At 44.4% G+C, this 121,896-nt stretch overlaps 1 protein-coding gene across 2 annotated transcripts; it reads right to left on the bottom strand.

Moving 5' to 3' along the window:
• Nucleotides 1–220: 220 nt before the first annotated feature.
• Nucleotides 221–93,724, bottom strand: RNF217 (ring finger protein 217). Of its 2 annotated transcripts, XR_012232270.1 has the most exons (7): nucleotides 92,993–93,724; nucleotides 24,835–25,068; nucleotides 18,724–18,888; nucleotides 11,473–11,674; nucleotides 9,813–9,884; nucleotides 568–7,942; nucleotides 221–523 (listed from the first exon to the last, which is right to left on the bottom strand). XR_012232270.1 is itself a non-coding variant. In XM_073575748.1 (6 exons), the coding sequence occupies exons 1-6, from the start codon at nucleotides 93,473–93,475 to the stop codon at nucleotides 7,869–7,871; spliced, it is 1,230 nt and encodes a 409-aa protein (XP_073431849.1). In that variant the 5' UTR covers nucleotides 93,476–93,724; the 3' UTR covers nucleotides 221–7,868. The 2 variants fall into 2 exon arrangements, 1 of the variants encoding a protein (XP_073431849.1); XM_073575748.1 differs by having other exon boundaries at nucleotides 221–7,942.
• Between the last annotated feature and the right edge of the window lie 28,172 nt (nucleotides 93,725–121,896).

The raw sequence follows: 121,896 nt of genomic DNA, 5'->3' as shown, positions 1-121,896 counted from the left end.
AGCAATGCAAAAGCTCTTGTATGATGCCGCTCAAAAATACAGCCATGCCCTGGTTACAGCAGGACTCTGAGCCAATAGTAACATTAGCAATAAGCAGGCAAGGAATATGGGTTAATAAAATGTAACTGGGTGAATGTATGCATAAAAACTTCTGTACATACATTACAATGATTGAATTCTGGCATAATAAAAGCATTAAATCAGAATAAACCATACAGAATAGAGTATAAAAAAATCTTTATTTCCGAAACATTACCCAGCCCATCTGTTTATTCCAATGACAAGTCACTTATCTGTACATTTAGCATTTAAAACGATTAACAAGATGGCATGTTAATTGTTAATTTTCACCTACCGCAAATTTATATCATGTCTAATAGTGATGAGTGAACGTGTTAGGTTAAGGTGTTATCCGAGCATGCTCAGGTGCCGAGTGACTTCAGCATGCTTGAATTATATGTCCGAGTCCCTGCGGCTGCATGCATCATGGCAGTTTGACAGCTGCACACGTGCAGGGGATTGCCTGCACACGTGCAGGGGATTGCCTGCACACGTGCAGGGGATTGCCTGTTTGTTAGACAATCCCTGCATGTGGTGTTGCAGCTGTCGAACAGCCGCCAGACATGCAGCCGCAGGGACTCGAACACATTTTTCAAGCATGCCAAAGTCACTCGGTTAGCACCCGAGCATGCTCAGATAACACCTTATCTCAGCACATTCGCTCATCACTAATGTCTCTAATCAAACTGCTATATCAAACAGAAAAACTGGAACATTCTGGGCACTGCCATACATAACTAACAGGAAAACAATTGATTCAAGAAATAAGGCACTAAAGTATATTGAAACAAGTATGCAACCATTGTGTATATGCATATACTTGCAGTATATATACACACACATCCATACACAGCACCAAATGGAAGCCTATAGGACCAATGTTTGTCTCCACCTAGAAGCCATGTTTAAGTTATGTGCAATTAAAACTTATTTCTTAAAGTGCAGCTTGTACATTATCATTAAATAAGTTACATTAAAACGATGGTGCGTGTAATGCCAAACATAAATATCATTAAATTACAGTACAAAGTAACCCATTTACCCCATAATGCTAAAGTACAGAAACAGACATGAAAAACCTGGAGGAACAAAATTAATATACTATGCAAACATCTTGCTTTTCGGCTTCAGAGCCAACAATGATATGGAAACGTCTTACACAATAAAAAGGATAAATGGGCTGTGACTACCATCAGTATTTTACAAAAAAAACTACTGTCAATTAGAGTAAAATCACTAAGATTTTATTAAGCATAAAACATAAGACTAAACAAAAAAAGGTAAAAAATATAAAATAAAAGAACACTAATCACTTTTTGAGAAACCAAATGAGAGGCTTCAAAATAATTGAGGCATCTTTAGTTAAATGGATTATACGTGGAATAAATAAAAATGCAGCTTACTTTAGATGGGCGATAAAGGAAAATATTCAGTGGGACATAGTGGTTGTCACTTCCGAATAAACTTCAAGACTGTTGGTAAAGATGTCACTTTGTGATTGATACGACTTGCTGACAACGTGACAGCTGCCATCAGTTTCTCAGAAACACATTCAAAATGAACAACCAATATGGCTGTCCTTCCTGTACAAACAGTAGAAATCCAATATACATGCTGGTTAGGCCAAGCTTACTACTCCAATTTGCTATTACATGGCCAATTTTAAATTGTGGGTCACAATTCTCTTTGTAAACCGTGGACAGGCAAATTTGGCCTAATCTATATTACAACTGCATAAACCATCACTCAAAACCCACCACAAGTAAACTCAACTGAAATCATGTCACTGTAGGGAGTATGAATAGCTATCATTTGGGTGTTAAAGGGGTTGTCCACTTCTTGGAAAACATCTTAAATGAAACAAGGCCCCACTGAAAATAAAACCGACATTTACTCTTCCACTGCACAGGCGCCGTTCCAGCAAAGTCTACACTGCAGCCAATCGTGGCTGCTTCGCTCCTACCAAACTCAGACGTGTGGGTAAGATATGACCACTGCAGCCCACTAGCACTCGCTGTTTGTGTCATGGGTCTGGAGATGTGGCTCCACCATCATTGGAACGGTGGTGGTCCGGCACAAGAGTATAACCTATTTTTATATTCACTGGGTTCCTGCTTCATTTAGGAAGGGGCCGTCCAAACAGTGGCTAACCCGCCACCGGTTCCTGCATTGTGACTTTAGCGCTAGTGATATTGGCATGCGATTGAAGCCTTTGCGCCCAGATCTCTCTTCGTTGTCAAAACTGAGCAGCACATAAAGCTTCTTCAGGGCTTACTGATCGTCGCACAATACCTTTAGCCAACTCCCATACCAGATCTCACAACAGGCATGGAGAAAGACGAAGGACTATTTCGCACATCAGTATTTTGCATCAGTGTTTGTAGGTAAAAACCAGGAGTCAAGCTTACAGAGAAAAACTAGAACTGAAAGACTTATACCTGTTCTGTGTTTTGGAGACACGCCTGGTTTTGGCATATAAATACTGATGTGTGGATAAAGCCTAAGGGTGAATTCACACACTGCAGATTTTGTTGCAGAAATGCCTACAAATGAATATCTGTTCCATCCATCTGACTGGAATTGTTCCACATAAATGGCACAGTCGCACAACTTTCGGCCACAGAAATGCACACGAAATACGACATGCAATCATGCCCCGAGCAGATACAGTTGCTGAGGCATAGGTATGCCGCCCATATATCCTGTAACAGGCACTTTTCTAAGTAACAGAACCTGTCACAGATACTTGCAGTGCCTAAAGAGATTGCCCACTACCGTAATATTGATGACCTATTCTTAGGATAAGCCATCAATGTCAAATCAGTCAGGGTCTGCCACCCAGCACCCCTGCTGATCAGATGTTCTGTGGGGGTGGCTGTTGGCCGGAAATGCTCACTTGCGGAGCTGGCAGTCTACCGTTCATGGCAACGGCTGGGTACTACACATCTGCCTTCAATTTAAATCAATAGGAGCGGATGTGTAGTACCCAACCACGGCCACCATCAGAAGACACCCAACTCTGCAAGTGAGCACTTTCAGCCACCACCAACATAGAGGACAGCTGACTGGCGGGGCTGCCCGGTCCCTAACGGTCAGATATTGATGACCTATGCTAATGATAGGTCCTCAACGCTAAAGTAGTGGACAACCTCTAAGACTGTTGGCTTGGAGCTGTATCGCCCAGCATGAACTAATTTCTCTTCACAACCGATAACCCACTGGGCCGGACCATATGCCCGGACAACCACCAGTCATGAAAAACGCTGATCTAGAACAAATGGATGTGGTGGTTCATACTAATGGGCTCCCCACCCCACAGATGTGTTCTTTATACATGCGTCTATGAAATTCCAGATCACTTTAGGCTAGATCTTTACGTCGTTCATTTTTATACCAGCGGAATATGTGCTTTTAATTTAGCATTACCAGCAATTCCTGAATATGTTTAACCTGCACCATCTCAATCGACCGCTGCGATTAAATTCTATTCTCTGCCTTGGAGGTTACGAAAGTGTAGAGCGCTAGAGTTTGGTTCACAACATTATCCTGTTGGCAGTGTGCAGAAAAATGGCTTCCCACGACTGCCCGGTTCCCTGTTTCAATGTCTTCTGTCTGCTGCAGTGCAAATTCTACTAATGAAAATGAATGATGATAATGTAATTTCCTGATTGATTAGTCTGCATACTTCCGGACCAGAGGTATACACTTATGGTACGCATTGTGTCTGAACATGAACTTCATAAAAATGCATTCAAGTTAAATAGAAGGTTAACTATTTGGCGTGAATCTGATGCTGGAAACAATCATTTTACCAATGGGAAAAAAAACTTCCATTGACCTTGAGTGTAAAAACTCAGTGCAATACATGTCACTGTATTGAGGACATTACTTGCTCCAACTCATACAAGCTCACCCATGTGTGAACACGGACACACAATCTCAGCCAAACTGGATCAAGTGCAGGAAAAAAAGAACAAGGCAGTGACAAGTTGCCCTCCTAAACAATGTTAGACACCCATGTACATTGTGGCCCCTAGATGCAGATATTTCGGAAACGTTGCAACATTTATCCAAGGCTCTCATTTCAGTACAATTCATACGTGATAGCGTTTATGGCTTCTGACTAGGACTGAGACTCTGGACATGGCACTAAGCCAGCCTGAACATCTTAAAGGCATAAATCAGTAAAGCAAAAAAAAAATAAAAAAAAAATCATCTTTACCACATATATTTGGCAAACTGACCATCAAATGGCATTGTCAACATAGTAGTCTTCAACAAACATGAACAGACGTAATAGAGTAGTTCCATTACTAATCTGGAAGTTTGGCGTTGTGATACCGGTCCTCTTAGAGCAACAAATATGGTCTACGAGCTACAGTAACATTGTTAATAACATATTCACCCTTGTCTTTACGGGTGGATGGAAGCAGAACGATATTTAAGTTGATGATCCAAGAAAACCACCTAAACCTCCTGGTCCAGATTATGCTGTATGAAATCTGCCCTTAGGTTTTTGGAATTTTTAGTTCATAGAAAGAAACTATCCTTTCTTAGACATTGGATGAAAGTCTCCCAGAAATATCTCAAATAGTAAAACTTTTAAAGCCTTACAATATTTTTCGCAAAGAAAAAAAACCCTATAAAACCATAATATGCTTCATAATTGGCACTAAAGGACACGTGAACAAAGCTTTACTTTCTAACTGCTACATTTAGTGGTCACCATGATGGAACACCAGATCACCTGCTGATCAATGGAAATGGCTTTCACTGATACAGTAATGTGTCGTTTCCATGCGTTTCCGTAGTGGAAGCACACTAAGCAAATATCAGCTGAGCACTTCTGCCCCTTCTCGGAAAATGAAAGTTACACTTTAGTATAGAATACTTCCACTCATGGTCAAGATCTTGCCAAAAGGGCATGTAATATAATGGGAGACTTTAAAGAAGAACTGTCAGTTCTTTCCTGATAAAATGTGTAGCCACATGGAATTATTTGTAAAATAAAATGTGTAGCCATCATATCTACAGCGACAATTTTGATCCCATCATGTGAACAGTGACCAAAATGCATATGGAATTACTAATATCCATACAGATAAGAATTCATTAATTTTAAGATCTAAGGGAGCGGGAGAATAGTAGTTTATAATAGGTGTTCTTACTAATGGCCACTAAATGTACCTTAGCATTGCAGGGTGCCAAGTGGCGTCATTTCTGACTTGGCCTCCTTTACACTATACCAAAAACCTTTTGCCTGGCATAATTCGGAATACAAACCTGAAAAGCAATGGTCATTCATTCCCATTCTGTCCATCTAATCAGAACATAGTTACTTGGCTAAACTAACAGGAATTACAAAAAAGGTAAATGGTCATATTTCAGGGGTTTACATTTTTTGAAAAAACCTTCAGAACACGTAACTTGAGTCTTTATTTGGCAAAACAATTTTTTTTTGGCATTTTTGTTCTTGGCAAGCTAAGAGTGTTTTCTCGAATATATACATTGAATTTGTTGATCCCACCAGCAGAAATCAAGCTTCCTCCTAAACTTTGCTGTGGCACCGATGCTTCACTACTAATCATTAAACAACAAAATCCCTCCTTGGCCAGATTTGATTTATGCTAAGGCGCCTACACACAAGAGCAAAGCCATCCGCCACCATCGATTTTCGGTGGCAATAGGAACAGGGTGGCTAACATATGTGTATAGTGTCCTACCAAAAAAAAAAAAAAGGGGGGGGGGCAGAGGAATATTTTAATTTTCTGAAGGAAAAGCTGTTGGCAGAATGAGCAATCGGGTAACAGCTCCTTAAGGTGTGTAGGCACATCTACAAATAGTGCAGCGATCACAATGCTCATTTATTCCCTAGAACTGAACTGGCAGTTCCTAGTGTAGCACTACAGAGCTGTGTAAAGTGCTCTGACAACACAACCAAGTCCTACTCACTTACCACTGGCATTGTGAGACTGCAGTATCATTCCCACTGCAACGTTTTCCTTAAAGGGCTTGGGACTTTTTTTTTTTTCTTTTATTAATAGCTTATGCTTTGAGTAGGCCATCAATATTTTAGATATAGGGGAGCAAAGCCTAAATCAGTGGATACCAGCACCAGCCAGAAGTCCTCTGATGCTGCCAGAACTCAGCAGCTCCACCATTTATTCACATGAATCTGCAGCTCCCGGCCGCTATAGTTTTGTCAGAGCTGCTGTCCTCCAGCAAAGTCCAAGAACTTCTGGCTGCCGGACAGGCCATCAATAAACTATGGCCCCGATTCATCAGTTTGTGCCAGAATTCTGGAGTAAAAAAAAAAACTGCTTGAAGTGTTGCAAAAATGTTGTGACTTTTGGCATCTGCCAAGTTTTAGAAACTTGGGTACCGAGAAGCCAAACTGAGTGGCTAACAAAATCATCATTTATGCCACAAAAGTGGTGCAAGGTACTACATAAAGTACTCCAGTTTCTGGTTGGATCACATTTCTTAGGCTGTCTTAATTAATTTGTTGCATCTTGCTCCAGTGGATTGTTCATCAAGGCTGACCTACAAAACACCAGACCTAAGATGCATCAGGTCTTTTGTAGTTACTGTTACTAAAGACCGATTTATCTTTACCAAAGATATCTATTGGACAGGTAGCTGGACCTTCACTGCAATGGTTAACTGGTGTGCTGGAAGAACATTAAAAAGAACATTGTATCAACAAAATGAACCTTTCACCTGTAAGCTGCCAGGTAGAACATTGGTTCAGACTACATGATGGCTATATATTGCAAAAAGGACTGGTAATCTTTCAAGGCAACCGATTACAATTATGCACTCTAAAGGTAGCAATCACCATTTTGTCTTTTTACGCTCTAGGCATGGCTGAATAGGAGCCCTTATTTGTTGCTGAAGAGGACCTCTAGCTGATGTGGATTCTAATAGTGGTCTTATTTTCCACCTACTATCAGAAGAAGCTAGAATACGTGCCACTGTGTCAGAATACTGCTATATGGATGAACGCGCGCAGCTGACATTTCTTTATATTAGTGTTATAGCAAGAAGTTCCAGGGCTGTGAGTCATCACCATAAGAAAAGATGTGGAAATTTCCAATGACTCAGGGAATACAGCATCCCTCCGGAGGTGTCAAAGAAAAGGAAATATTGCCTTAACAGGAGCTAGACAGCTTAACTAATGTTCCATAGAAAATAGGGGGAAAAAAGGCAAGTTTCGAAGCCTGCAATAAAATAAATGGCAAATTTGTCTTCTTCACAAACATATAATGCCAAAGTTCAGAAATCTCCATCACCACCAACATAATTGAATGAGTTTTCGTTACTGCTGTCTTCATTACAGATTTCGGTCTGTACTGGACTTGGTTAAACTTTCCAATATCTGTGATTCAAGGTTTAAGTAAGCCAGGCCTGTGACAGAGGCTCAAGGAATAGACAGAGGCTGCGTAATCCTTCAAGTTCTGATCAAAAAACTACCTTGATTGTCTAACAAAAAATAGAAAAGAAAAATGTATATAATATATATTAGTCGACACTTCTATGACAAATAAAATGTTCTAAAATAAAAATACAAACATCACAAATTAAAAAAGCAGCAACTCTGGGCATATCCAGCTGGGAGTGCACCATTATCTGGTGGCATTATGGTCTGCCTTTGGGGGCTGTCTAGAAAGCGGAATATTGACGTAGTGGTGGTCTACGGTCTCTGTTCAAATATCAGGTGACAAAGGTGACGGTGACAATGTTCTCCTATACACTGCATGGTTTGGCCCCCACAAGACATCTTCAAGCTTAAAAGGAGTCCTCTCCTCCTACCACGGCATGCCGGTCCGTGTTCTTTTCCGTTGCTTTTTACAAAGGCAATATATAGGCAGTCCAAATAACCCTAGGGGGAAAAAAAAAACAGCAAAGTTACTACAAAATGTAATGCAAAAAATAAAAGCTTGTAGTCACATGTTTTGTACGTGATGTTCATCAGTGTTTGGCTAGTGATCATTTTTACCATGAATCATTTTCTCATATGGAAAAATAAATAGAAATACAACACTCCTCCTCTTCATTACAGTGTTAAAGGGCTATTCCCAGAGTCTGGTCGCTCTTTTGCAGTCAGGTATGCTTTATTGTGAAATGTTTGGATATCAGCTGTGTTCAGTTGAGACAAGAAAACTGATCTCCGTGCCACAGATAAACTGAAACCCAGCCCAAATAGGATTTCCCAGGAAATCATTACTAGTGGTTACATGTATGTGGGCACGTTTACCGAACAGGGCCTTTATCCCATGAGGCATCTCCTGGATTTTAAACATTAAATACATAAAAGGCATTAAAAAAGGCTTTATATGATAAACGTGGATTTGTGTCTATCCTCCATCTGTGTAAGCTTGTATGCCGTCTGCACCGGGACGCACAGCAGGTGGCCCAGATTATGTCCGAAGAGAGCAGACGGCTCCATGTGTTCAGCTGCCAGCGTGCAAAGTTGGAAAAGCACAGCATGCCAGTTGTAGAGAGAAAGCATTTTAGATATTCCAGCAATCCACCACCCATATATATAAAATCACATATACATACACATACACCAGCTGAAGAGCCCGGCGCTGCCCGGGCATAGTAACTAACTGTGGAAAGTTATAACAAATTATAATTATCCTCCGTCCCATAGTCCCATGCCCATATACCCATCATACATATCCCCCATCCCACAGTCGAGTGCCCATATACCCATCATACATATCCTCCATCCCATAGTCCCGTGCCCATATACCCATCATACATATTCTCCATCCCATAGTCGAGTGCCCATATACCCATCACACATCCTTCATCCCATAGTCCCATGCCCATATCCTCCATCCCATAGTCCTGTGCCCATATATCCATCATACATATCCGCCATCCCATAGTCCCGTGCCCATATACCCGTCATACATATCCTCCATCCCATAGTCCAGTGCCCATATACCCATCACACATCCTCCATCCCATAGTCCCGTGCCCACATACCCATTATGACATAACCATCACCATTGCAACCTATTAAGACATCGTCACCATGGCAACCATTGTGACAGCATCTTCGCCATTACAACCTATTATGACATTAGCGTCACCATGGCAAGCATTATGACATCATAATGAGGGGCGGGGCTTGCAACCTATGACGACATCAGCGTCGCCATGGCAACCATTATGACATCATAATGAGGGGCGGGGCTTGATACGCACACACTTTCCCCCCATTATGTAGATAGGGGCAAAATTGTTTGGTGAATTGGAACGCGCGGTGGGTTAAAATTTCGCCTCACAACCTAGCCTATGACGCTCTCGGGGTCCAGACGTGTGACTGTGCCAAATTTTGTGGCTGTAGCTGTGACGGTGCAGATGCCAATCCCGGACACACACACATACATACATACATACATACATACACACCCACATTGAGCTTTATATATTATATTTTCACCATTCCCAATTGTTGATGGTACCAGCACACCTCTATCCTTTACCTGTACAATTACTTTTGCCCAGATCAGAGCAAAAACCCATTAGTATACAAATCAACAGGGGCAGAGACTACCATAAACTGCGGCTTATATCCATGTGGCTGCTGAAAAGTATGGTCCCGGATTCAAATCAAGCAGTTTCCACTGGTGTTTTTTTTTAAATTCAGAATAAAACCTTAAAAAATACATTTAACATAAAGACCAGATTTAAATTGGTTATTTTCTGATTACTATTGTTTTAAGAATGATTCTTACCTATGACAACTGCAATGGCTCCCAATGCCAGGCCAATGACTAGGAGCAAGGGTGCAATAAGCAGCTTCCCAGCTGAAAAAGAAAAATAAGTCGTCATTTTATATTAATAGATAAGCCCGAACGACAGCCATGGAGATCTGCAATCCATTATGGGGACAGCTGACATTTTTTCTAACAAATCGGACCCGAAATGTAAGAAATGTCCTGCATGTAGCAGACAGAGGACGATTTCACATTCATGTGTGTGAATGTATAAAATCTTTCACATAAGAGTGTTGCAAACCTCATGCATTATGTCTAGAATAAAGTAACAAAGGATAGACGCTGCGGTATATAGCGTGGTCCGGAAATATATATACTGGTTGTAGCAAGCAATGACTACATCAGGCTTATGTGGTTTAGGATGAGGTTTCAGCGAGCAGTATTCACAGACAGATTTCATGTATGACTATTGGATGCTGCAGTGTTATCTAAGCCTTAAAAGGGAGTCTGTCATCCCCAAAATGCATTTTAAAGGGAATCTGTCACCCCATTTTTGCCCTATAAGCTAGGGCCATCGCCATCTGGGGCTTAACTACACATTCTGTAATGCTGTAGATAAGCCCCAGATGAAACCTGAAAAATAAGAAAAACACGTTAGATTATACTCACCGGGAGACGGGTGCGGTGGGTGTCACGGTCCGGCGCCTCCCATCGTCTTACGATGATGTCCTCTTCCTCGCTTCTCCCTCGGCTCCTGCGCACGCATACGCGTACTTTATCTGCCCTGTTGAGGGCAGAGTAAAGTACTGCAGTACACAGGCGCTGGGAAAGGTCAGAGAGGTCCGGCACCTGTGCAATGCAGTACTCTGCTCTGCCCTCAACAGGGCCGATAAAGTATGCGTGCGCAGGAGCCGAGGGAGAAGCAAGGAGGAGGACGTCATCGTATGAAGATGGGAGGCGCCGGACGGGACGGCGACACCCATCGGACCGGACAGAACACCAGGGTGAATATAATCTAACTTTTTTCTTATCTTTCAGGTTTCATCGGGGGCTTATCTTCAGCATTACAGAATTCTGTAGATAAGCCCGATGGCGGTGGCTGCAGCTGATAGGCCAAAAATGGGTTGACAGATGCCCATTTAAATGGGCTTCCTGGTGTGATCACACTAAATCCTGTTGAAGTGTGCGCGGCCACGTCCGTTCTCCAGCCAATCTCCGCTAGCTTCACAAATACACCCAGAAGTGTTGGCAGAAGAAAGTAGACCGGTAGATCTACCCACACACTGGCCAGGATTCAGAGCGAGCTGTCAATCAGAAAAGAGGAGGAGGGCTTCAAATCAGAAGGTATAAGTGCACTGAAGCCTCCTCATCTGCATATGAAATAAAAGTCATTTTCTCAGGCACCGTACCAGTAAAAGGTATAATGCTAGTATTGTTATTAAAGGGGGCAAGTCTCCTACAACACTGTATAGTCAATTAAAACTGCATTTTGAGGGGCACCGACTCCCTTTAAAAAGAGAACTTGAAAGTTCATTACTGCAGTCCACAAAGTTGGCACTGTGCTACACATGCCATCTTCTACAAGTCCTGATCTTTAAGATTTGACCTTCTGAGTATTTGTATATGGAGTCTGTTGTGTTGCCATGCAAATAAGATGCCTAACAATTCATGCACTCACCACAAACAGAGCCTCGCACTAATCTCCTTACATGCGGTCTCTCGGGGAGGTAGCGGTATTTGCATCCAAATATACTGAGGTTTGACGTGTGATCACCAAAGAATCGCAGCTGGCGGTATCTCTCCCCACAACGGTAGCAGAAATTAGTGTTACACTGAGAACAAGTCATGTGATCGCATCCTTCGGTTCTCTGAATGTGGACCTGGAAGGCGAAAGGAAGAAGTCTAGTAAATGGACAAATGGCCAGAACCAGAATAAAAAGTATGTAAGCAACTGTATCAGGAGTGGAGAGTTCATCAGTCCTTTACAATAAGGTGTCCCAAAACTTGTGATTTTCCATGATAGCCCTGTTCAGATACAGCTGTATGGGAGACAGACTGACTGTCCTACTACTGCGGCATTTCTCATCACCTCAATTACATGCAAGAAGGGGGGGACAAGGTACATTCCAATATATAGACCTGACCTCTGTCTGGCTTCTTATCCATTGGTAAACATTACTCCACACTGCAACACTTTCCTTGTAGATTATCTAAATGGATCAGTTTGTAATAAAGAAAAAAAAATTGCAAAAAATATATAAAGAAATGGCCAGCAGAGGGGGCTTACGTCCCGTATAACTGTATATTTGTACATTTCCATATACAAACAATTCAATATTAAGTGCATAAAATAACATTAGCTTTAATAAATTCATAGTGAAAAAATTAGGATGCCTTAGCTTGTAGGTCCTATATGCCCAATAAAAGAATCCTCTCAAGGCTGGGTTCAGATGAACTAATGTCATGGTCCATTATATGGACCGACATATCTGGACAGGCCGACTTGAACTTGCGGCCTTGTATGTGACTATGAGGCTGAACGTTTGGGTACGGAGACCGACAGGCCTTGCATAGTGGGCCATGGATTATGCCTACATGAACCCAGCCTATAACACTGCAGGGGATGATTGTTAGCTCAGTCTGGGACCTCCATCCTCATCCTCTCCGGGCCGTAGGAGCACAGCCAGGAAGAGTAGCGTAGACTGGCCGGCTGCACATGAGCCCTGCTATTCACACCTAGGACACAGACAAGAGTGGCCAAACACAGCCCAGAAATGGATGGAGCACGATGCGCTTACGTGCTCACGGCTTGGATCCATACCACTTAAAGCAGGAATAGTTCTAGGATACTTGGTAAGTCATGCTGAAAAATAAAACTGGATTTTCCTGCCATCAAATCATGGTAGAAATTTATGGGTCAATACACACAGATCAGGAAAAGCTCTGCCTTAGATATTTCCGCAAACCCCAGCAAAATTGTTAGAGAGTTACATACACATTTGCCGTGGATTTCGCCAGTGCTACTTTGAAAGGGGCTAAAACTGCTGCAAATATCTGTAACAGAAATTGATATGTGGTGGATTTAAAAACGCACTGCAATTTGTGTGTACACAAAGTCTGCAGCGTGATCAAACTACTGGCTCAAAAATTCGCTATGCAAGTCTAGGGGTCTGTGAAAAAGTGATTTTGTTTTTCCAGGGAGAGCGAGATCGTAAAAGCTGATGACACTGAATAACAAAGAAAAAAAAAAAAAAATTAGTACGAGAAAATCACTGATGTCTCACCATTTAGCCAGGGTCTGCGGATTCGTTACATAATTAGTGTTGTCAAAGAGTTGACATTATTAGGCCACACATAGTTTTCTGATTTGAAAGTGCTAGTCATTTTTTTGTAATTTACTCAAAGGGGAAGATACTGTCAATACACCCAAACTGGGGAAACCTAGGGGGGGATCACACCACAGTAGGCTCCTCTCACACTGCCCACATCTTTGATAAAGATATGCTCTCTCTGAAAAGCTGCAACACTTTGTTTTGGAGGAACCTGTCCATCACAAGGTCCATGCTGTGATGTGTGCAGATTCATAAACCGATCAAATACATTTCAGGATGATTCTTAGCAAAAAGACATAATGTCTGACACAATCATTATGCATGAAGAGAGTATTTCTTAGTCACCGTTTTATGTACAGACAATACATATATAAACACTGGATAACGCAATAATAGGAGTGTGCCACACACACCAGACTAATGTCCGCAGAACCTGTCCATATCAACAATCTAATGTCTGTGGGGCCGCCGGCTGACTGATGGTCGGGAGAGATGTTGATCGTTCTTTTCTGATTTCGGACTGCCGATCGCATGGTTCTACCAGAGATAAGCTGCCAGCCGATGTGTCAGTTGGTGCTTTCACATAGAAAACACAGAATCACTCGGCGAGCGCTCCCTATGTATGGGAGTGTCGGCTTACATGGCTATCAGCCAAATAACTGGTCAAAACATCATTTGTTTGCCATCTAATGTGTATGACCAGCTGATCTTACAAAACAGCTACAGCAGGAAAACTAGCGTGGCCATTCCCATGGTCAGTGATACCCAAGGGTTTGCCATTTTGCACATAAAGCAGAGATGGCCTAAAGAACTCTTTGGTAGAGAATACTTTTTTGTGGAAATCTGAAGTACTGTTTTTATGCTAATATGGAAACCATCAGGACAATGTTTTCCTATGACACTAGCTGAATCAAAAGATGGGCAAAGCATTTTTGAAGTGTTTGTTCTACTCAACCAACGACCCATTCCAAGGTGCTGTAAATTGTAGGAGACTCAAAAAACAAAACAAAAAAAATTTGTATATTTAATAAAACATAAATGGACAGTAATCCTGGATGATACATAACAAATACCATAAACTTGTGTCTAAATAACATGATCATATGTGCATTTGCACTTTATGTTTTGCGTTCTGACCATAGGCAGCGCTGGCTTCTCCCCTTTATTTGATATTGGTTTGTGGCTGACCACCACTGTCTGCTGTGCGCGCTGGGTTATGCACGCCATTCTGTCTTTATTGTGATTGATCTAGGCTGCTGTACACACATACAGCAGCCCCACACTCCACCAGGCTCTACTTGATTATGCACCTGTGTCTGGGCCCGTTTCACCCTTCATGTGTGGTTGCTGGTTTGGCAGTGAGGAGGTTAGATCTGAAATGTCCATGTCCGGACCTGGTCAATCTTTATCTGCGCTCGCCCTTTCTGGCGCCATGGGAGTGATTCAGAAAAGCTTCAGGTACATTTTGCATTTAATACATTTTAGGAGGTCGTAATGGCACAGCGAATATAAAAAACGTAGAGTAGGACTGCCCTATATGAGAATGCCTTGACGTGGCGGGTTGGCTCAAAGAATTGATCAATTGTTTGCTAAATGTCTCAAAGTACAGTTAGAAATCAATATGTGCATATGCACTTTACGTATTGCCTTCTGACCATAGGCAGCGCTGGCTTCTCCCCTTTTTTATTACATAAAATGTACAATGCCATACTTAAAAAAAGTAATAGTGCAGGAAAAATAAGTTTTTGATACACTGCCAATTAATGCTAATTAATTATGTAAAATCATACAGTATGATTTCTGATTTTTATTTTTAGATTGTCTCTCACAGGTGAAGTGTACCTACAATAAAAAGTACAGACCTCTCCATTCTTTGTAGGTGGGAAAACTTGCAAAATCGGCAGTGTATCAAATATTTATTTTCCCCACTGTATGTAGCCTGAAACAGAAGAGCTGGGCATACAGACAGAATGCTTAATCACCCATCACAAATATTTGATGTGATCGCAATCTCCAAATGTTCCACAATACAGGGTCCTCTATTATCCCACCGCTTATCCCACCCACTGCTGTAATCCTCCTACTAATCCGGATTACACTTGTGAAGGTGACAGGGAAAATTTACTGGCACAGTATCAAATGTTTCTATCACATTCAACATAACACCGGCCTCACCAGACCCAGAGTGCAAGGAGCCCGTCATCCTGTCTCAAAAACAGAAAAAATATAAAAACAGAGTTACCCTTTTCATCAGAACGGACATTCGCTCTGATATATATATATATATATATATATATATATATATATATATATATTCATTCGTCTTATGTCTGTCACCGAAATCGCGGGTCGCTAATTGGTCGTAGCCGCAGCTGTTTGTAACGGTTTGCTGGGTCATGATACTTGACCACATGAACAATTACCACCACGTATCCATTTTAATGAAGATGCAATAAAGTATTTGATTTTACGGAGCTGGAACCCCCTTCTTTCCTTGGATTTTTCCGGTTGTCTACACGGTGGTTCTGAGCACCACGTGGCGTTTCTGGTGAGCTGGCTATTACCTTTTTCTATTGGTAATAAAAAGTGATTATAATGACCCGTTGAAAAAATTTTGGAGGAAGGGGAAATGGGAAAAGCAATTTAATTTTCTTTGCCATCTACTGGGCATTCTTTTTTGAAGATAATTCTAGGGTCAAATGGTCACTGTACCCTTTGATAAAAAGGTTTTAAAGTTGTAGTTTCCAAAAACATGGTCATTGTGGTGCATTCTGAGCCATGCTGTGTGTCCAAAAAAACATTCAATCACATATAGAATATTGCAATACTTGGGAGAAATTGTGTAAAACTTTGTTGGGCATTTCTCATATTACCAATTCTAAAACTGAAAAATTTGAGGCTAAAATTACATTTTAATGGCATTTTTACTGAATTTATTCCACTATGTTTTAGATCATGTGAAGCACCTGTTTAACAGTAAATTTATGTCAATATTTTTTTAATTTATTTAAGTGTGTCAGGAGTAAAAAAAAAAAAAAAAAAAACCCCGAAACAATGTCTCAACCGCTGGGATATTTTCAAGTTATTGTTATGTAAAGTGACATCCAAGGCAGATGAATTTGAGCATAAAATCGGATTTTTGGTCTTTTCAGTTCACATGAATTTTTAAAAAAATATTTAATAAAATGTAGACATAGGCCCGAGTGGTATGTATGAGCTCTACACATCAAGATTTACTTTAAAAAGGTGGGACAAAGTGTCAAACAGGGGTCAGAGGCTATGGTCATCGCCACAGCCCTTGCACCCTTTCCTGAAACTAAACATCAATGACCCTATTTTTAGGGAGATGGGCTAGTCCTTGTGCGCGCTGCAAAATGACTGCACACGCACTATTACTGGCTCAGATCGGCAGTAACAAGACGGCAAGAGTGATGTCACAATACCCGGCGTGCAGAGACCGGTGATGTCACTTGAAGCGGGGGGGGGGGGGCGCTTCTTTTTTTATATAATTATATTCACTTATTATATATTCACTTTAAACCAGCAGGCGCTTCCATGCACTTTTGCATGTGAGGGCTGATTGGCTGTTTGACGCTACCAGGTGTCTACTTTCAGAAAATATGTAGGTATTGGGGGTTGAATATCTTCATTATCTGCAACTTAGATTATCACTGTACATGTTAAAAGTAAGAAATTTATAAAATTTAAAACGAATAAAAAAAAAAAAAAATCCCTGGCAACAAAAGAATAAAGTGAGCGCAAATGTGATAGAATCTGATATTAGAAAAAGCAAAAACTGATCAGGTAATACTGGTATTGCCAGGTGAACAAAGTCACGACTTGCTTATACCTTTGTCACTATTTGATTTATAACTATGCTAATGTCTCCTTTAGTTGATAGAAAACTTAACCCTAAGGATATCATCTCATAAACAAACAGAAAGTGGCTAAGGGGCAAGTGAAGGGCCTGACAAGTTCCTTTTGCACCGGTTAGAACACACCGTTTTCTGTTGATTCTACAAACAAAACCCTCCTTCCCAGCCCATGCCAAACAATCAGGACCTGATAACATGGTTTATGTCCTTTTTCAGGTTGCATTGGAAGGGTGAATGGGGGTTCTCATGACACACCAATCCCTGAGGCCACTGAGTGTTTTTGCCTCAGGGAATGTGAAACTGTAAACTTACTTGACTTTTGTCAACTCAGGTGTTGCAGAAACAAAAGCTTCAACCTCACACGGTCTGGGTATTGACAGTCAGGTTCTTCAAAATTGTGGAGATGACATATGGAGGGCACACAGAGTAAAAAAGCAGGACAATGGACTGGCACATCTCACTGTATCACGAAACAATACTTGGCTGGGTCATTCCCTGGAGGAAGATCTGGCTAGTCCCGTGTTTGAGACTCTTAAATGAGGCTCCACGGACTTTATTTACATCTCACTGTATGGCCCAGGTGGGCAATGCAGAGATAGCAGATAATTGTAATGTGAGAGGTGATCATTACTTTGGTCTTTGTGAAAGATTGTGCTAGTTAAAACTCTGGTTACAAAGCTTGTACACTGCTACACTGGTGTTTCAATTATTAATGACCTTTGAGTGACATTTGGGAGGATACAGCTTGGAGCCAATGTTGCTGATAAAAAGGAACAAGGAGAACAGGTCTACCACCACCACCTTGTGAGGTCAGTTAGGATGTGGCACTTCTGCATGACATCTCAGATGAAAGCAAACTTGGAAGATGCATCTGTCAACATTACAGTTTTACCTTGAAGAAATCACAATTCCATTTTTCCAAAGCTTACTTGGGGAGAACCAAATTAGGTCTGTCTGATCTAATAAAATTATGGGTAGTGCAAGACCTTTTGGAGCTCCTTGAAGGCTTAGACTTAGAAATAAATCTGGAGGACCATCAGTGTTCAATATTTTTTAATGGGTGGTCTCTTGTAGTCTGACTGGAGAAAACAATCACTTGTATACCCAAATAAAATAAGTGAACTTAAAGGGAACCTGTTACCTTGTTTTTCAGCTATAAGCTGCGGCCGCTGCCTTTCCGGGCTTATCTACAGCATTCTATAATGCTGTAGATAAGCCCCCGATTTAACCTGAAAGAAAAATAAAGTTTTATTATACTCACCCGGGGGTGGTCCGGTCGGATGGGCGTCGCAGGTCTGGGTCCAGCATCGCCCATCTTCATGCGATGTCGTCATCTTCCTTGCTTCATATCGTGGCTCCTGCGTAGGCGTACTGATCTGCCCTGTTGAGGGCAAAGCCAAGTACTGCAGTCCGCAGGCACTGGACCTATCTGACCTTTCCCGACGCCTGTGCATTGCAGTACTTTGCTCTGACCTCAACAGGGCAGATCAGTACGCCTGCGCAGGAGCCACAACACGAAGCAAGGAATACAACGACATTGCATGAAGATGGGAGGCACCGGACCTGCGATGTGATGATGTACCATGAAAATATATTGTTTCCGATTATTCAATAAAGACATCACTCTTAGAAGACATATCGTTTTTGGGTATAAAATTATTTGCACAGACCTTAATAAAAGGTGAATGAACATGACTCCCGTGCACCTTCCCAGATACTCACCTTACATCTTGGACACTTCTGGGCATTCCTTTGCCCATACTCAATCTCATTGGCCCAGTGACGCAAAAGTTTGTCTCCTTTCTTGTACTCCCTGCAGTTAACGCCTTCATGCCAGGGAGAATGGCACTTAAAACACCATACAAATTGGCAAGATGGACACTGAACCTAAAAGCAGAAATTAAAAAAAAATTACATTACTTAGGAGTTTATGTTTGAACATTTGTTAATGGTCTTAACTGTCACATAAAAGTGGATTGTGCTAGATCATCATGCACAGTTTAGGAATCAAGTATATTTTATGTGAACTATTTCAGGGGTGGACAAACTTGTAGACTTTAGTAGCCAGTCCAGGAGCCAACATGAACGTAGTGTCTTCATAGATTAGGAGAATATAATCTGATAGTAAATCTTACTACATCTAGTTATGGGCGAGAACCATAGATCGTAAGCGAGCAGGGCCAGGACTCCTCGTTAGCATTGTGTTACTCTAATAACCGATACTGTTTCTACATACCACCAGTGAATTGTAAGGAGCCGCCAAATATTTTGGCGCTAGACTAATAACTGTATTATCTTTAGAATCAGTAAATGCAGTCTCAGCCTCCATATGATGAGTTCATAAATCCACTAATGTATCACTAGCAATGAGTAGACATTAGTATGGTCACAAATAATAATCCACTTGTGTAGCAAATCGATGCAGCAGAGCATGATGTCAAATTAGTGGTACTTTAGCAATAGATAAAACAATGGAGTCTGGTGAGTGTCATTTTGCACAGGATTTTGATACAAATATGTCAGTTGCCTGTGAAAAGGTAGAAGGCAAAAAAGGCAAGACAGGAGGAGTACATAAAAATCTAGGCCCGTGCTTCAATAGCACCACAACTGAACATTGACCCAGCCGCACAGTTAAAAGTTGGCAGTTTTTGCTCTCATTGCTATTCCCATTGCTCCCATTATTCTTCTAGCTTTTGATAGTAAGAAAAAAATAAATCAGCCAAACGAATGATTTGATTTATTGCTAATGTTTAAGGTAATTTCGAGGGAGTGTGGCTCTCCCGATTCTTTGGGGGCATGCCTTTAGTCTGCTCTGTATAATTACCTTGTAAGCAAAGCACCTTTGGTAAAAGATCATAAAAGTTAGCAAAAAATTAACATAAAGAATACTCAGAAGTATAACAAGAAAAAATTAAGAACAAAAAATGGCCATTTTTGTCCAGTTCTGGGCACCACATTTTAAAAAAAAGACATTGAAAAACTGGAGCAAGTTCATAAAAGAGCTACCAGGATGGTGAGCGGACTGCAAAGTATGTCGTACAAGGAACAGTTAAAGGATCTGTGAATGTTTAACTTTCAAAATAGGCTAAAGGCCCTGTCACACACAGCGAGATCGCTGATTTTGTGACGCCACAGCGATCTCGCTAGCGAGATCGCTGTGTGTGGCACGCATCAGCGACCGCCCCCGCCGGGTATCGCTGATCATGCAGGATCGTCCTGGGCCGTTTTTTGATCGTTGGTCGCCCGCTGGCCACCACGCATCACTGCATGTGGCAGCGGGAAAGCAACGATCAACAATGCTGGGAGCTGGTATCCAACGTAAACAGCGGGTAACTAAGAGCCGCGTGGCTCTTAGATACCCGCTGATTATATTGGATACCAGCTTGCTCGCTGGTCCTGATCGCTGGTGGGTCTATGTGACAGCTCACCAGCGATCAGCTAACTATGTCCCAGCGATCCCATCCACGTCGGATCATTGGTGGGATCTCTGGGACATTGATGTGTGTAACGGGGCCTTTAGAAGAGACTTAATAGCTGTATACAAATCTCAAGGGATGTCACAGTGTAGAGGGATCATCATTCTCATTTGCATATGGAAACACGAGAAGCAATGGAATGAAATTGAAAGGAAGAAGATACAGATTCGACAATAGAAAAAACTTTTTGACAGCAAGGGTGATCAATGAGCATAACCGGCTGCCACAAGAGGTGGCAAGTTCTCCTTCAATGGAGGTCTTGAACAGAGGCTGGGACAGACATCTGTCTGAGATGGTTCAGATGATTCAGCATTGAGCAGGGGGTTGGACATGATGACCCTGGAGGTTCCTTCCACCTTTAAACATTCTATGACCTGGTGACAGGTCCTCAAAGATGTAGAGCAATTCCTCTATAAAGGACCAGACGGAGCTCTCACTCCCTCTGTAGGCATCCTCTGCACATCGTCATTTAGTGTTACTATTTTATGATGATTCCCGAGGCTGAAGAATCTGACGCTACATGCCATCTGTTGTGCACTTCATTTTCAGCAGATCAGTGAACCTCCACATTTTGACAAACTGCAATCAAATTAACCTCCTAATGAAACGCATCCTAATATATTATGGCAACAGTAATATCGCAGCTAGATAAAACAGGTCATAGTGCTCCAGCAGTCTGTTGCACTGTCGTTTGTGTGTTATGTAACTGCTTGGCATATTTAAAGAGTACAACAAGCCACAGTTTAGTCAATAGATTGGTATGCTAAAAATGAGAGTGATCTGTGGGTAATTCCAAAGGGAATGCGGTCACTTATGTGCAGTATAGGAACAGTGTCAAAATAAGCTTTTTTTACCAGAAAAATGACCACTGCTGGAATAAAATACAAGGCGATATCGTGACAATACTTACTAAACATAGGAATTCATATACCGAATCATTACATTAGTGCGCTGCTACCCAAGCACAGAAAAACAGTTGTAAAACCACAAATCACAGCAGTTTTACAATGATTTAAGGTGTAAACTATTTAATTACTGATCAGTATTTGTAATGTAACAAATCTTTGTAATAGACTCCATTGCCTTACTTTGCTTCCCTTTATCTTTAACGCCATGCTCAAAGTGCTGACTTGTCTGCCTAGTTCATGCTATCTTGATAGCTGATTTGAACTGCAAGTCTAACTAAAGGTTAGTATGCCGTGATCTTCTCTACTCCTCTCCTCCACGCTCAAAGAATAGGGCTAGCAGGGGTGAGAGGAGCAGAGGAACGCTTTCACAGTACAGACCTTAGCGAGACCTGCAGTTCAAATCAGCTACTAAGACAGAATGAACTAGGCAGGGAAAGCATGGGGTTTAAATAGGAAGCTAAGTTAATGGTGTGTATTACAAAGATTCATAACTTTACAACCACTGATCAATAATGAAATAAAAGTTCAGATACTCTAAAGGAAAAATCCAATAGAAAGAAAAAGGAAAATCTAAAAGGCTATTGCATTTATTATACACAGGTGGGTGCAAACAGCAATTATCCATGATACAAACTGTATTATTACATGCATTATATCATCCATTAGCATATCAGAGACATTGGAACTGATGCCATATTGCCAGTGGCCAAATAGCCACTATGGTCCTTTCTCAAAGCAGACATTTTTATAAACTTCTGTGGGTGACAGCCAAAATGGTGGCACACACTTCCTCCTTTTTGTGAAGACAATGAAGCAGGGTGTTTGCAATAAACTGATTGAGAAGTATCAGAGTATTACAATCTACAGTAATTGCTTATAGTCCTCACTCTCTACTCACTTAGGAGCCCCTAGCTTTTCGATTCAGATGTTAATGAAGCCCTCCAATCAAAGTTTTTATCCTGTTAATATATTCCAGCCATCATATTATATGGCACTGTGTACTTACAATTGCTCATTTTGCCTTTCTGCCCAGTTAATGCCTCTCTTTTCCATTGGGTCTATGACATCATGTGATTAACAATTGACTAGCTGAATCCTTCTAAGCTCTATGTAGAAACAGGAGCTCAATTTTCTCTGCACAAGTAATGTCACAAAAAAAAGTCTAGCAGGGGTGAAGTGGGGAACAACTTTTCAGGAGTTGAAGAGGTGGACGAGTTATGCAGAAACAAGAGACTTCCTGTTTCTACATAGAGCAGACAAAAGAGAATTAGCTGGGTAGAAAGGCAAAATGAGCAATTGTAAATACACAGTGCTATATAATGATTGCAATATACTAAAAGGATAAAAACTTTGATGAGAGTGCTTCCTCAAGGCTGCTCAAGAACCTTTGGTGACTCCAGTCATGTGAACGTAATGTCATCAGAGGTCTCAACTGCAGGAGTCTAAAGAAACTTAACAGGAGACAGACTGGTATGCAGGGTCAGCGTTAAGGGGTTAGGAGAGAAAACCGAGCAATTTCTCATGGCCCCCACTGTCTTAGGCGCCCCCAGCATTTCTATTCCAAGGTTAAGACTGCTTAAGAACCTTTGATGACATCACGGTCATGTGACCATGTGGTCACCAAATGTTTCTTGCAGGAGTCTACAGCTGAAGAGGAGGAGACAGGCTGTTGTGCATGTGTATGTACATTTCTGACAGAGGCACACGGAACTTGTAAGATTCCTAATTTATTAAGTGGCAGGCACCTTTTAATGAATTAGGTGAATCTTACTCCAGCAGCCTCACAGCCTCATTCATCAAGAATGACCTGCACAACACCGGTCTTAATGAATGGGAGCCATTGTTCTCGTTAGCGTGTTGCAAGGTATAAACAAGAGATGTGCTGCCGATAACATGATATGTGATTCTAACCCCATCTTTCTTAGATAGCATGTGAAAAGTAAAGATTGTTGTACATGGAAAAAGGAAATAAGATCTCAAGAAATTTATGATGGAATTCAGGGATTGGAGAATTATTTTGATGTTCCAGAAAGAGATGACATGACTATATTTGAATAAATGTTGACTTTTTTTGTTCAAGAATAAATGTGTATTGCTGTACCTGGAAACAAAACATCCCCTGAAAATAAGCCCTGTCCCATGTTTTTGAGCAAAAAAGTATTATAAGACCCTGCCTTATTTTCGGAGAAACACGGTAGCTAGTAGCAAGAGCAGACAGTGATCTAGACCAGGGGTCCCCAACCGCCGGTCCGCGGCCCAGCACCGGGCCGCGGACACAAGGGGAGCCAGGGGCGGTCAGTGGCGTAGCGGGGGCTGGGGCGGCGCGCAGCAGTTCTTAGCGGCGGCCAGGGAGCGATCCAAGCAGCTCCGCTGCCTGCAAGAGGGAATAGCAGGAGCGGAGCTGCAAGGACCCGTCCACTGCGTCCAGCTTCCTGCCCGCCGCCCGCGCTTCCTGTCTCTGACTGACACAGAGAGGAGCGCGGCCGCTGTGTCAGAGCGAGGAAGCGCGGGCGGCGGGCAGGTGAGAGGTGGTGTGTGTGTATGTATAATGTGTGTGTATGTATGTCTGTGTGTGTACGTGTGTGTGTACGTGTGTGTGTGTGTGTGTAGCCTGGCCCTGGAGGAGATGGGGACATGAGGAGAAGACCGTGAGGGGAGTGATGGAGAGATGGCAGTGATGGGGTGCAGGCAATGATGGGGAGAGGGGAGTGATGGGGTGAAGGGAGTGATGGGGAGAAGGCAATGATGGGGAGACGGCAGTGATGGGGTGAAGGGAGTGATGGGGAGAAGGCAATGATGGGGAGACAGCAGTGATGGGGTGAAGGGAGTGATGGGGTGAAGGCAATGATGGAGAGATGGCAGTGATGGGGTGAAGGCAATGATGGGGAGAAGGGAGTGATGGGGTGAAGGCAATGATGGGGAGAAGGGAGTGATGGGGTGAAGGCAATGATGGAGAGATGGCAGTGATGGGGTGAAGGCAATGATGGGGAGAAGGGAGTGATGGGGTGAAGGCAATGATGGGGTGAAGGGAGTGATGGGGTGAAGGCAATGATGGAGAGAAGGGAGTGATGGGGTGAAGGCAATGATGGGGAGAAGGGGGTGATGGAGCACTCATTCAAAACCTATGGTGAGTTGAGTCACATTATAAATGTTATTTAATTATAAGTATGCACTGCTACACTACAACTGCGTCCATAGCCCCGCCCCTTATGACAAAAGCCCCGCCCCTGCCACACCTCCATCCCCGCCCTGCCGGGCCATGGAAGAATGGTCTTGCTTGAAACCGGTCCCTGGTGCAAAAAAGGTTGGGGACCACTGATCTAGACTATGATCTACAACTGAACACCGTAAAAACCCAATTTGTGATCAAGTGTTTAACCATACAGGCAATTGTGAAAAAGGTGCGACTCATCGTTCAGAGCTCCTCATTGCACAGGTCAATGGCTTACTTTGAACTTGATCTCGGATTTGCTTGGGTTTGGAATGTGGAGCTTTCTCTTGAAGGTTGTAAAGTGCTTGCACTGTGGACAAGGCTTGGTGCTAGAGTCTATGCGACTAAGTTCCAGGAAGTATTTGTATTTGATGATGTCATCATGTGGCAGATTGAACAAAATGGTGGCTTCATCCAGGTGTTTATTGCACTCCGTTATTGGGCATTTTATCTCTACTTGTCCAAGCTGTACCTGTAGGTAAAGTAAAAAAAAAAAATAAGCAATGTTGTATTTAATCAGTGTTTCGGCCCTCTGTGCTTTAACATTTATAAATTGTAAATTTGCAAGTCCTGTATCCACTAGGAACGTTACATTCAATCTGAGTGGGGCCTCTCATGTGAGAAAACAATGCATTCAGTAAAGAGCTTTGATAACCCTCCAACAAGCCAACCAAAAACAATCATCCACCCATAGCAAAGTTAAAAGGTCTGATGGAAATTTTCATAGCAGAATCCTAATACAATAGGCTGTTATTTCCAAATGCCTGATTGAATGTAACAAAATACGCATTATAATAAATATTGTAACAAGCTTCAATTAGAGATAGTACCAGCCATCACAACGGTTTTACAATGCCTTTACTATTGCTTATTTTCTGCATTTGCAGTGAGAAATGATTGTTGCAATAACTGTAGTTCAGACATTTAATGGACGCATGTTAAATGTAGCGTTCAAGCCAGGTGTCCACCTATCTCCCTGTTATTCCCCAGCCTCTACTCTCTGCCAAGCCCTTCATTGGCTTCCTATTGTCCAGAGGCTCCAGTTCCAAACCCAACTATAACATACAAAGCCATCCACAATGAGTCTCCTCCATACATCTGTGACATGGTCTCCCAGTATTTACCTACATGCAGCCTCCGATCCTCACAAGATCTCCTATCTCTACTCCCCTCTTATCTCTTCTTCACACAATCGGATACTAGATTTCTCCAGCATATCACCCCCACTTTGGAAAGCTATACCACAATATATCAGACTAATCGCCTACAATCGAAACCTTCAAAAAGAACCTGAAGTCCCACTTCTTCCGAAAAGCCTACAACCTGCAGTGATCCTCAGTTTACTGAACCACCACAAGACCCACTCTACCCTCTCCTAGTGTATCCTCACCCATCCCCTGTAGACTGTGAGCCCTCGCGGGCAGGGTCCTCTCTCCCTCTGTACTTGTGTATGCCTTGTATTGCTCATGTTTATTGTACTTGTCTATGTATGCCCCTTTTTCACATGTAAAACGCAATGGAATAAATGGCGCTACAAAAAGGAATAATAATAATAATAATAAAAAACAAATAACTCATGTACTAATTATTCCCATTTGTAAGCAAAATAAATCAGCAGAGAAACAGTGTGAACAATGGCAAGTCAACAATAACCCCAAACCCATCAATTAATTAAGGCCCCACTCAAGAGGCCAGACCAGATCCCTGAAATCATACCCCAAGGTCAGACCCTGGGTCAAACATCAAAAGCGGGAGTCACACAAAGCGACTCCACCAGCGATCCAGACAACGATATCAACGTGTCAGGATCGCTGGTGAGCTGTCACACAGACAGCTTCACCAGCGATCAGCACCAGCGACGCCGAGCACGCGGCGTCGCTGTGCTCATTAGTTACCAGCGTGCTGATGCAGGGAGCTGGTAACTAAAGTACACATCGGGTATCTAAGGGACGCACGTCCCTTGGATACCCGATGTGTACGTTAGTTACCAGCAGATTGCTGGTCTCCCGCCTGTCACACGCGTCGAAAAACGAACTTAGCACAGAACTAGCAGTCTATGATATACTATAGCTAGGCCAATACTCTTGTTAAAGAGATCAAGTTAGCATGCATGGCAAAAATTCCCTTCTAATAAAAGAATCAAGTAATCTCCAATGAATACTTAGTAAAGTAAGCTTGGCTTGTGCACATTGCGTAATAAAACCAACACTGGGGAGGTATGGATGCATACATAGTCATGGGTATGGAAGCATTGTTAATCAGGAAACATGCAGTAATGATTAACAGGTCGGCCTTTGGAGTATCCCTCTGTTCCTATCCTATAGGGCCCGCAGGAACGTCTCTCCTGGTAAGCAGGGGTGATCTAGATCGGTAACTTGTGACCCACTGATCTGAGTTCAATCGGTTTAGCTGTTATGTTGACACAGTTAAATGCCGTCCTCTGCACAACCTGACACGGAGCAGCAGCTTTAAAAGCTAGTCACTCTTAATTACATCAGACGCAAATGTAGCGAAAGAGATCAACTCTAACAGGAGAGTCATACACACACACAAAAAAAATCTATAACGCAATGAATGTGCTTCTAATTATTCTGCCAAAAATAATGGACGGCCAAAGCTTACGCGAGAAATGAAGCAAATATATCTAAGGACTAAACAACTGCTACTGTACTGTAGGCCAAATTAATAATAGATCAATAGAAAAGTACAACATCTGTGACCACTTGAAGACTCAAAGCTGCACTACTAAGGCCCCCTTCACACTTCCATCTTTTTAAAAAAAAAAAAAAAACGGATTCGGCGACTGATGCCTCTGGATCCTTTTTTTCCTCAGACTTGTATTAGCGATGGATTGCGACGGATGATCTCACGTTTCGTCCGTCGCTTGCCGGATCGGTCAAAAAATTTTTGTACGGCGGTCGGACACGATGCACAAAGCAACGTTTTTTGTGTCCGTTGAGAAAACGGACAGCGACGGGTCCGTCGCTTGCTAGAATGAAGGCCTATGGGCGCAGGATCCGCTGTCATCTGTCAAATGACGGATGCGTGTTTTTTTTTGGTTTTTTTTTTTAACTGAGCATGCTCCTGACAGGTTAAAACACAAAAGAAAGAATAGATATATACACATAGAATACACACACACATTATATAGTTCATAGAGTTCTACATAGCATAATAGCTGCTAAATCAATTGCCAGCTTCAGTAAAATCAATCCTGAACCCGAGATGATATGACAAATGGTTTACATATAGTAAACCATGTCATATCTAAACGATTCATATATGTCAGTGTTAAATCAATTTAGCAGTTTGTGTTAGGAAAAATTGGGAATTCTAGGGGTTAAATATAAGGCTATAATTGCAGGAAAAAAATTTTGTTGGCTGAGCTCTCGCGGTAATTTCTCCACCAGAGAGGGTAAGCCAGTGAGTGAGGGCAAATATTAATAACCTAGAGATGGACCACTGTTTTTGACCCCCCTTCCCGGCTAAAAAAATCTGCTCCCAGCCACTCCAGAAAAGGCACATCGCCTCTATTTCCATGGCCTTCAGCAGTGGCTCATGGGTTAATAATAATGGGTTACTGTCACCTTGCTATTGAAAGGTGACATTAAGCCGGGTTAATAATGGAGAGGTGTCAATAAGACACCTATTCATTATTAACCCTACAATAGTAAAGGGTTAAAAAAAAAACGACGTTAATGAAAAATTCTTTTAATGAAATGAATACTCAAAGTTTTTGACCAAATTTATTATTCTGCCAATCCAAAAAAAGCCCTTGTTCTGTAAAAATAAATAAAATAAGAACCAACAATATACATACCTCTCCGCCGTTTAGTCAGGTCCACCGCAGCAATCCATCACAAGGGGTTAACTAGTTTACAACAGGGACCGGTGCTAATGCTACCATCCCCGCTGTAAACCAGTGGAGAATGAATGAATTCATCTCTGCGCAGGTGCCCCGGCTGACCGGAGACAAACTGATTAGGGTGGGAAAGGTTCTGAACTTTTTCCCACGCTCATGAGTTCACCTCAGATCAGCCAGGGACTCTGTGCAGCCTCACTGACTACCGCTGACGTCAGTGAGGCTGCACGGAGTCCCTGGCTGACCTGAAGTGAACTCGATAGCGTGGGAAAGTTTCTGATCTTTTTCCCATGCTATCAGATCAAATCAGGTCAGTCGGGAACTCCGTGAAGCCTCAGTGAGTGTGTGTAGGATACATATTGTAAGATGGCAGCTGATCAACGCCTTGTTGGAGTGGATGTGACAATGAGGTACCTTAAGCTGAGAGTTATTGCTTTAGTTGAGCAGTATGGGTTCAGGTATCAGGAATCACTGGTAAGTGATGGGCGGGACTGGTCATTCCCATCCTCCAATGGGAATGACCAGTCCTGCCCATCACTTACCAGGCAACTAAGCTGCTCATAACGCTCTGTGTGTAGCGGAACCTCTTATTTCTGGTCAGCCTGTGCGGTGAGAATCTGGACAATATTGCTAAGGGGTGAGCCCTGTTACAACTGTATAGACTATTTAGTTTTGTCATATGCTGAAAGGCTCTTCATCTGTTTTGCTGGAAAAGATTAATGAATTTTATTAAATCTGAATACCTGTGTGAACTCTGCCTACTGCGGAGAGTGAAACCATATATATATATATATATATATATATATATATATATATATATATACAGTGCCTACAAGTAGTATTCAACCCCCTGCAGATTTAGCAGGTTTGATAAGATGCAAATAAGTTAGAGCCTTCAAACTTCACACAAGAGCAGGATTTATTAACAGATGCATAAATCTTACAAACCAAAAAGTTATGTTGCTCGGTTAAATTTTAAGAAATTTTAAACATACAAGTGTGGGTCAATTATTATTCAACCCCTAGGTTTAATATTTTGTGGAATAACCCTTGTTTGCAATTACAGCTAATAATCGTCTTTTATAAGACCTGATCAGGCCGGCACAGGTCTCTGGAGTTATCTTGGCCCACTCCTCCATGCAGATCTTCTCCAAGTTATCTAGGTTCTTTGGGTGTCTCATGTGGACTTTAATCTTGAGCTCCTTCCACAAGTTTTCAATTGGGTTAAGGTCAGGAGACTGACTAGGCCACTCCAACACCTTGATTTTTTGCCTCTTGAACCAGGCCTTGGTTTTCTTGGCTGTGTGCTTTGGGTCGTTGTCTTGTTGGAAGATGAAATGACGACCCATATTAAGATCCTTGATGGAGGAGCGGAGGTTCTTGGCCAAAATCTCCAGGTAGGCCGTGCTATCCATCTTCCCATGGATGCGGATCAGATGGTCAGGCCCCTTGGCTGAGAAACAGCCCCACAGCATGATGCTGCCACCACCATGCTTGACTGTAGGGATGGTATTCTTGGGGTCGTATGCAGTGCCATCTAGTCTCCAAACGTCACGTGTGTGGTCGGCACCAAAGCTCTCGATCTTCGTCTCATCAGACCAGAGAACCTTGAACCAGTCTGTCTCAGAGTCCTCCAAGTGATCATGAGCAAACTGTAGACAAGCCTTGACATGACGCTTTGAAAGTAAAGGTACCTTACGGGCTCGTCTGGAACGGAAACCATTGCGGTGGAGTACGTTACTTATGGTATTGACTGAAACCAATGTCCCCACTGCCATGAGATCTTCCCGGAGCTCCTTCCTTGTTGTCCTTGGGTTAGCCTTGACTGTTCGGACAAGCCTGGCCTCGGCACGGGAGGAAACTTTCAAAGGCTGTCCAGGCCGTGGAAGGCTAACAGTAGTTCCATAAGCCTTCCACTTCCGGATGATGCTCCCAACAGTGGAGACAGGTAGGCCCAACTCCTTGGAAAGGGTTTTGTACCCCTTGCCAGCCTTGTGACCCTCCACGATCTTGTCTCTGATGGCCTTGGAATGCTCCTTTGTCTTTCCCATGTTGACCATGTATGAGTGCTGTTCACAAGTTTGGGGAGGGTCTTAAATAGTCAGAAAAGGCTGGAAAAAGAGATAATTAAGCCAAACATGTGAAGCTCATTGTTCTTTGTGCCTGAAATACTTCTTAATACTTTAGGGGAACCAAACAGAATTCTGGTGGTTTGAGGGGTTGAATAATAAATGACCCTCTGAATAAACTTTTCACAATTTAAAAAAAAATTAAACAAAGAAATAACATTCTTTTTTGCTGCAGTGCATTTCACACTTCCAGGCTGATCTACAGTCCAAATGTCACAATGCCAAGTTAATTCCGAATGTGTAAACCTGCTAAATCTGCAGGGGGTTGAATACTACTTGTAGGCACTGTATATATATATATATATACATATACACACACACACACACACACACACACACATATATACACCCACATACACGCATGGGATGCTACGACAATAAATTGTTGTGACAGATACAATGCACAGCTAAGTGAAATATGCTTTCAACACGAACGTGTTCCACGTCATTTAAGCTTACCCAACATGTCACTGGGACTTCAAAGAAGTTCAGTTCTCATGAAAAAATAATTGAGGGAGCTTTTGTTACTGGTTGGACATTTTAGATGTACTCTAGGAAATGAGCCCTGGCTAAAAACAAGCTATTACAAGCTTTTAATGTGTTTGAGCATAGTTTTAACAGCCAAACCCATGTTGACAGGTGGGTTTAATGATACCAATCATTAATTACTGGTATGAAATCTCCTAGTAAGAACATATGGGCACTGTACAATAGAAATAGGTAGAAATACACTAATAACAATGGCTTTTACAGGTAAAGGGATGCTCCAAATGGAAAAGAAAACATAGATCACAAACTGACATGTGAACATGGCCTGGGTATACATACATCAGTATTTCTGGTTCTGTTTTTTGCAGAACGAGTTGTACTTTTGATGACTTATGATTTTACCTTATACTGTACTGGAAAACAGTAAAAAACAAAAAAAAGTTCGTTAAAATTGCAAAAAAAAAAAAAAAGTATATATATATATTTTTTTTTTTTTTACCATATTCACTAAATGCTAAAACTCACCTAGTAGTATGATTCCCCAGGTCAGAATGCGTTCACAGGCACCAAACATGTATAGGTTTTTTTTTTTTTTTTTTTTTTTTTTTAAATTTAAAGGGAATCGGTCAACTATTTTTTCGACCTCAAGCTGCTGGCACCGCCATCAGGGGCTTATCTACAGCATTCTGTAATGCTGTAGATAAGCCCCCTGATGTAACCTGAAAGGGAAGAAAAACTAGTTATATTATACTGGGGCGGTCCGGTCTTGGTCCGATGGGTGTCGCGGTCCAGTCCGGCGCCTCCCATCTTCTAGCGGTGACGGTCCCTTTGCTTCCCGTCGCACTTTCTCTGCCCTGTTGAGAGCAGAGCAGAGTACTGCAGTGCGCAGGTGCCGGGAAAGCTCTGACAGGTCCGCGACAGGAAGCAAAGAAGAGGCCGCCACAGTTAGAAGATGGGAGGCGCTGGACCGCGACACCCATCGGACCAAGACCGGACCTGGACCGCCCCCCCCCCCCGGTGAGTATAATATAACTCGTTTTTCTTCTCTTTCAGGTTACATCGGGGGCTTATCTACAGCATTACAGATAAGCCCCTGATGGCGGTGCCGGCAGCTTGAGGTCGAAAAAAGAAGGTGATAGATTCCCTTTACGTGGTGAAAAAAAAATTCAAAGTTTGTAAAAGAAAAAAAAAAAAGCCATTTTCCGAGTCTAGTAGAGCCTCTATTTTTCGGGATCTGGTTGAAGGCTTATTTTTTGAACGTCAAGCTGACATTTTTATTGATAACATTTTGGGGAATATACGCCTGTTATTGCACTGTTGCAGCGACCAAAAAAAACCCAATTCTGGAGTCTTGATTTTTTTTCTCGTTCCGGCGTTTATCGATCAGATTAATTTAGTCTATTTTGACAGATATGTCGTTTCAGAAAGCAGCGATTCCAAATGTGTAACTTTTTTAATTTTATTTTGAATTGGGCAAATGAGGGGTGGATTTGAACATCTACATTTTCTAAAAAACTTTATTTCTACTTTTTACAGCCTTCAATAGTCCCCTTAAAAGAATTGACGGGCCGTTGTTCCCAGCAGATCATCAATAACAAACACTGAGGTCTACTGCAGACCGCCGGTTGTCATGCCAACCCATCAGCGCAACGAGATCTTGTGACAAGGGTGCCGATGGGCGGTGTTTGCGAAGCGCCTCCGGCGCAATCTTGTTAAATGCCGCTGTCAGATTGACAGAAGCATTTAACATGTTAACGGCCACAAGTGGATCTCTATTCCACCCGCGTCTGTTCGGGGCACATGACAGCTGATCAAATCAGCTGTCACATGCTGGAAAAGATGCAGGCTCATCTCCGGAGACCGCAACACACAGGTACATGACCTATGACGTAATGTATACGTCATAGGTCGTGAAGGGGTTAAATGTTGATGTAAAATGAACATTAAAAAAAGGAAAGAATCACTTCTAAGCTGGCAATTTGACTTCAAGGCTATGTATCCACGTATGCAGAAAATTCCTGACTGAAAACCGGACTCCTTCCCAGAAAATGCGCGTTTTTTTCCCACACAAAAACGCACATTTATGCATTCCCTTCCGGAGCATCCTCTAATGAACAGTTCGTTAGTAGAGATGGGCGAACCTGAACAGTAAAGTTTGGCGTTCGCACCAAACATTTACTGTTCGGGCATGGACACCGAACACGGACTTCACCAGGAGGTCCGTGTTTCTGTTTGGGTTCAGCTGCCCGAAAACCTTGTGCTTGTCACACTGTCATGTGCACGACAGCTCGGCAAACACCCCTTCTGATTGGTGGTGAAATCATCCCCGCCGGTCAGAGAGCCGCGGTTCCCACGCTGTCAAAAGACAGCGAGAGCACTCGGCTGTGATCAGAGGTATAAACTTTACCTCCGGTCACTGGTGTCAGTGATGGGACTACTGATCAAATCATGTAACACCTGCTGCCGCTAATAACAGCAAGAGCAGGAGCAGTGGATGGGAGTATTCATTAGCTGCTGCTGCGATGTAAATAAAAAAGAACAAAAAAACGTTGTGGGTTCCCCTTATTTTTGCTAACCAGCCAGACAAACCTCACGGCCGAGGGCTGCAACCCTCAGCTGTCAGCTTGAGCAAGGCTAGTTATCAAGAACAGAGGGGTCCCCACACTTTTTTTTTTAATTTAAATAAATAATTTAAAAAAAAAACCGGCATGGGGTCCCCCCTTTTTTGACCACTAGCCTTGCTAAAGCAGACAGCTGGGGGATGGTATTCTCAGGCTGGTAAGGGGCCATGGATATTGGCCCCCCTCCAGCCTAAAAATACCAACCCGCAGCTACCCAGAAAAGGCACATCTATTAGTTGCGCCAATTCTGGCACTTTGCCTGGCTCTTCCCACTTGCTCTGTAGCGGTGGCAAGTGAGGTTCATATTTGTGGGGTTGATGTCACCTTTGGTCAGGTGACATCAAGCCCACGGCTTAGTAATGGAGTTGTAAGGTAAATAAAGACACAGCCAGAATAAAGTCTTATTTGAAATAAGACTAAACACAGTTTTCCATTTTCATTTAAACCCATAATTCCAGCGAAGCCCTCGATCTGCTGTAACAAAAGTAAAATAAAAAAACAACAATATACCATACCTGTCCGTCGTTCTGTCCCACGTTGTAATCCATGTCTGGGGGATAAACCGTATTCAACCTGGATGGTGCCAAGGTGAGTCCATCCGGGCTGAAAACCACTCGTGAATGAACAGTTGCGAGCGCAACCTAAGAGACCGGTGGTGACGTCATCAAGGTTACGATCAGTCACTGAGGCTCCGTTCCCAGCCGGGCTGAACTGCAGTGACCTCGGTGACATCCCCACTAGCACCGTGAGAGTTTTTCTCACATATAACAGATGTGCCTTTTCTTGGCAGCAACAGGCTGCTATTTTTAGGCTGGGGGGGGGCAATATACATGGCCCCTTACCTGCCTCAGAATATCAGCCCCCAGCTGTCTGCTTTAGCAAGGTTGGTTGTCAAAAATGAGGGGGACCCCACACGTTTTTTTTAAATTAAAAAACAGCGTGAGGACCCTCTATTCTTGATAACTAGCCTTGCTGAAGCTGACAGCTGAGGGAGTTTTGCCCGGCTGATTAGCAAAGTTACAGGGGAACCCACACAGTTTTTTTTTTTCTTATTTACAGAACAGGAGCAGTTAATGAATACTCCCCATCAGCCACTCCTGCTCTCACTGTAATTAGCTGCAGCAGGTGTCCGATGATAAGATCAGTAGTCCCATCAGCTGACACCAGTTACCAGAGGTAAACTCTGTCTTTTGACAGTGTGGGAACTGCGGCTCTCAGGGATGATTTCACTGCCGATCAGAAGCGGTGTTTGCCGGCTGTCATGCACAGAACAGCACAGCAAACACTGGATGTTCTGGCCCCGCAATTAAGTGAATGGGGTCAGGGTACTGTTCTGGTACCCAAACTTTTTGTAACTCTTCGGCCAAACCCGAACATCCAGGTGTCCGCCCATCTCTATTCATTAGTCTTTGTAGAAGACCTAGATTTCTTAGTCCCCACAAAGTGAATGAGATTCCAGAAATCTCAAGCACACTTTGCTTATTTCTTACTTGCAGATTTGGAGCACATTTAAATCTGCAGCATGTCAATTCTTTCAGTATTTTTCTGCTATAGATTTCAACCATACTAATGAGTGGGGAAAAAATCTGCAAAAAAAAAGTAAAATACGTGATAAAAACAAAAACGAGTATTTTACACTGCGTTTTTTCCTGCCAAGAGATGCAGATATTGCGCAGAAATTTTTGCAAATACTTTGTGATCACATACCCTTATACAGATATGGGCAATTTTAACTAGTGCTGATTTTCATGGTCATCACTGAGGGTGTGTGGCTCGCAGCGTTTTCTTTGTCTTTAGACCAGGGTTCCCCAACTCCAGTCCTCATGGCCCACCAACAGATCACGTTTTCAGGATTTCCTTAGTATTGCTCAGGTGATGCAATTATCACCTTACTAATACTAAGGAAATCCTGAAAACATGATCTGTTGGTGGGCCTTGAGGACTGGAGTTGGGGAACCCTGCTTTAGACTACTCTACAAAATTACACCGTGAGCAAAGTCCCCACGAATTGGGAGAGAAAGTTCAGTCTTGGAGGAGAAAGAAGCAGATTTCTCTGATATGATACATGTCAAAGTTGCTTATTTTCATGTGTACTATTAATAAAATGTAAGAATGTTCCTCTTATGTTATGTTCACACATTGCTTTTTTGCAGCTTTTTCCTGCACCCAAAACCTAATCTCTTGGCAGTAAAAAAAAAAAAAAAAAAGCTGCAGAGAAAAAGAATGTTTTTCTGCATTTTTCATGGTCCTAAAGTTCAGCTTTGCTTCCACCATACAAGCATGAACAATGCAAGACAAGTGAAACCATAAAACATTTTTGGAACAAAGGGAAAATTTGACCAAATTATTTAGTTGATAATGTTTGTGTCTGAAAAAATAGTGACTATTGTGAACAAAAAAGTTCATGAAAAAACAATTGCAAATATAAAAACAGTGGGGGAAGATGAATTTGTCAGGCTTAGTTTACCTAAGACATTGGCAGAGCACTGAGTTGGTGGGGCTCTGTTTACTTTTATGTATTGGTAGGGCCATTGAGTTGGTCAGGTATTGTTCATACATTGAAAACCTCAAAAAGAGGAAAAAATCCTCCAAAAAATTCAGACACAAACCAGACAGTTAAGGAACTTTGACGCAGTTTGCCAGCTTCCGTATTAAGGCCTTAATATCAACCAATACCTTACTTATATTGATATGTTTTTTGTGCACTTTTTATATTTCTTTCAGGGTGCAGTTGGGCCCAAATGGTTCTGTAAACTTGTGGCCTCTGTTCACACGGGATGTATTCTAGTTGGCACTGGGCAGCCCCCCTATATGGTGTTACTAAGAGGTTGTGAACCAGAAGCCCTGCATTCCCTGTGTGAACACTGCCACATGCGGATTATTTCTTCTGCACTGGTGTACCACACGGCCAATCCCTGATTGTAGGCTGGCTGTTTCATTTGGTATTTATGCACCTGTGCAGTTGCCATTTTACTTGGGTCCGCTGCACCCTGTATTAGTGCAGATGCATTTGGGCCTGTCTGGTTTGTGTCTGAATTTTTTGGAGGATTTTTTCCTCTTTTGAGGTTTTCATGTTAGAGTAGGACTGCCAAGTGTAAGGAACATTGTTCATACATTGGTCATGCATAGTTTTGTTTAACACATAAAACTAATTTAATTAAACTGTACTAATACTAACTGCCATGCTCATAAGGATACCAAGACATTTTGGTTTAAACTTGGTAAAACACAAAAATAAATGGATTTCACATAGTGCTGTATCGGCTTTGGGCTATGTGCACACGCTGCAGAATTCCTGCGGAAATTTTCTCGTGATTTCCGCAACTCCCTGCCGCAGGAAATACGCTAGAATTCCGCATGTGTAATTCCCGCATATTTCCAGCGTTTTAACTAGCGTTTTGCAAGCGTAATTAGCTTGCAGAATGCTAGCTTTTTCCAAGCGATCAGTAGCATCGCTTGGAAAACTGATTGACAGGTTGGTCACACTTGTTAAACACAAGTGTTTGACGAGTGTGACCAACTTTTTACTATTGAGGCTGCCTATGCAGCATCAATAATAAAAAGAAATGTTAAAAAAAAAAATGTATTATCTTCTGGCGTCCCACGCAGCATTCCTAATCCTCGCGATGCTCCCGGCAAGTCCCGCTCCCAGTGATGCCTTGCGACAATGACCCCAGATGACGTAGCATCACTCGAGACCACTACGTCATCACAGGTCATTGTCGCAAGGCATCGCTGGGAACGGGAGTTGGCGGGAGCATTGCTGAGGCCTGGGAATGCTGCGAGGGACGCCAGAAGGTGAGAATAACACATTTTTTAATTTTAATTCTTTTTTTTACAGGGATATGGTACCCAGGGCCTGGAGGAGAGTCTCCTCTCCTCCAGAACCTGGGTACCTTCCGCAAATTTCCCACTTACTTTGCGCATGGTTGGCATATATTTCTATGGGAGAAAAAAAAAAACAAAGCAAAAACGCTGAATGTAGAGACATGCTGTAGTTTTCAAAGCCGCGGAGTACATGAGATTTCTTACATCTCAGAGCTTTTACAGAAACTCTAAAAAAGCAGCTTTTAGCTTACATAAAAAGCAGCAAAAAATAAACATGTAAACAAAGCCTTAAGGTATAATTCAAAGCAGTTTGTGAACATTCTAAAGGAAAAAAAAAAAATTGTCACAAAAATAAAATATCTAAAGAAATTATCTATCACACACAGGAATGGATATAAACAACAGTAACGAGTTATCATGCACCCACACTACGAAAAAGCAACTCAAAGAACTTGGACTACTTGAAAGGGAAACCCGCTGTGTACTTTGCAGGGTGAGAGTGGGTAACACTGACCACTATTTATTATGAATAGTGAATGCAGCTAATCTCATAAGCCTTCCAGTGATGTGACAAACCCACGTCCTGGAAACCGACAAGTTTTCCCATATTGGAGTCTGAGGATAACTGGATGTAACGTTAAAAACATGTCTGATGCTTAGCCAGGGGAAGCCGTGAAGAGCTTATTAATAAGCCAGCGGGTCACTTTCACTGACTGCCAATTAGAAATGTTCTCATGCAGCGCCGCTCTGGGGAGCTGCCAGCTACAATACTTTCTTATGCAGGAGGTCTTAACTACTCAGCTGACTGTAACTCCAAATAGTGATGTTCACATATTTAAAACTGAGCCATTAAATAATTCTCCCCCTCATGTACACAGGAAGCCGCAGAACGCAGAAAATTGCATTTATTCAGTGCAGTAACCTCAATGAAAGAGGCCAGTTATCCCTGGCCAGATCACAGGCAGCCACCAGACCCCGCTAACGGCAGCCCAAACATACACAGAATCTGACTGATACAACCAAAATACGTATCCGTCAGTGCAGGATGAAACGTTTAATGAGTTTGTCTAATTTATCTTCATGCGTTCAATGTTAGTGACAGTGCGCTCCCAAAGATTACAATTCGGAAATGCTGCAAATACACAGAAAATTAAACACAACGTGTGAACATAGCCTAGGAACTTGAGACGATCCTTTAACAGAGCAATATATAAATGGGTTAAAAACCATAATGAGCATTTCACTACAGAGATCGACATTCAAATAATTTAATAATGCATACCTATGAATAAAGGAGTTTAAATAAACCCCATTGCAGACCATGGTTACCAATCCCCTGGTGGGTGGTCACCACTTACATGTGGACAACACACAATGCAGTGTCTTTGGAAAGTATTCCCCACACCTAGCATTTTCTGTGTTTTGAAATCTCAAAACCTGGAATTTTGTTGTTTTTTTATTAGAGTTTGCATCAGTTCATGTAAAGAACATGCCTACAACTGTGAGCATTTTGGTTTTCTTTTCTTATGCAGCAAACTACAAATAGGACAAAATAACTGAAAACTTCAGTGTACATAACTATTCATCCCCCTAAGGGTACGTGCACACGGAGTTTTTTGGTGGTGTGGATTTTTTAGTAAATAATGGATGAGGTGTGAATCCGCAGCGTTTCTGCACAAAAGAATTGACATGCTGCGGATTGTAAACCGCGGAAAATTCCGCAGCATGTGCACAGCGTTTTCCAGTTTACCATTTAAAACAATGGTACTGTACAACGCACCTAAATCTGCTGCGGACCCGCAGCTGCAGAAACGCTGCGGATCCACAGCAGAATCCGCACTGTGTGCACATACCCTAAAGTCAGCACTTTTTAGAGCCTCCTTCTGCAGCAATTACAGCTGCAAGTAACTTTGCATAAGTCTCTATGAGCTTTCCACAACTTGCTTGGCCAAAAAGTTCAATTTTGGGCTCAATTGACCACAGCACCTTCCTCCATATATTTGGGGAGTCTCCCACATGTTTCTGCCCATACTTCCATAATGGCCACCTCTATGGAATGTATGGCTTATTGTGGTCGTATGGACAGCTACACCAATTTTTGCTTGGGAACTCTGCAGCTCCTTCAGAGTTACCCTTTCATCTCTGTGCTGCCTCTCTGATTAATGCCCTCGTTGACCAGGCAGAGTTTTGGTGGACTGCCCTTTCTTGGCAGCTTTGCTGTGGTACCATTTTCTTTCAATTTGATGGGTTCATCAGAGATTGGAATATTTTTCTACAACCCAGCCCTGACGTTTCCTTCAAAACAACTTTGTCCCTGACTTGTTTGGAGACCTCTCATGGTGTTGTTTAGTTAGTGGTGCCTCCTGCTTAAGTGTTCCAGCCTCTCTGGTCTTTCAGAAAAAGTATATATACTGACAGACCATGTCACACTTAAGAATGCACACAGGAGGACTTACTTTCACTAAGAACTTAGGGCTCATTCCCACTTGCGATGAAATCTGATTGCGTTTGGAACAATATTTTTCTTTCATTGTATGTTCATCTGTTATTTTTTTCTAGCTCGAATTGGATCATGATCAGACTGGAAAAAAATTGCAGCCTGCAAATAATTGCAAGGCAAATAATTTTGCAAGGCACTGTACATATCCAGTATGACATATGGGAGGATCTCTGTACAAGTTTCCAACCCAAGATCTTCAACTCAACTTAGAATTAAAGAGAATCAGCCATTAGGTCAAAAGAGCATTCCTCTTTTTTTTTTCTATAAATCTGCCAAATGGCTCCGCTGATATTAACTTTATCATTTAGTGCTAATGTTTATGGTCTTGAGAAGAAGTTGTCCTAGCAATGGATAACCCTTATATTAATAGAATAATAATATGGAGTTTTATTTGATACATTGCCGACTGATTGTGTATGTCATAGAATAACAGCCTTCACTATTAATTAAAACATGAGTTACTAATGAGTCATGGAACAAGGTTTTGTGTTGTGATGAAATATAATGGAGAGAAGTTTAAAAAAAAAAAAATCCCTTAAAAACTGCATGTTTCCCTACAATTGTAAAGTGTCACCACAAAGCAGACACTTTAAAAAAAAAAAGTCAAACAAGTTTCATATTCTGAATTCTATTTCCCTTAAAGCACTGCTCCGGAATTTTTCAGCGCTTGAGTGACGTCACTAATCTAAGATCCTTTCTCCATGTTTTATACCGCTGTCGGAAGCCAGTCCCGGTTACGCTTTGGTTCTGCGCCTCCATCTTAGGACTGCAACTTCTGAGTGACTGAAAGTGAGGGGTAACCGTCACAAGCTCTCAATGTAAGTCTACGAGGACATTTCTCGGAGTAGTAACTTCTAGTTCGCTATAACAAAAAAAACTGGATTGATACGCCATGTCTCAAACTGCTGAAGACGATTGGACCAGAGCTTACCAGAGCTGATAAATTACCAGTTGCCACCTTCATTTAACATTGTAACACTCCAGCGGTTTTCTTATTTTACCAATAGAGTGGTGCATTAAATAGTCATTGGTTCCATTGGGGTAACATCTGAATACCATTTTTATAGTATTCATAAGGAAGACACCCCATCACAACCCCACTTTGACAAATGGGGACCAACAAGTGGAGTGAACCTGGTCATTAACAGTTTGAGTACTTTTCGTGTACTCAAAGCAGAGCCCACTAATTTGGCTTCCAATAAAGCACAGCCTAATGCTAGCCATACACATTAACGAAGAGACCCCCACCCAGCTCACTTGAATTAGAGCTCTGCTGCAGGTTCATGTTGTGGGTGGCTGAGAAACTCAAGTTTTATGCAGAACTAAGGGCAGTTTCACACGTCTGGGAAATCTAGTCTGTGCTTGGATTGAAAGACCCATCCAGATCGCCAGGTCTTCTGACCTCAAAGAACTGACTTGGCCACATAGAACTAAATAAAGATGTTACAGATGTGTGAATTCAGCCTTTGCTTTCTCATTTTTCCCACCGTCCTTTGCTACTTGACAGACAGGTCACTCTTGTCCGAGTGACCGGCCTTTTCACAGGATATTTCGGACAGACACTCCCTGCGTCAAACGTCTTCTCAGCAGGGGTGGCATATGCAAAGATCCATAGTCGTGATCTTGCTGTGGCATCAGGACTTTACAGTGCAAACACCGACATCGTGAGTGACGGCACCTACCAGAGATTTCTGGTTGGCGACACATCACTCAGTCAAGAGTGACCTGCAAATCAGGTCACAGGCGGGGTAAATTGGAAAGAGGATGAAGAACTAAGTGCAGGGCCAAGCTCCCTGCACTTTAGGCTCCATAGTAAAACATTGAATAAAGGATTACTTAGAAACACAAGGATTAAAAAAATAAAGGTAAGGATTAATTCTGACTACAGTGTGGTAGCAGACGTGTTTGGTTTGTGGTAACAAATCCTACTGACAGGTTCCCTTTAATCCAGGTGTGCCATATTGGTTTAGTGTGAGGGAGCTGCACTAAAAATTAAAAAGGAGTGTTTTATCTTCTGTGACATTTGTGCCATATTGAAAGTATCACAATTGTCTGATAGGTACAAATTCTACTTACAGGACTCGTGTACCAATCTGGACACTGATATGTTTACAAATTTCTAACAAGGATTTGGAAATCGCTTCTACCCCTAAATCCACATAAAAAGTGTCAAGTACCCTTTGTATAAGTTTCCGACTTATTTTTTGGTGAAAAGCTCCTTTAGTACACACAGTGCTGTTTTGATCACATTATTTTCAACATTTCCAGTAAAACCAGCACAGTTAATTCAAAAATATTTTAAGCATTTTATGTGGATTTGCAGTAAAATCGGCTTCTAAATCCTTGCAAAAAAAAAAAAAAAGTGAATAGGCCCTAAAAAGGACAAAGTGATGAATGCAATACTACGGTGGAGAGTTGCAGACATGGAAGGCCCATCGGGCGATAAGACCCCATTCCCCTGATGCATGAGGCATCCAAGAGAGGTCTATACTACACCATCAGTAGTTGCCAGTCCCTGCTCATCAGCTAATTGCCACTACGTAGGTGTTATGTATGTGACTGCTCAAATAGTTAAACGGTCAAGCGTTTTTCAATCCATATAGTTGGAGGCCACAGAGAATGGTATTGTGGGCCGCAGTTGTGATCCTCTGCTTTAATCTGATTAGATTTAAAGACGCAATGCCATGAAGATTTTTCTTAATAAATCTGTGTATATACTGTAATGTGAGTGTTAATGTACTCACTGTTGACTTGTTTGGGATCCAGCACCGTTTTGCTCCTCGTCAATGACGTCCAGACTCTCCGGGTCACACTGCGTTCTGCGTGACTTTTACAATGTAAGTCTTTGGAGCATCAGAACAAGTCTCCATAGACTTCCATTGTAAAAAAGACTTCCGGCTCTCACACAGCGATCCGGATATTCTGAAGAATGTTGATGTCATTGAGAAAAGGACAAGAATAGTGCTAGATCCCAGCTGGCGCTACTCATCAGATAAGCTGACACAAAGCATACAGACACCCAAGTTACTCTGTTAGGTTGGGGGTCGCAAAAAAGTCCCAAAATGTTTTTTTTTTTAAAAAAAGGTGGAACAGAACAATGTCTGTTTACATCATGAGGTTACTTTTTTTGTGGAACTATAAACCATGGAAAATTTGAGTAAAGAGTAATCTCTTATGTACACACGGGGCACTGTGAATAAAAAACAGAAGCAGTGGCCTGCTGCAACATTTCACATTTCATGTCAAAAGGAAAGAGAATTCGCTCACTGATTGTTCACTGGACAATCACGCCACTTTTTGTTGTAGGTCATATTATTCACTTGGAACACCGTGTATGTAGGAACGTGTGTGTATGTCCTTTCACAGTCACTTGGGACCACCATGTATGTAGGAAAATGTGTGCGTGTCTACTACTGTCACTTAGTTTTCTAAGGGTTCATAGCCAGCTATCATTTGTGAGGTCAAACCCTGTTGAATGACGTGAGGGCCTGGCTCACAACCTCACTCAGTTCTCGTTGATCCTGTCAGGCCGGTTAAAGGGACTCTGTCAGCACAGAACAACAGTTCAAACCAAGTACACGCGCTCAGTGATTTATGGCGGGGCCAATCATTTATAAACACCTTCCCACCTGCTTGGTTTCCATCTATCTCCACCCTTCTCTGGCCCTATGAAGCCAGAGCTGTCAATCAAAGAGGGTGGTGTAGATAGATGGAAACCAAGCAGGTGGAAGGTGTATTTAAAGGCTTGGCCCTGCCGTGAAGCACCGAGCGTCGGGACTTAGCTTCAACAGTCATTCTGTGCAGGCAGTTCTTCCACACCAAACTCGTCCAACTATACGAATATGGATCTCACTTGTACTTCGGGCACAGCTATATTTAGGGTGGTGGCAACATTGGAAAAAATTTACCTCAAGCTTAAAAAAATAAGAAAAAAATAAAGTGTGTGTATTTCTATCAGTCCAAGGCCCCATTTATCCCCCACAAAAAAATAAAAAAATAAGATTCAGTGATGTCACTACTACAGTAAAATCACTTAATTATTGGCCTTTCTAATGAAAAAAATTATTAAAAAGTGGAAGTAGGAGGATGCAGGCAGCAATAATGTCCCCGCTTAATTGTAAAGTGCTGCGGAATATGTTGGCGCTATATAAATAAAAATTATTATTATTATTACATCAATAACGCTGCCTGCACCCTCCCGCTTTCACTTTTTAATGAATTTTAAATTACCGCAAGTTTCTTTTTTGGGATGGTGAGTGCCATCTTTTTCGATCTTTTGGAATTCCACACTGATACACTTCAATGTAAGGGTATGTGCACACGCTGCGGATTCTGCAGCGAATTTGGCCCTGCGGGTCCGCAGCAGTTTCTGCTGTGTTGTACAGTACCTTTATTTCCTATGGAAATAAAAAAACGCAGTGCACATGCTGCGGATTTGCTGCGGGTTACAATCCGCAGCATGTCAATTCTTTGTGCAGATTCTGCTGCTGTTTCCTACCTTCACCACTGTGAGGTGAGAAACCGCAGGGTAAAACTGCAGCTTAATCCGCAGGTGTTTTGTCCTGCGGATTTTACAAAATCCGCAGGGAGAAATCCGCAGCACTAAAAACTACGTGGGTACATAGCCTAAGTTGTATGTGGCTTAAATGTGATAACTGTAATTTGGTGTTTTTGCTTTTCCGTAGCTGTCGAGTGATCAGTGTCACCATGTAAAGATGGCATATTAATCTACACTTGTAAAATGTTAGAACAATGGAGAAGGAAAGGAGCGAAACGTTGATTGGAAAATTATCAAAAATTTATTAAATAATTTACAAAAAAGTGCACAAAGTCATGATGAAGTGTCAATATAAAACAGATGAATATACACCCAGAAAGGTTCCCTCCACTGACCCAGATGAAAACTGTGTCCACCTGTATATGATGTTATGAGTATATGCACAATAGATAGTTCAAATTGCAACACAATCAAGATAAAGAATGCCCAGATACCATCTCCTTGATAAAGCGGCCTGTTAACGCCGCGAAACGCGCGTCGGAGGTCACTACCAGACGCTCCCTCACCTTCCCTCTGTGCTCTGCCCGGTAAGTGCCTCTTTACACCGAATTGTCCTCTGCAGGAATCATTCCTGGGCATATTTTTGATTGCTGCATCTCACTATTCAACCATGGTGCAGCATGAGGTTCACTGGAATTTTCCCATTGTGGATATATTACTCTTATAATATACATACAGGGACTTTAATTTGATATGGACACACTTATCCTGATTGTATCTCAATTTTTTCTGTTCAATGCAGACACTCTGATAATATTATACCATACTGCTCTACTATATTGTTTTTTGTAGCTCCCATTATGTACATTTACCGTTACGACATCTTATGATTATTCAATGGTGCAGTTTGATATTATAGTGGGACCCTTTTGGACCTGTTGCTGACACCATTTATACATATAGTAGAATTTGACTATTATCGGGTGTCCATGGGCTTTTTCAATCCAATATACTGCCTTTTGTAGCTCCTATTCATACGTACTTACCGTTACCGCATCTTATGATTATCTAATGGTGTAGTATGATGTTACTGCAGGTCCTTGGTGGGGCTTTTTGGACCTGTTGCTGACATCATATATGCATATAGTAATATTTTGATATCATCGGGTGTCCATGGGCATTTTTTATCTTGATTGTGTTGCAATTTGAACTATCTATTGTGCATATACTCATAACATCATATACAGGTGGACACAGTTTTCATCTGGGTCAGTGGAGGGAACCTTTCTGGGTGTATATTCATCTGTTTTATATTGACACTTCATCATGACTTTGTGCACTTTTTTGTAAATTATTTAATAAATTTTTCATAATTTTGCAATCATCGTTTCACTCCTTTCCTTCTCCGTTGTTCTATTGATTATTGGAGCAGATGTGGCTGTTGCCCGGGGTGAACAAACAGTTTTGATATCATCCCTGAGCATTACAGCCTCTTATATGGGATTCTTGTTATTAACTTGTAAAATGTTGTGGAAAGCAGCGATGGCGTTTCTTTCATAGTGAGACCTACTAGCTAGGAGCTGGCTTTGAGCAGCTTTGTCACGTCACATGCAAGCTCCGCACCTGCAGAATGCAGTGCCATCTAAGCACATACAGAAGCGTTCACTCGTTATAACCCAGAAAGCAGATGGCTCGAATCGTAATCATATGAGGCAAGCCAGAGACTGACAAACATAGGAACCGCACCCTATCCACTAATGGTTGAGGTTTTCCCACATTAGTGCACACAATTGATATCCAATACAATTCATAATAGATTAACACAAAACCAACATAATGAAAAGTCTACAAATTGAGTCAGGCCACTTTCTTTCAATAGTAAAAGCGGAGTGACAAAGATGTGGCATTTCCTACACGCTGGGGAACTCACATTGGCCTCGGGGTTGACAGATTAGGGCTATAAATCTTTATGGATCACCCTAAATTAGTGAGATGCTTCATAGTGGGGCCTTTATACAAGGTCTCCGGAGAGAGATGGCCAACATCCTGTATGCATCATCTACTGGAAAGATACTCCAATAATCCACCATACAGGTACCAAATTATGGGCGTTTGCAGATTAGCAGCAAAATAATACAAACTTCCATAAGAATAAAGTAATTCTGAAAAGAATCCTTAACTCGATGTCATATTGCCCTTTCCATCATCATCTTTCCTCCCTTCAAAAAAAAAAAAAAATTGGATTTCATTTAAGAAAATCCAAGCCAGAATTAATACAAGTATACAGCATTTCTTATAATCTACATACTCGTTGCCTAGGAAAACACAATTATAGTCATTTTTACAAGTATTTTGCATCTTAAAGCAGGTAATTAAAAGCACTATGCAGCACACCCCGTGTCTTTACACCTTTCTTCTTGACCCTTCAGTGTTCTTTATTATTAAGGTTATGTGCACACAGTGTCTTTTCCAGGCAGGTTCCATTGTGGAAACCACATAAAAAAAACCTGTAAGAAAATACTCAAATGAGTCCGCACATGCATTTGTATGTAATAAGGAATTGCTGTGTATGATTCCGTCTTTTAACCGCTTTTAGGTCTTCAAAGATGAAGACCCGTTAAAGGGAACCTGTCACTAGGTTTGGCTAATATGAGATGTGGCCATAGCCTTTCAGGGCTGATATACAGCATTGTATAATGCTGTAGATAAATCCGAACCCAACCAGTAAGAGAAAAAAAAAAAAAATTATACTCACCTGCAGGGCAGTCCGGTCCAAGGGGTGTCACTCTTCTTGGTCCGGCGCCTCGATATTCTTGCGATCGCCGTCCTCCTACTTGGTCCGTGTGGATGACGCGGTCCCTGCATCATTCACACAGCTCAGCATCGTACTCACATGCAGGCATACGTCTCTGCCCTGTTAAGTGCAGAGCAAAGTCCTGAGCTCAGGCGCTGGGCCTCTCTGGCTTTTCCTGGCGTCTGCGCACTGCAGTACTTTGCTCTGCCCTCAACAGGGCAGATCAGTACGCAGGAGCCCGATGCCAAGCAGACTGTGTGGATTATGCAGGGACGCATCATCCATATGAAGCAAGTGGGGGGACAGCATCGCAAGAAGACGGGAGGCACTGGATCAAGACCTGGACACCCTTTGGAGAGTATAATAAAAGTTATTTTTCAGTTCTTCCTGGTCCGGTTGGGAGCAAATATACAGCATTTTATAATGCAGTATATCAGCCCTGAAAAGTGGTGGCCACATCTCATCGGCCAAACCTGGTGATAGGGTCCCTTTTAAAATAAAAGTCACTGGTACATTCTAGTGGCATCTTCCGCTTAGAAAACGCTCACACTTGATGCATAAAATATGAATGAACAAAAAAGTAGTCAATTATCAAGCAATCTAGTTCTCATTCTGGCTCAAAATGAGGTTTTGGTCAGTTTTTGATGTTGAAGATTTTCTACACTCTAAGTAAAATTGGTTACTTGCATTTCTTTGAAAATACGAAGCGTAAAAACACATCACAACAGTTCTTCTCCATGGATTATGGTGTGAGATGGATTAACGTACGACAGCAGGTCTTCATGTCAGGCACACTTATATCTCAGGGTTACATTGATTTGGTCATGAAACCAGTGGTATGGTCATTTCTCCAAAGTGTCTCAGGAGCCATTTTTCAACCTGACAATGCCAAGCTGCATGTTGCTCATGATACTGTGAGCAGTCTGCATTGCCTAAATGTGCTGCAGGGGCTATGGACTTGTCACCCATCGAGCAGTTCTGAGACGCCATTGGTCAGAAATTGTAAAGGGAACTAAAAGAACAAACCTTTCCAATTTGCATGCGCCAAGAACATTCATCATGGCAGGACATTCCTCAGGCCACCATTGATAACCTTACTGAGGACATGCCAAGGCGTGAAGGTACATGCATTTCAACGTGTAGTACTCATACTGACTAAATCAAGACATTTTGAATATTTGTTTCTATGTTTTCCTAATTTGCATATCATTACCATGTCCATCAATCATACCATTTCCATAATACCACAGATTTGCCTTCTTGGTGTTGCAATTTTCGGTGTTGAGTTTTATTAGTGTGTGTGATTATGTACTGTGTGGCATTTACGATGCAATCACAGATTACCTTTATTTTGTCCTAGTTTTTGATATAAAACATTGTTTTGTGTTGCCCATATAACACTATAGAGATCAGTTAGGTTCCCGAATTTCTACAAGGTCCATCTGCGGCACGGTTCACGGTTAGTTTTGTAAACTAAAGCCCCCTCATACACAGATGAATGTTGGCTGAGCCCCCAGATATCCTTGTGGTTGGCCACTAATGTAATGTGTATGGGAGCCCCGGACAACCGATTGTCCAAGAAGTTAAAGGGAACCTGTCATCAGCAAAAAACGCTATTTACCTGCAGATATGTGCCTAAATCTGCAGGTTCGTTGCTTTTACTAACCTGCCCGGCGCCTCCACGCAGAAAATGACCTTTATTCTCCACGGCCACATTCGGTTGCACTCACAGTGGCAGCATCGGTGCGGGTTCACTCACTGCTCTGGGTTTACAGAGCACCGGCTGTAATCACGACCTGGGCCTGACCTACACTCGCTCTGCATTGGTGCTGACTGTCAGTCAATGCCAGTGGTGTGGTTACAGCGGTGACTGAACACGAATGCTGCTGGGGAGCGTAAAGTTAATTTTCTCCCGTTCAGCTAAGTGCAGGCGCTGGGCAGGTTAGTAACGCTATTAGGCTACGTGCACATGCTGCAGATTGGGGTGCGGATTTGGCCGCGCGGATTTTGTAAAATCCGCAGGTCTGCAAGTCAAAAGACCTGCGGTTTTACCTGCGGATTGCTCTGCGGTTTTGCATCACACAATGGAGGAGATGGAAAACTGCAGCGGAATCCGCAGAAAGAATTGACATGTCAATTCTTTCTGCGGTTTCAAAACCGCGGAAAAATCTGCACCATCTGCACTGCAGTTTTTTATTCCCATAGGGAATAATGGTACTGTACACCGCAGCAAAAACTGCTGCGGACCCGCAGCGGCCAAATCCGCTGCGGAACCGCAGCGTGTGCACACACCCGTAACGTGCAGATTAATTCCATATCTGCCGGTTAATAGTGTTTTTGCTGGTGACAGGTGTCCCTTTAAGGACCTGGAATTTCCAATTCGAGACTGATGATCCTTTTGTGATCCCCGAGATAAGCCACAGGCAGATATGCCTGGCATCGGCTTGCTTTTAGATAACACTAAGCCCTTTCCAGAGAAAGTGCTCCTGTGTTTGGGAGAGCCGGCTGAACAATCACTGTTCTGCCCGACAGTCATCTAATGTGTATGACGGGCTTAACCAAGAGCGTGATTTCCTGACAGTACCCCTGTAATCACACCCCATTACAGCTGCTTTAGTAACCAGCAGGACAGCAAGGACTGTACCCACAAGTGGTATTTTGGTGTCATCTTTATCTACAATTGCAACAGCATAGAGGAGTACCTGTGATTTACGAAGAATAGTCATCTCTTCCAAGAATTTGGAAGAAGAAAAACGTGTAAATGACAGTTCAGCATCAAGTATGCCAGCACGTAATAATGAGAACAGGAAAAGAGGAAACATTCGCACTGACTGAGCCTCCTACACTGGCAGGTGCGTACTTTGCGACAACCACTAATTACCCCATTTACAAAGATCATACAGTTGTGGCCAAAAGTATTGACACCCCTGCAATTTTGTCAGATAATACTCAGTTTCTTCCTGAAAATGATTGCAAACAAATTCTTTGGTATTATCTTCATTTAATTTGTCTTAAATTAAAAAACACAAAAGAGAATGAAGCAAAAAGCAAAACATTGATCATTTCACACAAAACTCCAAAAATGGGCCAGACAAAAGTATTGGCACCCTCAGCCTAATACTTGGTTGCACAACCTTTAGCCAAAATAACTGCGACCAACCGCTTCCGGTAACCATCAATGAGTTTCTTACAATGCTCTGCTGGAATTTTAGACCATTCTTCTTTGGCAAACTACTCCAGGTCCCTGATATTAGAAGGCTGCCTTCTCCAAACTGCCATTTTTAGATCTCTCCACAGGTGTTTTAAGGCAGTGGTCCCCAACCTTTTTTGCACCAGGGACCGGTTTCAAGCAAGACCATTCTTCCATGGACCGGCAGGGCGGGGATGGAGGTGTGGCAGGGGCGGGGCTTTGGTCATAAGGGGGCGGGGCTATGGACACGGTTGTAGTGTAGCAGTGCATACTTATAATTAAATAACATTTATAATGTGACTCAACTCACCATAGGTTTTGAATGAGTGCTCCATCACCCCCTTCTCCCCATCATTGCCTTCACCCCATCACTCCCCTCTCCCCATCATTGCCTTCACCCCATCACTCCCCTCTCCCCATCATTGCCTTCACCCCATCATTGCCTTCACCCCATCACTCCCTTCTCCCCATCACTCCCTTCTCCCCATCATTGCCTTCACCCCATCACTCCCTTCTCCCCATCATTGCCTTCACCCCATCACTCCCTTCTCCCCATCATTGCCTTCACCCCATCACTCCCTTCTCCCCATCATTGCCTTCACCCCATCACTCCCCTCTCCCCATCATTGCCTTCACCCCATCACTCCCTTCTCCCCATCATTGCCTTCACCCCATCACTCCCTTCACCCCATCATTGCCTTCACCCCATCACTCCCTTCTCCCCATCACTCCCTTCTCCCCATCATTGCCTTCACCCCATCACTCCCCATCATTGCCTTCAGCCCATCACTCCCCTCTCCCCATCATTGCCTTCACCCCATTACTCCCCTCTCCCCATCATTGCCTTCACCCCATCACTCCCTTCTCCCCATCATTGCCTTCAGCCCATCACTCCCCTCTCCCCATCATTGCCTTCACCCCATCACTCCCTTCTCCCCATCATTGCCTTCAGGCCATCACTCCCCTCTCCCCATCATTGCCTTCAGCCCATCACTCCCCTCTCCCCATCATTGCCTTCAGCCCATCACTCCCCTCTCCCCATCACTCCCTTCTCCCCATCACTCCCCTCTCCCCATCATTGCCTTCACCCCATCACTCCCCTCTCCCCATCATTGCCTTCACCCCATCACTCCCTTCTCCCCATCATTGCCTTCACCCCATCACTCCCTTCTCCCCATCATTGCCTTCACCCCATCACTCCCTTCTCCCCATCATTGCCTTCACCCCATCACTCCCTTCTCCCCATCATTGCCTTCACCCCATCACTCCCCTCTCCCCATCATTGCCTTCACCCCATCACTCCCTTCTCCCCATCATTGCCTTCACCCCATCACTCCCTTCTCCCCATCATTGCCTTCACCCCATCACTCCCTTCTCCCCATCATTGCCTTCACCCCATCACTCCCCTCTCCCCATCATTGCCTTCACCCCATCACTCCCTTCTCCCCATCATTGCCTTCAGCCCATCACTCCCCTCTCCCCATCATTGCCTTCACCCCATCACTCCCTTCTCCCCATCATTACCTTCACCCCATCACTCCCTTCTCCCCATCATTGCCTTCACCCCATCACTGCCGTCTCCCCATCATTGCCTTCACCCCATCACTCCCTTCACCCCATCACTCCCTTCTCCCCATCATTACCTTCACCCCATCACTGCCGTCTCCCCATCATTACCTTCACCCCATCACTCCCTTCACCCCATCACTGCTGTCTCCCCATCACTCCCTTCTCCCCATCATTACCTTCACCCCATCACTCCCTTCTCCCCATCATTGCCTTCACCCCATCACTGCCGTCTCCCCATCATTGCCTTCACCCCATCACTCCCTTCTCCCCATCATTACCTTCACCCCATCACTCCCTTCTCCCCATCATTGCCTTCACCCCATCACTGCCGTCTCTCCATCATTGCCTTCACCCCATCACTCCCTTCTCCCCATCATTGCCTTCACCCCATCACTCCCCTCTCCCCATCACTCCCCTCATGGTCTTCTCCTCATGTCCCCATCTCCTCCAGGGCCAGGCTACACAAACACAGACCAACACACATACATACACACACACACACACACACACACACACACACACACCACCTCTCTCCTCTCACCTGCCCGCGCTTCCTCGCTCTGACACAGCAGCGGCCGCGCTCTCCTCTCTGTGTCAGTCAGAGACAGGAAGCGCGGGCGGCGGGCAGGAAGCTGGACGGGTCCTTGCAGCTCCGCTCCTGCTATTCCCTCTTACAGGCAGCGGAGCTGCTTGGATCGCTCCCTGCCGCCGCTACACACGCCGCCCCAGCCCCCGCTACGCCACTGACCGCCCCTGGCTCCCCTTGTGTCCGCGGACCGGCAAGGGCACTGCAGCGGCCCGGTGCTGGGCAGCGGACCGGCGGTTGGGGACCCCTGTTCTAAGGGATTCAGGTCTGGACTCATTGCTGGCCACCTTAGAAGTCTCCAGTGCTTTCTCTCAAACCATGTCTCGGGGTAAGAAGTGGGGTCTTCCTGGGTCTCCTACCATACAGTCCCTTTTCATTCAGACCCCGACGGATAGTACGGGTTGACACTGTTGTACCCTCGGACTGCAGGGCAGCTTGAACTTGTTTGGATGTTGGTCGAGGTTCTTTATCCAACATCCGCACAATCTTGTGTTGAAATCTCTTGTCAATTTTTCTTTTCCGTCCACATCTAGGGAGGTTAGCCACAGTGCCATGGGCTTTAAACTTCTTGATGACACTGTGCATGGTAGACACAGGAACATTCTGGTCTTTGGAGATGGACTTGTAGCCTTGAGATTGCTCATGCTTCCTCACAATTTGGTTTCTCAAGTCCTCAGACAGTTCTTTGGTCTTCTTTCTTTTCTCCATGCTGAATGTGGTACACACAAGGACACAGGACAGAGGTTGAGTCAACTTTAATCCATGTCAACTGGCTGCAAGTGTGATTTAGTTATTGCCAACACTTGTTAGGTGCCACAGGTAAGTTACAGGTGCTGTTAATTACACAAATTAGAGAAGCATCACATGATTTTTCGAACAGTGCCAATACTTTTGTCCACCCTCTTTTTTATGTTTGGTGTGGAATTATATCCAATTTGGCTTTAGGACAATTCTTTTTGTGTTTTTTCATTTAAGACAAATTAAATGAAGATAATAACAAAGAATTTGTGTTTGCAATCATTTTCAGGAAGAAATTGAGTATTATCTGACAGAATTGCAGGGGTGTCAATACTTTTGGCCACAACTGTATATGCCACTCACACGCCATATTCATATGTATCCTATTTTATATTACCTCGGTTTATAAAATACTAAACACCCGACCCATATGTTAATGGCTGTATGGCAATCACCCATAGGCTACTATGGCACGGGTGTTACATATAACTCCTACATTTACCAAAGGATTCAATCAAGAGGATCGGTCACAAATTCACTATACCAACTGTGCATACAATTGTGTGTCCAGATGATATCGGTGTACTATGAAAAGTGTCGTCAGAATGGCTTCATAACCATTTTGCTAGTCGGACAGCTCCTCAGCGTCCCTCCTGCTGCTGAGATCTCACACTATGCTGGACAAGCAGCAGCCAGGCTGGGCAAGTGGAGACTGAATACACTAGGACTCATCAGCCGCTTCATTATATATCTACGCTCAATTATAAAGCTTTTTTAAGTACCCCTGGATTGTCAGCTCTAATAGATCTATTTGATTTATGCAGTTGGTGTGAGAAATCTGCTGATGCTCGTTTTTTAAAAAAAATGGCATCTGTAGATCAAGAGCCACTGTGTAGCATCCATAATTCATGGGCTGTTATGGAATCCATTTACCAGGATGTTGTGAAATGCTCAAAACTTGTGTTTATTGGATGTCCATGATATGTATGAGTGGCATTTTTCACCAAGAAGTCTTTCAGAAAAGCTTTACACAGTAGGAAAGAGAACGTGACTTCGGCCTAAAACTCCATTGTTGGGACTCGGTCTAAATAAGCATCTCATTGCCGGATATCCATTTTTGTCCAATTTGGATTTCAGCAAGAAAGCGATTCTGTGTTTTTACTGGAAAGAATATGGGCCGCTAATTAGGAAAGGTTAAAGGGAATCTGTCACATGATTGCCGCATATTCTGAGAGCAGTGTATCGTTGGGGCAGAGCCCCTGATGCCAGTGATGTGTGGATGAGCTGAGAACAGAAGTATCATTTCGGGGTTATATGGCCAGCTATGGGAGTATCCACCACATCGGTCTCGACTCGCTCTCCCTGTCACCGTAGGTCTGTGGAGTTTGTGGCGTGCTCCTGAATCTGGATACAGGACACCAGCTATGTTTTTTTCTAAGGGTTTCAGAAAAGTCGCAGTAACTGTCAATTCCCGGTAACTACTTCACACGACAACATACAGCTACATTAATGGTGTTTCAGGGTTTTGTTTTTTTAAGAATCCTTATAGTGATAAAGAGTATGTTTCGCAGCATTTCACTGGCTCCTTGCCTTGCATAACCCTTTGTGCCAAAACATGCGGTATTAATTAATGAGTCGTCCGGACGGATGGGTATAGAGGAGTGTGCCGACAGACTGCCAATTAGATGGCTATTTAGAACTACTTCCTTGTTTTGATTACTTTGCATGCTAGTAAACACTCAAGGAGGAATTAAGCAATCTGTTTCCATTCTAAACAAGTAGTGCTACAGAACACAGCGACGAGCAAACAATGCTATAATCTAGCGAGATCTCTCATTTAGCCCAATTACAAAGGAAACAAATCTTTCCTGGTATAAATGAGACTTGAAATCTTCCTCGGCCACAGTTTTCGTAATCTTTTCACAGATACCTTTATTAGGCACATGCCATGTTAAGGGCATTCATTTTCGTTTTATTGTTTAGCCTGGTAAAGAGGATGAGGTCTATATACAAATCATGGCTTTCGATTTAGTATTTGTAGAGCGCTCCTAAAGATAACCCCTTTCTGGACTCTCCATATAGTAAGTGGTGTGTCCTTTACTCCAATGAATGAGAGATAATTGACAAGATTATTATAGTCTATAGGAAGTGATCTAGTGCTGGGCCACCCCCAGACAGGGAAAGGGACGCTTAAAGGGAATGTGTCAGCAGTGTTCAATAGCAGCATGATGAAGGAGCAGACAGCCCGATTCCAGTGATGCATTAGTTACTGGGCTGCTTGGGACAGTTTTGATAGAATCCCTGTTCTCTCTGCTGTAGATACAGGAGTGGTCATAATGCTGAACTGTGTACACCCAGCCCCCACTACTGAAGGGCAACTTCCTATGTAAACAGGTTTGTCAGCAATCTGCCGATCAGCGGTGGGGGCCTCACTGGCCTGCATGTGAGACCTAGTCAGGCAATGAGAATCTCTGCGGTTTGTATAGGAATCACAGAATAGTCTAAAAGTGACATCCTTGAAATCAGGCTCTATGTTATGCTGCTGAGATTAATAACCAAAAACCTGCTGACAGATTCCCTTTAACAAAGAGCCTCACCGTGGTGTATATTTTTCGTTATCTAGAATAACAGCAATATATTGGATCTGTTAATAACCCCCCCCACTCTAATTATGAGAAGACTCTGCACCAATCTATGCGGCAAAGCTGACGAGGGAGCAACTAATCACAGGCTGTATCATCCCACAGTGCCCTAGTGGGGAGAGTCAGTGGTTAAACTGCCTGCTTTTCAAGAAGGAATCAGATCTAATAAATCCTTCAGTCTCGCCCAGTTTAGTGACATCTCACATTGATGGTTACATCTCAAAGACGGGTCAGGGGAGAGTAGAAGCAATATCACATGACCTGTCAACACGCTGTCAGTGTAGTATCTGAAAGATACACATGTACCGCTAGAGAGAGGACTTCAACAAAAGTGGCACAAACAAATATTTAGTATGAATTACATGATTAAAACTAATTTAAAAAAATAGTGTGTCACTGTCATAAGAACCAATAGGGAAGTACTCAATTGTTAAAAAATGTAGTCATCAGATAAAAATATACTGATGAAATAGAGTATGCTTTCTCGTTATTGGTGGAATAGATTTGAGTAAGCTATGCGTGAAAATAAGCAATATATTAATTATAACATCTGAAAAGATAGATTAGAAGTGACTAGGTACAGAGAATCTTAAATACAGATTACTAAGAACTGTGATATGCTAATTAGGGTGCGCGGCGCACTGTGAGGCTACGGAGCTCCACCCATTGGCTAAGCATGCAACCACCCTCACGAGTGATTGGCTGGAAAGCTCAAGCTAATCAGCGCCATCAGAGTGCTTCCTCCAGGGAGTCGGGACATGAAGAATCAGTGGGTGGAAGGCCGCACTGAGCATCTTGGACGCAACAATGGTCCAACAGGCATCTTAATTAGCATATTTTATTAAACGCCAGCCTTTGCAGAATGGACGCAGCAATTAAAACACTAAAAGTGTCATTTATAGGGGGCTATATCCCCTACAAGGTTGTGCTCTTAGTTTATGCTGTCATTCTGGGCTGTTAAGACTTCCCTTTTTAAAATTACAATGCATAAAGAAGTGATTTTTGATAGCAAAAAAAAAAAGTTTTAAAAAGTCCAATAATGAGGTGAAAAATAATTATTAGATCCACACTGTGCTGTAGATCAGAGCACAGATCCATGCAAACACATTGTGAGATCTCGCTTAAAAATTGCCAATGTTATGCTACATGGAGACAATAAATGCAGATAAAGACAATAACACCCGAGAAGGGGAACTTGATTCCCATGCAACGACGAGCCCAGTATGCTTAATCCACATTATATCCCTGTCACTGGCACATAATGGCTAATATTTGGAGGCAATGAAAAGAGGACAGTACGCTACAGATCACCTTTTGTTCTAATGAAAGCAATTTCTGGGGGTGTCCCGCGGCAAAGAACATTGTCACAGCACAAGACCAAAACAATCACAGCCTGACAAAATTCTCACGTGGCCAACACAGACTTGTTACATTGGTCAGGACCATTAATGGTCACCACTTTATCCGGGTGCTAAGAATGTAACCTGGTTAAAGTGGAACAAAGGTTTAATGCCTCATGTGTGTGATTAGATGGTCTGAGACACATTCATTTCAGGGTGGGCAGCAGTTGGAGAACTTGCATCGTGCAGCCACTGAGCAGCCCGACTGACAGATCCCTATTCGAAGTAATAAGCCTTCAATCAGCAACTCATTTCTCTGAATCAGACATTTGTTTTTCTTTCATTTGTGAGTGATCCGTTATCGTCTCCAGTTAGCAAAAAAATTGATCCGTTACAAATGACAGAAAAACGGGTATCCGATTAGCAGACCCATTTTCCACAGCCTTCAATGTAACAAAAAACAGATTCAGCAGACAGCCGTTATTGAAAAATGGACCTAAATAGTCTGCTCAACTTTTTTTGCCAACAGATTGCTGCTGATCCAGTGAAACGGATCCCTACTGGACATGTGAACCTAGCCTTAGTAGTTACTATTCCTGTAGTTTACCCGGCCTCAGCACACTATTCTCCACGCGCAACACTGATGCCCATCACTGAGAAGCTATACTGACTGCGCAGCAGCGCTGCCAATGTGATGTCAGTACAGCAGACAACACACACACACAGGGGCAGCGCCTGGACCTAGCCAAAGTACATAAAGATCTTTCTAAAATAACTTTCTAAATACCGACAACCGCTTTAAGGCCATGTTTATGTCTGCAGAAGAGGATTCAGCTTTAATATATTGATTGAAGACATAGAGCCACCAAATGATGGACAATATCATCCAAAAGACCTTTATAATTGGGTATCCATCACAGTGTGTCATTTTATTTAGGGAAGATAAATCGTGCAACAAGAAAAGCTTCAATGATTGCTATTCATGATGAGCGAGCATGCTCGGGTGTTATCTGAGTATCCGGTAGTGCTCGTATATTATGTTCCGGTCCCTGCGGCTGCATGATTTGCAGCTGTTAGACAGCCTCAACACCACTGGGTCACGCCTGGTTGAATACAGAAAATCCGGAAGTTGACGTGACATCAGTGGCTCAGTCACGTGATGCAGACTGAGCGAGCAGCGATAGCGCCACTCACAGGAATATATGGCAGCAGAAGGTAATTGCAAAAATACTTTGTTAAAAGGTGTAAATCAATGGATGAATTATACAATGTAGTGGACCACCTCTTTAAGGACAGGAATAATGGGACCAGGTGGTTTGTGACCCCTTGACCTCGTCTGAGGTCAATCCGGATGACACAGGTTTTCCTGAGACTCTGGTTACCTCACTCATTTATTTACATGGAGACAGTGTCCTGTGTAAGAAAAGGTGTTTTGTCTTTCTGGGGAACTGCATTCAAATGTTAATGACCAAGCAGATCGTTATCTAAGGATGGCTTGTGATCTCATTGACGATTAGAATAGGGACCCGTTCAATGAGATCACCTTGACGTTGGTGAATGGGCTCACATCTTTTGGACAAATTTTGTGCTAAGTATCTAATATGTTTTTTCTAAATTCCAAAAGCCATTATGCTATTCACATTTCATGTGTTTCATATTTGATATGTCTTAATTAAATTGAGTGCAACCATTTCCTTATTTTGATATGCAAGCTGTTTTTTTGTATGCACCTATTCAGACTAGGATGTGCCGTCAGTTTTTTCTGTCTAATGTAGAGTATAGACACACTGGTATGTCACTAATCTAAAATTGATAAATATCAGATTGTGAGGGCCAGCACCCCCATAGGTCAAGTTATCATGCTCAATGCAAAATAATAGAGACAAAAGAGCATTTTGCAGATTAAAAACAGGATTTGGATGAGATCATGTTAAAAGAGATTGTCTGATCGATTCACAGGACTGCAGTCCATTGTCCAGGTCAGTAGTCTCTGGCATCTGGACGAGAAGCTCGCAAACCTCTTACCTTCTGGGATCCCCAGTGTAGTCTTTGACTACATGACTAAGGGTGCGAAGTCACCAGAAACGCCGTTGAGAACGCAAGCCTTGTTTTTCTATGCTGGCCTTTTAACCTCAGTGAATAAAAGGATTTATGTATTCACTACATCGTGGAGCTGGACATTCCTTTCTTCATTGTTTTAAATCAAGTGCTTTGACACAGCGGTCTCGTGCTCCGATGTCAGGATGCTGTCTCTGGTGAGCTGGATCTTTTCATTGAGTCTTTGAGTGACCAAGCCAGTGCAACGTCACGTGATTGTCATGTTGCAATAAAGATGTGGTGCCAACCAGGCTAATCAAAAGCCGCATCGAGGTTCCGGGAAGGTAATAGATTTGCGAGCCTCTTGCACCTTGCTGCCCCCCCCGCCTTTATCATAGGGGTCCTCCTGCATTCTGATGTGCATTGGTAATTTGACCTGGAGTTGGTAAGGCTGTTTATTACCTGTGGTTTTCCTCCTGTCCAGCGGCCACAGACCACTGACTTGATCTGCACACCTCTAGCCAAGTCTAATCTACTGTTCTGGTACTGTAAAATCTGCACCAAAATGTACAACACGTGACCCTATCGTAAGGGTGTTTTTCTGTGCAGCTGTATAGAAGCAGCATTATGAATGAGATTTCACCAACCCATTTACACAGTGGAGGAGAAAAATACAAAATCGCACATCAATTTATGCTGAAGTTGTGGCTGTACATTTCACCTTTTCAATGCGGAGGGTAAAACGTGCAGGCGGTCAGAACCACTATTAGTCCTAGCCGCGGGTAGATTTATCTAAGGGTGGGCTCCAGTAAAATGGCGCCGGTGGCACTGAGCAATCTATGCATGCGCAGCCGCAATTTTCCTTTAAACTTCCAAAAGCTCAATTGGCGCAAACGCTGCCCACGGCTAGATTGGCACCAGTGCGACATCTCTATATATAAAAATCAATGTGTGTGTGTATCACCAACCAATCACGAAGCATCTTTCATTTCACCAGAGCTGTTCAAAAGAAGCCAAGATGTGATTGGTTGCTATGACCAACAGTTTTCCTTGCAACCAATCACTAAGCATCTCTCATTTCACCAGAGCTGGTTAAAAGTAGCTGAGCTGCGATTGGTTGCTATGTGCAAGTTTTCCCACTTGACAACACCTCAGCAGACACTGACATGGTGGGAGAAATCTAGCATCCCCAGGAACATAAGCTCCAGCCATCGTCTGTCCCCAAAAAGGAGCAGTGAGTACATGACAGAAATGAATCCACCCCTCCCGTGTGGTATCAGTAAGTGACACACATGAATGTAGGAAAGTGCACATATTAAATGTCATGTGGATTTAATATTTTCACAAAGACACTTATGCATTATTGATGTGTTACTGTGCTCTGATGCTGTGAGTGTTTTTAAAGTGCTACTTTCCCCAAAATTCACCTGAATATACCCATATAACACGTAATACTTTTCCCATAACAACCCATTAAATATGATACTATACTGCATACAGATGCTGTACATCCATGAGCAACTCAGCCGGACAAATTACAAGTTGACGGCGCATGAAAATGTGTGTGAAGGTTTCTCTACTGTACTAATGTATAAGGTTTGTGCCTGTCCATTGGTGAAAAGCATGACTGTGATATTTATGGTGGCAGATAAGTGAGAATATCAGCCTGATCAGTAGAAAACCTGGGATCTTAGTGAACCATGTTTCTGTGCAATTTCACTATTCTACTTTTACTGGCTCTGACGGGATGATGTGGGATATTAGGGGCAGTAGTCCGGTGGCTCTGGCTGACGGGATGATGTTGGATATTAGGGGGAGTAGTCCGGTGGCTCTGATGGGATGATGTGGGATATTAGGGGTAGTAGTCCTGTAGCTCTGGCTGACAGGATGATGTGGAATATTATAGTGAATGTGGCTATGCGGAGTGGGCGGCGCTCTACACTCAGCTTTATTTATAGATATAATCATTATATTGTAATTTGTTATAACTAACCGTAGTTAGTTACTATGCCCAGGCAGCGCCGGGCTCTTCACCTAGTTTTAAATAAAGACGACACAGTGGAGGGGACGAAACAACTGAAAACCCGACCCACTGGCGGCATCATTTTAATCAGTATGACAGCATCAATATGGCCCGGTCTGAACTTAGTAAAATGCTGCTGACTGGTTACCTTAAGCAATGTTTTATATGCTCTATTAGCTAAGAAAAATGCACCGACATATAAATGAGGCCCAATTCCATTTTTATTTTTCTGTGTTGACATAGGGGCAGAATACTGATAATGTCAAAGCCAAACAGACACCACTGATTAATATCACTGTCATTATGCCTATACTAAGAAGCCACAGGCACGTCATGTAATGCCATATGGGGCCACCAAACTGCACAGCAGTGCTTCTATCTCTCCATACAGGCGACAATGGAGGACAAAAGGGTTTTTTCTCGCTCCAGTGAATCTCCATGTGTCCATGTATGAAGTCATATAGATATGATTGTGCACTGTATAACATAAATCCATAACACAGCTATGTGCCAGAGGCCTAACAGAATAGTATCATCACTGCTCTGGTGAAAAAGGCCAAGGGTCGCACAGCATGCTAAATGCAGTCATAAATCTATGTATAAAACAACCCATGATGTAACCACAGACTATTGCAGAGGTAAATCTCTGAAGCCATCGTTATTAAACCTTTCAGATCTCCTGAATAAATGTTGCTTAGGAAATAAAAAATCAAAAGGGCAGATATAAATAATTAACTTTGATAACACGTCCAGACCACAGCACTAAAAGGTACAATAACCTTGATGTTTGTAAACTGTAATGTGATGTTGTGTCTGATGTACGGAAGTAAGAGGAGCCGAAAACTGCAAGAATAGAACGTGTGGCTATTGCTCCTGGGCTCCTGCGTTACTTCATCACCTCTTGTACAATTATTCACCCTTGCATGATTGAGTTCCAATACTTATGGCTAAGCCAACCTCTGCCATTCAAGTACTTATGGCTAAGCCAACCTCTGCCATTCAACTACTTATGGCTAAGCCAACCTCTGCCATTCAACTACTTATGGCTAAGCCAACCTCTGCCATTCAACTACTTATGGCTAAGCCAACCTCTGCCATTCAACTACTTAGGGCTAAGCCAACCTCTGCCATTCAACTACTTAGGGCTAAGCCAACCTCTGCCATTCAACTACTTAGGGCTAAGCCAACCTCTGCCATTCAACTACTTAGGGCTAAGCCAACCTCTGCCATTCAACTACTTAGGGCTAAGCCAACCTCTGCCATTCAACTACTTAGGGCTAAGCCAACCTCTGCCATTCAACTACTTAGGGCTAAGCCAACCTCTGCCATTCAACTACTTAGGGCTAAGCCAACCTCTGCCATTCAACTACTTAGGGCTAAGCCAACCTCTGCCATTCAACTACTTAGGGCTAAGCCAACCTCTGCCATTCAACTACTTAGGGCTAAGCCAACCTCTGCCATTCAACTACTTAGGGCTAAGCCAACCTCTGCCATTCAACTACTTAGGGCTAAGCCAACCTCTGCCATTCAACTACTTAGGGCTAAGCCAACCTCTGCCATTCAACTACTTAGGGCTAAGCCAACCTCTGCCATTCAACTACTTAGGGCTAAGCCAACCTCTGCCATTCAACTACTTAGGGCTAAGCCAACCTCTGCCATTCAATTACTTATGGCTAAGCCAACCTCTGCCATTCAACTACTTATGGCTAAGCCAACCTCTGCCACTATTAGCTCCACCCTGCTCCCCCTCTGGACCACTCTTCAGCTTTGCCGGCTAACGTGGCGTCTAGTGTCAATTACTCCATAGTATTACATTGAGAAAGCAACTTCTGGTACACACTTGTGTGTGCTGTCTAGTCTGCTTTAAAGTCACATGGGCCAAAAGATGACCAGAGCGGCACTGAAAATCGTGGAAGACTGATGGATAAGTATTTTAAGACACTTACACTATATGACATACATATTTAAAAATGATTAGAGAAAAAAATGATGGAAGTGCTGCATTACAGTTAAAGTATCATAAAATTACCAATTGATAAAATCTGATGTGCTCTTTTTTAATTTTTGGCATTTTGTTTCCCATATCAAAATCTGTATTAAAAATAATCTTGTAATTTTCACACTGACCACTGGGGCTTTTTAGACTAACTTCCTGTTTCAGGAAATCCGCATGTTTATTAGCCATAATGACCTAAAGGCCATGGTTTAGGGAAGGGGCGCATTGCCAGCTGTGACATCCCCTATACTGATTGGTAGATCCTGTGTTATCAGCTGCCTACAAATGTGTTACCAGTCACTGTAAAGGGGCCTTTACACATAGCGATATCGCTAAAGCGCCACCGATTTTGTGACGCAGCAACAATATTGCTAGCGATATCGCTGTGTGTGATACTTGCCTCCGACCGGCTCCCCCGCTGGTTATCGTTGATCGCGCAAGATCGGCCGGGTCCATTTCTCGTCGGGCGCTTCCTGCTGGCGCCGACGAGCTACGCGTGGACGCAGGCGGGAGGACGTCAGGACCGTGTCTGAAAGGTATCGTCCGCTGTATCACTGCTGCATCGCTGTGAGATCTGCCTGTGTGGCAGCTCACTAGAGATCATTTAGCGATGCACCAGCGATCCTGACCGGGTCGTATCGTGGTCGGGATCGCTGGTGCATTGCAAAATGTAAAGGGGCCTTTAGCCCAGCCTTGCTGAAAACGCAGAAAGTATCAGTCTAGAAAACCCCCAGTGGCCAGAGTAAAAATGCAGGGTTACTAATTTTGTTGCATGTACATTTAAATAAGTGTATCTAAGGCTGTGTGCCCACGTAGCGATTTTTAAGCGTTTTTGCCGCGATTTTCTGCGTGAAAACGCAGCGAAAACGTTTAAAAATCGTGTACAGAACGCCCCCCCCCATGCATTCCTATGGCATTCCGCACATGCTGTGCTAATGCTGCGCTTTTTTCCGCGGCGGAATCGCATCGCGGAAAAAATCGCAGCATGCTCATTCTTTTGTGCAGAATCGCAAAGAATTGCCGCGATTCCGCACCCATAGGAATGCATGAGAACCGCTTACTTCCCGCATGTGGCTATGCCCACCATGTGGGAAGTTAAGCGTCTCATGTGCGGTACCATACCCCTGTAAAAAAAAAAAAAAGAATAAAAAATTTAAAAAAATCGGGGTATATTTACCTTCCGGCGTCCCGCGCTGCATTCCCGGCCTAAGCGTTCCCAGTAATGCCTTGCGGCACGGTCCTGTGAGACGTGGTCTCGCATGACTCTAGCGGTCTCGCGAGATCGCTATAGCAACGCGAGACTACGTCATCACAGGTCTCGCAAGGCATTACTGGGAACGCTGAGGCCCGCTATGGCAGCGCGGGCCATCGGAAGGTAAATAAACCCCGATTTTTTTTATTTTTTTTAGCATTTTAACATTCTATCTTTTACTATTGATGCCGCATAGGCGGCCTCAATAGTAAAAACCTGCTCACACTTGTCAAACACTATGTTTGACGAGTGTGACCAACCTGTCAATCACTTTCCAAGCGATGCTTCAAATCGCTTGGAAAGTGCTTGAATATCGCACACGAAAATCGTGGCAAAATCGCGGTGAAATCGCGCGGAAAAAAACGCGCGATTTCTGGGAAGGAGTCCGGTTTTTGGTGTGCGTTTTAACACGCAACGTGGGCACATAGCCGAAAAGAAAAACCTAAGCCAGACAATGTAGGTAGCCACAGAAGTTAGATGAACAGCTGAACCTGTAGATTTAGGTTGGACCAGCAGACAATGTGTATGGTGGTATGAATCTGACTATCCTGTTGGCAGAAGCAAAACTTTAAGGCGTTGTCCAGGCATCTGATATTTATGATAGACCAAAAGGATAGATCATCAATATATCGGTCGGAGTTCAACACCTGTCACCCCCACGGAGCAGCTGTTAATTGATCTGGCGTAGCTGGATGTAAGCACTGAATACTGTACTGTACAGCTCTATTCTAAGTGTAGCAGGCGCTGACAGTTACATCACATAAGTTGTAACTAAGTCTGGGGATGGTGGGATGCAAACATTGAGCAGAGAAGTTCAATGTGTAGCGAGTGCTTCCGGGTACTGCCCATCAGCTCCTATGCAGCTGTCTGACCTAATAGCAAATTGACAGGGTACCAGGTGTTGGACTCCAATTGCTATATTGCAGACCTATCGTTTTAATATAAGGCCTGCGCCTCCCGCTGATTGGTCGCGGCCGCCAATAGGTCATCATTATCAAGTGACTGGACAACCCCTTTAACCCCTTCACTACCAAGGGTGGTTTGCACGTTAACTACCGGGCCAATTTTTACAATTCTGACCACTGTACCTTTATGAGGTCATAACTCTGGAACGCTTCTATGGATCCCGGTGATTCTGACATTGTTTTCTCGTGACATATTGTACTTCATGTTAGTGGTAAAATTGCATTCAAATAACTTGCGTTTATTTGTGAAAAAAACGGAAATTTGGCGAAAATTTTGAAAATTTCGCAATTTTCCAACTTTGAATTTTTATGCCCTTAAATCACAGCGATACGGCACACAAAAAACTTAATACATAACATTTCCCACATGTTTACTTTACATCAGCACAGTTTTGGAACCAAAATTTTTTTTTGTTAGGAAGTTATAAGGGTTAAAAATTGACCAGCGATTTCTCATTTTTGCAACACCATTTTATTTTTAGGGACCACTTCACATTTGAAGCCACTTTGAGGGGTCTATATGATAGAAAATACCCAAAAGTGACACCATTCTAAAAACTGCACCCCTTAAGGTGCTTAAAACCACATTCAAGAAGTTTATTAACCCTTTAGGTGCGTCACAGGAATTTTTTGAATATTAAAAAAAAAAATGAACATTTAACTTTTTTTCACAAAAAAAATACTTCAGGTTCAATTTTCTTTATTTTACCAAGGGTAACAGGAGAAATTGGACTGCAAGACTTATTGTGCAATTTGTCCTGAGTACGCTGATACCTGATATGTGGGGGGGAACCACTGTTTCGGCGCATGGCAGAGCTCAGAATGGAAGGAGCGCCGTTTGACTTTTTCAATGCAAAATTGGCTGGAATTCAGATCGGACGCCATGTCACGTTTGGCGAGCCCCTGATGTACCTAAACAGTGGAAACCCCCCCAAGTGACCCCATTTTGGAAACTAGACCCCCCAAGGAACTTATCTAGATATGTGGTGAGAACTTTGAACCCACAAGGGCTTCACTGAAGTTTATAACGTACAGTGGTACAATTAAAAAATCATATTTTTTCCACAAAAATGATCTTTTCACCCCCAATTTTTATTTTTCCAAGGGTAACAGGACCCTAAAAGTTATTGTGCAATTTGTCCTGAGTACGCTTATACCCCATATGTGGGTGTAAATGACTATTTGGGCGCATAGCAGAGCTCGGAAGGGAAGCAGCGCCATTTGACGTTTTTGGCTAGAATTGAGATCGGACACCATGTCGCGATTGGAAAACCCCTGATGTACCAAAACAGTGGAAACCCCCCACAAATGACACCATTTTGGAATCTAGACCCCCCAAGGAACTTATCTAGATGTGTGGTGAGAACTTTGAACCCCCAAGGGCTTCACAGAAGTTTATAACGTACAGCAGTACAATTAAAAAATCATATTTTTTCCACAAAAATGATCTTTTCACCCTCAATTCTTATTTTTCCAAAAGTAACAGGACCCTAAAAGATATTGTGCAATTTATCCTGAGTACGCTGATACCACACATGTGGGGGTAAACCACTATTTGGGCGTATGGCAGAGCTCGGAAGGGAAGCAGCGCCATTTGACGTTTTTGGCTGGAATTGAGATCGGACACCATGTCGCGTTAGGAAAGCCCCTGATGTACCAAAACAGTAGAAACCCCCCACAAATGACACCATTTTGGAAACTAGACCCCCCAAGGAACTTATCTAGATGTGTGGTGAGCACTTTGAACCCCCCAGTGCTTCACTGAAGTTTATAACGTCCGGGCGTGAAAATAAAAAAATCGTATTTTTTCCACAAACATGATCTTTTAGTCCCCATTTTTTTATTTTCCCAAGGGTAACAGGAGAAATTGGACCCCAAAAGTTGTTGTCCAATTTGTCCTGAGTACGCTGATACCTCATATGTGGGAGAAAACTACTGTATGGGCACACGTCGGGGCTCGGAAGGGAAGTAGTGACGTTTTGGAATGCAGACTTTGATGGAATGGTCTGCGGGTGTCATGTTGCGTTTGGAGAGCCCCTGATGTACCTAAATAGTGGAAACCCCCCACAAGTGACCCCATTTTGGAAACTAGACCCCCTAATGAACTTATCTAGATGTGTGGTGAGCACTTTGAACCCCCCAGTGCTTCACAGAAGTTTATAACGACCGGGCGTGAAAATAAAAAAATCGTATTTTTTCAACAAACATCATCTTTTAGTCCCCATTTTTTATTTTCCCAAGGGTAACAGGAGAAATTGGACCCCAAAAGTTGTTGTCCAATTTGTCCTGAGTACGCTGATACCTCATATGTGGGAGAAAACTACTGTATGGGCACACGTCGGGGCTCGGAAGGGAAGTAGTGACGTTTTGGAATGCAGACTTTGATGGAATGGTCTGCGGGTGTCATGTTGCGTTTGGAGAGCCCCTGATGTACCTAAACAGTGGAAACCCCCCACAAGTGACCCCATTTTGGAAACTAGACCCCCTAATGAACTTATCTAGATGTGTGGTGAGCACTTTGAACCCCCCAGTGCTTCACAGAAGTTTATAACGACCGGGCGTGAAAATAAAAATATCGTATTTTTTCAACAAACATCATCTTTTAGTCCCCATTTTTTTTATTTTCCCAAGGGTAACAGGAGAAATTGGACCCCAAAAGTTGTTGTCCAATTTGTCCTGAGTACGCTGATACCTCATATGTGGGAGAAAACTACTGTATGGGCACACGTCGGGGCTCGGAAGGGAAGTAGTGACGTTTTGGAATGCAGACTTTGATGGATTGGTATGCGGGTGTCATATGCGTTTGGAGAGCCCCTAATGTACCTAAACTATTGAAACTCCCCACAAGTGACCCCATTTTGGAAACTAGACCCCCCACCGAGCTTATCTAGATGTGTGGAGAGCACTTTGAACCCCCAAGTGCTTCACAGAAGTTTATAACGCCTGGGCGTGAAAATAAAAAAAACATTTTTTTCCGCAAAATTATATTTTTGCCCCCAATTTTTTATTTTCCTAAGGGTAACAGGAGAAATTGGACCCCAAAAGTTGTTTTGTAATTTGTCCTGAGTAGGCTGATACCCTACATGTGGGGGTAAAACACTGTTTGGGCACATGGCAGAGCTTGGAAGGGAAGGAGCACCATTTGACTTTTTCAACGCAGAATTGGCTGGAATTGAGATCAGACGCCATGTTGCCTTTGGAGAGCACCTGATGTGCCCAAACAGTGGAAACCCCCAATTATAACTCCAACCCGAACCTCAACACACCCCTAACCCTAATCTGAGCCCTAGCCCTAACCCTAGCCCTAACCCTAACCCTAGCCCTAACCCTACCGGGAAAATGGAAATAAATACATTTTCTTTTAGTTTTATTATTTTTCCCTAAGGGGGTGATAACGGGGGGTTTGATTTACGATTTATGGCGGTTTTTATGTTTGGCGGCTGTCGCACGCTAAAAGACGCTTTTTATTGTAAAAATAGTTTTTGCATCACCACATATTGTGAGCTATAATTTTTCCGTATTTTGACCCACCGAGTCATGTGAGGTCTTATTTTTTGCGGGACGAGTTGACGTTTTTATTGGTACCATTTTCGGGCACGTGACATTTTTTGATCGCTTTTTATTCCGATTTTTGGGACGCAGAATGAACAAAAACCAGCGTTTCATGAATTTCTTTTGGGGGGGTGCGTTTACACCGTTCCGTGTGCGGTAAAATTGATAAAGCGGTTTTATTCTTCGGGTCAGTACGGTTACAGCGATACCTCATTTAGGTCTTTTTTTATGTTTTGTCGGTTTTTTGCAATGAAAACTATTTTATATAAAAAATAATTATTTTTGTATCGCTTTATTCTGCGAGCTATAACTTTTTTATTTTTTTGCGGATGATGCTGTATGGTGGTTTGTTTTTTGCGGGACAAGATGACGTTTTCAGCGGTACCATGCATATTTATATGCGTCTTTTTGATCGCGCGTTATTGCACTTTTTGTTCGGTGGTATGATAATAAATCATTATTTTTTGCTTCGTTTTTTATTTTTATTTTTTAAGGGGTTAACTAATGGGACAGTTTTATAGGGCAGGTCATTACGGACGCGGCGATACCAAATATGTGTACTTTTATTGTTTTTGTTTTTTTTTATTTTGAAAAAATGGATTTATTGGGGAATATTTTTTTTTTTTTACTGATTTATTTAGCGATTTTTTTTTTATTATTTTTAACACTTTTTTTTTTTTTTTTTTTTTACTTTATTACCGTGTCCCAGGTGGGACATCACTGTCCTGTGACAGATCGCTGATCTGTCACATCACAGATCACTGTGACAGATCAGCGATCTGTCACAGGCACTGCTGCAGACTTCCTCATGCCTGCGCTTTGCAGGCAGTGAGGAAGTCAGCTCCCTGCAGGCCCCCGTCGCCATCTTGGATCCGGGGGCCTGTAGGGAAAGAGCCCCCCGCAGCAGCGCTGCACATTGCGCTGCCGTGGGGGGCTCAGGGAAGCACGGAGGGAGCCCCCTCCCTGCCGATGCTTCCCTTTAACCCCCGGTACACCGCGATCGCGTTTGATCGCGGTGTGCAAGGGGTTAACGTGTCGGGGGCGGTCCGTGACCGCCCCTGACACATTGTGCCGGGTGTCAGCTATGATAATTAGCTGACACTCGGCCGCGATCAGCGGCGCTCACCACGTGGGCGCCGCTGATCGCGATGACGTAATATTCCGTCCATGGTAATTAGGTCCATGGACACATGGACGGAATATTACGTCAATTGTAGGTAAGGGGTTAAGGCTTGCTTTTGCCATCAGGGGAGTCGGGGCATATCCATACACATTAGAACATAGTAACATAGTTTTTAAGGTTGAAGGAAGACTTTAAGTCCATCTAGTTCAACCCATATCCTCTCCTAACTTGCCCTAACATGTTGATCCAGAGGAAGGCAAAAAACCCCCATGTGGCAAACAGTAAGCTTCACATTGGAGAAAAAAAAATTCCTTCCCGACCCCACATACGACAATCAGACTAGTTCCCTGGATCAACGCAATATAAGGAAACTAGTGTATATACCCTGTAATATTATACTTTTCAAGAAAGGCATCCAGTCCCTTCTTAAATTTTAGTAGGGAATCACTCATTACAACATCATATGGCAGAGAGTTCCATAGTCTCACTGCTCTTACAGTAAAGAATCCGCGTCTGTGAGTATGCTTAAACCTTCTTTCCTCCAGACGTAGAGGATGCCCCCTTGTCCCCGTCACAGGTCTAAGAGTAAAAAGATCACTAGAAAGGTCTTTGTACTGTCCCCGCATATATTTATACATTGTAATAAGATCATCCCTAAGCCTTCGATTTTCCAAACTAAATAACCCCAAGTGTAATAACCTGTCTTGGTATTGCAGACCCCCTAGTTCCCTAATAACCTTGGTCGCTCTTCTCTGCACCCGCTCCAGTTCAGCTGTGTCTTTTTTATACACCGGAGACCAGAACTGTACACAGTATTCTAAGTGTGGTCGCACTAGTGACTTATATAGAGGTAAAATTATGTTCTCCTCATGAGCATCTATGCCTCTTTTAATGCATCCCATTATTTTATTTTCCTTTGCAGCAGCTGCCTAACACTGGCCACTAAATGTGAGCTTGTAGTCCACCCATACACCCAGGTCTTTTTCAGTGACAGTTTTGCCCAGTGTTTTACAATTAAGCACATAATTATACATCTTGTTCGTTCTACCCAAGTGCATGACCTTACATTTATCCCCATTAAAGCTCATTTGCCATTTATCAGCCCAAGCTTCTAGTTTACATAAATCCTCCTGTAATATAAAATTGTCCTCCTCTGTACTGATTACCCTGCAGAGTTTACTGTCATCTGCAAATATTGAAATTCTACTCTCTATTCCCCCTACAAGGTCATTAATATGTTAAAAAGAAGCGGGCCCAAAACTGACCCCTGTGGAACCCCACTGCTAACCATGACCCAGTCCGAGTGTGCTCCATTAATAACCACCCTTTGTTTCCTATCCCTGAGCCAGCTCTTAACCCACCTACACAAATTTTCCCCTATCCCCATTGTTCTCATTTTATGTATCAACCTTGTGTGGCACCGTATCAAAAGCTTTTGAAAAGTCCATGTACACCACGTCCACTGCATTCCCTTGGTCCAGTCCGGAACTTACCTCTTCATAAAAGCTTATCAGATTAGTCTGACAGGAACGGTCCCTTGTAAACCCATGTTGATATTGGGTCATGAGGTTATTCTTCTACAGATACTCCAGTATAGTATCTCTTAGAAAACCCTCCTGGATTTTACCCACAGTTGAGAAGGTGGGCTGGGCCAACCTAAACCTGTAGGGTCTGCTGCTGTTCATTTAATTGCAGTAGAATATGAGCCGATGTGTAGTATTCGGCAGCAGCCACAAGACATTGAACAGAGCTGCGCAATTCAGATCCATTCAGTGTTTAGATCCAGCAGCTGCCTACCTAATAGAAGCTGATCAGTGGAGGAGCCAAATCCGGAACTGCAACCTACAGGTGCTTCTCCCAAAATTAGAATATCAAAAGATAATTTCGCTTCTTCAATACAAAAAGTGAAGCTCATATTCTACAGAGTCATTACAGTGTGATCTATTTCAAGTATATATTTCTGTTAACGTTGATGATTATGGCTTACAGCCAATGAAAATCCAAAAGTCATTATCTCAGTAAATTTAGAATACTTTATAATACCAGCTTGAAAAATGATTTTAAAATCCGAAATGTTGGCCTACTGAAATGTATGTTCAATAAATGCACTCGATACTTGGTCGGGGCTCCTTTGGCATCAATTACTGCATCAATGCGGTGTGGCATGGAGGCGATCAGAGTGTGGCACTGCTGAGGTGTTATGGAAGCCCAGGTTGCTTTGATAGCAGCCTTCAGCTCGTCTGCATTGTTGGATCTGGTGTCTCATCTTCCTCTTGACAATACCCCATAGATTCTCTATGGGGTTAAGGTCAGGTGAGTTTTCTGGCCAATCAAGCACAGTGATACTGTTGTTTATAAACCAGTTACTGGTACTTTTGGCAGTGTGGACAGGTGCCAAGTCCTGCTGGAGAATGAAATTTCCATCTCCAAAAAGCTTGTCGGCAGAGGGAAGCATGAAGTGCTCTAAAATTTCCTAGTAGATGGCTGCGCTGATTTTCGTCATGATAAAACATAGTGGACCTACACTAGCAGATGGCATGGCTCCCCAAACCATCACTGATTGTGGAAACTTCACACTAGACCTCAAGCAGCTTGGATTGTGGGCCTCTCCACTCTTCCTCTAGACTCTGGGACCTTGATTTCCAAATCAAATGCAAAATTTACTTTCATCTGAAAACAACACCTTGGACCACTGACAACAGTCCAGTTCTTTTTCTGCTTGGTCCAGGTAAGATGCTTCTGGCGTTGTCTATTGGTCATGAGTGGCTTGACATAAGGAATGTGACACTTGTAGCCCATGTCCTGGATATGTCTGTGTGTGGTGGCTCTTGAAGCAATGCCTCCAGCAGCAGTCCACTCCTTGTGAATCTCCCCCCAAATTTTTTAAATGCCTTTTCTTAACTATCCTTTCAAGGCTGCGGTTATCCCGTTCACAATATTTCCTTTCACTCAACTTGCCATTAATACACTTGGATACAGCACTCTGAGCTGCCAGTTCTTTAGCAATGGCCTTTTGTGGCTTACCCTCCTTGTGGAGTGTGTCAATGACTGCCTTCTGGACATCTGTCAAGTCAGTAGTCTTCCCCATGATTGTGGAGTCTACTGAATCAGACTAAGGGACCTTTTTAAACGCTTAGGAAGCCTTTGTAGGTGTTTTTTGTTAATTATTCTAATTTACTGAGATAATGACTTTTGGGTTTTCATTGGCTGTAAGCCATAATCATCAACATTAACAGAAATAAACACTTGAAATAGATCACCCTGTTTGTAATGGCTATATAATATCAGTTTCACTATTTGTATAGAAAAAAACAAATTAACTTTTTGATGATATTCTAATTTTGTGAAAAGCACCTGTATAAGAGTCTGATGACCTAACCTTTCAATAAGTCATCAATACGAGATGACTGGACAACCCCTTTAAAAGGGAATCTGTCATTGGTTTATGCTATGTAATCAGAGGACAGCATAAGGTAGGGGTTAAAGCACAGAATTAAAAGATGTGTCACATGTCAAGCTGTGTGCTCTTTACTTACAATGAAGGCCTGGTGATTAACATTGCTGCAACTAGATGGTCCAGTGGTTGCAAGTCCGACCACGCCCACTCTTGTGATAAGCCGCTCACTGTCTATAGACTATGTACACAGAGAGCCTGGTGTGGGCGGGGTTCGTTTTCTCAGCTCTGCTGCATTGCTAAACCTAAAAACTTTGAGTCAGAATGGCTGCACCCAGTAAACCAATTGAAGCATTGTTGGATTCAGCTTCTCTTTACCTACATCAGGCAGCTCTCAGAAGAGGTAGCAAAAACCTGCTGACAGATTGCCTTTAAGCCTTGTTATTAAGTAAAATAGGACTTGATGTGCAGTACCCAGCAGCATCTGATTGAGCGGAGATGCACAGCTGTGCTTATTTCAAGGCCATCTGTCACCAGATTTTACTATTCAAACTACACACATCATTAAAGAGGATGTCCACTACTTTTACATTGGTGGCTTTTCCTTAGGATAGGTCATCAATGTCTGATATTCTGGGGTTCAACACCCCGGTCGGTCAGCTGTTATCGGCGACCAAAAGTACTCACTTGCCGAGATGCCACAGGGTACCACACATCCCTCTCCTATTGATTTCAATAGGAGGCAGATGTGCAGCATCAAGCCTCGGCCACTACAAGTAGACAGAGCAGCTTCACAAGTGAGTAGTTACTGCCAGCGGCCACTGCCGACACAGATAACAGCTGATCGGCGGGGGTGCTGGGTGTCGGACCTAAGGATAGGTCATCAATGTAAAAGTAGTGTAAAACCTCATTAAGCAGACCTTTTACAAATAAGGCTGGTGTACTTACTCTGAAAATCCTATGGCACATTGGCGGTATGTTTTTCTTAAACTTTAAACTCTAACACCACTCATTTATAGCCTGATTCATAACTCCTCAGTGTCCCTCCTCCCTACTGCCAACAAAATCAACTACTTTGTGCAAGCTGAAGCTGTCGGTCACTTGGGATTTTGAGCTCTTTACTGTGAAAATCCATCAACCTCGCCAGGTCTTCAATAATATAGGCAGGTTTCATAGCTGAAGCTGCTGACACTTTCAGTTCCCAATTTCCAAATTCCTTTTAGTAGATGCAACTACAACAGACATTCATTCTCCAAATGAGAGTGCTTTTGACAAATGTATTTTTTTTAGTTTGCATTTCAATACATGGGGATCCCTCAAATCTATACAGTGTCCTTAACAGAGGATAGGCAGTCAGTGTGGGACCACTCAACAGCTGTACGAAGGGGCTATGGCACTTGCTGCAGGCTCTTCAATGTTTGCAGTGCTCCCTTTAGTGGCATGCTGTCTTCTCATTAGTAGCGGTGCGGGCATTGCATTTCACAGGGCCAGTGCTCCAATTCTAAGCACAGCCCCTACAGTACTAATTAGATGGAGCAATGTAACTTGCACAAACACAAAAGGGCCTTTAAACAACCAATGACCGTAGTAAACCCTCCACTGACCAACATCAATTGCCTAGTGAAGAGCCATAGCCCATTATTGTAATTTCTGAGGACCCCTGGAAATGTATGTACAGTTAGGCCCACATATATTTGGACAGAGACAACATTTTTCTAATATTGGTTCTAGACATTAACACAATGAATTTTAAACAAAATAATTCAGATGTAGTTGATGTTCAGACTTTCAGCTTTCATTTGAGGGTATCCACATTAAAATTGGATGAAGGGTTTAGGAGTTTCAGGTCCTTAACATGTGCCACCCTGTTTTTAAAGGGACCAAAAGTAATTGGACAGATTAAATAATTGTAAATAAAATGTTCATTTCTAGTACTTGGTTGAAAACCCTTTGTTGGCAATGACTGCCTGAAGTCTTGAACTCATGGACATCACCAGACGCTGTGTTTCCTCCTTTTTGATGCTCTACCAGGCCTTCACTGCGGTGGTTTTTAGTTGCTGTTTGTTTGTGGGCCTTTCTGTCTGAAGTTTAGCCTTTAACAAGTGAAATGCATGCTCAATTGTGTTGCGATCAGGTGACTGACTTGGCCACTCAAGAATATTCCACTTCTTTGCTTTAATAAACTCCTGGGTTGCTTTGGCTTTATGTTTCGGGTCATTGTCCATCTGTAGTATGAAACAACGACCAATCAGTTTGGCTGCATCTGAGCACACAGTATGGCTCTGAATACCTCAGAATTCATTCGGCTGCTTCTGTCCTGTGTCACATCATCAATAAACACTAGTGACCCAGTGCCACTGGCAGCCATGCATGCCCAAGCCATCACACTGCCTCCGCTATGTTTTACAGATGATGTGGTATGCTTTGGATCATGAGTTGTACCACACCACGCCTTCACCATACTTTTCTCTTTCCATCATTCTGGTAGAGGTTGATCTTGGTTTCATCTATCCAAAGAATGCTCTCCCAGAACTGTGCTGGCTTTTTTAGATGTTTTTTAGCAAAGTCCAGGCTAGCCTTTTTATTCTTGATGCTTATGAGTGGCTTGCACCGTGCAGTGAACCCTCTGTATTTACTTTCATGCAGTCTTCTCTTTATGGTAGATTTGGATATTGATACGCCTACCTCCTGGTAAGTGTTGTTCACTTGGTTGGCTGTTGTGAAGGGGTTTCTCTTCACCATGGAGACTATTCTGTGATCATCCACCACTGTTGTCTTCCGTGGGCGCCCAGGTATATTTGCATTGATGAGTTCACCAGTGCTTTCTTTCTTTCTCAGGATGTACCAAACTGTAGATTTTGCCACTCCTAATGTTGTAGCAATTTCTCGGATGGGTTTTTTCTGTTTTTGCTCCATTGACCGAATGTTTCCTTCACAGCAAAACCTTCCAAATGCAAGCACCACACCTCAAATAACTCCAGGCCTTTTATCTGCCTAATTAAGAATGACATAACGAAGGGATTGCCCACACCTGTCCATGAAATAGCCTTGGAGTCAACTGTCCAATTACTTTTGGTCCCTTTAAAAACAGGGTGGGGCAAATGTTAAGGAGCTGAAACTCCTAAACCCTTCATCCAATTTTAATGTGGATACCCTCAAATGAAAGCTGAAAGTCTGAACTTCAACTGCATCTGAATTGTTTTGTTTAAAATTCATTGTGGTAATGTCTAGAACCAAAATCAGAAAAATGTTGTCTGTCCAAATATATATGGACCTAACTGTATATATATTTGTTTTACTCAGACTATGGTTTGGTACCATTCTATGCCCTAACAGGAACATACAAGGCCCCATGCAAAATCCCACACTGGTGGGGATCCGACTGCTAAAGCCCCCATTTGCTTGTGCCGTTTGAATGGAGAGGTGGTTATGAGCGCACTGCATGATATTGGATGGACAGATCAGCCCCCCCCCATCAATCTTTTAGAGGTTAAATACGCAGCATCAAAACCACAGCAATTCCCTATTGTGGGCACATACCCTTACGGTGATAAAGCAGTGGGCTAGATTGGCAAGTCGATGTGCAGGGAGAATTTGGAGACATGAAAATAAGCAGAATAGATTCCTAAATTGCCATTTATGCTGCGTTTCCCAAGCCCAGGTATAAAGAATCGACAAACGCGGAATTTTATTTTTGGTTTTAGCCAATAACGCTTTGAAAGCAATTAGTAATTTTATCACGTGAGATCGCAAGCACTGTGAGACTTTCCTATCAACTCCTAAATTTATCTCCAGGTCCTTTATAATCAGTATCGGAAAGAAAAAAAAAATCTATTTATACCCAGAATGTGTGGAAGCGCCACTGAAAGAACACAATGAAGCACTCGAGAAACAAACATTACATCTGCCCCTTTCCCAACAGGAATTTAATCCTATTTACAGTGTTTTCTAAAAACCATGCCAAACGATTCGAGGAATAGAAAATTACAAAGCTGCTATAGCCAGCACACACGGATATGTGCCATGATCTGGTGTGCATACTTATACTAACAACCTATTTTTAGGCGAGCGTTGCTTTTTATTAGGGACTCTTTTTTTGGATGGAGGAGTGGACTTTATTTTGGGATAAATAAAAGGGTTTTTTCAGGGTTAGAATATTGATCAGCTAATCATGGAGGACCTCATCTTCTTCTACCAATCAGTGATTCCAAGAGGCAAAAGTGACAACGCGGCAAAACTTTGAATAGTAATAATACGTGCAAAATGCGTAGGCAAACGGGGCAGGAAAGGCATCGCCTGTCAATATTGACTGGGGTAAATGGAGTCAGACGCCAGCTCCTGTGCAGGGGTAATTCTCTGCCCTGTTGAGGGTAGAGCAACGTATTTCAGTGTGCAGGCGCCGAGAAAGGTTAGAGAGGTCTGGCACCTGCACACTGCAGTACTTTACTCTGTACTCAACAGGACAAATCAGTACGCCTGTGCCGGAGCCATGATAGAAGCAAGGAAAAGGACGTCATCGCATGAAGATGGGAGACACCGGACTCAGACCTGTAACATCCATCGGACCAGACCGCATTATAGAATGCTGTAGATAAGCCCTTAATGGCGGTGGCTGCAGCTTATATGCAAAAAATGAGGTGATAGATTCCCTTTAAATTGCTTCAATTAGACAGCATGAAAATAAGCAAGATTACAATTGGCTTGCTTTTTCTGTTATTTTCCTGCAATGAGAGATTATATTTTTTTTACAGCCTGTTGCCATGAAGCCCATGTTGCTTTAGCCTGGCAGAGAGTGCCAACAAGTTAAAATCTAGAAGGGTTAACTCTTAACATACCAGCCACTTATTTCTATACAGCAGTTAGCTGCTCCCCTCCCTCCTCTTCCTCTCATTTTCTGAAGAGATGCAGTTATAAATCACCAGACAGGGCTCTCTACCCTCTCTTTCCGGAGCTGTGCGCTTTTATCAAATGACCTGTTATCTCTAAGTGTAAATACAGGAATAACAGTGTAGACTCAGAACAAATCACCGATGGCTGGAGGTGTTATGGCAGAAATTGTTATGGGCTTTATAGTTCTGCAAATACTACAGTTTTATTCACCAGAGCTGTCACTCAATGAGGAGAGCCTGCCCTGCCAGAAAGCAAGGAAGTAAGGAGACTAAGGGGATTGCATTGCTCTGGAAGGCTCAAGAGACAATTTGAGAAATACACCTTTAAGTAAATGACATGAAAGATGCTTCTGTAATCCACTGAGAAAACAGGTTTCTCTCTCTGATACACCCATAGCAGAGCACAGCTATTTTAGCACAACATGGACAGGTTAAAGCAGTTTAACTTGCTTATCTCTCCAATAATAGACAGAAAACAATCAAGTAGCAGCACATGTCAAGAATCCAGTAAGTAGTCATCCCAACAGCGGGCACAGCAGAAACCAGTTTTGTCCACGGCAATTCACATTTATGCTCAACATAAGCACAATAAAACCTCAAGTGTAAGCAGCCCTTTTACCACACAGTCAAAAAAGAAAAGCAAAAAATAAAAAAAAGCCTTCATCACAGAAGGCAGAGCAGCCCAGATACTTGCCCAAATATCACACAATTCCCACCTGCTGAAGAGGCAGCTCAGTTCTAAAGAAAAGCTAAACACCTTGCTGATCTCAACCAGTACACCTGGAAGTAAGCTGCTCAATTCAATTCTGACACCTATCCTTTCATTAAAAAGAGAAACAAAATCAATATCACTAATCGGAAAACAAAACCTTTATCTATTGTTCCATATGGAGCAAACAGAGGGGTTAGCCATTACTCGGACAACCCCTTCTAATATACTAAGTGAGACCTGCAACCAATATCACGAGAGCCTCTGCCGATACGGCACAAACATGGCTGGAATGGCACCGATGCGGGAGGTTAGCCTGTTATTTTACACTGGGGAATAGAATATTTAGGAAAGGGTAATCCGAGTAGTGGACAGCGCCATTAGGTTATGTGCTCACAATGAGCTTTTTTCACGTTTTTGATGTTGCGTATTTTTGCTATAGCTAAAATGCAGCATTTTACAGTTCCAGCAAAGTAGATGGGATTTATAGAAATCTTATGTCCATGGTGCTTTTTGCCGCTGTGGAACTTCACCTGCGGTGCGTTTTTTTCCCAATCTGCATCATGTCAATTTCTCTTGCGGGCACAGAGTTTTCTGTGCAGAATTTCCCCACAGATTCGCATTAGATTTGCAGGTAAAAAAAACAAAACAGCATGTGTTTTTAGTATGTTTAGGCAGCATAAACTCATAAAAAACACATGTATCCCGCACCAAAGAATGTCAATCCAAGGAAGTTACAAAAACAGAGCCATGACATCAGACAAAAAAAAGCATTGCCAAAAAACGCACACAAAACGCAATGAAAAAAACGCAAGTAAACTAAGAAATTGCTGCAGCGTCAAACTCACTGATCTACTGTAGCCTTAACAGCAATGAGTCCTCACAAAATCCATTTTTTCCATTAAATATATTTAAAAAAAAAAACAAAAAACAAAACAAAAAATACATTAAATTAGTTATTTTTACACTTTCACGCTGGCCAATAAGGCTATTTTAGACTTCTCTTTCCTAACTGTTTAGAAGAGTTTTCAGTAAAGATGATTTCACATTACATTCTGTGTCCCCGTAGGGGCATACGTCTGAAAGCCCCAGCAAAACAGGGTCCGGGATGTATGCGAGGATGGGGCCATAGGCTAATGGTGATAGAGCGACCGTGCGCTCTGGTGTGCCTCATTTTCGGGAGTGTTCACTGACAGGAGGCAGACGATCAGAAGTAATAGACTGTGCCTGAGTGTCCGACTCTTGTAGGTGTGCACTCCCAAAAATGATGCACGTCAGAGCGCACGGTCGCTATGCTATCACCATTACAATCTAAGGCCCCGGCGGCACATCCGGACCCTGTTTTGGGGGAATTTCAGATGTATGCGCCGACGGGGACACAGAACGCAACGTGAAAGCACCTTAAGGCACCATATTAGCAGAGGCAGGATTACAATGACAGGACAATATAGGTGATGCTACAGCTCACCCTGCTCCCCTCCCTTAACAATAACCCTTGCACATGCTCATTAGATGCTTTAAAACGACAGAGATTGCTCATTTCAGCTAATATACATCTAAATTTCCTTAAAACAGGAAGCTCGTCTACAAAAGCCCCAGTGGTCAGTGTGAAAATTGCAAGATGTCCATTTTGTTTAATAAAGATTGTGACAGGGGGAAGAAAAAAAAATATTGCCAATTTAAAAAAATATATATATTATTTATACACATCCACACACACCTGTTTTAAACAGCAATTCCTTTTCTGATGAATCTTCCCACTAGGGGGATCACTGGTTTTATGTACCGTAACTAAAACTTGAAGAGGTTTTCCATAGTTATAGCGCAATACCTATTCAAACACACAGGCAACATGTCTGACTTCAGAGTGGGGGTCACACTGATCACAAGAATGGGGGGGTCCTTTGTCCACAAGTGAACGAGAGAGCTATAGGATTGACAAAGAAATCCAAACACTGAACTTGGCTAACTGTCACTAGAGAACAGAGCGGCAAAATATATACAACATGTTCCAAATTATTATGCAAATTGTTTTTAAGTGTCACCGTTTTTTTGTTTTGTTTTAATGAAACCCATTGATGGTATTGTGTCTCAGGGTTCCTTGGATCCCTGAAATCAATCTCAGATACCTGTGATAATTAGTTTGCCATGTGAGTCCAATAAAAGGAAAACTGGATGTTCCACACTATTGAGCAGGACACAGTTTTCAAATAACATGGGAAAGAAAAAGGATCTCTCTGCTGCCGAAAAGCATCAAATAGTGCAATGCCTTGGTCAAGGGATGAAAATATTAGATATTTCCCGAAAACGTAAGCGTGATCATCATACTATTAAGAGATTTGTGGCCGATTCTGAGCACAGACGTGTTTGTGCTGATAAAGGCAGAATGAGGAAGGTTTCTGCCAGGCAAGTTCATCAGACTAAGAGAGCAGTTGCTAAAAAGCCATTACAAACCAGCAAACAGATATTTGAAGCTGCTGGTGCCTCTTGAGTCCCTCAAACCTCAAGGTGTAGGATCCTTCAAAGGCTTGCTGTGGTGCATAAACCTACTAGTTGGCCACCCCTAAACAGTGCTCACAAGCAGAAACGGTTGCAGTGGGCCCAGACATACCTGAAGACTAATTTTCAAACAGTCTTGTTTACTGATGAGTGTCGAGCAACCCTGGATGGTCCAGATGGATGGTGGCCACCATGTCCCAACAAGGCTGCAACGTCATGTGGAGGAGTCATGTTTTGGGCCGTAATCATGGGGAAACAGCTGGTAGGGCCCTTTAACGTTCCTGAAGGTGTGAAAATGACCTCTGCAAAGTACTGTATATAGAGTTTCTGACTGACAACTTTCTTCCATGGTATAAAAAGCAGAAACGTGCCTTCAGGAGCAAAATCATCTTCATTCATGACAATGCACCATCTCATGCTGCAAAGAATACCTCTGAGTCATTGGCTGCTATGGGCATAAATGGAGATAAACTCATGGTGTGGCCACCATCTTCCCCTGACCTCAACCCTATAGAGAACCTTTGGAGTATCATCAAGCAAAACATCTATGCGGGTGGGAGGCAGTTCACATCAAAACAGCAGCTCTGGGAGGCTATTCTGACTTCATGCAAAGAAATCCAAACAGTAACCCAACAAAAACTCCCAAGTTCAATGGATGCAAGAATTGTGAAGGTGATATCAAAGAAGGGTTCCTATGTTAACATGTAACTTGGCCTGCTAGGATGTTTAGGAGTTAAATAGCTTTTTTGCTCAGTGAATGTGACCTCCTAATGCTGCAAATTCCACAAATGAGCATTTTCAGTTCTTTAAAACATATCAAATGTTTAGAAATTCTACTGTGCCTAATAATTTGGAACAGTGCATTTTGAGTTTTTATTCATTTTGGAGATTATACTGTTATCATTGGGAGGTTTCTTCAATAAAATTCGATGTATACTCTAACGGGTGATGACTTATTAGACTGACTGTCATTTGCACCGACCATTTAGGAAAATCAGAGAAAAATATCATTTGCATAATAATTTGGAACATGGTGTATGTGCAATCACCTCTCTGTTCGGACAGAAGACAACCCCAATTCTCATGAAAAGTAGGACTGGGATCAGTGGGATAGGATAAAGTATGGCTGTCTGAACCTGGCCTAATAGATCCTGAAGAAGGAAAACTGGTGAAGAAACATAAGATACAGAATGGCCTGAAAGCGTTATTCCACATGTATGCACGCGACTGCTTATAATGAAAAGTTATATAAACGTGTCGTCTGTGAACTGTTTGTAAAACCAATTGAGTACTTAGGTTACTCGAGGAATTCATAAAGACTGGAACATATACCGGCCTACAGCCAAAGTCGGCTGTAGATGTGTCAATTCATTAAAGAGGTTGTCCACTACTCGGACAATCCCTCCTCAATCATTACATTTCTAATCCCACTTCTCCAAGTAAAATAATAGCGCCATTCCAGAAGTGTCAGCATTGGCTCTCCTGGGGCTGGCGAGAAATTGTTATGCCATTTAATTCATGTGGCCAATCATTGGCAGCTCCACTCTGACCTCCCTTGGACGTATCGGACATCCGGAGGAAGAGAAAGCAGCCACCACTCTGACTTTCTCTAGATGTCTGACTTACTGCATCTTTCAGTGCCCATGCCCCCTGGACTTGACCTACATTCCTGCCACAGTTTACACCACTTTTTGAAGTGTAAATTATAGCGATATCGGTCAGATCATACAAAGCCATGCCCTGTCCTGCTGAGCTTTTTTTTTTTTTTTTTTTTGGGGGGGGAACGACAGAACAGTGTTTTCAATCTGTTACACTTGGGGCATGTTCCATTCTAATCCATCTTTGGGGATCAGCATCGGCCACACAATACATGAGGCGCTGGTAAAAAAGATTGAGTTCTAAGCCTTTCGTTTTTAAACAGATGCAATTTTTCTTACGCGTCCCCAAAAACAGAATCTTTTAGTAGGTCCTCTCCCTACAGGAGATTGAGCAACCGACACAAACCATTTGTTTTGGCGATTTGAAATGCTATAGGCCATATGCATCTAACCTTAAGGCCCCGTCACCCACAGCGATCTCGCCAGCGAAATCGCTGTGTTTGACATGTATCAGCGACCGGCCCCCCTGCCGGGTATCGCTGATCTCCCGCTGGCCAGCACGCATCGCTGCGTGTTGCAGCGGGAGAGCAAAGATCAGCGACGCTGGATGCTGGTTTCCAAGGTAAACAGCGGGTATCTAAGAGCCCCACAGCTCTTAGTTACCCGCTGTTTACCTTGGAAACCAGCGTGCACGCTGGTTTCCAGGGTAAACAGCGGGTATCTAAGAGCCACGTGGCTCTTAGATACCCGCTAGTTTCCAAGAAAAACAGCGGGTAACTAAGTTACCCGCTGTTTACATTGGAAACCAGCTTGCTCGCTGGTCCTGATCGCTGGTGGGTCTGTCTATGTGACAGCTCACCAGCGATCAGCTATGTCCTAGTGATCCCATCCACATCACATCGTTGGTGGGATCGCTGGGACATTGACACGTGTGACGGGGCCTTTAGACCATCTATCTTACAAAAGAGAATTGATCTGAGGATAAAGCCCTTCTGTAGTAAACATGTCACACACTGTGACTCATATGATCAGTCCGTTATCTTCGGTGGATTCTATGAAGACCTGGCAAGTCTGGGGACAGAGTCCTGCTGCTATAACATGTTGGTACCGCCCTGCACCCATCAGAAACAAGACTTGTGGCTCATGGCTGACTTTTTATGTACTAATTATAAAGAGTTGGGGAACCTAAACCATAAGTAAAGTTGTAACAGTAAAGCCAATACAGCTATAGCATTTGGAAAAAGATGGCTAAGGCTACTTTCACACTTGCGTTTTTTTTGCGCTGCATGCGCAGTGCAAATGCGCATACAAACGAATCATGCGTTTTTAATGTGTTTTCTTGTTTTTTGCGCATGGTGTTTGCAAAAAAAACGCATGCGTTTTTTTCGCTGACGTGCGCATGGAGATGCGCACGTCAGTGCTCCCATAGACTTTAATGGGTTTTGGGTGAATTTTATGCGCATTGTGTGCGCATGCGTTTTTTTGAGACAGGTAGGACGCACAAAAAATACAACAGGATGCATTTTGTGCACCCTGGCGCACAGTACAAAAAAACGCATGTGCATACAAACACGTACAAACGCATGACAATGCGCACCCATGTTAAATATAGGAAAAAAAACGCATGCGCATTTATGCACAAAAACACAGCACAAAAAACACAAGTGTGAAAGTAGCCTAAGAAAGGTTCAGAATTACAAAATGATCACAACATAAAGAGGCACTGGGACCATCTGATGTAACAATACACTTTTTTCCTTTAACATATGATTATATCCTAAGGGTTAAACTTTCTCCTTGTGAAGAGCTTCAAGTTGGCGTAAGGAGACTTATAGGCCATGCAATGCTCCAATTTAAATATGTCATTTCGCAATGCTCGTTAAGAGATCATAGTTTTAGGATTGGTACATCCAATAGATGGCACAACAGTTTCTGAAGAGGTTATTGGAATATTCCCACTGACCTTAAAAATGTATCTTAGAGGAATTGTCCAGGACTATGATAATGACTACTTATCGATATCCGTTCAGAGAGGCTCAACACTACCAATACTATTCTGGGCGCCAATTCGTCCCAAAAAGGAGGCTGAGGATGGTCACTACAGGGTGCCCGGAGTGGTTTTCAGATTACATAAACGGTGTAGTTCTCGAGGCCACGAGAATATGCTAACCGCTGACTTGTTGGGGGCTGGGTATCAGACATTCAGCAATCTGCTATTGATAGCTTTATGATAAGCTAAGTCAGCAATATTTTAGTCTTGAACAAGAACAAGCCCTTGTGTTTTTCTTCATATTATTTCAGATCTTTGCACTGGAAGACATTAATGTTGTAAACTAGAGCAATAAAATTAGAAGGCTGTCTAGTGCTTTCATGGTGTAATCTTGACCTGTGCAAAGATAAGACATAAAAGTGCAGCAAGAAAACTTGAAGGCCAAGTGACAGCAAGTAAAAGGAAAAAAAAAAAAAAAAAATCCCTTTACAAGGTTTTCCCCCGCAAACCATAACAATCTGACAACTAAAAAGTGTAAAGGGGGTTTTACACACAGCGATATCGCTAGCAATATCGCTAAAGCATCACCGATTTGGTAACGCAGCATAGCGATATCGCTATGTGTGATACTTACCTCCGAGCGGCTCCCCCGCTGTCTGTCGTTGATCGCGCAGCTCCATTTCTCGTCGGGTGCTTCCTGCTGGCGCCGACGAGCGACTCGTGGACGCGGGCGGGAGGACGTCAGGATCGCCGCGTCTAAAAAGGTAAGTAACGACCCCTACTGCGTCGCTACATCGCTGAGATCTGCCTGTGTGGCAGCTCACTAGCGACCATTTAGAGATGCACCAGCGATCCTGACCGGGTCGTATCGTTGTCGGGATCGCTGGTGCATCGCTAAATGTAACGGGGCCTTAAGTGTACAAAGTGTAAGATAATAAGTGAAGGGCCAATGCTGACTATTCTTGGGAGTCCATCCATGTTCCCTCTTACCAACCCAGAAGTGGTGAGAAGTTGTGTGCACGCATGGAGGCATGGACTACACTTCATGTGGACGGGGAGGGCCTATAGCTATGGAGGGTGGAGTTGTTGCTATAGAGGGCATGTTTGGAGTAGAGTAGGAGGTTACGACTAGTTCTCATTTCAATGCCATAACACCCCCCCTTGGACGTTCTGTTCAGAATATCTAAAAAACCGTGCAAACTAGTGACAGAAAGTAAATTACTTATTGTCATAATTCTGCAGCCCAGATATGTACTGAGATTATGTGAAAAGCCCGGACAACCCCTTTAAGCTCACAAAAGCATGCAAATTACCACCATGTCACAACGCTATAGGAACCAATGATCTAAGATTATTGGCTATGGTTTATCAGTGACACAGATGCTATAGGGGTGGTTTACAATCACAAGTTATCACCTATCCAGAGTAGAACGTACAGTAATAATTATAGCAGAGGGAGCACCACCAATCACGAGAATGAAGGACCTGTGTTTAAATGGAGTGGTGATCCAAAATGCAAGATCACTGCTCCATTCACTGCCTATGGGACTGCTGAATGTAGTATCAAACGAGATCATCTCAGTTCACTGTGGTATTTCTCACCGAGGTCAGCAGAGTTCATGGGCCCGCACTTGCTGAAGTCTCTCTCCCGTTTTTCAGCATGAGCGGTCACCTCAGGCCACCACTCGTGCTGATGAGCACGTCGCACAGATTGATTACAACATGGAACACTGGATTCTTTCAAATTTGGAAAGGTGAGGGATATTGTTGTTTTTGTTTATTTTTTTACAGGGGATAATGGCTTCAGGGGATTAGGTGTTTAGGTGAGTATAATGTGTTTTTTTAAATTTTATTCTTAATTTTACACTAGATGTAGACAGCGGGGGCTGAATACAACGCTACATTGTCGCATGCTCGCATTGATTGCAGTGAGGGCAGGTGACAATGGTGTGTTGTCTTCAGCACTCAGCGTCTGAGAACAGCGCAAACTGTGCCGGCTTTTCTCAGGTGCCAGCATGCGTGAAACTGATGCACCACATGTGTGAAGGTGGCCTAAGGCTACATGGTGCATTTGCATATATGACTTTAAAAGCATTGTCCAGCAATTCAATCTTCACACTTACGGAAATGTGGGCCATATGTCCCCGTATATGCACTGTGACTCACACCAAAGTCTATGGGATCACTTGAGAGAGTATCAGGGGACAATGATGAGCGCTGCTTCCGGAAGCCGGGGATCAGCGCAAACAGTAGCGCTCATTCCCAGGCTCCGGTACATTTCTCACTGATGGATGCAAGACAGACATGTCTGTGCTTTGCCCACAGACACACGGTCCATGGAAGCACAGTGACATGTGCACAGACCAATACATTTGAATGTGTACGTGTCTCCGATATTTGTGAAAACTCATCATATGTACCGGAGACTGACGTGTGAGGGAAGCCTATTACGGTGGAGAGATAAATGTGGCTTATGGTAAACACTTCTTTGTGACTTGTAATCTAAACTACATTTAGACAAGATGTAATGTGTAATGGATGGATGGCTACATTAACATCTCAAGATCCACACAAAACATTAATGTACTAACTTAAAATGGTTGTCCGGGGGAAAACAAGTTAGGCCTCTTTCACACTTCCGTTTTTGACCATCAGTCAAAATCCGCCAGTTTTTTAAAAAAAACGGATCCGCCATTTTCTTTGGCGGATCCGTTTTTTTCCCCATTGAGTTGCATTACCGGCGCATCTTGACGGATGGCCATCCGTTGGATCCGTTTTTTTGCAGAACCGCCAAAATGTTAGCGTCCGCCGGCATGCCTGGACGGACCCTGCAACTTTTTTTTGCTGTAGGATCCGCATTTTACTGTGCGCATGCCCGGAGAAAGGAAGTCAGCCGGGAATTTAACCCTGAAATCCTTTCTGGCGGTGGAAAAAAAATCTCTCTCTCGTCCCCGGACTGCGGTTCCTTTAAAAATCTTCAGCCAACGGACCCGTCAAAAAACCGGCCCACTGACATCTGTTCACTTCAGTTAACAACTGATCCGCTTTCCGCCATTTTGGCGGATTTTAACTGATGACAAAAACTGAAGTGTGAAACAGGCCTTAGCAACTATCCTAAGGATCGGTAATAACTTTGTGTGGATCGGCACTGATCGGACGAACAGAGAATTTTTATCCCACTGGCACAGCAGTGACTGCGGCTCCATTCATTCTATACGGGGCTGCCAAGCTATGTGCATGGCTTTTTCCAGTAGCCCCATAGTATTGTCTGAACTGATGCTTCGTGTTATAACTGGAATATAAGTTCCTAGTTGGGGATAAAACTTCCCCATTCTGCTGATGGGTGTCCATCACATGGCTGGGACCTGCACCACCAGTTAGTTATCAACTATCCCGAGGATAGAAAACCTATAAGAGACAAAATGAGCAAAAACCCTGCTGTAACTAAGTAAAAAGCAAAAGCGCATTTAAATAACATGGAGTTCTTAGTAATACTGTTTTTGATCAAAAATAGCATAAAAGCTGTCCCACTGTTGACAAGGTGACTCTGATCGGGACGGTCCTACACTGTCTAATATTAAGAACCTTACCATGTGTCAGAGTTGACCTCAGTGTGTGAATAAGGGCAGACAAAATGACCGGGTCCTGACCTGTGGGAACAGAGAACTTCCAACAACTGATTACATTTGAAGTCCAATTATTGGGGAATGCATGTAAATTAGGCTGATATGTTAGGACTACCTGTGTATAGCCCCCCAATGTTAGTCTATAGTGTATGGGTGCCCCAGACAGATGATTGTCATAGGAGTTCAAGGGGTTGTCCAGGGTAATCATGAAAGTCTGCAATCACTTGTAAATCCTCACATGGCGCACAGTGAGGATTCTCGGGTGCTGGCGGCGAGACCAAGCGGTCATGTGAGTATGTGACATGCATAATCCTGGGTACATGAGCACGTTGCATGTGAATGGAGCGAGGAAGCGCATCACATGCGGTCACATGACCACTCTTCTTGCCGACAGCACTGGAAAATCCCGACAGTCACTGAATGACTGCAGACTTTCATGAAAATCCTGCACAACACCTTTAAAGAACCTACTTGTCTGATTTTGAACTGCTTATTATATGAGCAAACGTGGTAGGACAAGGTGTTATCTGAGCATCCTCAGGTGCTGATTGTCTTTGGCGTGCTCGAAAAGTATGTTGGAGGTCTGTGGCTGTATGACACTGCTGTTTGATAGACAATCCCTGCATGTGTTGAGGCAGTCGAACAACTATGAGACATGCAGCCGCGGGGACTCAAACATATTTTTCGAGCACGCCGAAGACACTCGCTTAGCACCAGAGCACGCTCGCTCATCACTACTGCTGATCTTTTTCAATGTTCTGCTGAGCACTCCTGTGAATGGGAGATGGTTGGGAGAGCTACCAAGCCAAGCCCTCCTCCTCCGCCAGGCATGAATGGGGGGCATAGCAGTGCTGAAGGGGTGAGCTGAAGATTTACTTCCCTGACATGTTATCACAACTGTATGACTGCCTAACACACAATGAAGTGGAAATCCTAATGCCAACATCCTTTGTCCACTATCTTCTGCTGAGACCAGTTGTTTTCTTAGAAGGAAGATAAACCTATCAGCCACAGAGGAAGTGACCCACTCACAAAAGGCCCACTGTGGAGACAGGTTATCCCCAGTATCTGTTTGCAGACATAAGGCATTTCACTATAGCATTACCAGCAGTTTTCTAACATTTAGGATTAAAATCAGCATTTGTTTCGGACCACTCCTTTAAAATGAAGTAGAAATATACAAGAAATATACCCTGTAGACGCCCCCTGAACAAGTTTCCTGTTAGCACAAATACCCTTAAAGGGTGAAGCACATTATACTGAGTGGGCAAAACTGCACTGTGCTAAATACAAGTAACTTAGCAATTTACCTGTTATTAAAAATACTTTTTACTGCCAATGGCCTAGGTTACCGTATCAACCAACCAATCTCCTAGGAGAGCAGCGCTTTCAAGCTCTAGTCTATGGAACATGGAAGCACTGCTCTGGAGCTGGCGGTCCACAGAGAGCGGACCGTACTTAGACCGAGTCCGGCTGAGGGAAAAGGAGGTCGAGTGGAGATTAAGGCTGTGTGCACACGATGCAGATTTGCAGCGGATTTTACCGCGTAGAAACGTTGCATATCCGCATTGTGATGTACAGTAGCCTTAAAATCAATGAAAAAAAAAAACGCTGTGCAGACGCTGCGGATTTTTCCGCGGTACAAAATCCGCAGCATGTTACTTCTTTTGTGCGGTTTTCCATCTCCCCTGTCACCAAACCCGCAGGGGGAAAACCGCAATAAAACCGCAGGAAAAATGCAGGTCATTTGACCTGCGGATTTCTTCCATTCTGCGCGGAAAAATCCGCAGGGCCAAAAAGTCCGTCTGCACTCAGCCTAAATGTTCATCTATGAGACTCAATGTGCCATTCCAGTGAGTAGACAAGACAGGGGGCACTGCGGAGCACTGTTTGGGTGTAAACACTCCCTCCCCCACCTGCTCTCCAAACTGCATATTAGGTAGAAATTGAGTAATTTTTAAAGACTTAACCACTGAGGTGGCTGAACGGACCCCATAATAAAGCGACAATGCCGTCAAGTTATACAGTCTCAACATGGCGGAGACCAATAGCTGTCAAACGCAGGAACGACATCACAAGGTTTCACTTTTACCTGTGGTGAAGTCATTTCACACGCAGCGAACTGTACAGCACGGATCATTGTACAACCACCGATCACTGGCCGCAGCCCGCACAGCGTGGATCATTGTACAACCACCGATCACTGGCCAGCAGCTCGCACAGTGCGGATCATTGTACAACCACCGATCACTGGCCAGCAGCTCGCACAGCGCGGATCATTGTACAACCACCGATCACTGGCCAGCAGCTCGCACAGCGCGGATCATGGTACAACCACCGATCACTGGCCAGCAGCTCGCACAGCTCGGATCATGGTACAACCACCGATCACTGGCCAGCAGCTCGCGCAGCGCGGATCATGGTACAACCACCGATCACTGGCCGCAGCCCGCACAGCGTGGATCATTGTACAACCACCGATCACTGGCCGCAGCCCGCACAGCGTGGATCATTGTACAACCACCGATCACTGGCCAGCAGCTCGCACAGCGCGGATCATTGTACAACCACCGATCACTGGCCAGCAGCTCGCACAGCGCGGATCATTGTACAACCACCGATCACTGGCCAGCAGCTCGCACAGCGCGGATCATGGTACAACCACCGATCACTGGCCAGCAGCTCGCACAGCTCGGATCATTGTACAACCACCGATCACTGGCCAGCAGCTCGCACAGCGCGGATCATGGTACAACCACCGATCACTGGCCAGCAGCTCGCACAGCGCGGATCATGGTACAACCACCGATCACTGGCCAGCAGCTCGCACAGCGCGGATCATGGTACAACCACCGATCACTGGCCAGCAGCTCGCACAGCGCGGATCATGGTACAACCACCGATCACTGGCCAGCAGCTCGCACAGCGCGGATCATGGTACAACCACCGAGCACTGTCCAGCAGCCCGCACAGCGCGGATCATCGTACAACTACCGATCACTGGCCAGCAGCCCGCACAGCGCGGATCATCGTACAACCACCGATCATTGGCCAGCAGCCCGCACAGCGCGGATCATCGTACAACCACCGATCACTGGCCAGCAGCCCGCACAGCGCGGATCATCGTACAACCACCGATCACTGGCCAGCAGCCCGCACAGCGCGGATCATCGTACAACCACCGATCACTGGCCAGCAGCCCGCACAGCGCGGATCATCGTACAACCACCGATCACTGGCCAGCAGCCCGCACAGCGCGGATCATCGTACAACCACCGATCACTGGCCAGCAGCCCGCACAGCGCGGATCATCGTACAACCACCGATCACTGGCCAGCAGACCGTACAGCGCGGATCATCGTACAACCACCGATCACTGGCCAGCAGCCCGCACAGCTTGGATCATAGTACAACCACCGATCACAGGCCCGCAGACCGTAAAGCGCGGATCATTGTACAACCACCAATCACTGGCCAGCAGCCCGCAGACCGCACAACGCGGATCATGGTATAACCACCGATCACTGGCCAGCAGCCCGCACAGCTTGGATCATCGTACAACCACCGATCACAGGCCAGCAGACCGTAAAGCGCGGATCATTGTACAACCACCAATCACTGGCCAGCAGCCCGCAGACCGCACAGCGCGGTTCATGGTACAACCACCAATCACTGGCCAGCAGACCGTACAGCGCGGATCATGATACAACCACCGATCACTGGCCAGCAGACCGTACAGCGCGGATCATCGTACAACCACCGATCACTGGCCAGCAGACCGTACAGCGCGGATCATCGTACAACCACCGATCACTGGCCAGCAGCCCGCACAGCGCGGATCATCGTACAACCAACGATCACAGGCCAGCAGCCCGCAGAACGTACAGCGCGGATCATTGTACAACCACCAATCACTGGCCAGCAGCTCGCCAGCTCCTGGCCCCGCGGCCTCCTTACCTGGGAGCTCAGGTAGCGCTTCAGGCACTCCTCACACACCCCTTTCTTGCAGCAGAGCAGAGGCTTTATGGACTTGTCTTCCAGACACACTCGGCAGCTCATCAGCAGCTTGTGGCCGCCGTCGGCGAGGCTCCCGATCAGGAAGGGGGCCAGCTCGAGCTCCAGGCTGGCCGGGCTCAGGGGGAGCTCCCCGGTGGCCCGCACAGAGCTCCTGGGGGTGATGTCCGCCAGGGGGCGCTGCAGCTCGTGCTCCGCGGGGAGCTCAGGGGACAGCTCTCCGGAGAGGTCGCTCTCTACGCAGTACACGGTGCACAGGACGCCGCATCTCTTCCGGGGCTTGTGGCGCCCAGAGCTAGTGACCGTCCCCGGGGCAGGCGGCCCCTTCTCGTCTTCCTCACCGTCGTCGTCCTCCTCCTCCTGGTCAGTGCTGGCGGAGTGCTGCACGTCCTGGCTGTGAGGCGCCTCCTCATGCTGATCCCCCATTCCCGGTGCCAGGCTGCCCGCACAGCACCGACTACTGCTCTTGTGCTTCCGGGTCCGTGCAGGGGCCGCTCACCTCCCACTATTGTCAGCGGCGAGCCACACCGGGCCGACACTGCTGTTCGGCGTCTCTTTCCGGGGGGCAGTAGCCCCATGCACAGTGCCGGGGGTCTCACCGCCGGGCCGCGCGCCCTGTACAGTCCACAACACAGCCCCGGGAGTGCATAGCCGAGCGCAGCACCCAGCGCGGGGGGCGGGGCCAGCCTGCAGTTTCCTGCTCAGCACAGCTGTTACCGTATTCCTGCTAGTAGCCGAGCACAGTCAGCGGAATTATCCAAGTGCTCATGCGCAAAGTACTCCTACCGTATCCCTTCTAGTATACTGCGCCAGCTAGCGACTTCGTGCATTAATCCGCCATATTTACTCCAATACTGTATATCGCTAGTTGTATTACCGTAATACTTCTAGTATACTAGAGAGACCAGTTCGATGTTTGTCAGCTAGCGCAGTGTTAGTATAGTAAAGCCGAGCACTTGTCACCGTATTCCTCCTAGTACTGCACGTGACCTGTGTGTTATTACCGTATTCCTTCTACTAGTCAAAAGAGACTTGGAGAACTAAAAAGAAGCAGAGGACACGAGCTTTCTATAAATCCCATCCACTGTGCTTGAATTGTCGGATTCTGCGTTTATGATGCAGCAACAACACCCAGCGTCAAAAACGCACCAAAGCTCATTGTGGGGACGTCGCCTTATCCTTCTAGTAGTCTTCACCCCCCCGCAGAGCGTCTGAGCTCGCTGAGCAGTATAACCATATTGTCTAGTTACGCGCTAATCACCGGATTCATCCCCTATTTCTACTGTATTTGCGTTATTACGTGAGTTGAATCCAGTGTCATTATTTCAGTCTTCATCTGGTGGAATATTGAATTTTTGAAAAAGTTTTGCTAAAATGATTACTGCTGGACACCCCCCTGTTATTGCCCACCATTGTGCTAAATCTAATAAGAGAAATCCATATATCCCTCCCGGACCAGGACCGCTCCATTGCTGTGTCACATGTATCCCTCCCGGACCGGGAACGCTCCATCGCTGTGTCACATGTATCCCTCCGGCACCAGGACCGCTCCATCGCTGTGTCACATGTATCCCTTCCCGACCGGGAACGCTCCATCGCTGTGTCCCATATATCCCTCCCGGACCGGGAACGCTCCATCGCTGTGTCACATGTATCCCTCCGGCACCAGGACCGCTCCATCGCTGTGTCACATGTATCCCTCCCGGACCGGGAACGCTCCATCGCTGTCACATGTATCCCTCCGGCACCAGGACCGCTCCATCGCTGTGTCACATGTATCCCTCCCGGACCGGGAACGCTCCATCGCTGTCACATGTATCCCTCCGGCACCAGGACCGCTCCATCGCTGTGTCACATGTATCCCTTCCCGACCGGGAACGCTCCATCGCTGTGTCCCATGTATCCCTCCCGGACCGGGAACGCTCCATCGCTGTGTCACATGTATCCCTCCCGGACCGGGGCCGCTCCATCGCTGTGTAACATATATCCCTCCCGGACCGGGGCCGCTCCATCGCTGTGTCACATGTATCCCTCCCGGACCGGGAACGCTCCATCGCTGTCACATGTATCCCTCCGGCACCAGGACCGCTCCATCGCTGAGTCACATGTATCCCTTCCCGACCGGGAACGCTCCATCGCTGTGTCCCATGTATCCCTCCCGGACCGGGAACGCTCCATCGCTGTCACATGTATCCCTCCGGCACCAGGACCGCTCCATCGCTGTGTCACATGTATCCCTTCCCGACCGGGAACGCTCCATCGCTGTGTCCCATGTATCCCTCCCGGACCGGGAACGCTCCATCGCTGTCACATGTATCCCTCCGGCACCAGGACCGCTCCATCGCTGTGTCACATGTATCCCTTCCCGACCGGGAACGCTCCATCGCTGTGTCCCATGTATCCCTCCCGGACCGGGAACGCTCCATCGCTGTGTCACATGTATCCCTCCCGGACCGGGACCGCTCCATCGCTGTGTCACATGTATCCCTCCCGAACCGGGACCGCTCCATCGCTGTGTCACATGTATTCCTCCCGGACCGGGGCCGCTCCATCGCTGTGTCACATGTATCCCTCTCGGACTGGGAACGCTCCATCGCTGTGTCACATGTATCCCTCCTGGACCGGGAACGCTCCATCGCTGTGTCACATGTATCCCTTCCGGACCGGGAACGCTCCATCGCTGTGTCACATGTATCCCTCCGGCACCAGGACCGCTCCATCGCTGTGTCACATGTATCCCTTCCGGACCAGGGCCGCTCCATCGCTGTGTCACATTTATCCCTCCCGGACCGGGGCCGCTCCATCGCTGTGTCACATGTATCCCTCCCGGACCGGGGCCGCTCCATCGCTGTGTCACATGTATCCCTCCCGGACCGGGACCGCTCCATCGCTGTGTCACATGTATCCCTCCCTGACCGGGGCCGCTCCATCGCTGAGTCACATGTATCCCTCCCGGACCGGGGCCGCTCCATCGCTGAGTCACATGTATCCCTCCCGGACCGGGGCCGCTCCATCGCTGTGTCAAATGTATCCCTCCCGGACCAGGGCCGCTCCATCGCTGTGTCAAATGTATCCCTCCCGGACCGGGGCCGCTCCATCGCTGTGTCACATGTATCCCTCCCGGACCGGGGCCGTTCCATCGCTGTGTCACATGTATCCCTCCCGGACCGGGACCGCTCCATCGCTGTGTCACATGTATCCCTCCCGGACCAGGGCCGCTCCATCGCTGTGTCACATGTATCCCTCCCAGACCAGGACCGCTCTATCACTCGCCAATATATACAGTAACTACTTACCTAAAGTAGTCCAGTTTCCACGATAAGCAGAGCAGATTTCCGCTCTGTGCTGTGTCTCTTCTCGGTGCAGCCAGCATGATGCCATCACACAATTCCAGAAAAATGATATTCCCCTTTCTGAAGTTCTTGATGTGGGAAGGGTATAGCCGTGTAGCTAATGTGGCCCATAGGGGAGTAAGTACAAAGAATGCCAGTTCGCCCTATAGGTCCTTATAGAGGCTCACTCTGTATTTGTCCTAAAACGCTTATCCTGACAAGTCCACAGCTTAACCCTATGTTGGAGGCCCTCCTCCTGTCTTCAGCACGGTTGGTATCCAAAAGGACCTGGTATAACCAACAGTCAGCTGATGCATCAAGTGACCTTTTAAAGGAAGGTGGGAGTGGTCACCACCTGCATCAGCAAATTCAGCAGCAATGTAACAGACATTAACCCCCAATGGCCAGAAAGGAAAAAAGTTTATATGTGAGAATCCAGAACTGCCACAGATTAAAAAAAAAATGGATCGTGAAATAGCCCACCCAAGAAGAAAAAGCAAACACCCGCTCCAAGAAATATGCATGAAAGGAGAAAAGGGAGCACTCAGGTAAATATGATAAAAGACATATCTTTTTTGAAAGTTCAATTGAGAAAATTCAAATATCAAAAAGTGACATTTGAAGTTAATAAATATGACACCACAGCGGGATAAGAACATAAACCACTGGGTAACAATATACCCCAATTCCCAAAAGTACATGAGAAACAATGAATGTATAAGGTGCCAGTGCAAGAATAAGACCATGTACAGCGGTAAGAAAACCCCAAGTCAGTGTACAAAGATGATAAAAAAAAATTGATCAAGAATCAATCAAGTGGGGGGTAAAACTTACCAAGGGCAGAGGTAAAAGGGACCCTGGGCCAGGTGTGATGAACCTCGACGCGCGTTTCTCATGTCAACTGCAACACTTTATCAAGGGAAATGAGTAAATGATGCAGATAGGACCTTTTTAACACAATGTGACCGGTCACATGGTTCGTATCAGGCCAATAATGGTGGCTTGTACAACGCATGCGCACCGCACATCCCAGGTCCCGGCAGATACAGAGAAGGCGTCGCGTATTACTGCGCACGCGCGGGGAGGGCGGATGGTCCCCAGGCACACGAGGAAGGCTGAGGGACGCCCAGCTGCATGCCGAGAACAAGGAACAGCGGCACGCATGCGCACAACCACTGTATCACCAACATAATATATACAAAAGTATTTAACCCTTCAAATACACTGACATGGCAATCACAAAGAAACATAACAAAGATAATAATAATAATAAGTAAATGCATAAATGGAAATGACATGATGGTACACAGATAAAAAAATGTATGAGAAGGGTTGCAAGATGAGTGGGCCAGTCAGGTGGAACATGCTAATTAGAAGAAAATCATGAAGTCCAACTGCAAAATGAAATGAATAAGAAAACAAATAAGACACATAAAAAAAGGATTATAATATTAAAAGCATAAACACCTGGATGAGAAGTGTCAGAGAGCAGCAAGCAAAAAAGGAAAAACTAATAAGGTTTGTTTCACACTAGCGCTTTTGAGCGCAGCGACGGCCTGCGCACGGCCGCCGCTAAGCCCCGCCCCCTGCCGCGCCTCCGCCGGTAGCTCCGCCTACCGGCGCATGACGCTGCATGCGTCCCCTATCTTTATCACTGGGGGCGCAGGCCGTGCGCAGTATGCGCTTGGCGGCACATGCGCCTTTTTGACGGTGCGCCGAGCGCAACCAAACTGCAGCAGGTTGCGTTTGGCGCAGGTCGGCGCACCGTGAAAAAGGCTAGTGTGAAACTAGCCATATATACATATGTACAAGATTGCTTACATAGAAAATATATTATAAAAAGGATGAGAACGATAATGATTATTATTATGCATTTATATAGCACCATTTATTCCATGGCACTTTACATGTGAAAAGGGGAAATTATTCATTTAGACCCCTAGGGGTCATGGTGTCAAGAGTTACAATCCATTTGGCTTCTACTTGAGCCAGTATTTTTTTGTAATTGCCACCTCTTATGACTAAATGGATTAAATCAATCCCTCTAACCTTGAGGATAGTGAGCTCACTATTATGGTACTGAGTAAAGTGGTGTGGGATTGTTTTAAGAAGAGAAGTGTCGGCCACTGACTTGGACGCACAAATGTCCGGCACATGCTCCCGTACATGTATTCTCAGTTCTTTGGAGGTAAGACCAATATAGATTTTTGAACAGCCACATGTAGTGTAGGAGGAGAGGCCTCCGCCGAGTACCCGGGCCGGAACCGAGGGGACCGTCTTCCAGGTTCCTGGGGTATCTGTTTCCAGGGAGAAGAGCTAGGGGATGGACTGCTGAGACTGACAGGGCAGTTGGGGGAGAAGTCCAGAGAAGAGGGGCGGAGAGGGCCAGACTGTGTGTGTCAACAGAACAAGGGAGAAGGAGGTGGAGACTTGGGGAGGGCCAGAGAGTGAGAGCCACGAGCAGCTTCGAGAGAGGAGGACAGCGACAGGAGGGAGACTCGGTGGACCGCAGGGAGATAGCGCCGAGCTTACCGACAAAAGAAGACTGCTGCCTCACTCCAGCTCTCGGCTGCGGCCTACTCGCAGCCATCCGCGGCTGACGCCGCCTCACTCCAGCTTGCGGCTGTGGCCTCCTCGCTGCTGTCCGCAGCCACCGCCGCTTCACTCCTGACCATGGCGGTGACTCCTCCTTTGCCGCCCGCAGCTGCCACAGCCCCGCTCGAGTCCATGGTAGAGACTGGGCCTGTACCCGCTGCGGATCCTCCAGTGCGGCCTCAGACTGCACCTGTGGCCTATCAACCGCCGCTGCCAGTCCCTGTCAGGGAGTTGCGGCCTCCACTCTCCCACTCCCAGGCGATATCCCGCTGCCTCCGCTGGGGGACATCCCGCCAAAGAACTCTGTGGGCCTGTTGTGCCGCTGCTCCTCCTGGGCGTCGGAACGCCCGAAGACTATGCCAGATCTTCAGCGGCTGGGCCCAGTGGCTGCGACACAGACACACCGTGGAGCAAAATGCCAAGGGATGTCAGGATGGATAAGTGATACATAGTGACTGAGGACCCATAGTCGGCCATTCCGCAGCCATATAGTGACCGGTCTTTGCCGGATTAGTCGTGTTCTCTCAATCCTTGTTTATGTGTATTGACTCCCTGCGAGGACAACTACTGTTATTCTGTTGGTTGCGAACCAATATCCCTAACGGCATTTATCTATAAAAGTTAATGTTTAAAGTCATTTCTGTCTCGCGTCTCGTCACTGCATCCTGCGTACCTGCTATTACCACAGTAGCATAATAGATAGCGTTCGTGCTACTACACGATATTCGGTGTCGGATGTCAAACTGTTTTTTCCCATCAGAAGAACAGAACATGGTGCAGAGCAGGACATTTGTGCAAGCAAGACAGCGGCTACATGGTATAGAGCCTGATATGGGAACCCTGGAGCCAAAAGGATAGGTAAGGGTTGGAATATAATGACTATTCACCAAAAGGTCATTGAGGTTTTTAGACCTAGCAGTCATTGAGCGATACCCACCAAGACTAATTCCCAGGGAGGGCTCGGCACTCCAAATAGGCCAATGCTTAATTAGGACCTGCCTCATGTCCTCCCATCCATGATTGTCGTGAGTTCATTCTCTGATTCACCAGTTGTGAGTTCTCCTTCCAGACTCCCTCTGGTGGTAACAGCAGGTAGTGAGGCTGATTTGATCGGTGGAGATCTGCCACCTGAGAATGACGACTGGACCTCAGGAGGCTCAGATTGGATTTAAGACAGCCGACGCCCTATTCAGTTGCTGGTGATTCCTTCTGGCTTGTCAGCTCTTGCTTTTCAGCTTTGTTCCAGTCATCTAAAGCTAAGTTTTTCTGCTAATGTTCACACTTGATTTTGTTGGTCTATTCAGTTTTTTGTGTGGTCAGCCAGCCCCGGCTGGGGACTGTGCTGAATTTCCACTCTTATTTATCAGTATTTTGCCAATTTGCTTTTTGTCCCTTACTAGTTTGGCCTCTTTTTGCTCTGTTTCAGAATATTTCAGAGTGCTGATATAGTGGGAGAAGTCTAGTGACTTCAGGGTTAATTTTGCTATCAGAAGTGTTTGACATTATTTTTGTAGGGTTTTTTGCAGGTTGCAGACAGTGCCTTTCCTTTCCTTTCTAGTTGGTTTGGGCCCCATTGTTTGCTCAGCCTATTTTCCAGCCTGTGTTTGTGCTTTCATCTTGTTTCACCGTCAATACATGTGTGGGGGCTATCTATTCCTTTGGGGTCTGCTCTGGGACAGTTAGTTTTCCCCTTTTCATGCTTCAGGCTTATTTATTCCTCCGACTGTGATGAAGCGTCTAGGAACATCGTAGGTACGCTCCACGGCTGCTGCTAGTTGTGTGGTAGGATCAGGGATCTGCAATCTGCATAGTTACCAACCTCTCTGGTTTTCTGTGACTTAGCTTGTTTTGCCTTTTTCTCCTCGGTGACCCATTCATAACACATGATTGTACGTGGAAATAAATCTTATAGGCCCGTCACTGATGGTACGTGGGTTAGCCTTACACGACTTAAGGAGACTACTGCGTGGAGTATCCCTGGCTCTCTGATAGCCTTTTTTGATGCACCTATGGGAATAACCACGGGTAATAAAGCGTGATTTCAAGTCAGAGGCCTGAACTTCAAATTTCAAAAACTGACCATCACATCCAAGCATAAGCATAGTGTGAACAGGTGCTTAACGCAGAGTCACCAACTTATATACATTCAAGCAAAAAAGGAAGCACACTGTAGCGCCAAACCATGCAAACATGAAAAATGAATAATGAATTGCATTACTGCATTAGAAGTATGAAAAATTGAGAAAGTTTAGCACATAAAATGGCCAAGTTATGTATACCTGGAAACCACGTTAAGGCATTTCTCGTTTTCCAGGTCCCTATTCTATGCCAATCCTCACTAAGACTGTAGTCTCCATCTGAATGGGAACCTATGAAAAATCCTCTGTTAGGACTGAAGTCTATATCTCTGTGGAGGGGAAATGGCCCTGGTTTGATTAAAAACGCCTGCAGCTAAGGCCTGTTTCACACTTCATTTTTTTTGTGTGAGTTAAAATCCGCCAAAATGGCGGAAAGCGGATCCGTTGCTAACTGATGTGAACGGAAGCCACCGGACCGTTTTTTTGACGGATCCGATGAATGAAGAATTTTAAAGCCCGGGAGAGAGAGAGAATTTTTTCTGTCCGCCAGAAATGATTTCAGGGTTAAATTTCCGGCTGACTTCATTCCTCCGGGCATGCGCACTATAAAATGCGGATCCTGCAGGAAAAAAAACATTGCAAGGTCCGTCCAGGCATGTCGGCGGACGCAAAAAAATTGACGGATCCGCAAAAAAACAGATCCAACGGATGGCCATCCGTCAAGATCCGCCGGTACTGCAAATCAATGGGGATAAAAACGGATCCGCCCAAAAAAATGGCGGATCCATTTTTTTTGCAAAACGGCGGATTTTGACTGATGGTCAAAAACGGAAGTGTGAGACAGGCCTAACAGGTGGAGTGCTCAGTCAGAAGGTAAATGAATAAAATTTCAAAAACTGACCCTCACATCCAAGCATAAGCATAGTGTGAACTGGTGCTTAACCCAGAGTAACCAACTCATATACATTCAAGCAAAAAAGGAAGCACACTGTAGCGCCAAACCATGCAAACATGAAAAATGAATAATGAATTGCATTACTGCATTAGAAGTATGAAAAATTGAGAAAGTTTAGCGCATAAAATGGCCAAGTTATGTGTACCTGGAAGCCACGTTAAGGCATTTCTCGTTTTCCAGGTGCCTTTTCTATGCCACCCAGCTCCCTAGCAAGGGATAGGTGTAGGGTGTGCTAGGGCGACAGGTTCGTGATCGGCGCCCGGTGCTGAACCGGCATAGGGAACGTTAGGAGCGTTAGGGACACTGACTCAGGGGAGTGCAGGAGGTCTCCACGTCCCCTCTCCCTATCGCAGGGCCCACCGTTGTAAATGTTTCCCTATCCCCTGTGTCTTGTATTAGTTACCGGCCTGCGGGCCGCGTCACACTGGACAATTACACGTGCCGTGTCCTGTTGTATTAGTTACCGGCCTGCTGGCCGGGTCACACAGGATGGGGCACGTGACAGTAATCTAGTATATGTACTAGAGTCCCTCAATTGACGGAAGGCCTCCCGTTCGTATTTGTCATGGGGCCAGATCACAATTTTCCCCCCCTTGTCTGCAGGTTTGAAAACAATGTCAGGGAGAGATTGAAGTTGTGATACAGCTAGACGTTCCGCATGCCTCAAATTGTCATAGCGCCATTTAGTAGAAAGCTTTTTGAAATCCTCACTAACAAGTTTAGTGAAGATCTCAATAAGCAGGGCTCAAAGACAATGACGGGAGTTTACTGGATTTGGGAGGAGTAAAAGGTGGAAACCTACTTGAATAGGCGTCAGCCTGTTCATCAAGGTGGTCTTCCAAATTCTGAAGAGCTTCTCTCTAGATCTCACTCATGGACTTCCGGGAGGCTCTCTTATTGTGCAATTTCCTCAACAATAGTTTTCGGGAGAACAGATGCAGGTTCTTTAAAGCTGTAAAAAAGTGAAATGAATTAGTTGGACAGAAAGAGAGGCCATTGGATAACACCCCCAATTGGGTATCAGTAAGAACATGAGATGATAAATTGAGTACCTGAGCCCCCCCGAGAGTGAGAGGGCTTGCCCGTGGTGGACTTATTCTTGGTGGTTTGTCTCATCGAAATACGTAATACGTAAGACCTAGAGCGTGATGAATTTCTATGTTGTGGTCTTGATTGGTTATGGAAATTACGCCATCTGTAAACATGTGATGATGTTTTATCTTTAACATCCCTTTGAAATTTATTTGCTTTGGTGGACTGTATTTCTTAAGCCCATTTCTGCGAAAGAACATCCACCTCATCATTAAACTTTTTGAGGGAATCACTAGTTATGTCCCTACAAAGTATAATTTGTAATTCTTCCATCTCAGATTCAAGGGATATAAGGGAATCATGGTTCATCTCTTTAAGGAGTTCCATGAAGCCCTTAGAGCATGTATTCGTAAGTGTCTCCCATTTACTTTTAAAACCCTCATCCTGAATGGGAAAGGAAGGGAAGACTTGTAGCTGCAAGCCTGTGGGTATGAGGTCCTTTTGTATGTACTTCTCAAGGAACGAATGGTTCCACCAAATGCGAGTCTGTTTTCTAAGTAGATCTTTAAACTGATTAATAGTATCTTGTAAATCCTTACTAGATCCCTCTGAACACCCATCTGAATATCCTGCAGAGTATCATTAATAAGTGCACGCTATGTCTGGTCACATGCATGGAAATCCATAGTATGGCTGAGGAGAACTGTGAAGGTAATTCCTTCACCTACAAAATGGCTTCCTCTTCTCAAGATGTCTGACCACCAACTGCCACTTCAAATAAAAAAAAAACAAAAAAAAAAAAACACTATCTCACAGGACTTGGCACCGCCCACTTCTATGTGACTGTAGGCATTTTTCCAGAACCTTCTGCATATTAAAACAGAGCTGGGTCACCTGATCAAGCCTGTGAGAAGATTAACCCCGTTTTGTGCTGCCTGTCAGCAGGTGTCACAATATATTTAAAATGCACAGTCCACATAAAAAGTCACAGCATTTATATGAAAACACACTGTATATCCGGTATCCCATAGAAATGGCCACTTTGTGGGATACCCATGTCTCCCCTCTTGAAGTGTGTCATTCACGACACATCACCAAAATTAAACAGCATACAGGTATACATATTTAATTCATACAGTTACTTAAAATATTCTTGGTTTTCTGAATACCTGTGAAGAAACCTAAAACTATGCAACATCTGAATGAAAAAGGTAAAACAACATGTACATGTATTAAAAGAGTCCCTTTTTTGTCCTGAAGTAGGTCCTTCCAGGAACAACCCCCACTAAGGGGGAGGGTAACGAGATAACAGCTAACCCGTTTTAACTTCTTTGATTCGTCCCCTAGGTGCAGGCGGGGTACACAGGCCATAAAGAAACTTTCTGCACCAGTTGTTTTATGGGAGGGCTAAGAAACAGTAATAAGGCTCTCATAAGCCATGGAGTCTCTCTTATTACATAGTGCAAATCCGTCTCTATCAGAGCCACGCATGCAAAGTCTCTCCAATTTAGATAAGTAGTGAGCAACTAGTCCCGGTAACGAGCGGGTAAGTGTCCCTTTGTCGTTCATTTTTATCTCCACAGAGCAGGCACTCCCCTTTCTTCTTGGGTGGATGCAGGAACTATGTCAGAGTCCTCTAACGGAGAATGAGGCACTGGCAACATAAACTGAAGAGAGGGCGCATGAAGCCAAACAAACGGTGTGGTGAGGGTTCTGAAAATCTCTCCTGTGCAATAGGGTTAGAAACTGGCGGGACCGGAACTTCCAGGGGTATGCAATTCTTGATCTGGCTACGATGGCCCACCTTGTTGAGTGTCCTCTCTGACAATTTTATACACTTCCAGCCCTGGGAACGGGATACTGGTAATGACATACACTGGTCATCCAGTTTGTGGGAGCGGTGGTTCTTTTTAGCCCAAACTCTGTCTCCTACTTGTAAGGGTTTCGCCTTGGCCCTTTCACTGAAATCATCCTCCTGCCTTTGGCGGACAGCTTTCATTCGGTCTTCCACAATTTCGTTAGCTTCTTGGAGACATCTTCGGTGGTCTACCACCCAGTCTGACTGTGTTAGGTAATTAGAGTGATCTTCCACTTTAACGTTTAGTTGAAAGCCTGCAGGCAGTTTCCCTGGATGGCGAAACATCAGGTAATATGGAGTGTAACCGGTGGAGCAGTGGGTGGTGTTGTTATACAGGTAAGTTAACTCTTGGAGCAACTCAGGCGATTCTTGTCTTTTTTTGGCTGGAATATTTTTTAACATGTCAATCAAAGTTTTATTCATCCTTTCACATAGTTCATTACATTGGGGATGGTACGCAGTTGTGCGAAGTTTCTTGCAGCCATAGAGTGCATACAGTTCTTGGAATAACTCTGACTCAAATGCAGGACCTTGATCTGTCAGGATCTGAAAAAATGTTTCCAAAATGTTTCCAAAATACTGTGGCAGTGGTCCGGGCAGTCTGATCTCTGACAGGCACAGCCACAACAAATTTAGTGTAGTCATCGATAATGGTCAGAGAATAGAGGTATCCAGTACGACTTGGTTGCAATTTCACATGGTCAAGGGCAACGAGCTCCAGAGGATGGTGAGTTTCAATGGGATGTAGCGGGACTCTTTGTTCCATACCATCTCGGCTACTTAGAGTACATGAAACACATTCTCTGCACCATTGTGTTATGAATGGGTCACCGTGGAGGAAAACAAGACCAAGCCAAGTCACAGAAAACCAGAGAGGTTGGTAACTACGCGGATTGCAGACCCCTGATCCTAACCACACAACTAACAGCAGCCGTGGAGCGTACCTACGATGATTCTAGACGCCTCGTCACAGCCGGAGGACTAAATAAGCCTAAAGCAAGAAAAGGGGAAATCTAAAACTGCCCCAGAGCAGACCCCAAAGGAATAGACAGCCCCCACACAAGTACTGACGGTGAGACAAGATGAAAACACGAACACAGGTAGGAAAATAGGCTGAGCAAACGATGGGGCCCACACAAGCTAGAAAGGACAGGAAAGGAAAGATACTGTCTGCAATCACGCCAAAAAACCCGGCAAAAATGTCCAACACTTCCGATAGCAAAAAAATACCCTGAAGTCACTAGACTTCTCCCACTATATCAGCACTCTGGCATATTCTGAGAACAGAACAAAAAGAGGCCAATCTAATAAGGGACAAAAAGCAAACTGGCACATTCAGTGACATAAGAGTGGAAATTCAGCACAGCCTCAGCCGGACCAAACCAAATCAAATGTGAACATAAGCAAAGACAACTTAGCTTGAGAAGGCAGGAACTGAGCTGGAAACTAAGACCTCACGAGGTAGGAAAAAAATCACCAGCATGGGAATAGGGAGTCGGCTGTCTTAAATCCATTCTGAGATTCCAGATGTCCAATCCTCTTCCTCATTATCAGGTGGCAGGTCTCTGTTAATTAGATCAGCTTCACTACCTCCTGCCACCACCAGAGGGAGCCCGGAAAGAGAACTCACAACTCCTCTGTCAGCATAACCAGCTCCCTCACCAGAAACCAGAGGCAGACCAGAAAATGAGTTCACAACACCATTGTGCATTCCTATCCAATAGAAGCGTTCCTGGATGGTCATCTCAGTCTTTTGCCAGCCAAAGTGTCCTGATTGGTTGTGATAGGCCTCTAGGATGAGGCTGGCATCTTGTCTGGGCAAGACTACTTGAAACACTCGCTCATGAATGTGGGGGTTCACGGTGCGTCGAACAAGCACTCCTTTGTGGAACTGCAGACGATTTTTCTGTCGCCATAATCAGAGTTCTGGATCAGATTGTTTGTGGCCCACGGGCAGTTTTGAGGGTCTAGATTCTTGCAACTTCCGTAGGATTCTGAAAGTTCTTTTCTCCTTCTGGATTTCAGCCCAATCGTGACTCACCGTGGATTTGAGGCTAGGTTCGGAAACTGGGTTCCTTTTGACTCTCCGTACATTCTGTTTGGTAACATAGGAAAAGAAGGTAGGCATTTCTACTTGTTCCCACTCGTCTTCGTCATAACGGGGTGTTTCTGTTGTGAGCAACCTGGACAGGGCATCAGCATTGGCATTTGATCGGCCTGCTCGGTACTTCAGGATAAATTGGAAGTTAGCCAAGCGAGAAGCCCATCTCTGTTCAAGGGCTCCAAGTTTAGCAGTCTGTAACTGGGACAATGGGTTATTGTTGGTGAAAGTGATGAATTGGGTTGCAGCCGAGTAATACTTAAATTTTTAGGTGACGGCCCACACTAATGCAAGGAATTCCAACTTAAACAAACTGTAGTTCTGATCATTTTTCTCTGTTGGCTGGAGGGATCTGCTGGCATAAGCTATAACTTTCTTTGCCATCTTGGACCTGAGCTAGCACTGCACCTAGTCCCAGATAGCTGGCATCTTTATACCGGTGGAAGGGGATATTGTAGTCCGGGTAGGCAAGGATTGGGGCTTCAGTTAACTTCCTCTTAAGTTCTTGGAAGGACTGTTCAAGCTCTGGAGTCCATTGAATAGAGGGGCTTTTGTACGTCTTCCGGCACTGTTGTCCTTTTAGGAGGTCTTGTAAGGGGCAGCAATCTAAGTGAAGTTTTTGATGAATCTTCTGTAGTAGCTAGCAAATCTGAGGAATCCGCAAACTTCTTTAATGGTAGTTGGGTTAGGCCAGTCTTTTACCACAGCAATATTCTCAGCATCTGTAATAACTCCTTCTGCACTAACTACATGCCCTTGATATTGGACCTTGGATTTTAGAAGATGGCACTTGGACAGTTTGACTTTCAGGCCATGCTCGGCTAGAACTTCAAAGACCTCAGCAAGATGCTGGAGATGTTCCTCGTAGGTTTTGGAATAGAAAATTACATCATCTAAATACAGTAGCACAGTTTCAAAATTCTTGAGACCCAAGCAGCATTCCATGCATCTCTGGAAGGTTCCCGGAGCATTGCACAGGCCAAAGGGCATGCAGTTAAATTCAAACAAACCCATGGCGGTAGTGAATGCGGTCTTCTCTGGTCCTCTGGGGCCATTAGTACTTGCCAGTATCCGCTTGTGAGATCTAGGGTGGAGAAATAGACTGCTGATTTCATGGCAGTCAATATTTCTTCTATTCTGGGCAGGGGGTATGCATCTTTGTGAGTAATGTTGTTAAGTTTGCGATATTCAACACAAAAACAAATACTCCCATCCTTCTTTTTGACAAGAACAGTTGGTGCAGCCCCATCAGCATCCTTCCTTTCTTCTATCATAAAACAAGGACGGTTCTCTTGACTGGGGGCTGGATGCTTCAACTCCTTTACTTCTTTGCATAGAATTGCAAGACTTTTGGTTAATTCCACAATTTGATTATGTATCTCTTCAGTACAGCCTTCTACCAGTTGGGGAGCACACTGAACAACAGGTTTGGCAGGGGCAAGCACAGCACTTTCTTGGTCGTTCAACCCTTTATCCCTTGGACTCAATATTTTTATGACAGATTCTTTAAAATCCAGAAAATTGCTATCAGGGTGTTGTAGTGCCAGCATTCTCAATTGTAACCTGGTAGTATTAGACATTACTCCTTCAATAAGTTATTCCTTATTTTATCACCATTAACAGCTTCAACGGGATCAGTTTCATTAAGGGCATACCAGACTTCTTGTAAGCTGAGGGTGAAATCTCTTAAAAATTCATGGGACTGTTGTCTTTTCCCGAAGAATCTCATCTTTTAACTCTGACAGGGTTTTGGTTTCAAATATAACTCCTAACCTGTCTAGTATCTGCTCTGCTCAGGAGTGTTCTTTATACTGGGAGGCCAAGACTTAACTTCCCTTTGTGCAGCGCCCCCTAACTGACCAATCAATATCTCCGTTTTTTGTGCAAGGCTCACTGGGTACAGTCTGAACATTGCCTGAATTTTCTCTTTAAAGTCTTTTAATGTGTGAGGTTCTCCACTATAGCTGGGGAGCCAGGGTGCCCCAAAATAATAAGGCATTGTTAATGGCATTGCTTGTGCCATAGGAGTGGATGGGCTAGTCACTTCACTCTCCTCTTCTGAAGACATGTTTACAACACTGTATGTATAATGCAGTAATTCCTCTTACCTTTCTGGTGGCTGTATGTCTCTCCCCTATTTTTTTTAAGGTACAGCGGAGAAAATTTCAACTTCAGTTTCTTATGCCTGCAGGGTAACAACTTTATAGACAAGATATCTGTGCAACAACTAAGAAAACACAGGGTATTTCAGCCAAATCAGATCACAGTTCTCAATAAAGCAGCGAATGGGAAGTGCACAATCCAACAACAGCTGTGGTGTAGTATAAATTCTTTACAGCTGTAAAGACTGACAGTTTCTGAGGTAATTTTCTCTTCAACTTCCCTCAATATCAGCAATATTTATTTACTCAGTCTTCAATAAATGTAATGCACAGAGGATTCATCCTGTTCGTGACACCAAAATTCTAGTGGCGTTCTCATGTGGTGTATGGCTGAGGGTTGCACTCCTGACAGAGTATGATGTATCTTATGGTGGCCAAGCTTCCTGTCAGGAGAAGAGTCTTTCCTTCTCAAATTACACACACAGGAAACTCCACAATTCATTGTTTGCACAGTAACTGCCTTTAGGAAGAAGATGATGATGGAAGTAGTAGCTGGTGCATTTGAGCCCCAGTCATGAAGCAGCTGTAAGAATTTAAAACAGAAGTCTTTTTACTGAAGGTAATGGGGCAAATTTTTATTTACAAACAGCAGGAAACTGAGGTACAGGATTACACTCACGATTGATGATCTTAGTAACCTCCGGTTTTATTATGTCTGAATATTTCTTCAGCACTGAGCTCTGTTTATGCCCTGAGGTAATTCTTCCTCCTAGAGGTGCAATGGTAGTCTTCCTCATATAAACACTATTAACTCCCCTTATCGTGTCAGTCCCCTTTTTAAGCAGAGCAGGCAGGGAGAAGGTAGGTAATTCCTTCACCTACAAAATGGCTTCCTCTTCTCAAGATGTCTGACCACCAACTGCCACTTCAAATTAAAAACTAACTCACAGGACTTGGCTCCGCCCCCTTCTATGTGACTGTAGAACTGCAGTCATTGGCTGGCTGCTCTGAGGTGTTTTTTCCAGAACCTTCTCCATATTAAAACAGAGTTGGGTCACCTGATCAAGACTGTGAGGAGATTAACCCTTTTTGTGCTGCCTGTCAGCAGGTCTCACAATGTATGTAAAATGCACAGTCCACAGCATTTATATGAAAACACACTGTGCATATGGTATCCCATATAATTGGCCAATTTGTGGAATACCACATAGGCTTGATATAATCAAAAACAATATGTCCTCTTGATGATAGGGTGATTTTACTAGACCACTGTCATTTCTCTGTTTGATTCAGATCACCTCTAAACAACCGGACCTGTAATGAGATTTATCCCATACACTCACTTATAGGGATAGTTGTCTTGTCCTTTCTTTGTGGCTCCCATACTTTGTGATCTCCCTCCTTCCAATGGCAAAACTGTTCTGGGTGGTGGTGGACAGATTAAGTAAACAGGCCCACCTAATGCAGAAACACTATCAGGGTATGTGCACACGTATGAAGAAAATTCCAGACTGAAAACCAGACTCCTTCCCAGAGAATGCGTTTTTTTCCGCGCGTTTTCCACGCGTTTGTTGCGCCAAAAACGGTCGTTTTTTATGCGTTTTTTTCCAGAGCGTCCCCAGTCTCATAGGAAATAGAAATGCGGATTTTTCCGCGAAATGAACGAGTTTTTTCGCAGAAAAATCGCATAAATATGCACAAAAAGTGCAGAATTCATTAAAATGAATGGAATGCTTCTTGTTAGTGTTTTTTAGGCGTTTTTGCCAGTAAAAACACTTAAAAAACGCAAAAAAAAAACGCTTACGTGTGCACATACCCTTAAATTTGTTTGTTGAACACATGGTGCAGTTGCATGGTGTGCCTTTGAGTGTGGTTTCGGATAGAGGGGTACAGTTTGTGCAAATTCTGGAGGGCTTTTTGTAAAAGGTTGGGAATTAGTTTGGCTTTTTCATCGGCCTACCATCCCGAAACCAACAGTCAGATGGAGAGGACCAATCAGTCCCTTGAACAAATTTTCCGGTGTCTGGTCATGTCCAAGCAGGATGATTGGTGTTCTTCATTGCCAGTGGCTGAGATTGCCTTTAAATAATCGTGTTAACCCCTTTACACCCAAGGGTGGTTTGCACGTTCATGACCGAGCTAATTTTTACAATTCTGACCACTGTCCCTTTATGAGGTAATAACTCTGAAACGCTTCCATGGATCCCACTGATTCTGACAATGTTTTCTCATGACATATTGTACTTCGTGTTAGTGGTAAAATTTATTTGATATGACTTGCGCTTACTTGTGAAAAAAACGGAAAAAAACGGAAATTTGGCGAAAATTTCGCAATTTTCCAACTTTGAATTTTTATGCCCTTAAATCACAGAGATATGGCACACAAAAAACTTAATAAGTAACATTTCACATATGTTTACTTTACATCAGCACAATTTTGGAACCAAAATTTGTTTTTGTTAGGAAGTTATAAGGGTTAAAAGTTGACCAGCGATTTCTCATTTGTGCAACACCATTTTATTTTTACGGACCACATCACATTTGAAGTCACTTTGAGGGGTCTATATGATAGAAAATACCCAAAAGTGACACCATTCTAAAAACTGCACCCCTCAAGGTGCTCAAAACCACATTCAAGAAATTCATTAACCCTTCAGGTGCTTCACAGGAATTTTTTGAATGTTTAAAAAAAAGAACATTTAACTTTTTTTTCACAAAAAAATTTCTTCAGGTCCAATTTTTTTTTATTTTACCAAGGGTAACAGGAGAAATTGGACTGCAAAAGTTATTGTGCAATTTGTCCTGAGTATGCTGATACCTGATATGTGGGGGGGAACCACTGTTTCGGCACATGGCAGAGCTCAGAAGGGAAGGAGCGCCGTTTGACTTTTTCAATGCAAAATTGGCTGGAATTCAGATCGGATGCCATGTCACGTTTGGAGAGCCCCTGATGTGCCTAAACGGTGGAAGCCCCTCACAAGTGACCCCATTTTGTAAACTAGACCCCCAAGGAACTTATCTAGATATGTGTTGAGAACTTTGAACCCACAAGGGCTTCACAGAAGTTTATAACTTACAGCTGTACAATTAAAAAATCATATTTTTTCAACAAAAATAATCTTTTAACCCCCAATTTTTATTTTCCCAAAGGTAACAGGACCCTAAAAGGTATTGTGCAATTTGTCCTGAGTACGGTGATACCCCATATGTGGGTGTAAACGACTATTTGGCCGCATGGCAGAGCTTGGAAGGGAAGCAGCGCCATTTGACGTTTTTGGCTGGGATTGAGATCAGACACCATGTCGCGTTTGGAAAGCCCCTGATTTGCCAAAACAGTGGAAACCCCCCCCACAAATGACACCGTTTTGGAAACTAGACCCCCCAAGGAGCTTATCTAGATGTGTGGTGAGAACTTTGAACCCCAAGGGCTTCACAGAAGTTTATAACGCCCGGGCATGAAAATAAAAAAAATCATATTTTTTCCACAAACATGATCTTTTAGTCCCCAATTTTTTTATTTTCCCCAGGGTAACAGGAGAAATTGGACCCCAAAACTTGTTGTCCAATTTGTCCAGAGTATGCTGATACACCATATGTGGGAGAAAACTACTGTATGTGGACACGTCGGGGCTCGGAAGGGAAGTAGTGACGTTTTGGAATGCAGACTTTGATGGAATGGTCTGCGGGTGTCATGTTGCCTTTGGGTAGCCCCTGATGTACCTAAACAGTGGAAACCCCCCACAAGTGACCCCATTTTGGAAACTAGAACCCCTAAGGAACTTATCTAGATGTGTTTTGAGCAGTTTGAACCCCCAAGTGCTTCACAGAAGTTTATAACGCCCGGGAGTGAAAATAAAAAAATCATTTTTTCCACAAAAATGATATTTTTGCCCCCAATTATTTATTTTCCTAAAGGGTAACAGGATAAATTGGACCCCAAAAGTTGTTTTGCAATTTGTCTTGAGTAGGCTGATACCCTACATGTGGGGGTAAAACACTGTTTGGGCGCATGGCAGAGCTTGGAAGGGAAGGAGCACCATTTGACTTTTTCAACGCAGAATTGGCTGGAATTGAGATCAGACGCCATGTTGCATTTGGAGAACACCTGATGTGCCCAAACAGTGGAAACCCCCAAATTCTAACTCCATCCCTAACCCCAACACACCCCTAACCCTAATCTCAGCCTTAACCCTAGCCCTTACCCTAGCCCTAACCCTAATGGGAAAATGGAAATAAATACATTTTTTAAATTTTATTATTTTTCCCTAACTAAGGGGGTGATAACGGGGGGTTTGATTTACTATATATGGCGGGTTTTTATGTTTGGCAGCTGTCATATGCTAAAAGGCGCTTTTTATTGTAAAAATAGTTTTTGCATCACCACATTTTGAGAGCTATAATTTTTACGTATTTTGACCCAACGAGTCATGTGAGGTCTCATTTTTTGCGGGACGAGTTGACGTTTTTATTGGTACCATTTTTGGGCACATGACATTTTTTGATCGCTTTTTATTCCGATTTTTGGGACCCAGAATGAACAAAAACCAGCACTTCAAGAATTTCTTTTGGGGCTGCGGTAAAATTGATAAGGCGGTTTTATTCTTCGGATCAGTATTATTACAGTGATACCTCATTTATGTCATTTTTTTATGTTTTGGTGCTTTTATGCAATGAAAACAATTTTATATAAAAATAATTATTTTTGCATCGCTTTATTCTGCGAGCTATAACTTTTTTATTTTTTCGCTGATGACGCTGTGTGATGGCTCGTTTTTTTTGCAGGACATGATGCCGTTTTCAGCGGTACCATGGTTATTCATATCCGTCTTTTTGATCGCGCGTTATTGCACTTTTTGTTCGGCGGTATGATAATTAAGCATTATTTTTTGCTTTGTTTTTTATTTTTATTTTTTAAGGGGTTCGCTAAAGGGGTTAATTAATGGGTCAGTTTCATAGGGCTGGTCGTTACGGACGCGTTGATACTAAATATGTGTACTTTTATTGTGTTTTTTTTTTTATTTCCAAAAAATGAATTTGAAACAAGAGGGGATTATAGGGAGAAAAATGGGAAGCACAAGCTTCTAAGTGTAATAGTTAGTTTCCAAAGGTATATACTCAGTGTGAATACGAGTACACTCACCTATTTGGTGTCTTGAGATACTGCATGTAGATCCAGTCCCTGGATCACTCCATTCCTCTTTCCATTCAGTTTGCTGCAAAGATCTGGGAACTAGTGAGAGCACTGGACAGTGCTTTCACAGGCTATAACACTTGGTGAATGTTTTTCCCAGCAATATGCGCTCCTGAAGGATGATGATGGAACTCCATCATCATCCTTCAGGAGTGCATATTGCTGGGAAAAACATTCACCAAAAAATGAATTTATTAGGGAATATTTTTTTTTCTTTTTTAATTTATTTAGCGATTTTTTTTATAAATTATTTTTACACTTTTTTTTTAACGTTATTACACTGTCCCAGGTGGGACATCACTGTCATGTGTCAAATCGCTGATCTGACACATCACAGATCGCTGTGACAGATCAGCGATCTGGCACAGGCACCACAGCAGGCTTCCTCATGCCTGCGCTCTGCAGGCATTGAAGAAGCCGGCTCCCTGCAGGCCTCCGCCGCCATATTGGATCCGGGGACCTGCAGGGAAGGAGGCCCCCACAGCAGCGCTGCACATTGCGCTGCTGCCGGGGTCTCAGGGAAGCACGGAGGGAGCCCCCTCCCTGCTGATGCTTCCCTAAACCCCCGGTACACTGCGATCGTGTTTGATCGCAGTGTGCCAGGGGTTAATGTGCCGGGGTGGTCCGTGACCGCCCCTGACACATAGTGCCGGGTGTCAGCTGTGATAATCAGCGGACACCCGGCCGTGATCAGCGGCGCTCCCCCCGTGAGCACCGCTGATCGCAATGACGTACTATCCCATCCATGGGCATAGGGGCCCGGGTCCCATGGACGGGATAGTACGTCAGATGTCAGGAAGGGGTTAATCAGTCCACGGGCACCTCTCCGTTCTTTTGTAATTATGGTTTTCACCCCCATTTTGGTGAGTTTTCCAAGATGGACTCGGGGTGTCCATGGGCTGATTTGGCCATTCAGCAGTTGAGAGAGCTATGGGGGGAGGTCCAGAGGTACATTAGGGGGGCTTAGGGCAAACATAAGCATTTTGCAGATAAGCGACGATCTACAGGACCTGTATTCCTGGTGGGAGATAAAGTACTGAACTGAAAGACAACCAATCTGCTAAGCTGGGTCGCAAGTTTATAGGTCCTTATGAAATAATTGAGGTTGTCAATCCAGTTGCCTTTTGCTTACACCTGTCTCCGTCGCTTTGGATCCCCAATGTGTTCCATAAGTCTCTCCTGAAGTCATTTGTCCCTTCCTCTGCGGGGTCTTCAACCCCTCCGCCTCTGGTCTCTGTGGATGGCCAGATGGAGTATGAGGTTGAATGGATTGTGGATTCGCGCATGGTCCGCAGTTCACTTCAGTACTTGGTCCATTGGAGAAGTTACGGTCTGGAAGATCGATCCTGGGTCCCAGCGCGATTTGTTCATGCTAAACGATTGGTTCGGGTATTTCATGGGAAACCTGTGGGTCCGGTGGCCCCTCTTGAGAGGAGGGTACTGTCATGATCCAGACCGGGTTTTGAGTCCTGTTTCCCTTTTCCCCGATCTGGTCATTTCAATGGTTAACCTTGCTCAGCCTCAGTCTGGGTTCAGGTTGGCTATCACCACTGCTTCCTGCAGGCGGTGTCGTTTATAGTCTTTTGCCTAGTGCTGCTGTAAGTCAACTCTGATTGCTCTGATTTGTCCTGCTGCATTTGCTGTCTGAACCAGTGTCTCTGTTCCCCCCCCCCCATTTCCGTTTTGACTTAGTGTTCCCCTTTAGTGTATTGACCTCCCGGCTCTGACTTGGCTTGTGTCTGGACCTGCTTCTGTCTCTTGTCCTTTTGGGTTATCCGTTCGTGACCGCTACTGACCTCCTTGGCTTGCATCTGACCCTGTGTTTGGTCATTCCATTTGGGACTGCGTTACAGTGTGTTGCTTGACTCGGACTGTTTTGATTACTCTGCTGCCACCTGTGGTAGCCTTGCTGCTGCACTGCAAGCCTGCTTTGTCTAGGTGCAGTCCTGCTTCCACTCTATTGCCATCTAGTGGAGCCTGCACCTATCTGCATTGCAGCAGCCTGATACCGCTCATGGAAACAAAGATCAATCCTAGTAGCTAAGTGTATAAGTGCATCCAGGGAAGATGGTAGATCTCTGCTGGCAAATTCATCCTTAATACGACTGGATAGACCCTGCTAAAAGGTCACTACTAGGACTTCTTTATTTAAGTAATCTCTGCAGCCAGGTTACAGAAGCATAAACCATACAGAACTCCAGTGTCCGTGCCTTGTCTCAGAGTAAAAATGGATGAGGAGGCAGGAGGTGCGGCCGAGTACCTCAAACACCACTCAGACCATCTCCAGGAACTTTCCAAAATCGTGGGTCTCATGACCTTCACATTGCCAAATGGGGTTTGCTCAAGGCAGACCTTGTCCAGACAGCAGACAGCATAAATGCAATCTTGGTCCGGTCCTAACGGAAAAGATGGGTGTGGAGCATGAAGTGGATTTGGCACTAGTTTGCAAAGCCAAGGCTCTCCTAGGCGTCTCCATTGTAGTGTGATGGGAGTGGAAGCTGGAGCTTAGCTGCTACATCTGAAACTGGAGTCTTTGGCAGTTCCCCTGGAGAGGCTACCAGTCCCGAGGAAGGATGGCCTGACACGGTAGAGGTGAGACACAGTGGAAACTGAGTTAGACATCCTGCACCAGAGTTACCAGCACATTAATTGCCTTCAACAGCTGGTCTTGATGCACACATTGAGCATGAACCTCCTCATACTGGACTTGAACATGAGACTTAGGGTTTCTGGGACCCGATTTGTCAGTGGGGTTAATCGCCTGAACTTACTGTGACGGCGGTGGGTGTGGAACCACTCTGCCACTGGCCAGGCTCACTATAGAGGGGCGTGTATAAGTGGCTACCCGGTCTTCACTAGAGCTTATGATGGTGAGGATATGCTTGGGCCATTTGACCAGCCACCAGGTGCCACTCCAGGGCAGTGCCTGGACTTGCAGCAATTGACCAACAGTTGAAGGCAGGGATACTAGGTACAGAGATCACAGGCAGAAACATAGTCAGACAATCTGTGGTTGGGGTGAGCAGCATAGGATCAGAATACAAAGCTGGGGTCAAGAGCTGAGAGGTCAGATGAAACTAGAAAACTAGCCTGGTTGGTAACGAGTGACATCACTATAATATACTTTGACAGGATACTAGGAGATGAACTGCACTCAGAGCCTAAGTTCAGGAACTGTGTGGAGAGCAGAAGGCCTAATTTATTGCATGATGGCAGGGGATAGGCCAAGGAAGTTAAACTCTGCAGGACACAGGGATTAAATTCCTGCAGAGTCTGGCCACGCCTCCTATAGCTAGGTGGAGATTTTCAGCAAGAGGATGCAGCAGTGCTGGGAGTGCGGCAAGAGGGAGTTCAGCGTGATGGCCTGAGACCAGAGACGTAGCTAGGGTTATGGTTCGGGGGGGCGAAACTTCTGAGTGGGCCCCTAACCAGAGAACCTCAGCAGACGACCGCGCTGTTGCCAAAAATAATCTATATAATCTATATATATCCCATTATTGCAGTTTCAGCGTGGCCCCCCAGTGCACGCCGCAATAATGGAAGAGAGAACGTCACATGACGCTCTTTCTCCCATCATTACCTTCTTCCTCTGACACACAGCAGGTGAGCGATGACATCACTTCATTGCATCCCCGCTGTGTGCCGGTCTGACTGCAGCACAGCTCCTGACATCAGAGCAGAGCCGCCGCCGAAATCAGCATGGGAGCGAGGAGGAGAGGTGAGTATAGTTTTTTTATTTATTTATTTAGTGAGTCCTGGTTGCATGATTATGATACCCCGTATGGGGGGGGCGGCATCATGATACCCGTATGAGGGGGCAGCATGCTATACCCCATGTGAGGAGGGGCAGCATGATACCCCATATGATGGGGGGGCAGCATGATACCCCATATGAGGGGGGTAGTATGATACCCCGTATGAGGAGGGGGCAGCATGACACCCCATATAAGGGAGGGCAGCATGATACCCCATGAGGGGGCAGCATGATACCCTATAGGGGGGCTGCATTATATTCTGAAGGGATACATTATATTATTTGAGGGGGGCTGTATTATAGAGAAAGAAAGAACAGAGAGAGAAATAGAGGAAAGAAAGAACAGAGAGAGAGAAAGAAAGAACAGAGAGAGAGAAAGAAAGAACAGAGAGAGAAAGAAAGAACAGAGAGAGAAAGAAAGAACAGAGAGAGAGAAAGAAAGATTAGAGAGAAAAGGAAAGAAAGAACAGAGAGAGAGAGAAAGGAAGAGGGGAAAGAAAGAAGAGAGCGCGAGAGAAAGAAAGAAGAGAGAAAGAACACAGAGAGAAAGAAAAAAAGATTAGAGAGAGGAAGAAAGAACAGAGAGAAAGTAAGAAAGAACAGAGAGAAAGAAAGAACAGAGAGAGAGAAAGAAACAGAGAGAGAAAGAAAGATTCTATAAACTATGGCAGCCCGGCTCCCATTGTAGTGCCCACCTCAGCCTCCCGATGCAAGACATACTGTATCATGATCCGCTCACATGGCTGACATCCCCGAGTCCAAGGCGATCCCGCTGTCTGTGCTGTCGGAGGAGACACGGTGATGGATCTAAAGCATTCCCTGAAGTGCCTCCACGGTTCCGTCACAATCTCCTCCCGAAATTACCTCATTTCTGGTCAGCTTCCAGCACGTCACTTCCGGTGGAACGTCACGTTCGAATTTTAAAGTGCTCCTCGGGGCTCTGCTGTGTACTCCTGTGTCCATGGGAAAAGTAAGCTCCCGACCGGGGCAGACTCTCTCTCAAAATCGAGATGGTTGGGAGGTTTGAATGCGCCCCGCCATACACCTTGTACACGCATAGCTCCGCACACCTCATACACACACGGTTCTGCTTTCTATGCCTCGTACACACACGGCTCCACTCCATACATCTCACACACACACGGCTCTATTCAGTACACACATGGCTTCACTCCGTAAACCTTGTACACATGCGGCTCTGCTCCGTACACCTCGTACACACGCGGCTCCGCTCCGTACACCTCGTACACACACGGCTCCGCTCCGTACACCTCGTACACACGCGGCTCCACTCTGTACACCTCGTACACACACATCTCTTCTCCATACACCTCGTACACACACGGCTCCCTTCCATACACCTGGTACACACGCGGCTCCGCTCCGTACACCTCGTACACACACAGCTCTGCTACATGCACCCTGTAAACCCCTCCTGACCCCACACACAAACTTCCCCTCATCCAGCACCATGACAACCAGCGCGGCAGAGTCCTGCAGACACGAAGCCCCTGATCATGTGACCTCGACTCCTCCCCTCCTGTGACCTCATCACAGGTCCTATTGTAGAGAAGAGAACATAGCGGCAGAGCAGGGAGATGATCGATTCTCCTTGCTCTGCTGCAGATAGTTACAGCAGCGTAGCCCGGGTGGACCCCCTCAGAGCTATCTAAGACTGAAAGGAGCAGAGGGGTGAGTAGAATAATGCTGAGAAAGCGTGAGAGTCATCAGCGTGACATGTATGCTCTTCTTTTACATTTTGGGATGCCCAGGTCCGGATTGGTAATATAACCAACCGGGCATTTTCCCGCCGGGCCGCTGTCATGTGGGCCGCGGGCGGCAGCGCTCGATCAGCTGGCCGCTTGCCAGCTGATGCGGCCACTGGCCTGGCTGTTGCTCCTTCCGCCGGCCCTCTGCGGGCACCGCGGTTATAGTTTCCAACCCTCCCGCACTGCAGGGAGATAAGCCGCCATGCCCCCCCACACACCCCTTCCTTGCTGTAGCATGAGACCCCCACAGCCACTCACAGCGTTGCTTGCCTGCTCTCTTCTCTGTTCACATGACCTGTGATGAGGTCACAGGAGGGGAGGAGTCAGGGGTCACATGATCAGGAACCTTTGTCCAGACCCCTGATCATGTGACCCCTGACTCTGCCCCTCCTGTGATCTCATCACAGGTCCTGTGCGCTCAGCCTTGCCTCTTGGTGTCTGCAAGACTCTGCTGTGCTGTTGTCATGGTGCTGGATGAGGTAAGTATGTGTGGGGCCAGGAGGGGTTTACCGGGTAGATGTAGCAGAGCCGTGTGTGTATGAGGTTTACGGAGCGGAGCCGTGTGTGTACAAGGTGTACGGAGCGGAGCCGTGTGTGTACGAGGTGTAAGGAGCGGAGCCGTGTGTGTACGAGGTGTACGGAGCGGAGCCGTGTGTGTACGAGGTGTATGGAACGGAGCCGTGTGTGTACGATGTGTACAGAGCAGAGCCGTGTGTGTGCGAGGTGTGCGGAGCGGAGCCGTGTGTGTGCGAGGTGTGCGGAGCGGAGCCGTGTGTGTGCGAGGTGTACGGAGTGGAGCTTTGTGTGTACGAGGTGTACGGAGCAGAGCCGTGTGTGGACAAGGTGTATGGAAAGGAGCCATGTGTGTACGAGGTGTACGGAGCGGAGCCGTGTGTGTACAAGGTGTACGGAGCGGAGCCGTGTGTGTACAAGGTGTACAGAACGGAGCCGCGCGTGTACGAGGTGTGCGGAGGGGAGCCGCGTGAGTATAAGGTGTACGGAGCGGAGCCGCGCGTGTACGAGGTGTATGGAGCGGAGCCGTGTGTGTACGGAGTGGAGCCATATGTGTACGGGATGTACGGAGCGGAGCCAAGTGTGTACGAAGCATACAAAGCAGGCTTTTCCCACGGACACAGGAGTACATGGCGGAGCCCCGAGGAGCATTTTAAAACACACACATGACGTTCCACCTGAAGTGATGTGCTGGAAGCTGACCGGAAATGAAATAATTTCTTGAGGAGATTGTGATGGAACCAATAATGCTTCAGATCCATCACCGTGTCCTCTTCCGACAGCGCAGACAGCAGGATCGCCTTAGAATCGGGGATGCCGGCCATGTGAGCGGATCATGATATGTCCTGCACCAGGAGGCTCAGGTGGGCACTACAATGGGAGCCGGGCTGCTATAGCATCTTTATAGACTCTTTCTTTATTTCTTTCTTTCTCATTCTCTGTTCTGTCTTTCCCTCATTTTCTCTCTCTCTGTTCTTTCTTTCTCTAATCTTTCTTTTTTCTCTCTCTCTGTTCTTTCTTTCCCCTCTTTCTTTTTCTTTCCTCTCTTTCTTTCTCTCTGTTCTTTCTTTCTTTTCTTTACTTCTTTCTTTCTCTCTCTGTTCTTTCTCTGTCTCTCTGTTCTTTCTTCTTTCTCTCTCTGTTCTTTCTTTCTCTCTCACTTTCCTTTCTTCTCTCTCTTTTTCTTTTTTCTCTCTGTTTTCTCTCTTCCTTAGTGCCAGTCAGTGTGCCCATAATGCCAGCCACTGTGCCCTCAGTACCAGTCAGTGTGATCAGCAGGGCTAAATGGGTGCGATTAGGTGTGGACATGGGTGTGACTAGTTGCAAAATGGGTGTGGCTGGGCGTGGCCTAAAATTTGCAGCGGCAGCTTTGTCCCTCTTTCCCTTCTTCAAAAGTTGGGAGGTATGATAGGGGCGGCAGTGACCAGGGGGTCTGGTTGCCCAATGGATAGCAGTTCTGCCAGGAATTCTGTCACCGTGCGTACAAAAGGAGACAGAGCTTTGGGAGGAGTACTGTACCTAAAAGAAATAAATAGGACTGAGCTGAAATACTGGGCACAGCTCTGAC

The sequence above is a fragment of the Dendrobates tinctorius genome, unplaced genomic scaffold (assembly GCF_039654945.1).
Source record: "Dendrobates tinctorius isolate UK_male_01 unplaced genomic scaffold, ASM3965494v1 ptg000046l, whole genome shotgun sequence".
Lineage (NCBI taxonomy): Eukaryota > Metazoa > Chordata > Amphibia > Anura > Dendrobatidae > Dendrobates > Dendrobates tinctorius.
The sequence above is the reverse complement of the archived record's forward strand: the minus strand, read 5'-3'. Positions and strand labels throughout refer to the sequence as shown.

Bases quoted from the DNA above. Each gene is read 5' to 3' on its own strand.
- RNF217 (XM_073575748.1), bottom strand. From the start codon at position 93,475: ATGGGGGATCAGCATGAGGAGGCGCCTCACAGCCAGGACGTGCAGCAC. The intron at 18,889-24,834 runs GTAAGCCATTGA...TTCTGCTTTTAG, and splicing joins AATCCGAGATCAAGTTCAAA to GTTCAGTGTCCATCTTGCCA. The intron at 7,943-9,812 runs GTAAGAATCATT...TTTTCCCCCTAG, and splicing joins AGCCATTGCAGTTGTCATAG to GGTTATTTGGACTGCCTATA.